The sequence below is a fragment of the Stegostoma tigrinum genome, chromosome 1 (genome assembly GCF_030684315.1).
Source record: "Stegostoma tigrinum isolate sSteTig4 chromosome 1, sSteTig4.hap1, whole genome shotgun sequence".
Classification (NCBI taxonomy): Eukaryota; Metazoa; Chordata; class Chondrichthyes; order Orectolobiformes; family Stegostomatidae; genus Stegostoma; species Stegostoma tigrinum.
The window spans coordinates 116,079,655-116,223,833 of NC_081354.1; positions in this window are offsets into that span (position 1 = coordinate 116,079,655).

Genomic DNA, 144,179 nt, shown 5'->3' on the forward strand with positions numbered 1-144,179 from the left:
GGAGGTCTTAGACGACGGCACGAGGGAGTGGCTGGACCGACCGATATCCCTGGACGAGATGACCAGAGCCCTCAAGTCCTTTGAGAGGAATAAAACTCTCGGGACCGACGGCTTACCAGTCGAGCAGTATTCTGCTCTGTGGGACATGGTTGACCATGGCCTGCTGGAGGTGTACGATAGTGCGCTTCAGGCAGGGGAAATGTGCAAGTCCATGAGGAAGGGCATCATCACCCTTATTTACAAGAGGAAGGGGGAGAGGGAAGAAATTCAGAATTGGCGTCCCGTTTCATTATTGAACGTGGACAACAAAATCCTGGCCAAGGTCATAGCCAGCCGGGTCAGGTCTGTCCTGGAGTCGGTGATTCACCCTGACCAAACCTGTGCTGTGCCGGGCAGGAAGATCGCTGAGATCCTCGCGCTCGTCAGGGATACGATCGCCTACGCACAGGACAGGCGAGTGGACACCTTCCTCGTCAGCCTGGACCAGGAGAAGGCCTTCGACAGGGTCTCTCATGCTTACATGAGGGACGTCCTCTCCAAATTGGGGTTCGGGGAGGGGATCCGCAATTGGATCTGGCTGCTCTACACCAACATCGTTAGCGCAGTCTCGATCAACCGGTGGGAATCGGACAGCTTTCCCGTCAACTCTGGAGTCAGGCAGGGCTGTTGGCCTCTCCTGCCTTGTTCGTGTGCTGTATGGAGCCCTTCGCCGCATCCATCAGGAAAGACGTGAGCCTGAAGGGCGTGACTATCCCAAGCAGCAGAGGCCTTCAGGTCAAGACCTCCCTGTACATGGACGACGTCGCCATCTTCTGCACCGATCGTCGGCCGGTGAGTAGGCTGTTGGACATCTGCGGCCAGTTTGAACTGGCCTCGGGTGCCAAAGTCAATAGGGATAAGAGCGAGGTCATGTTCTTCGGGAAATGGGACGACCGCTCCTTCATCCCCTTCACCGTCAGGACAGTCTACCTGATGGTGCTGAGAGTTTGGTTCGGTGGAGCTGGGGCATGCACTAAGACTTGGGTGGAGCGTATCACTAAACTGAAGCAGAAGCTGGGCAGGTGGACGCTCCGGTCCTGCTCCATCGCGGGTAAGAACCTGGTTGTCACGTGTGAGAGGCTTTCGGTACTGTTGTATGTGGCGCAGGGCTGGCCTATTCCCTGGACTTGCCCTGCTGTGGTCACCCGGGCCATCTTCCACTTCATTTGGGGGTCAAGGATGGACCGGGTCCGCAGGGACACCATGTACAAAGACCTGGGAAATGGGGGAAAGGGCGTACCGAACGCCACCCTCGCCCTGATGGCTACCTTTGTGTGCGGCTGCATCAAGCTGTGCGTAGATCCTCAGTACGCAAACACCAAGTGTCACTATTTACTGAGGTTCTACCTATCCCCGGTGTTGCGAAGGATGGGCCTGGCCTCGTTGCCGCGGAACGCTCCGAGTAGTTGGACCGTCGCGTACCACATGTCCGTCGTGGAGAAATTTTTGAAAGGAAACACCTTTGACCACAAGGCCATCAGGCAGTGGTCAGCACGTAGTATTCTGGAGACCTTTTGGGAAACGGAGAGGATGGATCCTGTTGTGTGGTTCCCCACACAGACTGCCAAAGTCGTTTGGCAGAATGCCTCATCGCCAGAACTTTCAAACAAGCACAAGGACGTTGCTTGGCTGGCGGTGAGAGGGGCTCTGCCAGTGAGATCCTTCATGCATGCCCGGAATCTCTGCGCCACCGCACGCTGCCCTCGAGGCAGCTGCGGGGGGGGGGGGGGGGAACGAGACTGTTGATCACCTCCTTCTGGAGTGTGCCTATGCACAGGAGGTCTGGAGGGGGATAGAACATAGAACATAGAACAGTACAGCACAGAACAGGCCCTTCAGCCCACAATGTTGTGCCGACCATTGATCCTCATGGATGCACCCTCAAATTTCTGTGACCATATGCATGTCCAGCAGTCTCTTAAATGACCCCAATGACCTTGCTTCCACAACTGCTGCTGGCAACGCATTCCATGCTCTCACAACTCTCTGCGTAAAGAACCTGCCTCTGACATCCCCTCTATACTTTCCACCAACCAGCTTAAAACTATGACCCCTCGTGCTAGCCATTTCTGCCCTGGGAAATAGTCTCTGGCTATCGACTCTATCTATGCCTCTCATTATCTTGTATACCTCAATTAGGTCCCCTCTCCTCCTCCTTTTCTCCAATGAAAAGAGACCGATCTCAGTCAACCTCTCTTCATAAGATAAGCCCTCCAGTCCAGGCAGCATCCTGGTAAACCTCCTCTGAACCCTCTCCAAAGCATCCACATCTTTCCTATAATAGGGCGCCCAGAACTGGACGCAGTATTCCAAGTGCGGTCTAACCAAAGTTTTATAGAGCTGCAACAAGATCTCACGACTCTTAAACTCAATCCCCCTGTTAATGAAAGCCAAAACACCATATGCTTTCTTAACAACCCTGTGGATGCAGTGGTTTTTGTCGAGGTTCGTCCCGAGCAGCTCCGTGACGCGGGACTCCGTGCTCTATGGGCTGTTTCCCAGGACTCACACCGAGACCAACATCATCTGTGCCTGGAGGACCATCAATGCGGTGAAAGATGCTCTTTGGTCTGCCCTCAACTTGCTGGTCTGCCAGCTGAAAGAACTGACCCCGACCGAGTGTTGCAGACTGGCGCACTCCATGGTCCAGGACTACGTGCTGAGGGACGTGCTAAAGCTTGGGGCAGCCGCCGCCAAGGCGCGGTGGGGAAAGCCCACTGTATGAAACCCCTCGTCCAAAATAGAAAAAAGGGCCCTATCTGGTAACTGGGCCCAGCTGGTGCCTTCCCCAACTGGGTAAGGGACCTAGGGGACTGTGCGGGCAGACGACTGCCGGGGTATTTTCTTTGCTTTGTTTTTTTTTACCTTGTTTGTTTTGTTTTTTTCCTTTAGTCGGTGTACGTACCCCCTGCGTAACCCGGAGCGGCTTGCATGACTGGGTAGGTGTATGAATGTTTTATTTTTTGTACATTCTATGAATAAAGTATATATTTTCAAATCTAAAAAACGTGACAAAATGTCTGAAAACTAACCTTCCCGCTCAAGCGAGCGAACTCACAACCAGGAGCAGGAAAGCTGAAGCTTCAGATCTGGACCCTTCTTCAGAAAATGTCATTTTCTGAAGAAGGGTCCAGGCCCAAAAGGTCAGCTTTCTTGCTCGTCTGACGTTGCTTGACCTGCTGTGTTCATCCAGCTCCACACCTTGTTATCTCAGATTCTCCACCATTGGCGGCTCCTACTATCTCTGGGATCCAGGGTAACTTGGCAAGTTGAATCCAAAATGGCTAAGTGGTGGAGACAGAGGGTGGTGGTAGAAGGCTATTTGTCTGTCTGAAGGCCAGTGTTCAGTGGTGTACCACAGGGATCAATGCTGGGTTCCTTACTGTTAATAACATATATAAATGCTTTAGTAGAAAATTTAGGATGACGATGGGTGATAAACTTGCTGACTGCATGATGATTGGTCAGATAATTATTAGTGAGGAAGAAAGTCTTAGATTTCAGGAAGTTACAGATGGCTCAATCATGTTGGAAGAACAAGCAATATTTTTAGATAACACGGTGTGAAGCTGGATGAACACAGCAGGCCAAGCAATATCAGAGGAGCAGGAAAGCTTGGTGTTTTGGGTCGAGACCCTTCTTCAGAAATGGGGTAGGGGAAGGGGATTCTGAAATAAATAGGGAGATGGGGGAGGTGAATAGAAGATGGATAAAGGAGAAGATAGGGTGAGAGGGGACAGACATGTCAAAGAGGTGGGGTTAGAGCCAGTGAAGGTGAATGTAGGTGGGGAGTTAGGGAGGAGATAGGTCAGTCCAGGGAGGACAGACAGGCCAAAGAGGTGGGATGAGGTTAGTGGGTAGGAGATGGGGGTGTGGCTTGAGATGGGAGGAATGAATTGGGAGATGGGGACTAGCTGGGCTATATTTGGAATGTGGTGCGGGGAGGGGAGATTTTGAAACTTGTGAAGTCCTCATTGATAGCCTTGGGCTGCAGGGTTCCCAAGCGAAATATGAGATGCTGTTCCTGCATCTTTCGGGTGGAATCGTTGTGGTAATGCAGGAGGCCCAGGATGGACATGTCCTCCAAGGAGTGGAGGGGAGTTGAAATGGTTCGTGAATGGGGGGTGTAGTTGTTTGTTGCGAAGCGAGCATAGGTGCTCTGCAAAGCGGTCCCCAAGCCTCTGTTTGGTTTTCCCGATGTAGAGGAGGCCACAATGGGAACGGCGGTTACAGTATATCACATTAACAGATGTGCAGGTGAACATCTGTTTGATGTAAAAAGTCTTCTTAGGGCCTGGGATGGGGGTGAGGGAGGAGGCGTGGGGGCAGGTGTAGCACTTACTTCGGTTGCAGAGAAAAGTGCCAGGTGTGGTGGGGTTAGAGGGGAGTGTGGAGCGGACAAGGGTGTCGCCGAGAGAGTGGTCCCTCCGGAAAGGGTGGCGAGAGAAAAATGTCTTTGGTAGTGAGGTCAGATTGCAGATGGTAGAAATGTCGGGGGATGATGTGTTGGCTCCGGAGGTTGGTGTGGTGGTACGTGAGGATGAGGGGGATTCTGTTTTGGTTGTTATTGAGGCGAGAGGTGTGAGGGATGAGTTGTGGGAAATGCGGGAGGCACGATCGAGGGCATTTTCGATCACTGTGGAGGGGAAGTTGTGGTTCTTGAAAAAAGAGGACATCTGGGATGTTCGGGAGTGCAATGCCTCACCTTGGGAGCAGATGTGGTGGAGGCAAAGGAATTGGGAAAGGGGATGGCCTTTTTACAGGAAGGTGGGTGAGAGGAGGAATATTCTAGGCAGTTGTGGGAGTCAGTAGGCTTAATATCGGTTTCGAGGTGGATGCCAGAGATGGAGACAGAGATACTCAGGAGGGAGAGTGAGGTGTCGGAGATGGTCCAGGTAAACTTAAGGTTTGGGTGGAAGGTATTGGTGAAGTGGATGAACTGTTTTAGCTCCTCCTGGGAACACGAGGTGGCGCCGATACAGTCATCAATGTAATGGAGGAAGAGATGAGGTTTAGGGCCGGTGTAACTTTGGAAGAGGGAATGTTCCAAGTATCCTAAAAAGAGGCAGGCATACCTTGGGACCATGCGGGTACCCATGGCCATCCCCGTTGTCTGTAGGAATTAAGAGGAATCGAAAGAGAGGTTGTTGAGGGTGAGGGTGAGTTTGGCTAAGCAGATGAGGGTGTCAGTGGAGGGGGACTGGTTGGGTCTGCGGGACAGGAAGAAGCGGAGGGGCTTTAGGCCATCTGTATGGGGAATGCAGGTGTATAGGGACTGGATGTCCATGGTAAAGATGAGGTGTTGGGTACCGTGGCATTGGAAGTTCTGGAGGAGGTGGAGGGCGTGGGTGGTGTCACAGACGTAGATAGGGAGTTCCTGGACCAAGGGGAAGAAAATGGAGTCCAGATAGGTGGAGATGAGTTGGGTGGGGCAGCAGCAGGTGGGGACAATGGGTCAGGAACAGGTGGGGACAATGGGTCATCCAAGGTAGTCAGGTTTGTGGGTTTTGGGAAGGAGATAGAAGCGGGAGGTGCGGGGTTGGGGAATGATGAGGTTGGAGGCTGTGGGTGGGAGGTCACCTGAGGTGATGAGGATGTGGATGGTTTGGGAGATGATGGTTTGGTGGTCGGGGGTGGGGTCATGACCCAGGAGGCAGTAGGAGGTGGTGTTGGAGAGTTGGCGCCTGGCCTCAGCAATGTAGAGGTCAGTGTGCCATATTTTTCGCTTGATTTTATTTGATTTATTATTATACATAGCTAAGCACAGTAAAATGTTTTGTTTTGTGTGCAGTACAGGCAGAACATAACATGCAAGGACATACATATATTCGGGTGCTTAGATACTGGGAGGAATACAAGGTTACAACTCTACAGGAAATTAGTGAGATCCAATAAGCAATGGGGGAAGAAACTTCTTTCAGTTCATGTATCTGCCTAAGCTTCTTTATCTTCTGCCTGATGGAAGAGGTTGGAAGAGGGTATTACTGGGCTGGGAAGGGTCTTTGGATGTTGGCAGCCTATCTGTGGCAATGAGAAGTGTAGAGGCTAGACTTTATGTGGGCCATGACTAACCTCTCGAAACACTTCATAATTATGGAGGTCAGAACCACTGGGCAGTAGTTGTTGAGGCACATTGCATGTGTTTTCTTTGGTACTGGGATGATGGTAGTCTTTCTGAAGCAGGTGAGGACTTCAGATTAAAGCAAGGAGAGGTTAAAGATATCAGTGCACATGCTGGTTCACACAGGATTCACGGCCGGGGTCTCAAACTGGGAGTGTTGGTTTCCTTGGGTTTACTCTCAGGAATGCCGATCTGACATCTACAGCTGTGGCTGAGGGAATAGGTGCATTCGTGGCTATCAGGGCAGGTAATGCAACACCGCTGGCATTCTGCTCAAACGGAGATGAAAAGCATTAAACAATGGGATGGGATGTGTTTTTATTTGCTGTTTTGTTCTGCTTCATTTTGTATCTCATTATGTTGTGTCAGCCTTGCACAGGTAGTGGGTGCCTATGTGGTTAGTTTAGGTCCCTCACTTAGTCTGGAGTCCTGTAAAGGTGTGGATTGTCCGACATGAATGCCACATGCCTGATCTACAGTAGGCGGTGGATTTCCCAGTTCACCCAAGGTTTTGGGTTGGGGAACATATGGATTCACTTCTTTGGCATGCAGTGCTATCCACATTTGCTAATGACGTCGGTGAGGGTGGTAGCGTATTTATCCGGGTTGACCTCTGAATTCTTGAATATGTTCCAGTCCACTTATTCCAAGCAATAGCAGAATACTAGGACACTAAGAGGAACTGAGCGAGCTTGCCCAGAGATCCCTGAAGGTGCCAGGGCAGGTCAATAGTTAAGAAGGTATACAGGACGCTTACCTTTATCAGTCGTGATAAAAATTACAAGAGCAAGAAGGTCATGTTGGAGCTGTACAGTACTTTGATTGGACTACTGCTGAAGTCCTGTTTGCAGGTCTGGTCACTGCACTATAAGAACAATGTAGTTGCACTGGACAGGGTGCAGAGCAAATTCACAATGCTATTATAAGATAATAAAGTGTGAAGCTGGATGAACACAGCAGGCCAAGCAGCATCTGTGCTCCTGAGATGCTGCTTGGCCTGCTGTGTTCATCCAGCTTCGCACTTTATTATCTTGGATTCTCCAGCATCTGCAGTTCCCATTATCACTTCACAATGCTATTGCTTGGGTTGGAGCGTTTTAGTTATGAAGACAAGCTGGATAGATTCAGATTGTTTTCTTTTGAACAGAGAAGACTGAGGTGTGGATCTGATTGAGGTAAAATTATAGAAACCCTACTGTGTGGAAACAGGCCATTCAGCCCATTGAGTCCACACCAACCCTCTGAAGAGCACTCTACCCAGATCCACCTCACTTACCGTCCCTCTGTAATCCTGTACTTCTCATGGCTAATCCACCTGGCCTGCACATTCCTGGACACTATGGGCAATTTAACATGGCCAATCCACCCACCCTGCACATCTTTGGACTGTGAATGAAACAGGAGTTCCAAAGACTTACAACACTCTGAGAGAAGTTGGCAGACAGTAGAATGAGTAGGCTCTTGACTGCCAAGGGGATCGAAGGTTACGGGGAGAAAATGGGATAATGGGGATGAGAAATTTAGCAACCATGATTGAATGGTGGAGTAGACTCGATGGTCTGAATGACTTAATTTCTGCTCCAATGTCTTATAGTCTCATCATCTAATGGAGCAGAGTGAGGTTAATGGATAACCATGGATACGGAAGAGTTGGCTCTCAACAACATGAGGCTGACTTTCACAGAACCCATTACGCCTGACCTTACTGATAACACTGAGGATGAATTTTTTTACTGCCTTCTTCCTCAATTCAGCCCTTGGGCCTAGTGAGAATATTTTAGGAGACCTGAGTCTTCGTTCCTTTATACATCTTCAATCGGTTGATTTTTCCCATCAGTAGTCTACCCTGATCGCCTGTATTTGAGAGAACTGGTATAGTCTGAAAAACAAAGACTGCATGCATAGGTTTCCATGATTGGACACCGGTTATAATGTGGTTGGACAACTTCTACAGAACATCACAAGGGCTTTGATTGGTTCCTCATTCATGGCATGGCCCAATCACTGTTTGAGAGCATGTGAATCTGGCCAGTAGACATGACAACATTCAGTCCCATTAGTAGAGCAGTAGAGTTACTTTGTGTCTTTGTATATTATTCACAGTAAATAAAGCTAAAATGTCTGCAGTTCAGATCATAATCCACAGGTGTGCTTGCTATTCGGGAGGAATCACCAGCTTCTCCTTATCTTTTTTTCAAGAAAGATCACAGTCCAAACTGTTTTAACTTGCCTTTCCTCCCTGTGGATGGCTGTTACACGTCATAGGGCCATACAAGCACAGAAAGAGGCCCTTTGGTCCAACTCATACGCACTGACCAGACAACCCAATCTGACCCCTTCCATTTGCCAGCATTTGGCTCATATCCCTCTAAACCCTTTCTATTCATGTACCCATCCAGATGCCTTTTCAATGTAGTCATTGTACCCACGTCAACTACTTCCTCTGGCAGCTTGTTCCATGCACGCATCACCCCCCGCATGGAGAAATGGCCCCTCAGGTCCTTTTCAAATTTTTACTTTCTCACCTTAAGTCTTTGCCCTCTAGTTTTAAACTCCCTTGGCTATTCACCTTGTTGTTTGAAGTTTCCTCTGCATTCATTAGTGTAATGTTTGCAGATCTTACGCTATAGTTTGTCAATTATATTACATTTGTAGTCATTTTTGGCTGTATACTCTTCTTTTAAGAAGCACATTTTGAAATTACATGCTAAGAATGTGTACCGTAATCCAGGATTTCATCTTGTGGTCATGACACATTTGAATCAATGTCGACAATCCATGTGCCACATGGTTTTGAAAGGGGTGGGTGGAAAAATGCTGAAAGAAAAAATCTTTCCATTTACTGGTCTGCAATAAGGCCATAATAATCATGACTCTGGTGTGATTTATTTTAGTTTCTTCAGCACAAGTTAATTGAACAACTGAAGGCTGAGTTGATCTGACTTAATGATAGATGTAGATGCACTGTTGAGCTTTTTACCTTCAATATGGTATTTGTAGCTGATGAGGCAATACTCACATTCGCTCTCTGAACATAAACACAAGATGTAGATAATATAATACTGAAAGATTCATAGGCATTTATTCCAGCTCCAAGTACCTGTCCATGTTCCAATCACAGGCACTGCCATATCGGTACAAGTATTCAGTAATTTGGTTGCAAACTGCTGCACACTTCGTCAGTCTGTCCTGCTGCAAATTGCCCCATTAAGGTAGAGACTGAGACCTTTGTACACTCAGAATGCACGCTATAATTGTGATGACATTTGGAGTATGTCTTTTAAAGGTATATTGGCATACTAGGTGTGAGACAAAAAGCGGCAAAAATGTTATCACAATGCTCCTTATACGTTATATGTTGTAGCATTTTTATGTGTGGCTACATACTTCCGTGAAGAATGAATAAGTCAATTTCTCATGTCCAGTCGAGTTGACACCACCGACTATTTGTGCAAGGCCAGAAAGGATTCAAGAAAGAGTGAGGGTTACTTTGTCACTGAGTGATTTATAATGATGAAGTCACTTATGTAATATTTGTTCATTTCTCTCATGTGTCATCTGCCTTACTGATAATGGTTCATTTGTGCACTTTCACTGTCATGTAAGGGCTTGTTATCAGCAAACTGATCATGGTACAGGGGGTGTTACAACGATATGTATCTTAGAATGTCAGAAGGGCACCTCAGAGCCAAGGGAGAATCTTGGTTTACAGCATTCTGACTATATGTGAATCCAGACACCTAATGTGACAGGGTGGTGTGTCGACCGACTGCAAATCTACTCCCCGAATATTAATCCAACCCTTGGAGAGTCTTAATTTAGTTGTTTATATTTCTGAATTCTGGGTAAGGGATATGTGTATAATTTATTTTTACAAAGAAGGCCCATTGTTTATAGCACAGTGATCTACATAAATAAATCAGCACATAACTTCCCATCGTTAGCATCTGGCAAAAGGCATTGACCTCATAACATAGCACATACATTTATGCCTGATGACTTATCACCGTGCAAAAATGTTCTGTTTAAAACTCTTCGGTTTTTACAAAATGCCACTTCTATGACAGCTGCTTGCTCCATCAAACTGACAGAAGTTCAGGAAGTTGTTATTAATGACTAACTGCATGCCATCAGACCCCAAGTGTTAAACAAGAGAACACATTATATTCTTAATCTGCTCACACACGACGTGCTGAAATATTATCTCTTTGGCTGGCATCTCTCAGTCTCCTTTACTCTGCCTGAATGTGAGGAGACTTGACTTCAGGACTCCTGAGATCAGACAGGAATGCAGATCCTAATCAGTCTTTGCTACAGACCAGAATATTTGTTCAGTTACAGCTTTGCTGACCTTTGCATCTTACATGGCATAGCTTGTTCCTATTCCTCAGAATTACTATTCATTAAGCAGGTGTGCAATATGTTATTTTTAATTTAATTCTAACTTTGAATTAATACTGCAACTTAGCTTACTTATTTAAAACAACCCTCTGGTAGGAACATGTCTGAACGATAAAGGTTGAAAGTTGAAATGGAAGAAACTACTCCTTATATGTATTTTTGCATGATATCATTTTGTACGGCAAATTGGAAGAGGTATTTTGGTGGTGATCTGACTAAACCTGGTGTTTGCAAATATCTTATTAACCCTCAGAATGTTTAATATGGGGTTTAAAATATACATAGAGCACACTAAGCACCAGCAGAATTCCAACACTGCCATGAAATTTGGATTTGAATACCAGCTTACTGTTTAATTTAGGTTGCCTCAAATTACACTGCAGAAAGAGTACAGTGTTTTTTAATATCTCCCCTGTAACATTGAAGATTGCCTAACAGATTGCATTTCTGAGATCATTCCTTAATTTCCTTGGGAATTCCACTCAGTTCATGGTAGATTGTCGAGCATGCCTACAAATACCGACAGGAGGCATGAAATCTTAAGAAAACCTCAAGAAGGAAAAACATGATTGTAATTTTCATAGAATCCCTACCGTGTGGAAATAGGCCCTTCAGCCCAACAAATCCTCGTTGACTCTCAGAGCATCCCCTTACAATCCACCTAATCTACACAACTGTGAACACTATGGGCAATTTTAGCATGGTCAATCCATCAAGCCTGCACATCTTTGGACTGTGGGAGGAAACTGGAGAACCCAAAGGAATCCCACATAGACACAGGGAGAACGTGAAAACTCCACACAGACAGCCGCCCGAAGGTGGAATCAAACCCAGGCTCCTGGCGCTGTGAGGCAGCAGTGCTAACCACTGAGCCCATTGTTTGAAAGATTTTTACAAGATTGCCAGTTCACTCCATAAAGATAATTTTCCTCAGCCCAAATGAAACCTTGGCAAGTCTCATACTCCACTGTATGTATTGGTGTCCCCTCTAAAAAATTAAATGATGCCATCTCTGGAATTTGGTAGATGGGATCATTGCAGGCTAAAGCACGTCAGTCATCTGTGATGGTCGTATTGTCTAAATGTCAAATGCTTGATTCATTGTTCACTGAAAAATACAAGTTTATTGAAAAAGTTTACTACTTAAAAGTAACTTTAAAAATTGATCAATATCATACCCAAATAAATTCAAAATGAAATCTGAGACATTTCTGTGCAGTTATGACTGGGATCCTCTTGGCAAGCTTGGACTGGACCGTATGTGGCACATCATCATTATAACCTGCTATGATTCCTGTCTGCTGAATGCCACTTTATTTTCTGTTGGAACATATCCAAAGCAATATGAAGTTAATGAAGATATGCTTTAACGTTATATGCATCGATGAGTGTGTTATTATATTACAAAAAATGATGTGGAGAAATGCTAATCGAAATGATTATTTGAATAATGAATTTTGCAAGTGCCCTGGAGGTATTTCAAATTAAGGAATGTTAAATAAAACAAAACAAAACTGCAGGAAATTGATGCATTAAGACCAAAATACATTTTAAACTTCTAATGAACAGACATGACCAGAGGTAATTCTGGTTGCAGCTTTATCATTATTCCTGTGTTCATATGTTACATTGTTGCTCAAAGAAAGGGAAAGATACTAGATTTATTCTTGTTGAAAATAGTATGTTGTGATTGACGATAATAGAACAGATGCTATAAAGAGGAAGCTATACTTTCAGGAGAGAGGGGTAGAAGGTTATGTTTGGGTGAGATCAAGTTAGGGTGGAATGAAGCTTGCATGAAACATAAAAATTGGCAAAGACTACCAAGCCAAATGGCCTGTTTCATGCTGTATATTTCTACATAATTTGATTTAATAACATTGTACGCAGCAGCTAACTGATGTCTTAAAGATGCCTTAACTTTGCAGACTGGCTCCTTCGCATCTAATCTATCTGATTGCTTAATTACAGCAGGGCGGCAGGTTTAAGTGTTAAGGGAATATCTATGGTTTCTCACACTCCTGATTTATCAGTAGAATGTGGGCCTGACTAGGTAAGATAGGAATAATACCTGTGTATATTTAGACAATTCTTAACAAATTCTCCTGCATTAACATAGTCCCATATTTGGTTTCCTTAAAAAAGCACAGCAGAAGTATCAAAGCTTTTCTATGCAGATTTAATCAAAAACACAAACATTTATCACGTTTCAACTCTTTCTGGCTACACTTAAAAGTAGTTTGGGACTTTTTTTGTGCTGTTAGTTATCAGTCACTTTAAGTACAGTGGGTTAGGTCATGTAGCACTGTGCAAATGTGCAGATCAACCAAAAAACATGATTAGACCATTCATACCACAAAGTACATTAAAGGATCTTGATTTTAATTAGGAGTGAGTTCTGTCATACACCAAGGCAATGCGTCAGCACGAGTAGGGAGATCATTGATCTGATACCAGCTCCAGGTAGCTAAAATCTCTTTCAGACCAGAATGAAGTTGACACCAGGAAGAGAGTAAACATATTGCCGCAGTTTAATATAGTGCCTTTTCTATAAAGAGGTAAATGAATCAATAGCCTCAGAAAATTATGACAGCACCAGCCTTCACAGCATACCTGCCCAGTGCCGTTATGTACACTTTGGTTGCTGTCAAACAAATTACTGGGATACTGCTCTGGAAATCACGCCCCACCATTTCCAGCATTGTCACAAAAATCGCAATGAGGATTTTCACTGTATTTTATGTTGTTGTTCATTACAGAGTACAAGTGACAATAAATCATTATTCATTCATTCAAAAGTTAATATATTTTTCAAAATATGCAAATTCCCCAATTTACCTGTCCATAGACTCAGGCTAACAAAAAACTACTTAACACGAACTATGACTAATCACGAATGAATAGGTTCTAATCACTGATAAATTACTAGGAATCATCAACATATAACTCTACCAGTTAAACTTGAAACCCCTTCGACATTCCCCCCACCCTGATGTACATATATACAGACAGTGTTATGGCTGGAGGGAAAAAAGATTGGGGAAACAGTTCAATGGCCTCAGTCCTCATGGTTAATCTGAAATGATCCTTTTGCATGCCAGGATTTTTGGTTCGTCAGTCTCTTTTCTTCACAGGAAGAATAGGCAATTGGTACTGTAATTGAGAGAGATAATGGGAACTGCAGATGCTGGAGAATCAGAGATAACGAAGTGTGGAGCTGGATGAACACTGCAGGCCAAGCAGCATCTCAGGAGCACAAAAGCTGACGTTTCGGGCCTAGACCCTTCATCAGATTTCCTGATGAAGAGTCTAGGCCCGAAACATCAGGTTCTGCGGTGTGGTTTTGCGCTCCTAAGATGCTGCTTGGCCTGCTGTGTTCATCCAGCTTCACACTTTGTTATCCCTGCTACTGTAATTGCAAAGTCTCTTAGTTACTGGTTAAAGGCCACAACTTATACAGCAAGTGGTGAGAGAAAATAAAATGACTATCTTCATGTTTTAGCTATTTTATAGGAGAAAAAGATGTAGCATCTGCTCTTTGCACAACTTACAATGAGTTCCAGCAACTTTTTTGTAAAAGTAATATTCCTTCCTCCATCCATGGTTTTAAACCTGTCCTTATCCTAATTCAGTCCACAATCAAAACTACAGAAAAATAAAAAAATGCAGCCTTTACATGGTAGTACAGACAAATGTGTGAAACATTTACAACTCGAAGCAGCCTTACTGCCTGCTCACTCAGTGACCGAAAGGTGAGTCTTTAGATGTTCAGCTGGTGGCCACAATCAACTTTCTGAAGTGAAAAAAAACATACACAGCCATGAGATTCAAGAGTGGTTCTCTGGGTCCCTCAAACATCATCCTGTTCACAGGCAAACTGAACCTCCTTTGCCCCATTACCAAAACAGCTCTTAGTTGCTAACTAATTGCATAGAGTATCTGGCCCAGGTGCCTCCCAGTGAAGCCAGCAGCAGTGAGGAACTCATTTTGGTGTATGTAACTTACTGAAAAATAATGATAATGAGGACCCCTCCTGCAATTAGTGCGAACCATTTGACTGGCAATTTGAGCAGGCGATGTGGGTAAACCAAATATTTTGCGCCCAAGTCAAGAGTTCCCTTCGCCTGTACTCTCTGGAAGAAGATTTATATGTTCAGATATACCTTCTATTTTAATATATTTGGATGGTGGTATCAGGAAGGTTTTTAACTAAGTATCTAATGTGGAAAAAAAAGCCTTCCTGATGTATTTCCTTGGAAATGCCTCTCTCCATAAATCCTGAAATTTCACATTGACACCAACATGGATATCCATTAAGGCAGCAGGTTATGAATGTTATAAGGTAAAAGACTGTAGATAATTGTGTCTTTTGTATCAGAAGTATGACTCCCTGCTTCTATCATATGTGCACATTAGGTGGTACTGCACCTGCATTTGGGTCACACGCCATCGCCATTCTCCTGGGATTTTGGACAAGTTTATCCAATATCTCTGAAAAGGCTTGTCTTCTGAACACAGTTTTTGAAAATGGTGGTTTGCCTATGTTTAGAGGCTCCAGTTTAGAAGTAGACTACAAAGTTATACTCTACTGTTACACTAGAAGTCATTGTAGTCTGGGTGGTGCAGCGGTTTGCACCAGATTAATTCCAGTGGTTTATGATTTAGGTCCACAGAGAATTTCCTACTAAGTGGATATGTGTGTATCGAATCTTGATTCCTGAAATTTATCCAGCATTGTGGGCACCTTATGATTATTTGGTGTATCTCTTAAACCCTTTTTGAATAATGTATAATATTTGTAGACCTCCAGTCCTTAGGTTCCTCACCAAATCTGGTGAGGATTGGAAAATGAGCACAATTCCAGAATAACAGATAACAAAGTGTGAGGCTGGATGAACACAGCAGGCCAAGCAGCATCTCTGATCACAATTCCAGAATACACCCCTTGGTTTCCTTAAACATCCCCAATATAGAAACCTTTGCGTATATCTACTTTGATTCAAATCAGTCCATCCTCACTCTCGAATTATAGAAATTTATAGTACAGAAGGAGGCCATATGATCTAGCATATCTGTACCAGCTCCTTAAAGATCCCGCATCTCCGCAGCCCTCTAACTGCATCGCTTTCAAATATATATCCAGCTCTTTTTTGAAACTGCCCATGGAATCCACCTCCACTACTCTCCCAGGCAGTGCATTCCAAGCCCTAACAACTAAGAAGTTTCTCCTCATCTCATTCCTAGTTCTTTTGCTGACAATCTTGAAATTGTGACCCTTAGTTACTGACATACCAACTAGTGAAAACAGATAGTCCTTTCCTCTCACCCAATAATCCTATTGTTTTTCTGAGTTAACATTCAACCCAAAGGGCTGGACTTTTTTGTGGGATGGGGAAATATAAATTCTGCACTTCTGCACCACTAAAAAACCTTGCCTGATCCTTGTGTTTGCTTTTTTCACACAGTTTTCCAGCTTACAATATACATTGTATCCCATGATGGAGTTATTTTTCCAGTGGTCACATGCTTTAAGGCATTTTTGTTTTGGGGTTCCCAAAATGAGCACTTGAAAATAACAGGATGAAATGTAATTTCTCTCTGGCCCTCCCAAAGAGGAATCTCAAATGGCTTGCACCCAAGGCTCTTCCAACCTATAAAAAGGCTGTTCAAAAACACAATGGGATCGAGAAGGCAGGGAAAAATTGTTTTCTCCGCAACAAAAGTTTGGTTCAATATTTTGCAACCCAACTTGCACTTTCATCAGGAGATGAAAGTCAGCCTCTGATGCTCCTATATACCATTTTCATAGCAATCTACTCCGTATAGGTAGAGTAGATTTGTATTAATTAGCAAAGCTAGTTAGACTGGTTCCCTCCCTTTCCAGTACTCTTGAAATTATCTTAGAAGGCTTTGCATTGCATCTGGAAATTCTTGACAATCCCCTTTTAAGTTTGCTTTCATTATCCAGGTCAAGTTGCTACTTATTTGAGCACTATCTGTCACTATAACCTGATAGAGTTTCCCTACTTGTGTCAGCTGTCAACTTAGATGTGGTTGTGATTATGTTTGCAAGTGGCTGTGCATTCTTGGTGATGGATATGAAAACTGCCTAGAGTTTTAACTTATATTTAAAGTAAGTGGATGACTCTTGTTATGATTTACTGTTGCATGCAATATGCATCATATTGGTTTATACATGTTTTTGAGACAGGTTGTCATGTGACTGCAATTAAAGTGGGCACATTTTTCTATCTGTGCTTGTGTAGAATGACATTGCCCGTGGCATTAACAAAGTTTGTTGCCTAGAGTTTAGATTCTTCTCTTCTTATCCTTGACGGAATGCAATTGCTTTGGAGAAACATCACTTCAAAGAAGCTGGAAGTCAGCCATATTCTCAGGTAAATTCTTTCATGAAGTTGTTTCGTATGCATCAGCACTTGGCTGGAAGGTTATATTTCCCTCGTGCATGAGAATATCTGAAATTGATATGGAAGATGCACAACACTGTACAGTAGCTGCATTATCAATTTCTGCTGGGTCATGTAACTCACAGCTTCTGTGATATTAATGTGTTGGTAGCTTCCGAGTGGGATGGGCTGGAATTGCATGGGTAAAACCGGGATGACAAGTCAGTGCGTCACGTTCTCCAATTTCATCTTGGTTTGTGACAGACAAGTTACTTGGGAAGTTTTTAAAATAACTAGACATTTCAGCAGAGAGCAACAAGTTTTACAGAGAGAGTAAGAGTAGCGCTTAGATTTAATGAGGCATCTACAGAATTACTGCTGAGTGTAATGGGGTATAGGAGTGGCACACTAGTTTCTAAAGCAATAGAAAGAAGAAATGTGCATGTCCACCTAGAATGTGTGGTTGGAAATGAGTGACGAGGTGAGCAATAGGACCACAGCACCCTGATCTTAGATCCTGTGCTGGACAAAATAATGAATGAGCCACATCTGCAAAAGTGAGTACATTTGCTGATTCTGTGGCCTAAGCTCTTATTCCATCTCATTCACTTCACCCAATTACGTCTCTTATTTCAGAAGCACTCAGGCTTCACTTTATACGCATTTCCCTGCAGGAGTTTCTCAGGGGAGTGCTCAAGGCCGAATCATCGTCAACTGCTTCATCAATGATCTTTCTTCTATAGTAAGGTCAAAAGTCTTGATAACAAAGTGTGGAGCTGGATGAACACAGCAGACCAAGCAGCATCTCAGCAGCACAAAAGCTGACGTTTCGAGCCTAGACGCTTCATCTGATGAAGGGTCTAGGCCCGAAACGTCAGCTTTTGTGCTCCTGAAATGCTGCTTGGCCTGCTGTGTTCATCCAGCTTCACACTTTGTTATCTTGGATTCTCCAGCATCTGCAGTTCCCATTATCTCAAAAGTCTTGATGTTTGTTGATGGTTGCACAATTCTGAGCAATATTAGTGACTGTGATGTAGTTATTTTCCAAATTTTGCAAGACCTGGACGATATCTAGGTTTGTGTTGATGAGTGGCAAGTATCATTTGTGCTATAAAAGTGTCAGGCAGTGATCATTTCCACCAAGACAGAACATGACCATTTTCTCTTGTCATTCAAATGGTATTGCCATCACTGGATTCCCAGTGTCAATATACCATTGACCAGGAACAGAACTTGACCGACTATATAAATACTGTGGCTACAATAGCTGGTCGGAAGCTGGTAATTCTGTGGGGAGTAAACCAAAGCCTGCCAATAAAGTTTGGTGGTCAGGGTGTCATGAAAAGCTCTCCACTTTTCTGGCCCGGTGAAATTCCAATAACAATCATGAAACTTGATGTCAAAATTAGTCACTTGTTTGACACCCCATCCATCACCTTATACGTCCCCTCTGATGAAGGGTCTAGGCCCAAAACGTCAGCTTTTGTGCTCCTGAGATGCTGCTTGGCCTGCTGTGTTCATCCAGCTTCCCACTTTGTTACCTTATGCATTCACTCTGTCTCAAAAGAGTGACTCTGTCTCCAATATTCCAACAACTGGAAGATCAGCCAGCTGGCCTGGTGGCTTGCATGGTGAAAATGCAAAGCTGGAAACATAGCCAGCATCTTGGGGAGATCTTCCAAAGGCTTCTTGAATCATTATGGCAATCTGCAGACAATGTGGTCAGTAGAGCAAGGAAAGAAAGGAATCCACTAGGAGCAAACTTAGTGGTTTAAGACAATGTAGAGCTGAAGGAACACGGCAGGACAGGCAACATCAGAGGAACAGGAAGGTTGACATTTCAGGTCAGGACCCTTCTTCCAACCCTTTTCCGAAAAAAGTTCCCAACCCAAAACATCAACTTTCCTGCTCCTCTGATGCTGCCTGGCCTGCTGTGTTCCTCCAGCTATACACTCATCTCTGACTCCAGCATCAGCAGTTCTTACTATCTCAGGTTTAGCGGGCTACCTGAAGGATTGTGACTGAGATCATCCCAAAACAGCATTACAAGTATAATGGTGAGAAACATTTTTTTTTCTATAGAACAATGGGAATGAAGATTTTGTGAATATTTCCCAACAAGAGCTTTTGGAAACCTTACAGCATGAACACAGCACTGTGTACTCTCCACAAGTTGTGATGCAACAACACACTAGGGATCCTTCAACAGCACATTCTGAAACAATAACCTTTTGCACATAGAAGGACCTGGGCAGTGATTGCATGGAAACATCACCAGGTACAAGTTCCTCTCCACACCCTCATCCTGACTTAGAACATTATCGCTATTCTTTCCCTGTCTCTGGGTCAAAGTCCTGGAACTCCTTACTTAACAGAATTGTGAGGGTCTCTACGCCACAAGGACTGCCATCGTTCAAGATGTCAGCTCACCACCAGCTTCTCAACAACAATTAGTAATGACAAGAAATGCGGGCCAAGCCTATGATGTCTACATCTCTTGAATGAAGAAATAACAATAATTGATAGTATATTTGTACTTTATGTACTGGATGGGTGAATTTGAATATATTCTGATGTTAGCTATCTTCCTGACAGACAATGTTTATAAAAGTTCTACCCTGCCAACCTCTATACCTGCCCTTTTCACATTTTTGTGCAGCCAACTATGATTTTTGGATATATTTTCCTGGGTATCTTGAAGGACCCAAGCAAAACAAGCTGCCTGTATTTCTTCCATTCATGACCTCTGGTAACACGTCTGCCAGGACTGTTAAGTAGCACTGTGGTTGCAGGAAAACTGAAACAGAAACTGAAAATGCTGGAAATATTCAACAGGTCATTGAGCATCTTCGAAGCAAGGAAAGAATATAATAGTTCAGATCAGTGAAGTTTCTGATGAACAGTTTCAACCTTTTTTGCTGTTCTTTCAACACATGCTTGTGACTGTTTTCTCCCCCAGCTTGTTTAGCTGCTTTGCTTCCTTATGAAATGATTCATTTTGTTTCCTTGATAGTTCACCATGGCTTCAACTCCATGCTTTTCTGGCTTAGATGTGAGCTGATTGATTGATTGATTGATTTATTGTCACGTGTACCAAAATACAGTGAAAGGTTTTGTTTATAAGCAGTACAGCAAATTGTAGACAAACAAAGGATATACAGATCAAAAAGACTCAGCCAGAGGTGTACAGGCTACGTTACACAGGACGTGCAGTGGATAAGATCAACGTTAACAAGATCAGCGTTATTTGAGGCTAGGCGGCCCATTCATCAGCCTGTTAATGGTAGGGAAGAAGCTGTTTCTGCTCAAGCATGTTTCATGTTTCTGTATCTTCTGCCTGATGGAAGAGGTTGTAGGAGATCATTACTGGGATGCAATGAGTCTTTGATGATGTTGCAGCCTTTCTGTAGTAGTGAGCTGTGTAAATGAAGCCCATGAATGGACGGTTAGCTTTCATGAAGTTCTGGGCTGTGCACACCACATTCTATAGTTTCTTAAGGCCCTGGGCAGAGCAGTTGCTGTGCCAGGATACACTTGGACAGTTTTCAATGATGCATGTGTAGAAGTTGGTGAGGGACCTTATGGATATGCCAAATTTCCTGAGCTGCCTGAGGAAGAAGAGGTGTTGTGTCTTCTTGACTGTTGCATCTACGTGGGAAGCTAGGACAGGCTGTTGGTCACTCTGATGAATTCGATGCTCCTCAACCTCTCAATCTCAGTTCTTCTGATGTAGATGGGTGCATGTTCTCCTCCTTACTTTCTCAAATCAATGATCAGTTCTTTAGTTTTGCTGCCATTGAGAGACAGATTGTTTTCACTGCACCACCTCACCAAGCCCTCCATCTCCAGGCAGAGGTGAGCTCCCAACTGTTTAGGTTTGCATTTATGTAATGTCCTCTATAAAATCTGCCAGACAACATTCTCTATGAGGAGCTCACAGTAACAGAGACCACAATTGATAGGAAGCTGAAACATGTTGGAAAGGGTGGCTGTGGATACCATCTGGTTTACTCCCAGATCAATAGACAAACAACAAAGTAGGTTTCGTGATTTGATGAGGGCATACACTGGAAGGGAACTATGACTTTCTGCTTTTCACCTTGGCACAATGGAATGCCTTCTATTGGACATACTCACTAAATGGAGTGATAAGTCATCATTGCAGAGCACTGTGGTAAAATGCCTCGAACTCTTTCCATTGGAATCTCTGACACAAGGGCACAAATAATGCTGTTTAAGGTAATGGTGCTGGAAGAGTTAATAGTAAAGCTGCATTAAGCTCCACCCAGTCTGAAAACATCATACAAAATTTGAATGGAGATGAAGGAGTCTAATACAATGTCTCAGTGGAGATAGATGAGTCATGTCTGCCTCTTAGTTGTCTTTGAAATCATGTCTAACCAGTCAATGTATCTATTGTCACGATGCAATAAACTAGATCTTGATGTTAAACCAAGCGCCTCTTTTTGTCAAAACATAATGGTAGCTTATCCACTCCCATTGCTAATGGGTAGATCCTTAGGCTCAGCCAAGAGAACAGGATTCATTCGTATGCTGTGTCTGTGGGGAGTTGGAGCAGAAGAATTTTCCCAACTTTGAGTCACCAGTGGTTGGTGCAGAACTGTTTGTTCCTGGCGTTTGGACACAGAAGAAAGTGAGCAGGAGAGGGACTTCAGTTTCCAAGCAAAAGATTGTAATTGCTGGATCCACCCTGACTGACTAAGCACCTCAGCAGTGTTTATTTGTGAGCTGGTTAGAAGATGGGTAAAAGAAGAGCCTAGTCACAAGGCTATACAGTGTACTTCTGTTTTAGAGAGAATGAGAGAGACAGAGACAGAGAGACAGAGAAATGTGCTGATGCCCCCCAGCAGTCTCGCTTCATCCTACTGGGGATGGAGGGGTGGTTTGGGAGCACTGCGGGGGAAGCTATCTCCAACTTCTAAACAAATGCCACTCAGTGTCCCCCTCCTCAGCACCAGTGAGTTCCCCTTCAAGTCACTCACCACCCTGACTTGGAAATATATTGCCATTCCTTCACAGTCACGAGGTCAAAATCCTGAAATTCCCTTTCTAAGAGCATTCATTGTAGCTCAACGTACAGCACATGGACTGCAGCAGTTCAAGCAGGCAACTCATTGCCACCTTCTCAAGAGCAACGAGGGATGAACAATAAACGCTAGTGATGCCCATGTCCAATGAATCAGTAAAAAATGTATTCCTCAACCTGGACTCAATTACAAATTTTAAAAAAGTGTTTTTGTTTTTTTTCATGTATGTTTTTACAAGAAAGATTAACAATACTAGTCCCAGAACAAAGCATTTTTTTAAAAAATTATTATCTTTTACAATCTAGATGTCATCAACTTTCGCTACTACTTTCTGTGTTTGACTTTTAGCCAATTTATTATCCATGCTGGTACTTGTCTTCTGATTTTATATGTTCTGACCTTAGTCACAAGTTTTATCAAATGATTTTTGAAAATGCAGATGCGTTATTTCTGCTATTACATTTATCTACACTTGCTGTTTATTTTTCAAAGATTTCATTAAGGCTGGACAAGGGTCCCCTTCAGATTTGTTTCTGCACTGACAATTCTAAGATATTTTCAGTGTTGAGATGGTTTGGAGATATTTTTGAGTAAGGATCCCCGATTTTTTTTCTTTCTTACTAATATGAACCTAATTGACCTGTAGATCCTACACCTCTAGTAATCACAATTGCTATCCTCTGGCACAATTGATTTTCCTAATAATTTTTCAATTCTGTCTAAGATAATTGAAGCTATTGTCTTCGAAATTCTATTTTAAATATTTTTGTTGGCTTAAAATTTTGCCTTCAAATGTCCTGTCCACCATTTTACTTACCAGTGAGGCAAAGTAATATTTTGGCCATTTCACTGCCATTACCTGTGTATTTAGAGTCCGGACCTGAAACAGCAGCTTCCCCGCTCCTATGATGCCACTTGGCCTGCTGTGTTCATCCAGCTCTACACCTTGTTATCTCAGATTCTCCAGCATCTGCAGTTCCTACTATCTCTTTAGTGACAATGATAGTTTCTAGGTCCTTACTTGCCATAGTTTCCTTGTCATTGATTTGGACACTATTCCATTTGTGAGTGCTTGATCAGAGGTAAATGTTTGGTTTTAAGATTCAATGTCTTTGGTGAGTTGATAACCTCCAGAGTATTTTGAGCTCCTGTTGTGAGATGTGTTATGTGAATGAGAACTGCTTCTTCTTCTAATGACAGATCAGACTAGATAATTCAAGAATCCAGAAAGTTATTGCACTGCTCTCACATCTGTCTATGCCTGTGATCCTGCAGCAGCTCTTATCCTAACAGGATTCAGGTGAAGTCCTTCCACTGTCACTGTATAACCGAATGTACTTGACTTCAGACATCTTCAAACCTTTTTGCTTTCACATTTTTCATCTGCTGTTCTCAGATGGCAGCCCTTCTGCTTTCACTTGTTTATAATTAACTCTCAGCTCCTCAAAAAAAAAAGATTTCTGGGTTTTCTTACCTTCTTTTCCTGTTTTTTTTTTCAGAATGTCCTGGGCTACTGAGGCTGATGGGCCCACTACCTTTTCAGTCATTGTACTTCAGAGCAGCTGGAACTCTGCAGTCCATGTGCTGTACGTTGAGCCACAATGAAAGCTCTTAGAGAGGGACTTTCAGGATTTTGACCTAGTGACTGCAAAGGAATGGCAATATATTTCCAAGTCAGCGTGGTGAGTGGCTTGAAGGGCAACTCTCCACAACAGACACTGATTTAGTGCTACACTTACTTTGAGACAATATACAACATTCAAGATCTCAAAGCATCTTTGTAATCTTCAAGATAGTGATTAGCAATAAATGGCTCAGTGGCCTTTACTTATTTCTAACTAAATGAATTTCTTTTGTGAATTTCTTTCTCCACAGATGCTGCCTGATCTGATGAGATTATCCAAACCTTGTTATTACTTCAGATTTTAAAGTATGTACATTATTTTGCTTTTATTTTAACTATAGACCTGATTGAGCATGGCATTATTTTCCATCTCATGATCTTGCCTAGATCTCATGATTGCTTGGTTTGGAGACTTAATCTTGATGATGAGTTTGTGAACTTGTTGGATAGCTGATTTACAGAAACCTTACACTTAATTCAAACTGCTTGGAAGCAGATACGATCTTTCTACTTTTCAATTCATCTCAACATTGGCATTCGATCTATACTGCCGACAAGAGGAAATTCCTCTTAAATTGCCAAGTGGAATCTATGCATGACATTAAATATCAGGGTAAATTCGCTAATTTTGTACTTGCAGCAGAGAACCACACAGACTGCAAAGCTAGTATTAGTGTGCAGTGACACTAACTGAGACCTGTGCTTCCTTAAAATGGTTCACTGCCAGGAGTATAAAATCAGTCAATTTATTGTGAAATAAAACCCAGAGTTTTACATACATATATAGCATCTGATATAAACAAGAACTATCTTAATTATGCTTATATTCTAGTGACTTTTCCATATCCATTATTCTAAACTTGGTTTTGTCCATACTTTCTGTAGCATTGTGGTACTAACAGTACTAAAAACAGGACAGCCAGATCAGCACTGAAGACAAACTTTTGACCAGGAGTTGACAATTAACAGGAACACTTCTTTCCTTTAGATCTTAATAAACAGATGGCATTCTATTATTTTCTCTCCTGTGATGTGGACCTCACTCCAATGCAGAATTACTAAAGAAATATTTGCACCCAACCATTTCACCTACCAGAACAGTGATTAGTCAATATTTGATTAAAGGGGAAAATCTTTTCTATAACTTCAGAGGTTAGAGGGCCTCTGCAAAATTCGTAACAGATTTTAAACCAGCTCTTTTAGAAAAACAATGGCTAACATATATTTTTCATTAATTTGAAAGAAAATATGGCAGATGCTGGAAGTTTGAAATTAGTGCAGAAAATGCTGGAAATATTCAATGGGGCTGAAAGTGTGTCGAGAGAGAGAGAGAGAGAAACAGAGAGATAGTGAGTGACAGGGACAAAAGAAACATGGAAGTTTATCAGCCTGAAACATGGGATACAATTATATGAAGCCCATGAGGATCTTGGGAGTTGGCTGGAGAGAGAGCAAAGTCAGAAGTCGCACAACACCAGGTTAAAATCCGATGGGTTAATTTGAGATCACAAGCGTTCGGAGCCTTGCTTCTTCATCAAATGAATACACCTCCGAAAGCTTGTGATTTCAAATAAACCTGTTGAACTTTAACCTGGTGTCACATGGCTTCTGACTTTGTCCACCATGGTCCAACACCAGCACCTCCACATCAAGGAGAGAGGGCAATAGTCTTGTGTCACCACTCTGCAGGAAGGCCCATCACATCTTCAACAAAAACAGAAGTTACTGGAAAAGCTCAGCAGGTCTGGCAGCAGGAAGTTAAAAGTCAAAGCTAACGTTTTGGGCCCAGAGACCCTTCCTCAGAACTGATGGCAGCTGGGAAAATGCTGGTTTATCTGCAGAAGATAGGGTGGGGGCGGGAGATATTAAGAAGTAAACAATTGGTGGGGATAGAGTCCAAAGAGAGAGAAGAACATTTGGTCAAAGGAGTAGATTGGAATGGAAATCCTGTCAGGTGGAGAAGTAGAACTTTTTCAAGGTGGACATGCCTAGAAGAAATGTGGCAGTGGATTAAATACCGAATGAAAACCAAAAGAATTGTGGATGCTGTAAATCTGAAACAAAAATGGAATTTGCTGGAAAAGCTCAGCAGGTGTGCATCCGTGAAGAGAAATCAGAGTTAGTGTTTCAGGGCCAGTGAACCTTCCAGAAGGTGGTAGATATATGGAATGTGCTGCATAAGAGGGTGGAGAAGCAGGTACTCTTGTAACATTTAATAAGCATCTGGATGAACGCTTAAAATGCCAGGGTACAGTAGGCTATGGACCAAGTGCAAGTAACAGGGATCAGAATAATTTGGTGCTTGTTGTGCAACATAGACGTGGTGTGCCAAAGAGCCTGATTCTATGCTCACTCAGGCTTTTATGTGGCAGGATCAAGGATTCTGAGGGCAGTAACCAAGCTAGCCTAGACTACTGGCCAACCAGAGACTGACAGCTCTACTGAGTAGCAGAGCCCCCGGTGGCTGTCGCTGGTGCCACACCCACCCAGGATCAAGGGTTGTCATTGGATCTAAGACCGGAGTTGAATAATGGCAGTACAGCAGATTTCAAAGGTGGGGAGAGGATTCAGCCATGAGGACAGGGAGTGGCTCTTAGCACACCACATCCACTATCAACTGTTCCAGATGCCAGCTCCCTCAAATAGGAATTGAATGCCTTTGAATGAGACAACCCCTCAATTCTTGGAAATCTCATATAACCTGAAGGTTTCCTTGCCATACGTCCCTCAGCGGAACTCCCACTGGAAAAAGGGTTAATACCAACCATGGCAGGATGAAGTCTATAAGTTGGGAACCATCCATCACTGAAGGATGTTAGTTGAAGCACCTTGCCAGCTCCCACCTGGCCAAATGGTTCACACCATCAAACTTGCGAAGGGGAGGGGCATAAGATTCCCCTCTATAATTTATCTGTTCCATTCTCTACATATGATCCAAGATCTGGTAAACATTTCCAAACAACTTTGTTTTTATTGTATGCAGTCTACTTTCTTCCTGGCTTTGTAAAGCTTCTTTATGCATATTTTAAACTTACTCTGAATGATTCTACATGAAGAACAATACCCCGAGCCCCCGCCACCCCCACCCCGCAACCCACCAGTCGTCCATAGATTGAATGTTTTGTGTGTATTTCTGTGACTATGTTTGTTGGATCCAGAAGAATTTCTAGCAATGAAGGACTTTTTGACTGATTTATGTCATCTTCTTTCCATCGTTTCCAAAAACAATAAACCAGGTGTGCTTATTCTGCTCCTGTTCTAATGGTGCCAAGAGCTCATTTTTAAATTTGTAAATACCAGGAATCTTTTCATAAGTTTCGTTTGATAATGAAGCACAGGTGCCATTGTAAACAGTTTGTACTCTGGCAGTGGGACAACACACAGAGGCAGAATACGGGTCAATACTGATGATTCCCTGTACCCTATGTTAGCCAGGATGTCTTGGGAAGGTTCAGAATTGGAGCTGAAAAACTTACCCAGAAGGTGAAAAAGAGACAAGTCATCTAATGTGCCAGAAATTAGTCAAAGAGCAATATTAAGTTATTGGGAAGCATGTTGCCCATCTACTGTGCTGTTTTAACACATTTTAAATTGTACATGCCTTTCAGCGTCATCATGAAGATGACCTCACTTGCACTGTAAATAAACTTGTTTCCAATTGTACAAATTAAATGTTGACCCAGTACAACCCATTCCAAAGCTCTTGATTGCAAGTTAACAATGAGGCAAATGGGCCTGCTGGTACTGACACTTCAATTCTGGTCATGCCTTGTACAAAAAATGTTTTCAATTGAGCCCTAAGCGGGAAATAAACCGTACTGTGGTTTACAGTAGACTCTTTGTTAAGGGTACGGCTCAGTTTAGTGGAATGTTCATCTTGTAAAGTGAGGGAATGTGCAGCATGTGCAGGGCTTACAGTACCTCAGACTGTTTCTTACCCTAATTCAATGTGCTTTGCAAACATTAATTGTCCAGATTGAACAGTACTGCTTAACTAAAGGTCTCAGCCATATAATCTAAGTTATAATGAATAATAAATGATCAATTATGAGCAAGCAGATTGACCACAAGCAGCTTATTGACATTTTCTTGTTGCTTTAACAATACCCTAACTAATTCTGTATAACTTAGTGATTTTCATTAGATGATTAAAATATTTTTAAAAATATGAAGTTTGTATGAAAATTATATAAAGAGTTTTATTTGAAGCCTGTTGCTATTTTCATAGAGACTGCTGTCAACAAGTATGTTCAATAATTTCACTTTAATGTCCGGAGTTCAGATTTAAATTTTTGACTAAATAATTGAAGAACTCCTCGGTCTCTCTTATGGTTGTCAAAAAGCTAATGTGAAACAGAACAACCTGAAACCAATTCAATGTGCATGAATTGACTGTACAAAACTGGGATGTGTAGTATGAACTGGCATTTTTTTGGTAGACCAATTAGGAGAAAGAATTTGAGGATTGATGAAGCAGGCAATTTCAACCATCACATTTTGAGGCAACAGTGACCAGGTTTGTTTTCACATAAAGTCTAGATAAATAACAAGGAGCCTCAAGGGTCATATATAATGATACATTTAAACTAATTCACACTGTTAAAATGGAGCTTTGTCCACTGGGAATAATTCTTGGAGATGTGGCTACGGGGTCAGTGGGTCCTGCAGAATTGCTGATCCATAAGAAGGAATGCAAAAAAATCTCAAAGGATTTGCAGACATTTATAGTCAAATATCCAAAGTGCATTACAAATGACTGAACCTCTATGCTGAAAACAAGTTCAGAAAATTGTCAAATTAAGTTTAAATCTATATTCTCAGAAATGTGCGTGTAGTTGAAACTACCAGTAATGTATAATAATATCTGGGATGCTCCAAGATTTACCACTTCTCCCTACATCTATGAAATCATTACAACAGGTTGTTCATAGAGCTCATAGAGCTCAGAAACAGGCCCTTTGGCCCACCATACCTGTGCTGACCAACAAACACCGAACTACACTAATCCCAGTTACCTGCACTTGGTTTATAGCTGACTATGCTCTGGTATTTTTAAGTGCTCATCCAGAAGCTTCTTAAATGTTGCAAGAGTACCTTCCTCCTCCATCCTCTCAGGCAGCATATTAAATATAGCTACCACACTCTGAGCGGAAAGATTTTTCCTCATACCTCCTGTAAATCCTTTGCTTCTCACCTTAAGTTAACACCTCCTGGTCTAAGCTACATCTGCCAGCCACATCATTCCTTCAAATGTCTCAGTGATTGCAATAATATCATGTTACCATGAGTCGATTAATGCTCAATGTTCGTCTACTTTACCTGTCATACTCTTTGCATTGAAGTCAATATAATTCAGTTTTCTAGAGCTGCCCACATTTTCACTGCATGCTCAACTGTTCTTGCATTCCTTTAGCTGATTGGACCTTGCTCCTGAGTTTACATCTATACTGTGCCCCATCCCCTACCAAATCAGCTTAAAGCCTCCCCAACAGCATGAACAAACCTTCCAGCAAGGATATTGGACCTATCCTCCCTGTCCAGCTTGTACAGGTTTCATTTACCACAGAAACTGACACAATTATCCAAAAATCTAAAGCCCTCCCTTGTACACCATCTCTTTAGCCACATATTCATCTGACCTATCTTCCTATTCTTATACTGAGTCACTCGTGGCACTGGAAGTAATCCAGAGATTAGAGCCTTACTATTCTTCCTCTTTAATCTACCACCAAACTCTCTCAATTCCTGCTACAGGACCCCATTTCTTTTCTCATGGGTGTCATTGATACTGACACGTACCATGACAGGTGTCTCTTCATCCTCCCCCTTCAGAATGCCCTGCAAACTAAGCTGGACATCCCTCTCCCTGGCAACAGGTGTGTGTGTGTGTGTGTGTGTGTGTGTGTGTGTGTGTGTGTGTGTGTGTGTGTGTGTGTGTGTGTGTGTGTGTGTGTGTGTGTGTGTGTGTGTGTGTGTGTAAGTAACATGCCATTTGATATTCTCATTTGCTGTCCAGAACCAACTGTCAGTTCTGCTACTATCGAGGTCCCTATCACTAAAACTCTGCCAGCATTTTTGTGCCCTGCTGTGTGTAGCAGAGCGAACTGCAATGTCACAAACTTGGCTCTTGCTGCTTTCCACTGAGAGGCCATTCCCCCAGCAGTATCCAACACGGTATATCAGTTTGAGAGGGAAATGGCCACAGGGGACCTCTGCACTGCCTGAGCATGGCTACTTATCTTCCCGGTGGTCACCGAACTCTTTTCTACCCTGTCTAGCCTTTACTTGTGGTGAGCTCATTACTGTGCTATCCACAACATCCTCATCCTCATGCATGCTCCATAGTGAGTCCCTTACATTTCTTGCATACATGGTCACCATGGAGACTAAAAGTGTTCCTGATGTCCCACATGTTTCAGGAGGAACACCTCATGGGATTATGCTCTCCTGCCACTGTGAGCCCTATCAGCTACATAAACTAATCTAGTGACCAATTACTCAACCTCACCCACTACCTACCAAATCAGTTTTATCTCTCTCACTCTCCATTCATAACTAATTAAAAACAATAAAAATCAGGTCTTTATACATGATTTCCCTCTCAGCATTCCTTGCTCAGTTTCTAAAGCTGTTTCCTAAGCAGCCAATCCCCTTACCATGTATCAGTCTTTGAACTCTAATGTCATTTCAGGAGCTCTGTCTCTAGATGCAAGGTTGGACTCGATCTACTCCTCTCCCACTCTCATTCAGTTCAATCTGTACTTCTCCCGCTCCGACTGAGCCTCGATTCCCTCCTCTCCTTCTGCTGCTCCAACTGATCTTGAAAATCAATATTCTCTTTTGAAATTTTTTTATTCAATGATGGAATTCAGGAGAAGTTAGCCGGTCCAGCATTTTATAGCTGTTTCCAGTTGCCTTTGAGAAGGTAATACTGAACTGTCTTCTTGAACCACTGCAGTCCATATTCTGTAGGTTGACTCACAATGATGCTAGGGAGAGGGTTCCAGTGTTTTGACCAGCTGAAACTGTAGGAAAGGTGATATATTTGCAAAAAAGGATGGGGAGTGTTTGGAACTCACAGGTTGTTTTGGTCTCGTCTGTCTGCTGTCCCTGTCCTTTTAGATAGAAGTGATAGTGGGTTTGGAACGCGCTGTCTAAGAAACCTTGGTCAATTTCTGCATTGTTTTTTGTAGATAGTACACACCACTGCTATTAACAGTCGATAGTGGAGGGAGTGAATGTTTGTGGATATAATGCCAATCAAGCGGGCTGCCGTGTCCTGGATGGTGTCAAGCTTCTTGAGTGTTGGTGGAACTGCGGGCAAATGGGAGTATTCCATCACACTTCTAACTTGTGCCTTGTAGATGGTGGACAGGCTTTTGGGGAGACAGGAGGTGTCCTTTTATTCACGGTATTTAAATGACATGTTGAGTTCATTTTCTGGTCAATGGTAACACTTAGTGTGTTGAAAACGGAGGATTCTCTGACGGTAACTTCAGTAAGAGTAAAGGATGGTTGTTATCCTGTCATTGTCCAGATCTTGTTGCATTTGAACACGGAGTGCATCAGTATCAGAGGAGTTTCATCTGGTGCTGAACATTGTGCAATCATTGGCGAATATCCACACTTCTGACCTTATGCTGGAGAGAATATCATTGACTAAACAGCTCAAGATAGTTGGCCCCATGACACTAACCTGAGGAGATCCTGCAGTGATGTCCTGGAGCTAAGATAGCTGAGCTCCAACAACCATGGCCATCTTCCTATGTGCTAGGTATAACTCCAACCAGCAGAAAGTTTGCTCGCTGATACCCATTGATTCCAAAAAATGCTGGAGACCGCAGCTGGGCAGGCAGCATCCATGGAGAGAAAGCAGGCTTACTTTTTGAGTCTAGATGACTCTTTATCAGCTATGGATGCTGAACGATGAACTGTAATCTTCATTTTTTAAAATTTTCTGTCCATATTCCAGCATCTGCAGGAATATGCTCCTATACCCATTGAATCCAGTTTTGCGAGGGTTCTTTGATGCCACACTTGGTCAAAAGCAGTCTTGACGTGAAGGGCTGTCACTCTCACCTCACCTCTGCAACTCAGGTCTTTTGTTCATGTTTGAACCAAGGCTGCAATGAGGTCAGGAGCTGAGTGGTCCTGATGGAACCCAAACTGGGCATCACTGAGCAGGTTATTGCTGAGCAGGTGCTGCTTGATAGCACTGATGATGATACCTTCCATCACTTTACTGATGATCGAGGGGAGACTGATGGGGCGGTAATTACTTTTTGTGTACAGAATATAGCTGGGTAATATTCCACATTGTCTGGTAGATGCCAGTGTTGTAATTGTACTGAAACAGCTTGGCAAGGGGAGCGGCAAGTTCTGGAGCAGAATTCTTCAGTACTATTGCCAGAATGTTGTCAGAACCAGTAGCCTTTGCAATACCCAGTGTCTCCAACCATTTCTTGTCATCACGTGGAGTGAATTGAATTGGCTGAAGACTGGTATCTTTAATGTTGGGGACCACTGGAGGAGGCCGAGGTGGATCATCCACTCGGCACTTCTGCCTGAGGATTGCTGTGAATGCTTCAGCCTTATCTTTTGCACTGCTGTGCTTGACACTTCCATCATAGAGGATCGGGATATTTGTGGAGCCTCCTCCTTCAGTGAGTTAATTAATTGTCTACCAGCAATCACAACTGGATGTGGCAGGACTGCAGAGCCTAGATCTAGCCCATTTATGTGAGAATGTTTTGGCTGTCTACCACTTGTTACTTAGGCTTTTGTCAAACAAGAAGTCCTGTTTTGGAGTTTAACCAGGTTGACACCTCAATTTCAGGTATCTCTGGTGCTGGCCCTGGCCTGCTGTCCCACACTCTCCATTGAATCCAGGTTGAATACCTTCCTTGGAGTAATGGTAGAGTTGAGTGTATGCTGGGCCATGAAGTTGCAAATTTTATTGAAGTTTGATTCTGCTGCTGCAGACAGGTTCCCAATCTTGAGTTGACAGATCCATTCAAAATCTGTTCCATTCAGAATGGTGGTAATGACACACAAGATGATGTAAGGTTTTATCAATGTCAATGTTGGGCTTTGTCTTCTGAAGGACTGTGGATGGTTGCTGTTACTGAAACTGTCATGGACATATGCATCTGCAGCTGGCAGATTAGTAAGAATGAGGTCAAGTGTGTTCTTCCCTCTTGTTTGTTCCTTCACCACCTGCTGCAGACCCAGTCTAGCAGTTATGTCCTTTAGGACCTGCCCAGCTCGATCTGTAGTACTGCTGCTGAGCCACTGTTGGTGGTGGACATTGTATTGCCTCACCCAAAGTACATTTTGTGCCCTTGCCACCCTCAGTGCTTCCCACAAGCAATGTTCGACATTGAGGAGTACTGATTCATCAGCTGAGGGAGGATGGTATGTGTAATCAGCATGAGGTTTCATTATCCATATTTAACCTAAAGCATAACACTTCATGGGGTCCAACATCAATGTTAAGGACTCCTAGAGCAACACTCTCCCGAATGTATACTACTGTGCTGCCCTCTCTGCTATGTCTGTCCTGCCAGTGGGACAGGACATATCTGGAGATGGTGAAGGTGGCGCCTGGGACATTGTCTTTGAGATATTATTCTGTGAGTATGACTATGTCAGGCTGTGTTTTGACCAGTCTGTAAAACTGGTCTCCCAATTTTGATACTAGCCCCAAGATATTAGGAAGGAGGACTTTTCAGGATTGACAGGGCCATTTCTGCTGTTGTCATTTCTGGTGCCGAGATCAATTCTGGCTGATCCATCCAGTTTCATTTCTTTCTTGAGTCTTTGTCACAACTTCGATACAACTGAGTGCTAACTAGGCCATTTCAGAGAGCAACTGGGAGTCAATCACATTGCAGTGGGTCTGGAGTCACTTGCCAATCATACTGGCAAGGACACCAGTATCCTTCCCTGAAGGACATTCATGAACTAAATAGTTTTTTTAGACAATCTACAGCCAATTTATGGTCATCACTTGACTCTAAATTCCAGACATTTATTGAGTTTAAATTCCATTGTCTGCTATGGTGGATTTCAAACCAAGGGCTCCAGTATGATGTCTGAGTTTTTGGATCAACAGTATAGCGATAATACCACAAAGTGATCATCTCCTCCACCACTCATGGAATGTGGACCTCACCGGTTGTCCTTGAGAAAGTTATGGTGAACTGCCTTTGGAACAACCTACTGAGTTGAGAATAGCAGCCTATGAGATCGTTTCTGAAGAAGGGTCCCAACCCGAAACATCAGCTTTCCAACTACTCTGATGCTGCCTGAACTGCTGTGTTCCTCCAGCTTCACACTCTATTATCCATGAGGTCAAGTCCATATTTTACTGAGTGTGGCATGTAGGAGACCTGACGAAATTGCAGTCAATGAGAATAAGAGGGAAAACTCTCCACTTGTTGGAGTCATACCTGGCATATAGGAAAATGATTGTGGTTGTTGGAGGTCAGTCATCTCAGCTCCAGGATATCTCTGCGTGAGTTTCTAAGGGTAGTTTCCAAAGCCCAACTATCTTCAGCTGCTTCACTGATGACCTTTCCTCCACCATAACATTTGAAGTGGGGATGATGGCCAATGATTGTACAATATTCAGCATCGTTTGCTTCTCCTCCGATACTGAAACAGCCCATGTTTCAAATACTGCTAGAGCTGGACAATATACTGGATTGGGATGAAAAGTAACAATTGTGATACACAAATGCCAGGCTATGAGCATTTCCAATAAGAGGCAATCTAACCAGTGCCCTTTGACATTCAATGGTGGTATCATTACTGAATCCTCCACTATCAACAACAATGGGGAAACCATTTATCAGAAATTGAACTGGACTCTCAATAAAGTTACAAGAGCAAGTGAAAGACTAGGTGAGTGGTGAGTAACTCACCTCTTGACTCCCCAAAATCTGTCCACTATCTACCAGGCACAAGTCAAGAATGTGATGGAATACTCCCCACTTGCCTGGATGAGTGCAACTCCAATGCACAAGAAACTTGACACTACCCAGGACAAAGCAAACAGTTGGCTAACATCCATTTCCTCCACCATTATTCAGTAGCAGTGGTGTGTATCATCAAAAGGATGCATTGGAGAAATTCACCGAGGCTCCTGAGACAGCACCTTCCAAACACATGACCACTTCCATCTTGAAAGGCAAGGACAGCAGATAAATGGGAACACTACCACGTACAAGTTCCCTTTTAAATCATTCACTGTCCTAACTTGGAAATATATCGCTGTTCCTTTACAGACACTGAGTCAAGATACTAGAAATCCATCCCTAAGGGCACTGTGGGTCAACCTACAGCACATGAATCATAGCAGTTTAAGAAGGCAGCTCACCATTACCTTTTCAAAGGCAATTAGGGATGGGCAATTAATGTTAAACCGGTCAGCGGCACTCAGGATCAAGTGAATAAAAAAAGTATATTTTATGGCTTTGCAAAGCCACTTTCGAGGGTAGTTATTTGCATTGCCTCATGCCTGGTGTCATAGTGAGGACAGACCAGGTCAGAATGGCAGACTTTGTTCCTTCAAGGGCACTAATGAACCAACTGCCCATGTCAACCTTCTTGTCCATCCACCAACGGAGGCCCTATTATGGCCAATTAATGACAACTGAAGGACCGGATGCCACCACCGCTGGTTTGCAAGTGTGGATTGTTATTTCCCACGAATGGTGAGGTCGGTGATGATAGGAGGGGATATCACACCTTCAAAGTCACAATGCCTCATTGAGGTCCCAGACGTCAGGAAGGGAGGACAGTTGGCTTTGAGTCATACCCAGCTCTTGCTGCCAATGGCCCCTGAATCCCTCCATACTGCATCCCTGCCATAGCACCCATCCTGGAAATTCCCTCCAATCATAGCTTGCCCAGGGTCTGGGTTGCTCTGTGTTCCTGAGCTTTCGTGGGTGTCTTTCCTGGAGCAGTCACATCCCCCGCCCTTTCTCTGACACTGTCAGGCAAAAAAGCTGCACATCCCAGATTGACTGGAGTCACTTTGCAGCCCCAGGATCCTGATCCCAGAGAAAGATGTTCTGTTCCATGAATGGACATAACTGTTAGACTATTATACCATTCCTATTTCAATATTCCAGGTGCATTCCTGCCCTGAGTCTGGCTTGATGGATGGTTAGGTATTTATTCTTGAGCAGGATTGTGGTGTATGGAGATCTCACCACAATCCTGACTATGCCACAATCCTGACTCCACCCTAAATAAGTCTACGCCACGTAGCCCCATGGGTGACCTTCCAAAAATCAATTGAGACTGTTATGTGGTTAACTCATTCCCACCTACAGCCTCTTTTCATCTTTACTGACTTTAAGATCCAGAGGCCAGAGCAGGACTTGCTAAGTAGGGAAAGTGACAAGAAAACATGTTGTTTGTAAGCTCTGAGGTGGGGGCTGGGTGTACATTTTGGTGCATACCCTTCTGAAGGTATTCAGCACTTTTTTTCAAAAGACTCTGCACCAGCAAAAGAGAACATTGAGAGGCAGAGAGTCGGTTTGAAGCTGATCCTCCCTCCTTGCTCCCTTTTGAGCATTGTCCTCACACCTCTGTTTCTGAATCCCACCTTCCCACCATCACTCAAATCTCACCTGTCCTCACATTCAAAAATGCATTTTTTTATTGTGACGGTACCATTCAAATGCACAATGTTGCTGTTGTTAGGAGCAGAGGCTGTGCTGAATGGCAAAAGGCAAATGTCTTTCTGGTTGCTTTACCACCACGGGAGCCAAGTATTGAAATAAAGATGGAAAAGCAAAATGCTACAGATGCTGAACCATGAACATATAAGCAGAAAATGTTAGAAATACACAGCAGGTCTGGCAGTCGATATTGATGGCCAAATCCTGGAACTAAAAGGTTAATTCTGTTTTTCTCTCCACAACAGCAAAGGAGTTGTTAATTAATAGCAACCAATCTCTATCAATTGGAATAAATCAGACTCAGAAATATAACCATGAAAATCCCAACGGTGTACAAACGATGGGTCTATTTGGTTCTCTCAGGCATGCTGCATTGCTCCTATATCATGCTCCAAATGAATCATACGCCATAACTCAAAATGTTATTTTCTGTGTTGTACGTAGAAAGTAAAGTGTGCAAGTATTGCCAGCTCATTCATTAGAAAACTGACTGTAACTGCTGTGCTTACAGGGATCCAGCAGAGCAGAAACAGGCAGACCGTGAAGAAAAATGTTGTACTGATTGTAACGAGGTCAGTCAAGAGATCCTCATAGAATATGAATTCCCTGATTGAGGCTGTTTATCTGGTCCAATCAGGGAGACCTGGCTGAAAGTATGGTGCACATGCAAATAAAGGGTAAGTTAGTGATGGGATACTGGCCTGTGTGGTGTTGTTTCAGAGGTCTTAGTGTGTAAGCTTTTGTTCGTGTTCACAAAGTGACTAGGCATCAAAAGTAAGGTACAATGTTCCACAACATTTTGCCATGTTGATCATAATTAATGACAGGAATTGGTTTTAAAGTGGCTCAAACATTTTTTTTCCAATTTTAAATAGTATAAGATGGAAGGCATTTGAGGAGGATCAGAAGTGACATTAACCCAGACTGCCTACAGGTATTGTTATACCTCAACCATATGTTATGTCTATGACATGCTGGTTAGCCAATAATCACTAGACCAGAAACATTAACTCTGATTTCTCTCAACAGATGCTGTCAGACCTGCTGAGCTTTTCCAGCAACTTCGGCTTTTGTTTCAAAGGAAACTGGCTCTGTGGTAATGGTGTCAATGAGGAACAAATTCCAGACCTGGGCTTCAGTGACCTACAAGCAAGCTGTTCCACAGCCACACGAGCTGCAAAGGCAAGTGATATTTCTTGGGCTCAATTTTCTAAATCCTTCTGGATTGACACAGTGAATGATCATCAGTAACATGTTCAGAATAATGGCTTAAAAAAACAACCACTTGTCAGGCATTGATTTCACTCTGTGGGTTTGTTCATTTGAACAATAAAACACATTAAAAGTTATGGAGTAGATATTACAGTGACTAACTGCTTTCTATGAATGTGTAGCTTGCAGACCCAGAACAGACTAACTGGCTGGCAGGGTCACTTATACAGAGCAAGGAGAATCCTTAATATCCTTAACATTGTGACACAACATTCCTGTATCGTTTCACAGCTCTGATTATCAATGTAAAGGAATCACTTCCAAAGCTCTCCTGAGATACTACAACTCATTTCCACCTTATTTGCACACTTGCCTTATTTGGTGCTATTCCATCAAATTCAACCACTGCAGCTTCAACAATATGTGATTCAAGGTGGCATCACTCACTGATTGTCCATCAAGGTTAACAATAACAGAAAAGTGCTAAATATTAGAGTTCTGGCTCCAAGCACACTTTTAAGCAAAGCCTGTATTGAACAACACTTTGGGTGAAACTTCAGATCTAACAGGAGTTTAAAATGGCCAATCCAGCTTGGGTGCGTGTCCCTGGATGCAATGGGTAATTTAGCATGGCCAATCCACCTAACCTGCACACCTTTGGGACATGGGAGGAAACCTGAGCACCTGGGGGAAACTCAGTCAGACACGAGGAGAACGTGCCGACTCCACGCAGTCAGCCAAGCTGGAATCAACTTTGAGTCCCTGGAACTGACCACTGAGCCACCGCACTGCCCCATTCTCACAGTATGTTGAATAAACAGTAAGTTACTAGCTGTAATTCTGAATGGTTGAACAATGGGAAATTTTGTGAATTAATCTGTCACAAGGATGCAATCTTCCCTCTGCACAGTGAATGGGACAGTTGCAATTTTTACCCAAGGAATAGATAGATCATTATGTATATGTTGAGGCTCCTTCCACTGCTTCAGTTGGTACATTTGGTTGCCTCACATTTATAAGTTCTTCAATATTCTGATTCACCCCTGCCCAATGCATAGATTGACATGCCTGTGCATTCAAACCATAGATTCCTGGTATAATACAGACATGATATTTTGGCATAATGAATTTTGGTATTAGTACTCCTTGCCCATTAACTTGACATGCTGTCATATATAATATTTCTTTTTGTAAAGACCAGCATTAGTTAAGGTTCTCATGTAATTCTTCAATGCTGTCAGGTCATCCCTGGGAATGGTCTATTGTAATGCTTGCTGTTGCTCATCTTGTAACAATTCACACTGGCTCTGGCCAAAGTCCAACATGTCTACCTGAAGAATGACTTCAACTTCACCAGTTTAATTACATTATGTGTGGTCCATCTTGCTACAGTAGGTACGGTGTGAATCTTATAGATTTTGACCATACCGAGAGCTGTCAAGCTGATAGTCCTGTCTCTGTTGCACATGTGATGTTAATGGTTTTGAAAGCTCTGATCATCTTAGACTGTTAATATGGCATGTGAAGTTAATAATAGGTAAAGCTTAGTCATCCTTCAAAATTCACCATTCGTTGGTTGACTCTAAACCCCGTCGATTTTTTTTCACTTGCCTTGTTACCGATACTGTGGTGTTGTACCATTTTGTTCATCACTTGTGGACCATTTCCAACACATCCCTCCCCTTCCTGGACCCCTCTGACTCCATCTCAGGCAACCACCTAGCAACCGATATCCATTTCAAGCCCACCAGCTCCCACAGCTACCTGGAATACACCACCTCCCACCCAGCTTCCTGCAAAAATTTCATCCCCTATTCCCAATTCCTTTGCCTCCGCCACATCTGCTCCATTCCCGTACATCCCAAATGTCATCGTTCTTCAAGGACTGCAACATTCCCCCCGCAGTTGTTGAGAGCGCCCTCGACCGTGTCTCCCGCACTTCCCGCACCTCATCCCTCACACCCTGTCCTTGCAATAACCACCAAAACAGAATCCCCCTCATCCTCACATACCACCCCACCAACCTCTGGATACAATGCATCATCTTCCAACACTTCCGCCATCTATAATTCGACCCCACCACCAAAGACATTTTTCATCTCCACCCTTGCCTGCCTTCCGGAGAGACCACTCTCTCCGGGACTCCCTTGTCCGCTCCACACTCCCATCCAACCCCACTACACCCAGCACTTTCCCCTGCAACCGCAGGAAGTGCTACACCTGCCCCCACATCGCCTCCCTCACCCCCATCCCAGGCCCCAAGATGACTTTCCACATCAAGCAGATGTTCAGCTGTACATCCGACAATGTGGCATACTGTATCCGCTGTAGCAGGTGTGGGCTTCCTCAATATTGGGGGAACCACGCAGAGGCTTGGGGACCGCTTTGCAGAACACCTCCGCTCGGTTTGCAACAAACAACTGCACCTCCCAGTCGTGAACCATTTCAACTCCCTCTCCCATTCCTTAGACGACATGTCCATCCTGGGCCTCCTGCAGTGCCACAATGATGCCACCCGAAGGTTGCAGGAACAGCAATTCGTATTCCGCTTTGGAACCCTCCAGCTCAATGGTATCAATGTGGATTTCTCAAGCTTCAAAATCTCCCCTCCCCTCACTGCATCCTAAAACCAGCCCAGCTCGTCCCCGCCTCCCTAACCTGTTCTTCCTCTCACCTATCCCCTCCTACCACCTCAAGCCATGCCTCCATTCCTTACCTACTAACCTCATCCCGCCTCCTTGACCTGTCCATCCTCCCCGGACTGCCCTTTCCCCTCCCTACCTCCACACCTATACTCACTGCTACAGGCTCCATCCCCGGCCCTTTAACTTGTCTGTCTCCTCTCCTATCTTCTCCTCTATCCACCTTCGATTTACCTCCCCCTCTCTCCCTATTTTTTTCAGAACCCTCGCCCCGTCCCCGTTTTCTCATGAAGGGTCTCAGCTCAAAAGGTCAGCTTTTGTGCTCCTGAGATGCTGCTTGGCCTGATGTGTTCATCCAGCTCCACTCTTTGTTATCTTGGATTCTCCAGCATCTGCAGTTGCCATTATCGCTGTCATGGACAGATGTAACTTTGACAATTAGATTGGTGAGGATGAGATCAGGTAGATGTTTTCCTCTTGATTGTTCCTCTTTACTTGCTGTGAAACCGACCTAGCAGCTATATCTATTACTGCTCTGCTAGCTTGGCCAGTAGTTGTGTTACTGATTCAAATTTGGTGATGAACATTGAAGCCCGTACCCTGAGGACATTCAGTGCCCCTGCCACCTTCACTGCTTCATTCAATCAGTATTCAAATTTGATTCAAATTCATCAGCAAAGGGCAGGGACAGAGGGTGGATGGGGGCATTGGATGGTGGGCGGGTGGGGGCAGAGTTGCATGACAATCAACAGGATGTTGTCCTGCCAACGTTTGATCTGGGACCATGAGATTTTATCAGGATGAGTAAATGTTGAGTATTTCCACGGCAACTTCTTGCCAGCTTTGTATCAATGTGTTGCCACTCACAGGGGCAGTGTATCCCTTGGGCTGTTGATCCCGAAATCTGAATGATTTATTCATTGATGGGACGTGGCCATTGGCTCGTTGGCATCGAAGAGACTTTTGTTCCGGTGGCAGTGGTTTGGCGTTGGGGCACAAAGCCCAAGGCAAAGCACTTAACAAGAAGGGCTGTAAAGTTGAAGACTCTTTCTTTACTTTCCTGCCTTTATATTCTACATTTTGATTTAGTTTAAGATGGTGCTGAGGGTAGCGAAAACTCACAGCACTTTTCACTGTATTTTGTAACAAAATATATTTGACAATAAATAAATCAAACACTTAATTTCCATCCCTAATGACCCTGAAAGGGAGTAACTTGCTAGGCTGTTTCGAAGGGAAGAGCCAATCACATTGTTTTGGGTCTGGGCCCACATGTAGACCAGTCTCGGCAAAGATGAACTAGATAGAATTTTCCAGCAATCAACATTTGTGTTATGGTTGCCATTAGGCTAGATTTTAGTTTCCAATTCTTGAAAAAAACAAACAAGTTCATATTTTACAATCTGCCAAGGATGGGTTTCAAGCCCACATCCCCTAATTGTTAGCAGGGTCACTAGACCACAAATTCAGTGACATTTCCATTATGCTAATGTCTCCCCCGGGGATAACATGTGAGTCCACGAATATGTTTCTTTCAGCTACTACTTGTTCTGTCATTGGACCAGCTCCCTCAAGGTTGACATGAGTCTCCAAATGTTAAAAAGGAGAACTTTTCAAGAACTACAGGGCTAGGATTGCTGATTTTGCTTTTGGGGCTGAGCTTGATGATGGGGACCATTTTGATTTGTTCCTTACTTTTGACTTTATTGCAGTTTCTTTTTAAATCAGTGTGGTTTGTTGGCTATTTGCGAGGCCATTTAAAAAGAATCTACGTTGCTGTGGTTCTGGAATTACACATAGGAAAGCACAGCAAATTTCCTTCCTGAAATGAAAAATGAATATAAGTTTTTATGACAATAGTTCAATGCTTACCGTTAGGCTAAGTTTCATTTTAATTGCAGATTTTTAAACTTAAATTTCAAAATCCAAATCCATGTACCCAGAGCTTTCTGAAGAAGAGCCTTTACACTTGAACTGGTAACTCTATTCTCTCCACAGATGCTGCCGGACCTGTTGAGTTTCTCCAGCAATTTCTGTTTCTGTTTCCTGAATATTAGTCTGGGTCTCACGATTAATAGTTTAGCAAAATTACCGTAACTCCACAGCACAAACTCTTTCAGCAGAAACCTACAAGGGACTGAATAATGTGAACAATGTGGCAGACTCAAGCAAAAAGCCCAGTGAGGCCTCATTTGACACCAGGAGCAACTCGCTTCACCTTTTCTACGTTTACCCGTTTCTTGTCAGGGAACAGCAAGTTGCCAACTAAAGTCAATTGCAGCCTGTTAAACTTCTTATTACACCTCATTAATATTCTGCATCCAATCTTACATGACTTGCTGAACAAGCAAAAAATGGCAATCTCGACATGGGAGTCAGAGAAGGTATCTAGCGATTTCATCTTAATGCTGGTTGAGAGGAGTTTCCATGTTACTCAGGGCATAATCCATGGCTTGAGCCACATACATTACTCATTCATGGACATTGGCATTCAACACTTAGTTACCTTTCATGCTCATGATGGAACCCCTTTGATCCACTTGCAGACCGTTTAGAGAGCGCAGAGTTGCATTGTAATGTGCGCCAATGCCAAACACTGAAAAGCTGCAGCAGGGACACTTTGTATACAAGGACAAGCATCTAGCTCACAGTTTGCACCAAGCTATGTCTCAGGCTGCTTTCTTGCTCTCTTAGCACTTGTTAATCACATGCTCTTCAGAATCCACTGCCTTTCCATGTCAATTTGTGCAGTCATACACTGCTTTGTTGCTCAGCAGTTCGCTGTGTAAGGAGCGTGGTGTACATCTTGCTGTACAGCAGTGTGCTACATCAATCCCATGCCTGCACTCTGTGCCAGAAATTTATGCATTAAACAGACTGCATGTACAGCAAGCAAGTAGTCATGTATCAAAGCCTTTGAAGAGTAGTCCTCACTGAAATCCATGGAGGAACCCATCAGTCACAGGGTTCCGGCCCAGTGAGTCAAAGGCAGCCTCCCGTAACAGTCCAGGAGATTGCCTACAGTAAGGAGTTGTGGCAAAGTGTTCTCAGGCAAGGGTCTGCCATCCAGGGAGTGGTCATGGCCAGTCTTGTGACTCCATATTGGCCAGTTAGGGGGGATCTGTGAGTAACACCTTACGCTATCCTTTAAAATAAGAAAACATTAGTCTTACCTGTCTTCTTAATATATTTTGAGGGGTTTGGTCTGCTCCATAACAATGTGCTGACAGTATTCCAAGTGGGGTCTAACCAGGACATTGTGTAATTATTTTTTTCCTTTACGCATTACTGGGATGAGGACATTGCTGGCATTTATTGCCCATCACTAATTGCCCAGAGGGCAGTTCAGAGTCAACCACATTTCTGTGGGTCTGGAGTCACATGTTGGCCAGACTGGGTAGGGATGGCAGTTCCTTCTCTAAAGGACATTAGTGAACCAAACGGGTTTTTCTAACAATCGAAAATGGATTCATGGTTATCATTAGACTTTTAATTCCAGGTATTTTATTGAATTCAAATTGTTGTGGCAGTGTTTGAATCCAGGTCCCCAGAATGTTATCCGGGTCTCTGGATTAACAGTCCAGTGATAATACCATTTGCCATTGCTTCCCCGATGCAACATAATCCATTGTTCTTATATTGATAGTTTAGGATGAGGAAAAAAATGTACCAACATAATCCATTGCCCTGTATATACCTCATTCATCTTAGTTCCACATTCTGCAGCAGGCTCCCAGCATAGACATCCTGTATAAGCATGAAGTTAGGACTGATGCTGGTGTAATTACATGCAGGGTGACACAGACAATATAAAATCAATCAAATTTACTTAAACTTGTGAATTCCTACAAATTACACCATTACACTGTCATGTCGTCAATAGGTAACAGAGTGTGGAGCTGGATGAACACAGCAGGCCAAGCAGCATCTCAGGAGCACAAAAGCTGACGTTTCGGGCCTAGACCCTTCATCAGAGAGGGGGATGGGGTGAGGGTTCTGGAATAAATAGGGAGAGAGGGGGAGGCGGACCGAAGATGGAGAGAAAAGAAGATAGGTGGGGAGGTTGGGAGGGGATAGGTCAGTCCGGGGAGGGCGGAGAGGTCAAGGAGGCGGGATGAGGTTGTTAGGTGGGAAATGGAGGGGCGGCTTAAGGTGGGAGGAGGGGATAGGTGAGAGGAAGAACAGGTTAGGGAGGCGGCGACAAGCTGGGCTGGTTTTGGAATGCAGTGGGGAAAGCGGAAATTTTGAAACTTGTAAAGTCCACATTGATACCATTGGGCTGCAGGATTCCCAAGTGGAATATGAGTTTCTGTTCATGCGACCTTTGGGTGGCGTCATTGTGGCACTGCACGAGGCACATGATGGACATGTCGTCTAAGGAATGGGAAGGGGGAGTTAAAATGGTTCGCGACTGGGATCTGACCCCACCACCCAAGACATTTTTCCATCCCCACCCTTGTCTGCCTTCTAGAGAGACCACTTTCTCTGTGACTCCCTTGTCCGCTCCACCCTCTCCTCCAATCCCACCACTCCCGGCACTTTCCCCTGCAACTGCAGGAAGTGCTACACCTGCCCCCACACCTCCTCCCTCACCCTGATCCCAGGCCCCAACATGATTTTCCATATTAAGCAGATGTTCACCTGCACATCTGCCAATGTGGTATACTGTATCCATTGTACCTGGTGTGGCTTCCTCTACATTGGGGAAACCAAACGGAGGCTTGGGGACCACTTTGCAGAACACCTCCACTCAGTTCGCAATAAACAACTGCACCTCCCAGTCGCGAACCATTTTAACTCCCTCCCAGCTCGTCCCCTGCCTGCACAGCAGCACAAAACCAGCACAGCATGTCCCCGCCTCCCTAACCTGTTCTTCTTTTCACCTATCCCCTCCTCCCACCTTAAGCCGCACCTAAGCCCGAAACGTCAGCTTTTGTGCTCCTGAGCTGCTGCTTGGCCTGCTGTGTTCATCCAGCTCCACACTTTGTTATCTTGGATTCTCCAGCATCTGCAGTCCCCATTATCTCTGTCCTCAATAGGTTTTCTTTTTCCTTTCTATTCCACCCACTATGTTTAAGAGTTGACCCAAGTTCTGGAGTTGTGCTGGAGGAAGAAAGCGAAACAATGTAGTACAAAGGGGTACCTGTGTGTGGTTACTCCTCTGTTTGGGTGCCTCTTGACACTGCCCTGTCTCCATGTGAGCAAAGGAAAACTGTAGTGCTCACTAAGTTCCCTGTTCTCCCTATCGTCATGACTTTGATCCTGAGGACCATTGGCTGAGGTGTTGGTGCTGTTGTGTGTACCTCTCCAGCAGCCCCCGAGGGTGCTGGACCTGACTCTCCATGGAAGCCATCAACCTGTCTATGGAAACAGTCAAGTGTCTGCAAGCTTGGGATGGCCTCTGGGCTATAAGACCCATTGCTTCCACATTGTCTGCTGCTCCAGTTCCTCCCTGTGGATGTGGATGAAGCCTCTGGCCTTACCTGAAGCTGAGCGAGTGCCTGTCTTTGGCAGTTGTCTGAGACCCAATGGCTTGGGCTGTTTCATGTTCAGCCAGTTCAGGAGTTGTAACATTAAATTTTTCACCAGATGAGTAGCTGGCTTTTTTGGTGAATATCTGCTGAGTGGAGTGTTGTTCTGGGAAAGGTGTGCAGTAAGATGGGGTAGAATGGAATGCAGTACATGACACAAGGGCAGGATAGATGGCCAATGAAGTGTATTCAGTAGAATATGGTGATAAATATCGTTCCACCAAGTGGCAAAAAGGCCTCCAAAAAAATCAAAGTAACTTGTACTCCAACAAAAAAAACTAACGATTCTGCTGTTTATTTGTTTTTCTGTTAAAACTTCCAATTTTATTTTGCAACAACATTAACACATAGCTCAGTTACGCACAAAAAGCAGCCTTTTACAGGCAAGAAAATTGATTTATCTCACAGTTAAGTCTAACCTATGATAGTCTTCAAATAATGTTTGTTAAAGGGAAAGCCAGATCCAGAGAATCTCTGGCTGGAAAATCGGCCTACCCTCAAACATTTGGCAAGATTAACACCTTCTCCCTTCACAGCGTGCGTTCATAATGTATTGGCTGCCTGATGGAAGACTTGGACTACATTAAAAGTGACCTTGACCTTATACAGGTCTTTGATTGTGGGACAACAATAAGCAGCATGCAAGAGGCTTAAAGGGGCAATAAATACCTTTCTTCAAACAGAAAATGTGTTTTTGCTTTATTTAATGTTGAGTATATGCAATATACACAAAATTAATAAGATATTGCGGGTACATTGAAAATTTGTTTTTGTCTAATATATGCAATTTAAAAAATAAAAATTTTAAGCCTCAAACAGTTTTCTTACTTGTTGTACAATATTCTAGCTTATAGAGAACAAAAGTTCTGGAATGTTTGCTGGTAACAGTAAAAGATGTTGAATAAGAATAATTGTTCTTTTTGGAATCCTGCATTATATCAGGATCAACATGTCACAACAGAACACGAATTTGCAGCTAATTCAAGGTCAGGCTTGTGAAATCTGCTTCTTCCACTTTCAGCAGCAGTGATGTTGCAGAAACGTACACTTTGTCAGGGAATTTTTTTCTAACAATTTTGACAATATTGAAGTGCAAATCATTGTGACATAAGTTGTACTTATTTCTTTAACATAAAACGGAGATAAATGTCCTTAACAGAAAATATAACCTTTGTTCGAACAAGTAGCTGTCAGCTTGTGGCTTCTTAGATCATTCTGTTAAGCTGCAGTATGTGCCTTGGGGTTCAAGGCATTTTGAAGACAATACATTCAGTGTCATTCATTCACTTTCATCTCTCATTTATTGATTTGGATTGAGAAGAAGAAAACTACCTTTAAAAATAAAAATGTGCAATTTTCTTACTTTGTTTAACTTCCCTGAAAAACATCGATTTCAGTGTTTAGAATTCAAAATTAATTATTGTATGACATGACAGAATTGCCTTCTAAGAAAGGAAAAGCTTGTAGTGTAGGTTCTTAATAAGACTTGTATGAGAATGTTTGAAGATTAACCAACTTCTGAACAAGCAGAAGGAACATTTGGTCAGGTTAGAATGAATTACAACTGTTCAAAATCCACTCATTTCAAAATCTTAATGCTTCCTTTTCCGGTATATTAAATAGATGTAGATTTACTTAGGGATTAGATAGTAAACAATCTTAAGAAACATATTTATATATTTTTGCAACACCATGAATTTAATATGTTGTTGCAAAAATCATATCTGAGGAATCATTTAAACATGCAAAGCAACAGCATGAGTTCAACTCCTTCACCAGCTGAGGTTACCATGAAGGATTCTCCTTCTCAAAACCTCCCCTTGCCTGAGGTAAGGTGACCCTCAGGTTAAACCACCACAAGTCATTTATCTTTAATGACAGAGGAGCCCTATGGTCCTCTGGGGCTAAGATGTCTTTACATTAGCCATTAAATCAGAAACATGAGGATCATTTTAATGAGAATCATAGACCCATAGGCTCCCTACAGTGTGTGGGAACAGGCCATTTGGCCCAACAAATGCACACTGACCCTCCAAAAAGCATCCTACCCTGATCGATCCCCCTACCTTATTCCTGCAACCCTACATTTCCCATGACTAACACACCTAATCTACACATCCCTGAATACTATGGGCAATTTAGCATGGCCAATCCTTCGAACCGGCACATCTTTGAGGTGATGTTAAATGAGAGTGATAGCCCTTGATATCAGATTGCATTTGACTGAGTGTGGCATCACGATGCTCTAACAAAGTTGGGGATCAGGGGAAAATTCTGTGCTCGTTAGGGTCATGACTGGTACAAATTAGGATGGTCAGGGTTATTGGAGGTCAGTTGTCTCAGTTCAAGTTTCTCAGATAATGCCCTACCATCGTCAGCTGGTTTATCAATGATCCTCCCTCTACCATAAGGTCAGAAGTGGGGATGTTCACCGATGATTACACAATGTTCAGCACAAGATGGTACTCCTCAGAAACTGAAACTGTCCATGTTCAAACACAACAAGATCTGGACAATATCCCAGCATGGGCTGACAAAAGGGCAGGTGCAAATTCCGTAAGTGCCAGGCAATGACCATCTCAATTAAGAGATAATCCAGCCACTGCCCTTGACATTCAATAGTATTACCATCACAGAATTCCCCACTATCAACAACTTGGAGCATGTCATTGGCTAAAACCTTAACTGGGCTCACTACCTAAAACACAGTGGCTACAAGAGTAGGTCAGATACTAGGAATACTGCAACAAGTAACTCAGCTCCTAACTCCTCAAAGCCTGTCCGTCATCTACAAGGTACAAGTCAGGAATGTGATGGAATACTCCCTACTTACCTGGATGAGTGCAGCTCCAACAACACTCATCAAGCTTGACACCATCCAGGACAAAGCAGCACAATTGATTGGTATCACATCCACAAGCATCCATTTCCTCCACCACCAATGCTCAGTAGCAGCAGCATGCACTATCTAGAAGATACACTGCAGAAAGCCACCCAAGACTCTTAGGCAGCACCTTTCAAGCCCACAATCATTTCCAGCCAAAAGGACAAAGGCAGCAGATACATGGGAACACCACAGCTTGCAAGTGTCCTTCCAAAGCACTCGCCATCCTGATTTGGAAATATATGGCAAGAAGGCAGCTCACCATTACCTTCTTAAGAGCAGCTAGGGACTGGCAATAAATGTTGGCCTGGCCAGTGATGTCAAAATCCCACTAGAGAATAAGGAAAATGTGCTGGTAGTCAGTTTTGAAATGTGATGGTGTTCTCATGCACTTGCTGCTGTTGTCCTTCTAGATTGCAGAGAAAGTAGGTTTGAAAGTTGCTATCTATGGATCCTCAGTGAGTATGACCATGCATCTTGTTGATGGCACATACCATTGCCACTTGTGCTTTGGTGGGGGAGAGATTGAATGTTGATGATGATAAATAGGGTTACAGTCAAGTGGGCTGGTTTATATTTGTTGTGTCCAGAACCTGCAATGTTGTTGGGGACGTATTCATCCAGGCAAATGGAGAGTATACATCACTTGTACCTTGTAAATGGTAAAAAAAAGGCCTTGTGGAGTCAGGAGGTAAGTTAAATGCTGGAGAATTTCCAGTAGACCGAGGGTATTGTCAGGAATAGCATTGGCATAGAGTTCAATAAAAGCCTTCTTCCCTCTCATTTCAGTCCAGTAGCCATACTTTTTTAGACCTTGGTTATTACGACAGCCTAAAAATTAAATCTGTCTTCAACTCTTCATGTCCTTTCAGTGTCATTGAAAACTGTTTTCTTTAAGTTCTCAGTCCAGCAGCATCTGCTAAATTTCCCTTTGGCTTTTTAATTGATAGATCTCACTAGGAAATCATGGCATCTAAAATGACTGCGGGCCCAGGAAAATGGGCCAGAATGAGTAACAAGGGTGACAGGCTGTGTAAAGTTCTAGCACATCATTTTAAAAGCTATTCATTTATGTGATGTGACATCACTGGCAATACTTACATTGGTTGCTCATCCTTCATTCTTTTCAAACTGAGTAGCTTGCGAGGCCATTCAGAAGGCATTTAAGAATGAACCACTTTGCTATGTATCTGGAGTCACACAGAGGCCAAACTAGGTAAGGATGGCCGATTTTCGGGCACTAGTGAATCAGAAGGGATTTTCTTACAACAGTTGATGGTAGTTTTGCGGTCACCATTCCTGATATCAAATTTCTATTCCAGTTGTATTAATTAGTTTATTAATTCCACCATCCGCCATGCTGAGATTTGAACTCATATCCCCAAAGCATTAGTCTGGGCCTCTGGGTTGACAGTCCATTGAAATTGTCACATATTGGGCAGTTTTCCCCATACTGTCAGAAACTTCCAATCCTGGCCCACCAGTATCAGACAAATCCAATGCCACACTTTATTGAGATAATAGCATTTCACCATTGATTATGGAAATAGATATCATCAATTGATAAACATTTTTGTGAGATGATGTGAAAAGAAGATTGATTGGCTGGAAAAGAAGGAACCAGAACCAGGGGTTACAGTCTAATGATACAGGATGAATCATTTTGGCTTGACATAAGGAGAGATATCTTCACCGAGATAGTAGTGAACCCAGGGAATTCTCTAACACCGAAACCAATTGAGGGCAAAGCATTATATTATTTCAAGAAGGAGTTGTGTACCGCTTGGGGCTGGAGGGATCAATGGAAATGGAGGAGAAAGCAGGAATAGGCTAATGAGTTGGATAATCAGCCATGATCATAAGGAATTGTGCAGCAGGCTCAAAGGGCTGAGTAGCAGAGCCCTTCTCCTATATTTTATGTAAAAATTGGTTGGAAATATTGCTGATGAATTTTATATGCATTATCATACAGTCACAGAATTATTTTAGTGCAGAAGCAGACCATTCAGCCTGTCATACCTGTACCGATTTACCATCTAGTCAGGCTCTCTTAGCTAGTGTTAATCTCCTACCTTTTTCCCATATCCCTACACACTCCCATTGTCCAAAATGAAAACTCAATGCCCCAGTGGAACCTGTCTCCACCAATTTTCCAGAGATTTTGGAACTGGAAGTTTTTTTTGTTTCAGCAACAGCGTCAAACTCTACCAAAGAAATATGCATTAGGTACAACATATAACTCTCTCTATGTGGCCCTAGTAATCTGTATTCATCCTAACCCTTTCAGAGGGCTTTCGACTGCTGGATCAGAGCATAATCTTATTTTTCACACTAGCCGTCTTGTAATTTCAGTGACAATCTGATTAATGCTGAATAATGTGATATTTGTCCTGTAGACAAGTTATGAAAAACAGTTCATACTGTGTTCCTCTTAAAGTCAAGCAGTAATTTTTATCCTGCCAGTCTGGCCTAGATTCAACACCAGGTCTCAAGGGAAAAAAAAATTGACAATGGACTGACATGTAACATCCAGTTATTTTAATCCTTTCTGGACTAAGAAAAAAATGATGCGCAACTGGATCTTGCAACCACATGTGGTTTTCCTGTGGCTGTTGTACTGATCTTTAAATGCTTTGTTTAACTGCCCTTCCAATGCACTCTATGCATGATAGAGGAATTGCATCAAGTATTACAGCACAGCCTTTCTTCGTTAGTAAACTGAACTTGGCTTTCATCTCTCCAAAAAAGAACACAATTGTTCTTATGTATTAGTTAAGAGATTCATTGTGGATTTTTTTTAGAACTACAATCCTCAAAGCTTTAATAGGTTGTAATATGTTAATTCTTTCATCTTCATGATTGGTGGTCATCTTCCTGAGTTCAGGAGTGCTACATGAATATCTGTTGTTATAAGGTGGTCAAGCATTAGCAAAATGTAATTTTGTTAAATTGACTGTTTTGTGCAAAAGGCAGGGAAGGGTAATGCATACAACTTTAGAAAAACAATCAGCAGTAGACAGTTATTAACAGTTGATGGTCAGCACTGAATTTGCTATTATTTCAGCTTGGATATGATCCAGAACAGCTAACAGCCATTAGCAGTTGTGTTTCTCCTCCAAACATTTTCACAGCATTTTGACTCTTCAGTTGTTTTCTCCCATTCTTGAACTGTAAGGTGCTTTGAAAGTATATTTCATTGTGTAGTAAAACGGTGTTTCATTCCCAAGTCTTAGCTGACCTGTGGAAGATTTTAAATAACAGTACTGCCTAGTTCACTCACCACATGGGACAAATAGGTCACGGATATGATGCTGCTCAATTTTAGATCCACACAATACAAAATTGTGTTAAAACTACACTGGTGTAAATGAGAATAGGCTTACTAGTCTGCTATTATCAGTGGGCTCGAATCGAGCAAGGAATTTTTAACTGCAACAAAAACTGAAGTTGCTCGAAAAGCTCAGCAAGTCTGGCAGGAAGTCTGAAGAGAAATCAGAGTTAACATTTCAGGTCTTCTGACCCTTCCTCAGGACTGATGAAGCGAGGAAAATGTTGGTTTGAGTGCAGATAATAGGTTAAAGGGAGGGAGTCAGGGGTAAATGATAGATAATGATAGGGCCCAAAGTGAGAGACGAATAGTTGGGCAGACGAAGGAATGGATAACAATGTGGCTGGGAGCGGGGTGGGGGGTTTGGGGGGGTGGAGGGGTGGTGGTGAATAGCTGTTAATGGGGACTGTTAGTGATTATCAATAGGTAGTGTGTAATGTCAGGCTATGTCATAACAAGGCTTGGTATATGTGGTGTGGGTCTGGGACATGGGAGAGTTCAGGTCCTAAAATTATTGAACTCAATATTGTGTCCAGAGGGTTGCAGGGTCCCCAAGCAGAAAATGAGGTGCTGTTCTTCCAGCTTGCGCTGAGCTTCACTGGAACACTGCGGCAAGCCAGATACAGAGATATTGGTCAGGAAACAACATGGTGTGTTAAAGTGGGAGGCAACTGGAAGCTCAGAGCAGAACGTAGACGTTCTGCAAAGTGATCAACCAGTCTATGCTTCGTTTCCTCAATGTAAAGGAGACCACATTGTGAGCAGCAAATGCAGTAGACTAGATTGTGAGAAGTGCAGGTAAAGTGCTGCTTCACCTGGAAGGTATATTTGAGCCCTTGAATACTGAGGATGGAGAAGAAAGAAGATGTATATTTCGTAGACTCCCTTGTGAAGTTGGCCTCATCATAACATATGTGATGGAGATGGAGAAACCGGGTCTGACCCATCCACTGCACATCCACCCTCACCGTCTCTCTTCTCTCTTATGACAGCAATAGGGTTCCCCTTGTCCTTACCTACCATCCCCTCAGCATCCACATCCAAAAGTCATCAGACACCATGTCTGCCACCTCCAGTGAGATGCCACCACCAAACAAATATTCCACTCCCCTCCCTTGGCCCCCTTCTGCAGGGACTGTTCTCTCCGGGAAAGCCTAGCCCACACTTCCTTCACTCCCAACACCCCCCACAGCCCCACGGTACCTTCCCCTGCAACCACTGAAGATGTAAAACCTGCCCACTTACCTCCTCCGTCATCAGAATCCAAGGGCCCAAACATACCTTTCAGGTGAAGCAGCACTTTACCTACACTTCTCACAATCTAGTCTACTGCATTCACTGCTCACAATGAGGTCTCCTCTACATTGGGGAACTGAAGGATAGACTGGGTGACCACTTTGCAGAACATCTCCATTCTGCTCTGAGTTTCCTGTTGCCTGCCACTTTAACACACCACCCCGTCCCCTGGTCAACATCCCTGTGTCTGGCTTGCTGCAGTGTTCCAGCGAAGCTCAGCGCAAACTGTAAGAACAACACCTCATTTTCCGCTTGGGAACCCTGCCTCTCTCCAGACTGAATATCAAATTCAATAATTTTAGGGCCTGAACTCTCCCAGGTCCCAGCCCCCCATCCCACACATCAGGTCTTGTTATCAGATAATAAAATGTGAGGCTGGATGAACACAGCAGGCCAAGCAGCATCTCAGGAGCACAAAAGCTGATGTTTTGGGCCTAGACCCTTCATCAGAGAGGGGGATGGGGTAAGGATTCTGGAATAAATAGGGAGAGAGGGGGAGGCGGACCGAAGATGGAGAGAAAAGAAGACAGGTGGAGAGAGTATAGGTGGGGAGGTAGGGAGGGGATAGGTCAGTCCAGGGAAGACGGACAGGTCAAGGAGGCGGGATGAGGTTAGTAGGTAGATGGGGGTGCGGCTTGGGGTGGGAGGAAGGGATGGGTGAGAGGAACAACCGGTTAGGGAGGCAGAGACAGGTTGGACTGGTTTTGGGATGCAGTGGGTGGAGGGGAAGAGCTGGGCTGGTTGTGTGGTGCAGTGGGGGGAGGGGACGAACTGGGCTGGTTTAGGGATGCAGTAGGGGAAGGGGAGATTTTGAAACTGGTGAAGTCCAGAACACCTCCGCTCAGTTCGCAACAAACAACTGCACCTCCCAGTCGCAAACCATTTCCACTCCCCCTCCCATTCTCTAGATGACATGTCCATCATGGGCCTCCTGCAGTGCCACAATGATGCCACCCGAAGGTTGCAGGAACAGCAACTCATATTCCGCCTGGGAACCCTGCAGCCTAATGGTATCAATATGGACTTCACCAGTTTCAAAATCTCCCCTTCCCCTACTGCATCCCTAAACCAGCCCAGTTCGTCCCCTCCCCCCACTGCACCACACAACCAGCCCAGCTCTTCCCCCCAACCCACTGCATCCCAAAACCAGTCCAAAATGTCTCTGCCTCCCTAACCTGTTCTTCCTCTCACCCATCCCTTCCTCCCACCCCAAGCCGCACCCGCATCTACCTACTAACTGCATCCCACCTCCTTGACCTGTCCGTCTTCCCTGGGCTGACCTATCCCCTCCCTACCTCCCCACCTATACTCTCTCCACCTATCTTCTTTACTCTCCATCTTCGGTCCGCCTCCCCCTCTCTCCCTATTTATTCCAGAACCCTCACCCCATCCCCCTCTCTGATGAAGGGTCTAGGCCCGAAATGTCAGCTTTTGTGCTCCTGAGATGCTGCTTGGCCTGCTGTGTTCATCCAGCCTCACATTTTATTATCTTGGAATTCTCCAGCATCTGCAGTTCCCCTTATCTCAGGTCTTGTTATCATATCGTCTGCCATTACACACTACCTAATGTTAGTCACAAACAGTCTCCTTTAATAGCTACTTGCCCTCCTTGCCAGATTGTTATGCACTCCTCTGTCTGCCCAACTATTCCTCTCCCTCTTTGGGCTCTATCTTTACATATCATTATCCCTCCTTACCCCGAGCCCCACTCTATCTTCTGCATATAGACATTTTCAAAGCTACCATCAGTTCTGAGGAAGGGTAACCAGACCTGAAACATTAACTCTGATTTCCCTTCAGAGTTGCTGCCAGGCCTGCTGAACTTTTCCAACAATTTCTGTTTTTGTTTCTGATTTACAGCATCCACAGTTCTTGCAGTTTTTATCAAGTTTCAACTGCATTTTCATCATACAGGAGCCACATATGCTTGGACCACGAAACTCTTAATAGGATTTTGTTCAGTTCTTGGATTTCTGGCGATGTAGAAGCCAAAGGATCATTGCTCAATGAAATCAGAAAAATGAGTCTGTGATTTGTTACCCTCTCTATTCTTGTTTCTTAAGGTAAATGATGCATTTGGAACTGTTTGACACTGTGAACTGCAGTGAATGCGTTCAGGTTTGGAAGGTTTCTAGTCCATTTGCTGTCATTGCTTTCCTGGGGTATCTAGTAATACAAGAGGATGCTAATTGAAGAAATTGGCTTTGTTTAGCTGGAAGTCGGCAGTTTGTGCAGAACAGTTGAGCTGTGTGAATAACAGATAACACTGGATTGTTGCCAAGGAGAGTTGAAATCTACACATTTGGCAAGCTTGGATGGTGCAGCATCATCCAAATGTGTTCATCTCTCATCTTAGTAGATCTGTTGAAATGATTCATCGAAAGGAATGGGATGTTTTTGGCATTATAGAGGAGATTACAGGAGGTTGGCCTTGAGTCAAAGATCTATTAAATATCGAAACACTGTGTTTGGAAAAAACAGCCATAAGCGAGTGAAATGTCCAAAAGCAGAAGCCAATATGTAGGGATCTGTTGGAGAAACTCAGCAGGTCTGAAGGCATCTGTCGAAAGACAAAGCAAGTTAACAGTTCATGTTCAATATGAGATCACAAGAACCGCAGATACTGGAGTCAGAAACAACACAGTGTGGAGCTGGAGGATTACAGCATGTCAGGCATCATCAAAGGTGCAGGAAATTTAATGTTTTGAGTTGAGACCTTTCTTCAGGAATGGGGAAGGGGAAAGGACTTCTGAAATAAATAGAGAGGGGAGGGTTGGGAAAGGTAGGTGGTATGGTTACAGATGAGATGGGAGTGGTAGGATTGGCTAGGGGGTTGGGAGGGATGCAGATAGGTAGGAGAGAAGGGTGTGTCAGGTCAAGGAGGCAGGAATGAGACAAAGGCTTGGACATGGGATGAAGCTGGGGTGTGGAGACTTTAAAACTAGTGAATTCTATGTTTAGGCCATCAGGCTGAAGGCTTCCGAAGCAGAACATGAGGTGTTGCTCCTCCAGCTTGTGTGTGGTGTCATTGTGACACTGGAGGAGGCCCAGGATGAACATGTTACCCAGGGAGTGAGAAGGGGGTTTAAAATGGTTGGCGACCAGAATGTGTTGTTGATTATAGTGTACAGAGCACAGATGTTCCACAAAACAGTTTCTGAGACTACGCTTGGTCTCATCGATGTAGAGGAGGCCACATCAGAGCAACAGATACAGTAGTACTGTTGACAGATGTGCACAAAATAAACCTTCCATATCAGACAGGGTTCACCTGCACATCTGTCAATATGGTCTACTGTATCTGCTGCACTCGACATGGCCTCCTCTACATCAGTGAGACCAAACATAGATTTGGAAGCCATTTTGTAGAGCACCTGCGCTCTGATCATGACAAGCGACAACGCTTTCTGGTCGCAAACAATTTTAACACCCCTTTCCACTCCCTGGGTGACATGTCCATTTGGGTCTTCTCCAGTTTCACAATGACACCACTGCAAACTGGAGGAGCAACACCTCATATTCCATCTCGGGAGCCTTCAGCCAATGGCTGGAACATGGAATTCACCAGTTTTAAAATCCCCCCACCCCCCAGCCTCACCCCATGTCCAAGCCCACATCCTTGACCTGACATAACCTGTCCATCTTCTCTCCCAACTATCCATCCCACCCATCCCACTGGCCAATCCTCACCACTCCCTACTGCACTCACCTATCACCATCCCACCTACCTTCCCCAGCCCCACCCCTCCTGTTCCTATTTATTTCCCAGCTCCGTTCCCCCTCCTATTTCTGAAGAAAAGCCCTGGCCCACAACATCACCATTCCTGCTCCTCTGATGTTGTCTGGCCTGCTCCAGCTCCATATTGTGTTGTCTCAGATTCAATATGACTCTTCTTAGAATTTCCAAAGAAGAGACATATTGTATTTGAAATTTTCACTCTAGTTCTCTCTTTGCAGATGCTGCCATACCTGCTGAGTTTTTCCAGCACTCTCTTTTTATTTTAAACTTCCAGCAGCTGCAATATTTTACTTTTATTTATGCAGACATTGGTAGGTTGCTTACCCTCTACAACTCTGCCAATCTATCAATTTTGATAAATTATAGACTGGTTGCACTTAAAGAAATTTATAGTTGTAGGAATCAAACCGGAGCACGTCAGTTAACACTTCAGTTCAGAGATTGTCACCATCCTTTGAGAGTGTATACAGCAAGCTGCTTTGCAAAACTGTTGAATTGAAGTTAACAAGGTGTGGAGCTGGATGAACACAGCAGGCCAAGCAACATCTTAGGAGCTGGAAAGCTGATGTTTCGGGCCTAGACCTTTCATCAGATCATCATTTCTGATGAAGGGTCTAGGCCCAAAATGTCAGTTTTCCTACTCCTAAGATGCTGCTTGGCCTGCTGTGTTCATCCAGCTCCACACATTGTTATCTCGGATTCTCCAGCATCTGCAGTTCCTATTATCTCTGTTGAATTTCAGAATCATTTTGAAGCAGTTGTCCAAAACCAGGCAGTGATTGTCTCCATCCTGAATGCTGTCAGTTTAAAATCTCAAACTTATTTTCAATTGAAGATGTATTTGTTCAGTGAATATGACATACATTTGGTCTCATGGGGTTTACCTGACCATCACAGATATGGTGAGCTTCAGAATCCTATCATATGCCCGTGGAATACACTAACAAGCTTTTGTGATAGAAAGTATGGCCCAGATTTTCCCTTTTTACCCTGCAATGACAACGTAATGTCAATAGATGTGTCTTCAGTCCTGTCTACAATCTCAACACCATTATATTATTATTGGTGTTATTATTTGCTTAATATTTGCAGAGCCATAGCAGTGTTTTCTCTCATGTTACCACCACCCCCACCCCCCGGCTACCTAGGGCAGGTAGGAGGAGGCCAGTTAGGGGACCCTCACCCTTTAAAGCTGTACATACTGTAGTCCCATCAGAAGCAAGCAGAAAGATAATTTTTTTTGATAAACTTGGCATGTATGCGATAACTTTAAATCTTCTGGTCAAGATGACAGTAGAGTAGGCTAATAATGATGTTATCACTGCCTCATCTGTGCCTTTTTAAACCTGCATAAAGACACTTTGTGTTAAAACATACATTTAAACATGATAAACCTTTCCCATGAGAAAAAAAAAATCAAAATACCTGAAAACTGCCAGCATGACAGAACAAATAGGAGAGATGGGCTGTCCGAGAATGCTGAAAACAGGACAAGGGTTAATAAGACAGACAAAGGAATGATCTGAAAATATGAAAGTTGGAATATAGTGCCACAGATACTGTCAAATCTGCTGAGTTCCTTCAGCACTTCCTGTTTTGCAAAAGGCTACTCATATAGTTACAGTCTGAATATCAGTTTAAGTATACTTAGCACTATCTTGTAAAATTGAGGCTCCCTGCAGTATGCAATTTCTTTTACCAGGTCTTAATTTTTGAATGGTTTAACCCTAAGCATGTCACAACAACTCCAGCTACACTTCAGTAATATCCCACTTTATCACTGTATTGTAGTTAGTTTATAAAACACCCGTAATATCATTCATCAGCAGCTGACACGGTACCATTGACAGTTGAACGACTGTGCATGAAGCTTTTTGCATGGTAAATGAAATGCTTCAAGATTAAATTAGATAAACATTTGGTTTAAATTGCCTTCCAGATATTAAATCTTCTCAGTGCACTATCTGCTCATGCAAGATTACTCATCTAGGGACAAGACTATCCATTCCTCGAAAACAAAAGAGGATACATATGCCTCCAGGATCTGTAAATTGGTTTTGCACCCAGAGCTAACTTTTCTTCATTCTTCGATTCTTACCACTGTGTACTATGAATCCCTAGCCAAGTGAATTAGCAACACGCCTTGTTAGGCACTCTATTATTGCAGAAACTGCCTTATTTGCTCTGTTAATATTGAATGTGTGAACTTTGATCAGCAGGGTGCACCCAACCCAAGTTACAGATATGAATCTGTAAGCTGGGTGCACACACTGACACTGGAAAGTTGGGGAAGTATACCACCAATCCCTCAGGCAGACCCTTAGAATGACAAGAGGGAAGAAGTAAGCAGTCAGTATACGGATAGAATTCCTAATTCACTGCACTGTTGATGCCATTGCAGCAGGGGTACTGGGGACATGGAGCATTAGGGAAATCGATATGAATGGGACACTGAGGGCTAAAAAATTCATTAGCTTAGATTTACACAAACCTAGGCTGTCTCAAATATTATGACGGGCAGCCAAGTACAAAAGAGGACCATCTTCAATGCTAAGGCCTGACCATGATGACTGGGTTAGAGTTCTGGAAAAGATAATGTGTGCTTCATGGCAGGGCATGAGGCTTTATCAGAGAGAATGCATTAAAAGTGTTGGGCGTCTTCCTTTTTTGTTACTGCTCGATACAAGATGCAGCCATAACGACTGGCTAAGGTAATTTCTAGGGTGATTGGATTTGCCCTAAATCTGACTGAATTTCAATGATATTCCTTCATTCCATGCAACAAATAGCAGCACTGTCTAACTTATCATGTAAGGCTATAGGAAGGACATTATTAAACCAAAGAGTGTTCAGAAAAACATTACTAAGATGTTGCCAAGACTGGATGGTGTGAGTTTTAAGGAGAGGTTAGATAGGCTGGGACTTTTTCACTGGAATTTAAGAGGTTGAGGGGTGACCTTATAGATCTTATTTATAAGATCATGAGGGGTATAGATAATAGCAAAGGTCTTTTCAAAAAGATAAGGGAGTTCAAAGCTAAAGGGCATATTTTTAAGGTGTGAGGCAAAAGATTTGAAGGGGATCTAAAGGGGATCTGAGGCACAACTTTTTCATACAGAGTCATTCATCTATGGAATGAACTGCCTGAGGAAGTGATAGATGCAGGTACAGTTACAACATGTAAAAGACGTTTAGATGCTAACATGAAAAGGGAAGGTTTGGGTGGATATGGGCCAAATGCAAGCAAATAGGACTAGTTTAGTTTGGGAAGCATTTTTGGCAAGGATGAATTGGACTAAAGTGCCCATTTCTGTGCTCTGTGACTCAATGTACTAGCTAATTAAAGTATTCTGAAATGTACTTTAAGAAGTCTGAGTTCTGCATGACTTTTACATTGAACTTATCCAACCCAGTGTTAGAAAAGTTGAATCCATTTAATCTTAATTTTTGGAAATCACAGTGGGTCCGGCTGCATCCATGGAGAGAGAGCAAGCTAATGTTTTGAGTCTAGATAACTCCTCATCTGTTGAAGGGTCACGAAATGTTAGCTTGCTTTCTTTCCTTGGATGGTGCGAGACACTGTGATTTCCAGTATTTTTTATTTTCAATGCAGATTCCAGCATCTGCAGTAATTTGCTCCCACATCCTAATTGTTTCTGCGCTCTCAGTGATTTACCTACAAAGTTGCCTCTTGTTTTTCCAAGTTCCTCTGACAGCTTGGAGTATCCCATAGGTATTTGGCCTGACTTAATGCTCCTTCCAGCATATCATTCCTCCCCACGACTCTAAGATTGGGTCGGGTTTGCATGTCCTACACTCAGGAACATTTCGCACTTAATGGATTGTTCATTCCAAAATACACTAATGGGACACCTGCCTAGGATAATGGCAGGAATTCTGTCACAGGGTAAGTAGCCTCCTTGTTCCCAGCCTAATAGGTAAACAAATAGTCTGTTTTGTTCCTTTCCTAGGCTAGTCTCACGAAAGATTTCAAGAAATCAGGAATTTTTTGATTTCCTTGGGAAAGCCAGATGTAAGAAAGATGTTGATATTCTTCACGTCCAGCATCTCATAAGAACCTAGAAACCAGAGAAAGCCATTCAGCCCCCAAACCAGAATAGCCATTCTATTATTTCATTGCTAACCTGCATTTTAATTGAATTTTTAAACATTCAGTCCGTATATCTTACTTAAGAAAAGCCCTTGCAAATTTCAATTAACCCAAAAGTGAACAAACTTATGGGTCAGAGTTCCAATTTCCACTTTGTGGCATAGTACTAAATTTAAGGTTGCTTTTCTTGTTCTGAATTCTCCCACAGGCAACTTTCCCAGTGTAGTCATTGAAAATTACCTCTGTACAATACTTTGCTCATTGCTAAAATTGAAGGGACTTTATAAACCAAATGTATGTATGCTAGTTTTCTTCAATACAAAAGATTTTTCTGGATCCTATTAGCTCCACAAATGTAACAAAACTTTAAAATATTTAATCCCTCGATTAAAGAAATGGTTTTTGAGATCATTTTGCAAGAGTTGTTTCCTGGATCACTTCTCAGTGACATTATATTGTGTTGATAGACAAGTCAGTATCTGTTTGATATTACTTTGTTACTTTTCGATGATATGGGGAGAAACTATCAATCGTCAAACTTCAAAGACATTCATAGGGGGTGAGGTGAGATCGTTAAAATCCTTGAAGGCATCCTGGAATTGATTTAGATTACCAAAGGTCAGATCAGATCACTCAAAATAAAGATACCTAAATGGATTTACTTGTCTCCAGTTCATTGTGAAACCTTTTATGTCATTTTCACAAGATTATTTTAAAAAAAACTAATAGAGTTTTGTGCACAAATTAACCAGAGCACAATAAAAAAGAGGCCTATTTTTAACAGCAACTGTTGAATGTAACATTTTCAATGGGACCTAATGAGATTGAAAAGGCTATTGCAGCGCCTCAATAAAACGCTCCCCACTCTTCAATGAATGCACAACACGACAACATTCATGTTGTGGTGGGTGAAGCCTGAGAACCTTCCATCTCATGGGACATGGAAAGTCTGTAGTCATTTATAGGAGAACGTGGGACAAAATTCCTGGAAGAATTCCAGCTTGTGTGCGTACAGAGAAGAGAAAGAGCACAGCTTCGAAACTCTATTTGTGGGTGGGTAATGTTGTTCACCCACAGCTGCTCTCCAGTCTGTGTGCCTGGAGTTCTTTGAGCTTGTAGTATTTACTGAGAACCCTTTTAGTAATTTTCTTCAATCTGGATTTTCCCTCTGGGAGTGGGAACACAGAAGTGAGGACTGTTACTGCATTCTGAACCTGGCCTTGGGTGTGAAACAATTCTCGACCTTGGATTTAGGAGAAACCCCTTAATTTCCACAGGAACAGGTTCAGTAAAGATAGTAGGCAAATTAAAGGCCTTCCATCATGAAAGTAACAGCAGGATCTAATGGAAAGTAACTTGGAGTCGCTCTCTTTCTAACATCAGTCAAAAATAGGTACAGCAAACAGGCTACCACTGTAGTGGACAGATGGGGATGGTTTCTCTGCAAGCTGACCTTTAGCTGCTCTCACACCCAGGCAAACAGTATGAGCCTCCAGGTGTGCCTGAAGGGTTCAGTAGCTATATCCTTAAAGGAAGTCTGGAGAAAGATGCACATTTTGGTGAATACCCCATTTCTGAAGAAGGGTCCTGGCCTGGAATGTCAACTTTCCTGCTCCTCTAATCCTGCCTGGCCTGCTGTGCTCCTCCAGCTCCACACTGCATTAGATCTAAGAAATGCTTTGGATCTGTTTGTTCTCCCTATGTAAAGACTATATACAGAATCGAACTGCTCGAGTGATGATGTTTGTATATAAAGTTTTTTTATGAATAAGGTATATATTTGAAATAAAAAGAAGCGTCCTTTCAGACTCAGTCAGTCTGTAAATAGTGGTGCAACTAAGCCACTCTTGGTAATGGACACTAATGGACCCCGCCCAGAGTAAATTTTGTGCCTTTGCCATTCTCAGTGATGTCTGGTGTTCAATATGGAAGATTACTGATAATCAGCTAAAGATTGTGACATGATAACAATAGGTAGAGTTGACATCAACTTGGTAAGCATAAGTATTAAGGAATCTTGTGAGCTGCACTGAATACATCTACTCCCTTAGGGTACTCATTAGAACATCACTATCTCCCACCAAACACTGTGTCGCATTATCAGACTCTGTGGAGCTTGATGTAACATAGAACATAGAACACATAACATTACAGCACAGTACAGGCCCTTCGGCCCTCGATGTTGTGCTGACCTGTCATACCAATCTCAAGTCCATCTAACCTACACTACTCCATGTATGTCCATATGCTTGTCCAATGATGACTTAAACATACTTAAAGTTGGCGAATCTACTACCATTACAGGCAAAGCGTTCCATTCCCTTACTACTCTCTGAGTAAAGAAACTACCTCTGACATCTGTCCTATATCTTTCACCCCTCAATTTAAAGCTATGCCCTCTCATGCTCACCCTCAACATCCTAAGAAAAAGGCTCTCCCTATCCACCCTATCTAATCCTCTGATTATCTTATATGTCTCAATTAAGTCACCTCTCAACCTTCTTCTCTCTAATGAAAACTGCCTCAAGTCCCTCAGCCTTTCTTCGTAAGACCTTCCCTCCAGACCAGGCAACATCCTAGTAAATCTCCTTTGCACCCTTTCCAAAGCTTCCACATCCTTCTTATAATGCTGTGACCAGAACTGTACGCAATACTCCAAGTGTGGCCGCACCAGAGTTTTGTACAGCTTCACCATAACCTCTTGGTTCCAGAACTCGATCCCTCTATTAATAAAAGCTAAAACACTGTATGCCTTCTTAACTGCCCTGTCAACCCGGGTGGCAACTTTCAAGGATCTGTGTACATGGACACCGAGATCTCTCTGCTCATCTATACTGCTAAGAATCTTACCATTAGCCCTGTGCTTTGCTTTCCAGTTACTCCTACCAAAGTGCATCGCCTCACACTTGTCCGCATTAAACTCCATTTGCCACCTCTCAGCCCAGCTCCGCAGCTTATCTATGTCTCTCTGTAACCTACAGCATCCTTCATCACTATCCACAACTCCACCGACCTTAGTGTCATCTGCAAATTTACTAACCCATCCATCTACGCCCTCATCCAGGTCATTTATAAAATTGACAAACAGCAGTGGACCCAACACCGACCCTTGCGGTACACCACTAGTAACTGGTCTCCAGGATGAACATTTCCCATCAACTACCACCCTCTGTCTTCTTTCAGCAAGCCAATTTCTGATCCAAACTGCTATAGCTCCCACAATCCCATGCCTCCACATTTTGTACAATAGCCTATTGTGGGGAACCTTAGCGAATGCCTTATAACGTGACAATTAACTCCTTCAGAGTCAATATCTTAAACAACAATTTATTCCATTGGCAAGCACTGTTTCAGTGCAAAAGAAGATATCTGATTGCAGTGATTGGAAGATGTAATTCGAGAAAAGATGGGAATGGATTTAGAAGGCTCAACTTGTTCAAGGAGAGGAAAGGGCGGAAGTTGAAGATGCAGTCCTGTAACAAAGTTATCAAGGTCAAGGATTGTAGTTTTGAAAAGGTTGCTAGGAAAGAAGGACAGCACCTAAAGGGAGAAAACCATTTACAGTATTGGCTAACTTGAGGGACAGGGACAGAAATTGAGCGATCCACTTAGTGGAAATAGGATCAAAGTGAGGTATTGAAATGTGGGCAAAGTGCCAAAGGAGAAAATGTTCAGGTCACGGTCTGATCCATTGATATGCACCATATCCTCATCACAGTTGTCTGGTAGGACAAGTGATGGAAGATTTGGCAAAATGAGGAGATCTTATTCAGATAGCCTGGAAAATGTCTGATCTTGAAAACTAAGCAGGCTCAGGTTTGGTTAATGTGGGGCTGGATGAACACAGCAGGCCAAGCAGCATCCTAGGTGCACAAAAGTTGACGTTTAGGCCAGCCCCACACTTTGATATCTTGGATTCTCCAGCATCTGCAGTTCCCATTATCTCAGGTTTGGTTGGTATTTGGATGGGAGACTTCCTGGAAATACCATGTGCAGTAGGTCTTTTCCATAAGCAGTGGCTGCTCACTTCACCCATCTGCACTTGTGTTTGGGGGTGGCACGGTGTCTCAGTGGTTGGCACTGATGCCTCACAGCGCCAGGAACCCAGGTTTGATTCCACCCTCGGGCAACTGTTTGTGTGGAGTTTGCATATTCTCCCCGTGTCTGTATGAGTTTCCGCCAGGTGCTCTGGTTTTCTCCCACAGTCCAAAGATGTGCAGTTTTGGTGGATTGGCCACGGTAAATTACCCGTAGTGTTCAGGAATGTATAGATTAGGCAGGTTATCAGGGAGATGGATCTGGGCGATATGTCTGATGGTCAGTGTGGATTTGTTTCCACACTGTAGGGATTCTATGAAAATAGAATTATTTATTTGGAAAACTGGCATTGCACTTCAGCCAGGATTCTATTAAGGTAAAGATGGTCATGGAATAATTCACAATAAGTTCATGAACAGCAGGGAACTTGTCCACACAGGAATGAATATTCTGGAAGGAAATCCATACAGAGGTGGTGAGAGCTTAATTCAATCATAGAGTCGAGAGGATCAGCAATGAGGTTCAGTTGGGCAGGAAGGAGATTGGAGAAATAGGTGTTCACTGGGTATACTGGACAGGAAATTTGATGGGAGAATGGACTGCAGCAACTAGTATAAGCTGCACAAAATGAGTCCACACCAAGTACCTTGAGGGACGTTTGAACGATAACAAGAACAAAATTAAATAGCTTAAATAATGGTGTCAAGTTTTAAGATAAGAGTAAGGATGCCAAGCAGTAATGAAAGGTTGGATTGAAATGCTGTCACAGAAAATAATTGATGTGTCAGCAACTTTCACTCAGTGAGTGGCTAGGATCTGGAGAACATTTGAGAGTGTGGTGAAAGCAGTTGAATTGTGGCTTTTTTGAAAAAGGAATTAGATGAACACCTGAAAAAAAAATCAAGATTCCATGGAAAGGGTTTGCAGCAAAATGAACAAATTTGCTATGATAGACAACCAGCACAGAATAGTCAGGTTGAGTGGCCTCTTACTGACTGATAATTATTCTATGATTCTGTGATTTGAAGGAAATATCCAAGATAGAAATAGCCAGCTGTATGGGTTATTTGCCAATTACATGGCATAAACAGAATAAAGTGATGCCATTTGACCTATATGCCTATTTATCACTATGTAATGCAATGTAAACTTCTTTTATTGCTGTCTAATACACATCCAGACTCCGGTAAGTACAGTTTCAAGCTGTAACTATAATTGGCACGGTCCCATCTGTAAAATGTTTCACACATGAAAACATTCTAACAGTCCAGTCACATGATGGATGATCATTTTCAGGTACACAAAATGTATGATTGTCATTATCTAATTATACATGTGCTTTTTCAATTTTTTAACATCTGAAACTGAAATTCATGCAAGTATAATAAAATGGCACAGAACCGCAGCAAAGCAGAATTATTGGTTAAAGCCATTGGCAAAGCTTAAACAGACTGCAACTATTTCCTCTGCAAAGAAGAAGACAAAAGAATGGTCTGATAAAAAAATCGTTAAGATGTTTGATATGGGGAGACAAGAAACAAGAGCCTTAAATACAAGGTGGTCACTAATAAATTAATAGGGAAGATGTGTACCTATTGGGGGTTGATCTATACAATCTCCTTCCTGTCCAATTCACTGTCCCAATGCCACTCCTTGTGGATTCTGCAATGGATTGGATTAGAAGGTGAAGCTTGCTATCTCATAGGAGTGTTTGAGATGAGTTGTAGAGCTTCATTTATTTATTAGGTTTTACTCATTCAAAGAATGCGAGCATTATTGGGATAGAGCAGTAATTTCCCAACCTGAGGTTGTGAGTTGCCTTTCTTAACCATCCTAGATACATCCACAGTGCTGTTGGAAATGCAGTTTCAGGAATTTGACCCAATTGCAAGAAAGGAACAACACTATCCTTCCATGCGAGGATGGTGTGTGGTTTGGAGAGGAACTTTCAGATGATTCTCAGTCTCTTGCTGATGTAGTCCTTCTCAATATTAAAAGTAGTGAGTTTCAAAGAAGTGCCAATCAAATGGGCTGCTTTGTCCTGGGTGGTGTTGTATTTCTCAAGTATTGTTGGAGCTGCATCCATCAGAAAGTGGGAGTATTCCATCCCCTGGAATGTACCTTGTAATGTGATTGACAAAAGAAACATTGATGTCACAAAGCAAAAACTATTTTTATATAACAGGTGGTTAGAGATTGGAATGCATTGTTTGAGAGAGGAGTGAAGAGAATTTCAATCCTGACTTTCAAAAGAGAATTGGATCTTTATCTGAACAGGAAACATTTGTCTGGTTTCAAGGAAAAGATGACAGAGTAGTTGTAGTTAGTTGCTCATGCAGAGGCCGGCAGATATGAAGCATATCTGATTGGCCTCTTCCTATGCTATAATCATCCAATGACTGTTTGATTGGATAGAAGATGGACAAGGCTTTGAAGAATCAGGAGATGAGGTACTCACCTAAGAATAATTAACTTCTGACCTGAACATGCAGCCATAACTGCCATGTGGCTAGTCCAGTTAAGTCTCTGGTCAAAGGCACGTTAATGGTCAGGGGTTCGATAATGTTGAAGTTGTTTAGATTCTTTCTCAGAGTAGGATCATAGATAGTTTATAGCACAGAAAGAGGCCACTTGGCCCATTGTGCATGTGTTAGTTAACACCCAGCCTAATCCCACATACCTGCAATTGGTCAATAGCCCTTCAGATTACCACAGTTTAGATACATATCCAGATACCCTTTATCTGAGTTGAGGGTTTATCCTTTGACTTCCCTTTCAGGCAGTCATGACACCCATCTCTGGCTTAAAAAATTCTACTTCTCCTTCTAATCTTTCTAATCATCATTTAAAATCAATGCCCCAAATAGTTGGTCTCTCTGCTCAGATCAAACGATCCTGTTTACTCCTTTCAGGTCCCTCACAATTCTGTGCATCTCAATCAAATATATTTCCTGCAACCCACTAACCCCCCTGCCCCCCCAGCTTTGTCTGTTCCAAGAAGAAGAAGCCCAACCTATCCAATCTTTCCTGCATTGAACCAGTCCTGACAACATCCTCATTTTTATTTATGACAATTGTACAATTATGCCCACTTTATAATGAAATGACCAGAACTTCAAACTTGCTCTTTTATTGGAAATAGTTGAAGTTGGCACTGTGTGTTATGAATACCACTTGTCACTTACCAGCTGAAGCCTGAGAAGTGTCAGATTTTGCCGAATGCAGATATGGACGCCTTCGGTAGCTGAGGAATTGCAAAAAGTGCTGAGTGTTGTTTAATCATCAGTGAACACCTCCACTTCTGACTTTATTTTGAAGCGATGTTCATTGATGAAGCCACTGAAGATAGTTGAGTCTATGATAGTATGCTGAAGAATTAGGCCCCTGTGGTGCAATGGTAATGTTCCTACCCTTGGACTGGGAGGCTCAGGTTCAAGTCTCACCTGCTCTAAAGGTGTGTAATAAAATCTCTATACAGGTTGATTGGCAAAAATAGAAATTAGGGTTACCTCTGAGCCAGGAGGCCTTGGTTAAAATGCCACTCTCTTTAGAAATATATCTTAATATCTCTGAAGAGATTGATTAGAAAAGTGCCCGAAGGAATTAAGGCTTTTGTGGTAAAATGAATGTGTCCCTGTCTCTGGACTAGGATGCTGGGGTTCAAGCCCTACTTGCTCGAGAAGCGTGTAATAATATCTCTGTATAGGTTGATTTAAAACAAATATCCAGTGGAATTATACCTCTGGGGTATAATGGCAGTGTACCTACTTTGCTTTAGGAGCCCTGGGTTCAAATCCTATCTGTTACAGAAGTATGTAATAACATCTCTGAACATGTTAATTAAAAAATATGATGGCCTTAAGGAATTGGTACTCTTGTGGTGCAGTGGTAGTTTTCCTACCTCAGTGCAAGGAGACTCAAGTTCAAGTCTAACCTACACCAGATGTACACCATAACATCACTGGGTGGTAAAAAAAACCTGTCGTGATATTCTGAAGCTGAAATAATTCATCCCCAAGAATTATACTAATCTTCCTTTGTAGTAGGTTGTTATGACTCAGACATATGGAGCCAGCTTTACCCTGACATCGATTGCTGTAAGTTTTGTTCAGAGTCCTTGTTGGTGCATCAATTGCTAACTTGATGTCGAGAACAGTCACTGTTACCTCAGCTTGTTTTCGGAGTATTTGAATCAAGGCTGAGAGGGAGTGAATATTTAGGAAGGGAGAAAGAGTCTCAATCAGACTGGCTGCTTTTTCCTGGACTGTGTCAAACATCTGGAGTCTCTTCATGCATATTCTAGGATATTTCTGTTCATCTAGTCTCTTGTAAATAATTAATGGACGACTCAGGGAATTTTTAAACACTGTTCAGCGCACATTTTTTCTTTTCACAAGGTCTCTTTCTGCCTGCTATAAGTGGTATGGCCCACCGTGTTCAGAATTATGAGTAATTGTGCATGTCCACATATAGAAGACCATTTAAGTGTTAAGATTAAGCCCTTATACAAAACGTGCAAAAGCTATTTATGCAGCATTTAAACCTGAAAGGAAAGTTGAGGGCAGGGGAATTCTAATGGGGATTGTGTGCGGAATTCCTTATTGCCTGGCTAACAGCCCAACTTTGCTGCTACAACTGACACAAATTGGATGGAAATATCAATTTTTAGCATGCTGTGTGTGGTCAGTGGTGGAGATCAAAGAAAACTTTGGTCTGGTATTAATTTTAATAAGGTTAGGTCAGTTATCATTTATCAAAATGACAACAATGAGTCATGGCTAGACCTACTTGGCTAGTTTCTTCTTATAAGACTATTGTATAATGCTTTTGTTTGAACAAATTGAACTCAGTCTGCTAAGTATATTAAGGACTGTATTCTTCATGTATAACCCACGACAAAGTGAAAAAAAAATGTGCTGGCGATGAATGTTGCTCCTCTTAGGTAATTCCTTCTTGATTGTAAATGCAGATATATAAGTCATGAAAATGTAACCAAATAATTCTTTTGCGGCCCTAAGGTTTTTTGGGGTTGCAAAGTCGAGAGAGGTTAAAGTCTACTTCAGGGAAAACGACCACATTCTGTTGAGATTCTTCCCCAGTAAAATGGATGATTAGAAATTCTGATGGGCGTGCCCATGGGGACACTTTCTAGTCATGCACTTTCCCAATCCCCTCCCACCATCTCTCGTTCATGAAAGAATAAGCTGGAGAGATTGCAAACCGGAGCATGAGTTTCCTTTAGAAATGTTACAAATCTTACCGAATTGACATAAGAACAGAAAATTATGGAGAAAGTCAGCAGATCTGACAGATTTGCTGGAGAGAAAAATAAATTAACATTTTGAATCCAATTCAACTCTACTTCAGAACTGAAAGTGGCTGGAAAAGTGATGGGTTTTTTGCTGTCGAGAAAGGAATGAGGAGAAGGTGCAAGTGGCCTAGATGCTAAAAATGCCCCAAGCAAAAGGCAAAGGGAGTGCCAATGGTAGGAAAGAAATAATAGAGTTATAGAGTGAGTGTTAATGATAGCCAGCAGAAATCAGTTCAGCAAAGAGCAAATCCAAGCAAACAAGTTACAGGAGGGTATGGTGAGAGAGGGGAGTAATGATGTAGAGTAGAGTTTATTGTCAGAAGATTTTGAACTCAGTGTTGAGCATTAAGGATTGTCAAGTGTCCAGGCGGAAAATGAGATGCTGTTTTATTTTTCGCAGCAAGCCACTGGGCGGTTTATGTTATCTTGCCAGCCATGATCCTCATTTTCCACTTCTGTGTTTTACTTATATTTGAATCTTCAGGACTCAACATTGAGTTCAAAAAATTCAAACCATGACTGTTTTCTAATTTGATTACCTCCTCATCTCCACATGCCTGTGCCTTACAAGAAGAGCTGAGAACCACTGATAGAATCTTGCAGGAATTGTCCAGTCATGTAAAAACCCTGTCCCTGGAATTTGAAATAAGATCTATGTGACTGGTGTTCTATGCTGCCTTTTTTCCCCTGGCTTAAACATTTGTAACAATCTCTAGCACCCTCATAGGCCACATGCTCAAATGGTGCACAAAAGGATGAACAAATGGTGTTTGAACTTTATTTCCTGTTTGAAATTGAACTACTTTTCGATCCTCAGTCTACTCTATACCTATCAATTCCACCATGTGGTGATTGGAACCAAGTGGACATCATTGACCATGAGGTTTTAACATGCTAGGCTTTGTTATGGATCAGTTTCACCTGTTGTCAGCCTGAATGTTATGAAGTTATAATCAAAGCTATGGAATCCAAAGCAGAATCTGTAAATAACAAGGGCTTCATTTTTTGGGGTGGGGGGGGGGGCCTTCCAAATTCCCTGTTCCTTTCAAATCTTCGCTTGAACACGTTGATGTTAAGAAGGAGGATGTGCTAGAAATTTTGAAAACCTTGAGGATAGATAACTCCCCTGGGCCAGACAGGATATACCCAAGGTTTCTACAGGAAGTGAGGGAAGAGATAGCGGTGGCTTTAGCGATCGCCTTTGCATCCTCACTCTCCACTGGAGTATTGCCAGATGATTGGAGGGTGGCAACTGTTATTCCCATGTTCAACAAACAGAATAGGGATAATCCTGGGAATTACAGACTGGCCAGTCTTACCTTTTGTTGTGGGCAAATTACTGGAGAGGATTCTGAGAGATATTATTTATGATTATTTGGAAAAGCACAGTTTGAGTAGAAATAGTCAGCATGGCTTTGTGAGGGATAGGTCAGGCCTCACAAGCCTTATTGAATTCTTTGAGGATGTGACAAAACACATTGATGAAGGTAGAGCAGTGGATGTGGTGGATATGGATTTTAGCAAGGCATTTGATAAAGTTCCAAATGGTAGGCTTATGCAGAAAATAAGGAGGCATGGGATTCAGGGAAATTTGGCTGTCTGGATACAAAACTGGCTGTCCAATACAAGACAGAGAGTGGTAGTAGATGGAAAGTATTCAGCCTGGAGCTGGTGACCAGTGGTGTTCCACAGGTATCTGTTCTAGGACCTCAGCTCTTTGTGATCTTTATAAATGACTTAGATGAGGAAGTGGAAGGGTGGGTTAGTAAGTTTGCAGATGATACAAAGGTTGGTGGAGTTGTGGACAGCATGGAGGGCTGTTGTAGGTTGCAATGGGACATTGACAGGATGCAGAGCTGGGCAAAGAAGTGGCAGATGGAATTCAACCCATGAAAGTGTGAGGTGATTCATTTTGGAAGGTCAAATTTGAATGGAGAATACAGGGCTAATGGCAGGGTTCTCAGCAGTGTGGAGGAACAGACGGATCTAGTTGTCCAATTCCAAAGACCCCACATCATTGCTACCCAAGGTGATAGGGTTGTAAAGAAGATGTATGGTGTGTTGGCTTTCATTGGCAGGGGAATTGAGTTTAAGAACCAAGAGGTTATGCTGCAGCTCTATAAAACTCTGGTTAGACCACACTTGGCACACTATATTCCGTTCTGGTTGCCTCATTATAGGGAAGATGAGGAAGCTTAGGACAGGGGGCAGAGGATATTTACCAGGATGCTGCCTGGAATGGAGGGCAGGTGTTATGAGAAAACATTGAGAGACCTAGGGCTTTTTTCACTGGAACGAAGAAGGATGGGAAGTGACTTGATGAAGGTGTACAAGGTGATGAGAGGCAAAGATAGAATGGATAGCCAGACACTTTTTCCCAGGGCAGAAATATCTATTACAAGGAAGCATAATTTTGAGGTGACTGGAAGAAAGATTGGGGGAGATGTTAAGAGGTAGGTTCTTGAGATGGGTGTGTGGAATATGCTGCCAGCAGTTGTAGTGGAGTCAGATATATTAGGGACATTAAAGCAGCTCTTGGATAGGCACATGGGTGATCGTAAAGTATAGGGTAGGCAGAGTAGATTGATGATAGTAAGATAATAGGTCAGCACAACATGTGGGCCAAAGGACCTGGACTGTGCTGTACTGTTCTGTGTTCTATTTTCTATGTTCCCATGTGAGTAACGTTGGCTCAAGACTTCAGGGTATCTTTTTTCTAATATGCGTTGATTTGTCCCCAAGAGAAGAAAAAGAATTTTTAAAGAATAAAATGGGGGTTGAAAGGGGTGGAGGGGAAGTTGTGGGGCTGGGTGAAAATGCCAGAAAGTTAATCCAGGTTTATATGTCATAAATTAATACATACAACTCATAAGTTTGTATTGTTTGGGCATGCTGCTTGGGATTATCTCTTATCTCAAAATTACTTAAATGACTATTTCATAAGGAGTAAATTACATGATTACTGGCACATTCATTATTTACTATCAGTTTTGCATGAGTCTAGTTTGGTGAACCAAGGGTGGGATAGTCTTCAAAGTTGCTAACATTTTAAAATTAAGATATAGGAGCATAGTAGGCCATTCAGCCTATTAAGTCTGCTCTGCCATTCACTCAGACCATGACTGATCTGATAATCCTCAACTGTCCTTTATTGCTTTCTCCCCCTAACACTTGACTGTCCTACTGATTAAAAATCTGTCTATCAAACTTGAATATATTTAATGACCCAGCCTCAACAGCTCTCCACAGGAAAGAATTCCACTGTTTGGCAACCCTCTGAGAGAAAAAAAACCTTAAATATGCAATTTGTTTTTGTGAAATTCTGCCTCTAGCCCTAGGCTCTCTTACAAGAGGAAACAACTTTTCAGAATCCACCTTGTAAGAATCCTTTATATTTTAATAAGATTGCATCTCATTCTTCTACATTACAATGATTACAAGCTCAACTTATTCAACCTCTCATTTCTTGATATCATTCTAGTGAGCTTTCTCTGGACTTCCTCCAAAGCCAGGATATATTTTCCTGGATTGTTGGCTCGGAACTATTTATGGTATTCCAGCTATGGCCTGAATAGTGCCTCATATAGTTTTAGCAAACTCACTCTACTTTTATAATCTATTAACTTTGAAAGAAAGGCCAATATTCAATTTACCTACCTAATATCCATGGATGCTAGCTTTTTGTGATTCATGGACGAGGACTCTGTTCAAATCCCTCGGTCTCTATCACTACCCCTAGTTCTGCAGTCTTTCTCCATTTAAATAACATTCAACTCCTCTATTCTTCCTACCAAAGTGCGTAGCTTCACATTTCCACACTATTGTCTATCTGCCAAGGTTTTACCCACATATTTAACCTGTCAATATGCTTCTGCAAACTCTTTGTATCATCCTAACCATTTGACTTCTCACCTATTTTTGTGTCATCCATAAACTTGGCTATAATACACTCCCTTTCCTCTTCTAAGCCATAAATAGGCATTATAAATACTTGTGACCCCAGCATTGATCCCTGTGGAACTCCACTGGTTACAGGTTGCAATCCTGAAAATGCTTCTTTTAACGTAACTCACTGTCCTCTATTAATTAGTTCATCCTCTCTCTGTGTGAACATACCGTCTCCAAAACCACAGGCTCTTATCTTAATAAGTAGCCAAATGTGTATTACCTTATTAAATGCCTTCTGAAAAAATTGAATTTTATTACATCGACTGCTTTCCCTTTATCTATCCTGCTGTTATCTCAAAAAGAAAAGTTGTTAAACCTTCCCCTATAGCTAAAACATCCTTCCTCAGTTAAGGACAGAACTTCAATTGCTGTCTTACAGTGGCCCTGTACAATCATAAGAAGACATTGCTGCTCTTGAATCTCTCCCTATGAAGGCCAACATACCATTTACATTCTTCATTGCCTGCTGCAGCAGCACGTTAACTTTCAGTGACTGGTTCATATGGTTAACTGGGTCTTGTCACACTTCCCACTTTCCGAATTTATGGCCATTCAGATCATAATCTACTTTGCCATCTTTCTTATCAAAGTAGATAACCTCTTGAAGACAGAATGGCGGCTCTGAGCTTATTCATTGTGGCCTGCTTCAAATTCAACCAAGCCATCCTCAAGTCGGTGATGGCAAATACCACCAACTCATCCCCTGTCCCTCCAGAGGATCAAACGATGTGGACCAGTGTTACACAACCACTGAAGACACCTACCGCCCAATACCCCACGCACACTTGGGAAAATCCGACAGTAGTGCTGTGTTCCTCCTCCCAGCTTACAAGCTGAAGCTTAAATGGGAGAATCCTTCACAAAACAGAATAAAATACTGGTCTGAGGCAGTGGAGGACCATCCCCGGGACTGCTTGGGCTCGGTGGTTTAGAGTATGTTCGAGTGTTCAACAGAAAACCTAGACAGTTATGCCACTGCTGTCACCGACTTCATAGTGTAGAGGACTGGGTACCAAAGAAGTCAACCTAAGTGTTTCCCAACTGTAAACCTTGGATGAACCGGGAAACCCACTCCCTACTGAAGACCAGACATGCAGCATTCAAGTTGGGTGACCCGAATCAAGTCAGAAAATCCAGAAAAGCCAGCAGGGAGGCCAAGAGGCAGTACTGGGCCAAGTTAGAGGCCCAGACCTACCAAACAGACTCCCGCTGTCTATGGCAAGGACTAAACAACATCATGGGATAAAAATGAAACTGTGTAAGATAGCGGACAATGACATATCCCTCCCTGACACGCTCAATGCTTTTTATGGTCGGTTTGAGCAGAATATCACCAGCGTGGTAAAGCCTTCCCTGAAAACCCCAGACACAGCTGTTCCCTCTGTCACCACTTCCGAAGTCAGATCAATCTTCCTGGGAATTAACCCCAAGGAAAGCAATGGGTCTGGATGGTGTCCCCGGCTGACCACTCAGATCCTGGGCGGACCAGCTGGTGGAGATATTCACCAACGTCTTCATCCTCTCCCTCCTACAAGCTGAAGCCCCCGCATGCTTCAAGAAGGCCACCATCAACCCCTTACCCAAGAAAACACACGCAGTTTGCCTTAATGACTCCACCGCACAGCTCTGTCCTCAATAATCATGAAGTGCTTCAAGAGGCTGGTCATGGCCCATATTAGATCCAGTCTCCCAACCTGCCTTTATCCCCTACAGTTTCCCTTCTGACATAACAGGTCCATAGAGGATGCCATATCCCCAGCCCTGCACTCATCCCTGGAACAAATGGACCACAAAGACACCTCCATCAGACTCCTGCTCGCTAACTACAGCTCCACCTTCAACACCATTATCCCCTCCGGACTGATCTCAAAACTCCATGACCCTGGCCTTGGCCCCACCCTCCACAACTGGATCCTCAGCTTTCTGACCCATAGGCCGCAGTCAGCGAGGACAGGGAACTGTCCAACCTCCACAGTAATACTCAGCACTGGAGACCCCAAATCCCCCACCACCCCTGCCAAGGATGGGCCCTCAGCCCCCACTGTACTCCCTGTACACCCACAACTGTGTCGCCAAATTCTGAACGAACGCCATCTACAAGTTCACTGATGACACCACCGTAACAGGACGGATATCTAGCAGCAACATGTCAAACTATCGAAGGGAGACAGAGAGCTTGGTGATGTAGTGCAAAGAAAAAAATCCGTCTCTCAACATCGGCCAAACTAAAGAACTGATCATTAACTTCAGACAGAAGGGAGAAGAACATGCCCTCTTCTACATCAATGGAACTGAGGTTGAGATAGTGAAGAACATCAACTTCCTCAGAGTGATTATAACCGATGACCTGTCCTTCACTTCCCATGTAGATGCGACAGTCAAGGAGGCACAACAAAGGGTCAGGAAATTTGTCACGTCCATGAGGTCCCTCACCAACTTCTACAGAAGTGCCATTGAAAGCATACTGTTTGGGTATATAATGGCCTGGTATGGCAACTGCTCTGCTCAGGAGCGTAAGAAACTACAGAAGGTGGTATGCACAACCCAGACCTTCACGGAAACCAATCTTCTATCATTGGACTCTACTTACACAGCTTGTTGCCACAGAAAGGCAGTCAACATCATCAAAGACCCATCGCACCTTGGTAATGACCTCCTACAGCCTCTTCTATCAGGCAGAAGATACAGAAGCCTGAGCACACACACAAGCAGGTTCAGGACTGTACCTTTCCTGCTGTGATCAGACTGTTGAATGGACTCTAGACTCAAATAACGTTACCTGCAATCTTACCTGTATGCTTTTAAGTCTTTTTGATCTGTACATCCTTTGCTTCCTATGATCAGCCTGTGCCGCTTGTAAACAAATCTTTTCACTGTATCCCGTGCATGTGACAATAAAATCAATCATTGCTGCTTCACAGCGCCTGGGACCTGGGTTCGATTCCATCTTCAGGCGGTGTGGGTTTTGCACATCATCCCCGTGTCTGCATGGGTTTCTTCTGGGTGCTCCGGTTTCCTCCCACAGTTCAAAGGTCTGCATGGTAGGTGGATTGGCCATGCTAAATTGCAGACACCGGGACATTATTCAAACTCCACATTGACGTTCGCCAGAGGCTGAAGTCGATCCGGTGTCCCTGGTGCCGTGAGGTAGCAGTGATAACCACTGAGCCATTGTGCCTTTCCCCTGAAAGAAAATATGGCAAACATTTGGAAAAATTTGCAACTACATTAATGCATGTGAAAAGGAAACGGGAAGCTGCAGAAAAACACAGAGGAATTGCTTATTTGCAATTTCTGCAGAAACCCTGGGCCTCAGCGAGGGCAAGCAAGAAATTCACTGACGGACAAGAGGAGAATTAGCACAGAGTCTATTCTTCTGAATTCGAACTGGCCCATGATGATTTGAATGTCAGCTCAGCTCAGAATGAGCACAAAATGTACATACTTAACTTGTTTTGTGCTTAGACTGATTATCTGCTCATAGTATTTTGAGATCCAAATAGTTTCATATTGCATGGAAACAGCAGCCACAAACAGACAATAATGGCAGGTAAAAATCCCACATTCCATCTGGTGCAAGATTTAATAATCTCATCACACGCTCACTGGGAAGCAGATTAGTTCATTAACTGTCAGTGAACTTGTGAGCTTGAACCAATATTGAAAATTCAATCTGGACACCACTAGTTACCTTCTGTTAATTTCTTTCACCCAGAGCTGTCCCACATTTTGTGCATCGTTTAAATTTTTGAATGTCGACTGAATGATATTGCATGGGGAATTATAAAGGTGTGATTCAATATTCTTGAAATAGCATACCAATTTTGCAAGTGCACTGATGAGAAGATGGCGAGCATCCAGAAACATAAAGATTCAGTTCCCTGCCAGTTTCTAAAAGGCCTCGCTGAGGAAGAAGGATGTGAGGGTGTTGAGAGATTGTTCAACTCCCTTTGGCTGCCTGGACTCATCAATGGGTCTGTTTTGTTTTACTCCTGTGAACACAATTTGCTGTATACTGTTCACAATTTAACTACAACGCTGATAGATACTTTCAGTGCTGAGTGCTACTCACCATTAAGTGTTCCATCTGCATAGGTCACCTGCTTGTAAAGGTTGATTTTTTTTTCTACACTGTGTGCATAAAAGTATACTAGTTGCAATTTGTGCATTTAGTTGCCACAGTTATAAAGCAATTATTGCATCAACTTTCAATTTCAAAAATAGAGATCACATTTGCTTCAATATCAAACCGATTACAATTACTCATCAGGTTGTTTATACTCGAAAAATGTCAAAAAAATTCCAGCCACTTTCCACAAGCCTGCCATGCCCTTTCTTCCAATTAAAAATTAATTGAACACAGTTTATAACAACAGGGGCTCGATCTCTCTCATTTTATAAACCAACTCAATGGAGCAGAAATTTGACTCTTTTTAACCATTTTATGGGCGTAAAATTCAGTGCCATATTGGTCATTTCCATCAACTAGCTTTCAGCATCAATAGTCTCTGGGATAAAAACCTGAGCTGAAATTAGGTTGGATGATCTTTCTGTTGTCCAACTGACAGTTACATAGAACAGATAGTTGGACATACGTAAATGAAGGGCTGAAGACTTGTTTCAGGAAACCTTTGGACATTAGACACAGTAGAAGTTATTGTGCTTCAGAGGCTACCTGTGGCATAGGAAACAAGTGATCGGTAAGAGGCTCTGTGAGACATGTGCCAGCCACCCAGGTTGGGCATTGGTATCAGTATCAAAAATTGTAGAATTCAGAACTGGTGTTTGAGAACGTCAGGCTAGGCACATGCTAAGTGAAGTTTGGGACAGTGTGATCACGGGAGGTGATAGGGTATAAAACGCTTTCAATTCCTTCCTCGACTGTGGAGCCAGGAGGAGCACCATCGACTTTCTTGGTCCGCTGGTGATTGCTGATTGTCTCAGAGTGAGTCAGCTTAAGATAAGTGCTCTCAAAGTGGCATTAGGTCCTTTTTATGAATCTGCAATAAAGACCTGCTTTTATTAAAGGCAAGATACATCTGCAGCTTGAGTTTGTACAACGTGGCGACTGAGGCCTTACTCACAGGAAATGTGCTCATACTTATTGCGGTTTGATTTTAAGGCTTCTTACCCCTTTGCCTTGAATTCTACACACTTGTACCAAGGGTTTTACCATGTGAAGTTCCCGTCTCTTACAATGTCTTTGAAGAAGGTGTTGCATATATATCTGAATCAAAGTTGCTGAGGCATTGGGTTATCAGGTAGGCCTTTATCCCTTCACTTAGCAGATTTACGTCTGACACTTTAGTTCAACTGCGTCCAGTTCTGGGCACCATTCCTGGAGAAGCTTGCAAAGATTTTGGGAAGAGTGCAATATAGATTTATTATGGTTTGCTCTAGAGCAGAATAAAGGCGAGAGTAGATGGAGCAGTGGATGGTGAAAGCATTTTCGGTCTGCCATGCTGAGGGTGCAGGATGAGATATGGGCCTCAGAAGAGAAAATGGACAAACTATCATATTTTCACACATCGCTGCTGTCAGCTTGTGATATTCTGATTTGGGTTGTTCACTGCAATCAATCTTCCTTTCTGTATATGGAGTCCAGTATCTATTTTGTCATCAATATTATAGGATGGACCACTAGTCAGTCTAAAGAGAAAAAGCACGTTTTACTTAGCAAGGAAGTTTATTGCATGACAGCAATGAACATAGTTTATGTTAACCGTGAGGCAAGATCACAAAGAGATTTTAGGAGCTATACACAATACATCTGTTTCCTGCAGGTATTCATGCAGAACTCCATTGTCTCTCAGCAAAGACCATGTGACATAATTAGATTGGATGGAGTTCAATGTAATGGGAGCAATAACTTTTTCTGAATCATTACCTTAGACAACGGAAACATGTGAAGTGGACCTGCAGAACATCTTCCCCAGTGCACTTGGCATAACCCATAACTGGTCTAGTCCAGAAAGGTTATCACATTAAGGAGTGAATATGTACTGATGGACTGAGCCTCCTCAACTCACAGCCTCTTGTTTGTAACTGTGGGGAAAGTAATTCAGGAGATTGGGAATGTGTCGGGGTCAGCCTTGTAGATTGTTTAAAATTATAACAATTCCCAGGAGAATGGAGAACGGCAGGAATGCAATGAGCCAGATGATTTAGCCATAGAAGAGATGGCTGGAATACAGGGGAGCATTCTAATCTAAGGCAGAAGAGCTAAAGTGAGGTGTGGTGCATTTATAGGAGGATGAACAGAAGCAGGCAGATGAGAACTGTGGTGTATCGTACTCTAACACCATATTGGAAAACATTGCTCTCAAACTTTGCTGGAGCAATTTATTTATAATGGAGAACATACTTTCTGATAACCAGCCTGCCAAATAGCCAACACAGTCAATGAATAGAACAGCCTGCATATCATGCATGCTGATTTCATGGGAATGAGTAAGCATGGTCAATATTATTTGGTCACTTATTTTTATATTCACTTGTGTGATGTGGGTATTGCTGGCTGGCCAACATTTATTACCTGTTCCTAGTTGCTGTTGGGAAGGTGATGGTGAGCTACCTTCCTGAACCACAGCAGTCTATGTGCTGTAGGTTGACTCACAATACCCTTAGGGAGGGAATTCCAGGACTTTAACCCAGTGACAGTGAAAGAATGGCAATATATTTCAAACCCAGGATGGTAAGTGGCTTGAAACAAACCTTGTAGGTGGTGATGAGCTCTCAAACAAGATCAAATGTCCCAATCACTCTCTGCTTGGTTTTGAGCACAGTCAAATATCTAAGCCAAACAATGTGCTGAATTAATAGACAAAATTCACAAAAATACCACAGGAAACCCATCTGCCACCTGCAGCTAAGTACACTTCATTTAAATCCTTCATAGTTTGAATGGTTTTTAGTACGTAGCTCTGTGGAAATATTAAGGCAGTGTCAACTCTGACTATCAGATAAAATTTGACTCGATACACAAATAATTTTTAAGACTTAGAACATAGAACATAGAACAGTACAGCACAGAACAGGCCCTTCAGCCCACGATGTTGTGCCGACCATTGATCCTCATGTATGCACCCTCAAATTTCTATGACCATATGCATGTCCAGCAGTCTCTTAAATGACCCCAATGACCTTGCTTCCACAACTGCTGCTGGCAACGCATTCCATGCTCTCACAACTCTCTGTGTAAAAAACCCGCCTCTGACATCCCCTCTATACTTTCCTCCAACCAGCTTAAAACTATGACCCCTCGTGTTAGCCATTTCTGCCCTGGGAAATAGTCTCTGGCTATCAACTCTATCTATGCCTCTCATTATCTTGTATACCTCAATTAGGTCCCCTCTACTCCTCCTTTTCTCCAATGAAAAAGTCCGAGCTCAGTCAACCTCTCTTCATAAGATAAGCCCTCCAGTCCAGGCAGCATCCTGGTAAACCTCCTCTGAACCCTCTCCAAAGCATCCACATCTTTCCTATAATAGGGCGACCAGAACTGGATGCAGTATTCCAAGTGCGGTCTAACCAAAGTTTTATAGAGCTGCAACAAGATCTCACGACTCTTAAACTCAATCCCCCTGTTAATGAAAGCCAAAACACCATATGCTTTCTTAACAACTCTGTCCACTTGGGTGGCCATTTTAAGGGACCTATGTATCTGCACACCAAGATCCCACTGTTCCTCCACACTGCCAAGAATCTTATCCTTAATCCTGTACTCAGCTTTCAAATTCGACCTTCCAAAATGCATCACCTCGCATTTATCCAGGTTGAACTCCATCTGCCACCTCTCAGCCCATCTCTGCATCCTGTCAATGTCCCGCTGCAGCCTATAACAGCCCTCTATACTGTCAACGACACCTCCAACCTTCGTGTCGTCTGCAAACTTGCTGACCTATCCTTCAATCCCCTCATCCAAGTCATTAATAAAAATTACAAACAGTAGAGGCCCAAGGACAGAGCCCTGTGGAACACCATTCACCACTGACTTCCAGGCAGAATATTTTCCATATAACGTTAAATATAATATTATAACGTTAACGTTATAACGTTAAATGTCCATTCACAACTTTGAAGTATATTTTGATTAAAGCTGCATATTCAGAGCAACAGAAGGCATTTAGAATGTTTAACAGGCTAATGTGTCGTTGTGCCCGGTTTTATTTTCAGGCCCATGTTCTTATTGTTGGGCTGTGCTAAACAGTGGAGGATGGCGCCCGAAAATCCTTTTGCTAGCAAGTATGTTGTTTTTGTGGAGGTAAGTTCAGGGCCCAGCTCAATGAAGCAGTTTGTCAATTATGCTCATAAAGAGTCTTTTTAAGGACAGTGACACACTGAGATTTCCCACTCAGCCTCCAGTCTGTTAATGTGAAGGGGTGGGGGGTGCAGTTCCATTTGAGGTGGGCACCCAGTGGCAGGCTGAAGTGCCAGTCCTTCAGGAGAAGTGATATGCTGTCCATGTTTGCCTAAGTGGGGTGTAATCAAAGTTTGCCCTGTAGAGAGATTCTCCACCATCCTTGTCACGCTGGTGTCCAGACTGCTTTTTCTCACTTTTATTTTTCCAAGCTAATGTGACAATCCATTTGTGCTGAAGTAGCCTCTCCAAACATCAGTTTGATCAGTTGATTGTTGCTCTCAAGTTGAAAATCCCTTTGGCTTCAAAAGTCTGCCTGCCACCCTTTAATATGGCAGAGACCCTGTTTCTGTTAGTTAAGGAAGATCATTTCAATTTTGAAACAAAAACAGAAATTGATGGAGAAGCTGGGAATAACATTCACAGTTCTCTTTTCCACTTTTTTTCCTGAATCAGTTACTGTTTTTCATGGTCCTGTCTCCCAGGGGAAGCTTGAAGCCCAGAAGTAGTCTCAGCTCTAGTTTACCTGTCCCGCATGACAGTCGAACGTCGGAGTAATATTTTCTAGTAGATTTCCAAGCTATTGTCAGCATAACTTAATTCAAGTAATTGAAATTCTGGTTTGTAGTACCTACAAGTTTTTTTAAACCTCAGTTTTGAATATTCTTTAGTTTGATTTCGCTGTAGCTAAACTTCTGTCGTAAATTTGTTGTGGAGCATTGGTCCAACTGGAATCAAAACAGAGAATGAGTTCATTCTGAGATAATGGGAACTGCAGATGCTGGAGAATCCAGCCTGCTGTGTTCACCCAGCTCCACACTTTGTTATCTTGAATACATTCCGACGCATCTTTACCAGGGTAGTACAGACATGCATTATGAGACAGCATCTTGAGACTGCCACCTTTGTGCAATCATTTCAATGAAAAGGGTAGTGTTGTATTATACCACAGATTACAGACCTCACAGGCATTGCATGTATAAAAGAGTTATATGGCATCATGTCATGTCACTTTCCAGTGCTGAGGTACCTGCCTCACTTCCAGTCATTCTGTCTGGATAATGGAGTCAGTCTGTAAGTAATGTACAGTAACAGCAATAAGCAGGCAACCCAGACTATATGTGAAGCTCTGTGACATTGTGACTTAGTAAATAGTTAGTGCTGTAAGGAAACTTCAGATACTTATACAAAAAGAACACAACTACCCGTGGTATATGTTATCCAGACTAATATATAGAACACGTGGTATGATCATGACAGTACATGAATAATGAAACACGGTACCAGCAAGCCCACACTAAATGTTGATTGGTGATAAGTGGACACTAAAAGATAGTTGTGACCACTAGTTAGTGACAGTAAGAGGCTGCCAAAGGCTGAGAAGTTGACAGCAGGTACCATGTTACAGTTATGAAAAGCCTCTTTCATAAAATTTCTTCCATACATTAATCTTAGCCAAATTCAGAACTTTAGGGCAAACAAGTCATAATTCAGTAAATGCTACATCAAGATATACTAGGCTGTATGCATAAAGGTCTCTTGGACTAATAAATACTAGAGATTGCCATGTGAATCCATATTTTGGCCCTTTTCTCCTGAATTGACGTATCCTTAGAAATTCAGAGCAAAGGAAATGCATTTCTAGGGAAGGGATCACCATCTAGCAGGGTTATGGACACTCAGTGAGTGCCCATGCCTGAATTAACATCGTACTCAACCCCTTGCTTTCTCTTATTGTAGGACAAACTGACCTATTAAAAAATGTGGGTCCCAAATCTATTCATGGGTATGGGTGTCGAGCAGTTATTGACCATCCCTAATTGCCCAGAGTGCTATTAAGAGTCTAATACATTGCTGCAGATCTGAGTCACACATAAATCAGATCAGGTAAAGGCAGCAGATTTGTTTCCATAAAGGACATCAGTGAATCAGATATGTTTTTACAACAGTGGTTTTGACATTGTTGACATTAAGTTAGCTTTGTACTCCAGATTTTTATTGAATTTACTCAGATTGTTCCTGCACTGGTGAAGAGATTGATATCACTAGAGGAGCCAATGAGGGACAATACTGCCTGTTCTTCTCAGATATGCAACCATTCTCACACATTCTTCTACAGGAAAGTTAAAATTTCTTCATTAATTCTCCCTCTTCACTGACACAGGTACAAGCAGTGAACCGGGAGCAAAACACCAAGATGCCACAGAGGGTCTCCAGCAGTGGACGGTGAGGATGAATCCTGTGAAACTTCCATTGATGCATCGGCAAGGCATTTTCCAACTGCCTCAGCCATCATAGAGATAATCAGCTGGTAGGGAACTTGACTAAAGTTGACTTGGGGATATAATCTGTTGAAATACTTCATTGTCTGCAGTCAGTGGAGGGAGGGATTAACACTCAAGGTCCCTGACACTCAGAGAACTGCCTGAGGCCAGGTTCCTCTATACTTGATTATGAGTGACATAGCTAATCTGCAGAAGCACGCAGGAGAATATTAGGCAGGGATACTGGGTGCCTTCGCTACACTGAATAAAAAGGTGGAGCAGTCTGCCTATTTTCTGTCTACTATTGTGGTTCTAGTTTACAAGTGCATGGCTGCCTTCATGGAAGGAGTGACAGCTGCCTTGGGGAGAAAAATTCAGCACAACCATCTGTGTCTATTGGATATGTGCACTTGGACATGCATACTGTCACGATAGGTATGGCTCTGCAAAGCAAAAAGTGTGGTGCAGTCCTGCTGCTGACATTATTGTAGCTTGGCTGTTTTGATGCTCCTTCAGTGTTTACCTCTTCTTGGGTTCATTGATCCAAACATAGAACATTCGACTTCTCTATGAGGTTTTCCATTCTATCCCTTGTGGTTTTCCAAGTTGAAATCAACTATTAGTGCTTTTTGCATTTTAAATGTTAGAGCTTTCATAGTAGCAATGGTAACCCCTACTGAGTTTCATTAGAAACATGGCAACAGGAGTAAGCCATTTGAAGCTATTGGGCTGACTGTGCCAGGTCAGAGACAAAAAAAAGGTGCAGATGCCGGAATCCAAGGCAGACAAACAGGGGGCTGGAGGAACACAGCAGACCAGGCAGCATCTGGAGGAAGGGAGCAGTCAACATTTTGGGTATTACCGTTCATTATTCCTAACGCAGTTATCACTCCACTTGCCATCAATGTTGTGTCATGCATATGTTACAGAGAAAATATCTGTTCAGTAAATTGCATGCATTGTACCTTCCTCTTGGAAATTAAACTCCTTGAATGGGAAGTGTTAACTGCTGGTCTCTCATCTCTGCTTATCCTTCAACGATAGGGCATTGTGCTTTTTCTGAGTTCCTGCATTTATGTCATTATATATTCGTCACAAACATATTGATATCAGGAGTTCTCAGGAGAGTATGTGACGTCGGTTGGCTCTCGGATGAATGCTTCTGATGTGTGTGCTTAAGGCTGTTGCTTTGTGAAGAGGTCAAATGGGGCGAATATGGTGTTGTCATTAAATGAAATGTTAAACATTGGTTCTCACTCTGTGTACAAGAACCTATTAACCTGACATTAGAAGTAAATTCTAAAATACATAATTTACATGATGCATGCCATAAAATTTTAGATTTTTAGAATTAGATTTGCCACATGTACAAAGTACAGGAATACATAAGTACAGTGAAAAGTGCACAAGGTTGCCATTTTCAAAGACTGACAACTGTTGGATAAAGGGTAATATAACACCCGAACTGAAAAAGAGGGGGGGGGAAGCAGAAAGTAGAAAACTACAAATCAGCTACTTCAACGTGTATCATTGGGAGATTGTTGGAATCCATAATTAAAGAAATAATAACAGGATACTTGGAAAATTAAAATACAATCCATCAGAGTCAGCATAAGTTTATGAAGGGTAAATCAATTTGATTAATTTGTTAGAATTCTTTGAAGATGTATCAAGCAATATGGACAAGTAATATGGGAATCCTGTAGATACGGTATAGCTGGATTTCCAGAAAGCTTATGATAAAAGGCAACACAAAAGGTAAATGCACAAGGTAGGAGATCATGCGGTTAAGGGTAATTTGGATTGAATAGAGGATAGCTTGGATAGAGGAATGGCTAACCAAAATAAAGCAGAGTCGTGATAAAATGAGAGACAATGGGAACTGCAGATGCTGGAGAATCCAAGATAATAAAGTTTGGAGCTGGATGAACACAGCAGGCCAAGCAGCATCTCAGGAGCACAAGAGCTGACGTTTCGGGCCTAGACCCTTCATCACAGAGGGGGATGGGGAGAGGGTTCTGAAATAAATAGGGAGAGAGGGGGAGGCAGACCGAAGATGAAGAGAAAAGAAGATAGGTGGAGAGGAGAGTATAGGTGGGGATGTAGGGAGGGGATAGGCCAGTCCGGGGTGGACGGACAGGTCAAGGAGGCAGGATGAGGTCGGTAGGTAGGAAATAGAGGTGCGGCTTGAGGTGGGAGGAGGGGATGGGTGAGAGGAAGAACAGTTAGGGAGGTGGGGACAAGCTGGGCTGGTTTTGGGATGCAGCGGGGGAAGGGGAAATTTTGAAGCTTGTGAAATCCACATCGATACCTTTGGGCTGCAGGGTTCCCAAGCGGAATATGAGTTGCTGTTCCTGCAACCTGCAGGTGGCATCATTGTGGCACTGCAGGAGGCCCAATCCACCAACACCCTCATCCGCCTAGCCGAACTTGTCCTCAACCTCATCAACTTCTCTTTTGCTTCCTCCCACTTCCTACAGACTAAGGGGGTGGCCATGGGCACCCGCATGGGCCCCAGCTATGCCTGCCTCTTTGTAGGTTATGTGGAACAGTCCCTCTTCCGCACCTACACAGGCTCCAAACCCCACCTCTTCCTCCCTTACATTGATGACTGTATTGGCGCCGCCTCTTGCTCCCCAGAGGAGCTCGAACAGTTCATCCACTTCACCAACACCTTCCACCCCAACCTCAAGTTCACCTGGGCCATCTCCAGCACATCCCTCACCTTCCTGGACCTCTCAGTCTCCATCTCAGGTAACCAGCTAGAAACTGTTGTCCATTTCAAGCCCACTGAGTCCTACAGCTACCTAGAATACACCTCCTCCCACCCACCCTCCTGCAAAAATTCCATCCCCTATTCCCAATTCCTTCACCTCCGCCGCATCTGCTCCCAGGATGAGGCATTCCACTCCCGCACATCCCAGATGTCCACGATCTTCAATGACCGCAACCTCCCCCCGGCAATGTTCGAGAATGCCCTTGACAGCGTCTCCCACAACACATCCCTCACACCACGACCCCGCAACTACTGCCCAAATAGGATTGTCTTCGTTCTCACACACCACCCCACCAACCTCCGGATACAACGCATCATCCTCCGACACTTCCGCCAACTACAATCCGACCCCACCACCCAAGACATTTTTCCATCCCTACCCTTGTCTGCCTTCCAGAGAGACCACTCTCTCCATGACTCTCTTGTCCGCTCCACACAGCCCTCCAACCCCACCACACCCGGCACCTTCCCCTGCAACCGCAGGAAGTGCTAGACTTACCCTCGCACCTCCTCCCTCACCCCCATCCCAGGCCCCAAGATGACTTTCCATATTAAGCAGAGGTTCACCTGCACATCTGCCAATGTGGTATACTGCATCCATTGTACCCGGTGTGGCTTCCTCTACATTGGGGAAACCAAGCGGAGGCTTGGGGACCGCTTTGCAGAACACCTCCGCTCAGTTCGCAATAAACAACTGCACCTCCCAGTCGCGAACCATTTTAACTCCACCTCCCATTCCTTCGACGACATGTCCATCATGGGCCTCCTGCAGTGCCACAATGATGCCACCTGTAGGTTGCAGGAACAGCAACTCATATTCTGCTTAGGAACCCTGCAGCCCAGTGGTATCAATGTGAATTTCACAAGCTTCAAAATCTCCTCTTCCCCCACTGCATCCCAAAACCAGCCCAGCTTGTCCCCACCTCCCTAACCTCTTCTTCCTCTCACCTATCCCCTCCTCCCACCTCAAGCCACACCTCCATTTCCTACCTACTAACCTCATCCCACCTCCTTGACCTGTCCATCCTCCCTGGGCTGACCTATTCCCTCCCTACCTCCCCACCTATACTCTCCTCTCCACCTATCTTCTTTTCTCTCCATCTTCGTTCTGCCTACCCCTCTCTCCCTATTTTATTTCAGCACCCTCTCCCCATCCCACTCTCTGATGAAAGGTCTAGGCCCGAAACATCAGCTTTTGTGCTCCTGAGATGCTGCTTGGCCTGCTGTGCTCATCCAGCTCCAAATTTGTTAACGTGATAAAATGATCATTATCTGGTTGAGTACATATAACCCGTGGGATGCCACAGGGTTTGGTACTCAGGCTCCCAAAATTTACAATTTACACTGATGACTAGGATACTTAGAAAGTACAATGGTTAGCTTTGCAGACAACACTAAAATAGATGGGAAAATAACTTGCAAAGAAAATAATAAGAAATTTTATAAATGAATATGGATAGGTTAGATGCATGGGCCAAAATTTGGCACATGATATTTAATCCGAATAAGCATGAGATTATCCATTTTTGTCAGAGGAATGGAAAGGCGACTTATCAAAATGAAGAGAAATTTCAGAGTGCTTCAGTACAGAAGCATATGCGTTTGCAGGTGCAATGGAATTTCAGCATCTATTTTGATTTTAGGTAAAGGTACAGTGTATAAAAGTATAGGAAATAACGCTGCAATTGTACTGGCAGCCTGGAGGATTTATTTTTCTCCCTGAATGCATTTTCTTTGGAAGACTGGTAGAATCTGGATTGAAAACTCTTGACTTTAAATCTGTTCCTGACAATATGAGGCCTGAAAGCTGTGTTCATTATAATGTTCCTCATTGGGTTTATTGCTGTCAAATAGTGAAAGGCATTTGATCCCAATCGCAGTTCTTTCATACAATTCCTTCTGTAGCATGGACAATATAAGATCACTGTTGATCCACAGCTGTTTGAATAGTCACACCTTTCCTGTTGATATTCCATATCAATATTTGTTGCTGTTTGCCAAAATGCAGCAACCATTTCACACATTGGTGCCTGTTATAGCATGTGGCCCATTTTTCACAGTAGGACTGCTCCTTCTCATAGGTCTCTTGACGGTCTTGTAAGTGCAGATGTGGAGTCAACAGCTTTGGTAGAATTGGGAGCTGCGTTTTGAGCTTCCTGCCTATCAGTTAGTCTGATGGTGATGAGTCACATTGGAGTAGAGTAGATTAGTAATTGATCAACAAAGGGTTGATGTTGCCATTTTTTCCCCCAAAGGAGCTTGACCACCTGGATCCCACACTTGGCTTCCTTATCCAATAAGGAGTATCTCAATGAGTTTTGAGATTCTGAACTGGCTGCTAGTTGCCTGAAGAAATTATAGACAAATTTTAGTCTGTTGTCCCAAAACACAATGCAATGAAAATATTATCAGAGATAATGGGAACTGCAGATGCTGGAGAATTCCAAGATAATAAAATGTGAGGCTGGATGAACACAGCAGGCCAAGCAGCATCTCAGGAGCACAAAAGCTGACATTCGGGTCTAGGCCCGAAACGTCAGCTTTTGTGCTCCTGAGATGCTGCTTGGCCTGCTGTGTTCATCCAGCCTCACATTTTATTATCTTGCAATGAAAATATTTCCTGCTAGATCATGATAATCGCAACTGCAGTGGAAATATGTAATTTCTGCATCTCTATCCATTTTGAACATCAGCAATGGCATAAGAGCACATCCAATACCCAGAAAAAAATGAATTTAATTATTTAGGGTATTCATGTTGTTTATCATATGGTATTTAATCGTTCTGAACTTTTGAAAAGGGTTAGATTAAAGACACATAATCCTGCAGAAAAGTGAGAATTCCTGATTGTGAATTACATATATGTTCTCTTCTGTTTGATGCCCTTTGTGTTAAGGAGTTGTTTGTAGCACGTATTTATTGTTAAATAACATACCTCCTGAACTAGGTGATTGTAATATTATCAGCTACTGACAGTATTTTTTTGGACAGGCCCAATACCTGATAGTGTAGCAATAATCATCCTTATACCAAGCTCAAGATCACAGAGGTGCTTATTGATGTTAGGATTTTCTTGTGCAAGGGCTAGGTCTGGATTTTTAAAATTATTATTAGACTGCTCTACCTTACTCACCTCATCATACAACAGTTATCAGACATCTTTTTCTGTCACTTTATGTACTTTGGAAATTGTTCTGAAAGTTACCAATTAGATTACAAAAAATGTATTAACTTTGAAAGCTGGTCACTGCCTGTGTCTGTGATTTTTCCTTGTTTCACAACACTGACAAGAACTTTTATGATCCTGTGTCCATGTTTATCACTGTAATGGTTTCTCATGTGTGCTTGTTGTAGTTTTATACTTTAGGAATGAAATGGATTCTTCTGATAGGGTTGGTTGATTGGTTTTAGGATTATTCTGCACTCCTTCTGGGTATTTCCTTCATTCATGTCTGTATGACTCTCTCTAAAGTCAAATCTTCTTTTGTCTACAATATATCTGAAAAAGACTCATCAGCAATTCCAACCAATACTCTGCCTGTTGGGAATTTAGATTTTAAACTACCTCAGCTTCATTTTGTGATTAAGATGCAGCAGCCATTAGGGAAATTGTTGATTGATTCTCCTGAATTTTATTACTTCAAAAATTAAAATAATTGTCAAGAACTTTCAGTACTTATTCAAAAGTTTCCATTGTTTCTTTTACACATTAGTAAATTATAATGTCATCAGCGATAACGTCAACTACTCATCGATATGTATTAATTTCTTCACCTTCTTGAATATTATTTAACTGGACCCCAGTCTAGATCTTAAACATTGCTTTCTTCATGATATCGAGTTCTGTGTTCTACATGGGCTCAGTGGTTAACACAGCTGCCTCACAGTGCCAGGGATGCAGCTTTGATTACGCTGCCAGGCAATTGTCCATGTGGAGTTTGCTTGTTCTCCTTGTGTCTGCGTGGGTTTCCTCCAGGTGCTCCGGTTTCCTCCCACAGGATCCCCCTCGTTCTCACACACCACCCCACCAACCTCCGGATACAACGCACCATCCTCCGACACCTCCGCCATCTACAATCCAACCCCACCACCCAAGACATTTTTCCATCCCCACCCTTGTCTGCTTTCCGGAGAGACCACTCTCTCCGTGACTCCCTTGTTCGCTCCACACTCCCCCCCAACCCCACCACACCCGGCACCTTCCCCTGCAACCGCAGGAAATGCTACACTTGCCCCCACACCTCCTCCCTCACCACTATCCCAGGCCCCAAGATGACTTTCCATATTAAGCAGAGGTTCACCTGCACACCTGCCAATGTGATATACTGCATCCATTGTACCCGGTGAGGGCTTCCTCTACATTGGGGAAACCAAGCGGAGGCTTGGGGACCGCTTTGCAGAACACCTCCGCTCAGTTCGCAATAAACAACTGCACCTCCCAGTTGCGAACCATTTCCACTCCCCCTCCCATTCCTCAGATGACATGTCCATCATGGGCCTCCTACAGTGCCACAATGATGCCACCCGAAGGTTGCAGGAACAGCAACTCATATTCCGCTTGGGAACCCTGCAGCCCAATAGTATCAATGTGGACTTCACCAGCTTCAAAATCTCCCCTTCCCCCACCGCACCCCAAAACCAGCCCAGTTCGTCCCCTCCCCCCACTGCACCACACAACCAGCCCAGCTCTTCCCCTCCACCCACTGCATCCCAAAACCAGCCCAGCCTGTCTCTGCCTCCCTAACCTGTTCTTCCTCTCACCCATCCCTTCCTCCCACCCCAAGCCGCACCTCCATCTCCTACCTACTAACCTCATCCCACCTCCTTGACCTGTCCGTCTTCCCTGGACTGACCTATCCCCTCTCCACCTCCCCACCTATACTCTCCTCTCCACCTATCTTGTTTTCTCTCCATCTTCGGCCCGCCTCCCCCTCTCTCCCTATTTATTCCAGAATCCTCACCCCATCCCCCTCTCTGATGAAGGGTCTAGGCCCGAAACTTCAGCTTTTGTGCTCCTGAGATGCTGCTGGGCCTGTTGTGTTCATCCAGCCTCACATTTTATTATCTTGGATTCTCCAGCATCTGCAGTTCACATTATCACAGTTCTTTTGCACTGTATTGCTACTAAATGCTTTTCCCATATTTTTACAGTCAAAACAATGATTTCCACCTCCTCACAGCTAAAACAATAGGTATTTGCCTGTCTTGCAGCTTTTCCAGTTAAATCCTACCATTTCCAGCCTAAACAAATGATCTCTCTTTCTGGAAAAGCTTTACTGAATCAATCCCACTGCCTGCCGCTTTAAGAATGATCCCTTTCTCTTTCACAAATTTTCCTGAATAATTCCTGCTGTCTGATTTCAGTAAATCCCATCGCCTTTACCATGGTTTAGTCATGCATGTCCTGCTTTCTCTGCAGCCTTAGTAAAGCCTTTGCAATTTGTCCCTCTAATAGACCCTGTTGGCTTAAGTTTCAAGTATGCTCCAAGTTGCATTGATTCTGGCTTTCTAGTGTTCCTTTGTCTTCGACATCAGCCAAAATTGCTTCCATGTCCCTTGATTTCCTTTCCTGTGGTCATGTGTCCACTATCTGTGGTAGTTTGTTCAATCGGAGCTGTAAATATTTTTCCTTATTCCTAGCATTCACAATTTGTAATTCTGCCCTGTCATTAAAAGGTTTTCTGTTGTCCACTAGTGATTTGATCTTTACTCTTAGAGCTTTGAATATTTGTTTCCTCTCTTGCTGAACCATGACTCAGGACCACTCAACAAATGGCACCTGATACAATCTGTAACTCACTTTGACTGACTCATACTTCAGCTGCATGCAGTTCCAACCTCTCTGAATGTAGTGCATTTCATGCCTGGTCTAAAATGCTTTTACTAATGAAGATACCTTCTATCCTGCTGTCTCTTGCCACGATGCTTTCTTCTGTGGGGTTCCTGAATGTTCAGGTCTTCCAGCTGTTGATTGTTTGCTTGAGCTGCCTTCTTTAAACTGTGTTTGAAGAAAAATTCAGATTTCCATTGCAGACAGCATGTGGTTTGAAGCAGCTACTTAGTAAACAAGAAAATAGTAGCAGGAGAAGGCCATTCAGCCCTTTGAGCCCGCTCTACCATTCAACAAGCTCATGGTTGGTCATCCAATTCAGCATCCTCTTTCTGCTTTGTCTCCAAACCGTGTGATTTCTTTAGCGACAAGAACTATATCTAGCTCCTTCTTGAAAATATTCAGTGTTTCGACCTCAACTACTTTCTGTGGCAGAAAATTTCACAGGCTCACCACTTTCTGCGTGAAAACGATTCTCCTCATTTCAGTCTTATTCTGTACAGTTAGATTGTGATCCCCTGGACCTGGACTCCCAGTTATTGGGAGCCTCATTTCTGCATTTACACTGTCTAGTCCTGTTAGTTTTCGGTAAGTTTCTATGAAATCTCCCTCGTTCTCCCTAGCTTCAGTGATTATGATCCTAACTAATCCAACTTCTTTTCAAATGTCAGTCTTGTTATTCCAGAAATCAGTCTGGTAAACCATGGTTTCTCTCCATCTATAGCCAGAAGATTGTTTCTCACATAAAAGAACAAAAAGCTACATATACTACAGATGTGGCCTCACCAAGGTCCTGCAGCAAGACATCCCTGCTCCCGCACTTGAATGCTTTCTTTACTGCCTGCTGCACCTGCATGCTTATTTTCAGTGCCTAGTACACAAAGACACCCAGGTCCTGTTTCATCTCCCACTTTCCTCATCCATCATCATTCAGATAATAATGTGCCATTCCATATTTTCTGTCAAAGCAACTTCATAAGAAACCACATTATACTTCATCTGCCATGCATCCATGCACAGTGAAGTCATCAATGCATCCTCCTCACAGCTCACTGACCTAACTAGCTGGTTTCCATTTGCAAATTTGTTCATATTACATTTAGTTCCCTGAAATAGATTATTAACATTTGTTGTGAATTGCTGGAAACCAAGCACTGATACCTCCAGTACCCCACTGTTCACTGGCTGTCACTGGGAAAAGCCTTCTTCATTCCTACTTTTTGTTTCCTGTTTGCCAACCAGTTCTCGAGACAATATCAATACAATGTCGCTGGTCATATATACTTTAAATTTACGTACTAATCTCCTTTGCAGGACCTTGTCAAATGCCTCCGAAAGTCTATGTACATTATATCCACTGACTCCCCACTGCCAATGCAATTAGTTACATGCTCGAAAAATTCCAGTGGGTTGCTCAGGGACAATTTTTGTTTTATAATTCCATTCTGACTCTGTCTGAGCCAAATGGAAACTACAGTCTGTCCTGTTGTATGAGCAATCCTCACTGAGGACCGCTGTGTTATATGATGCTGTCTGCAATTTTGGTCACTAGGGCTAGGCGTTGCTGGTACCGTCCTCTTTTTTAGGATCAGGATCTCTGGCCCCTGTTTGCTCTGGTGGAGCCAGGAAAGCAAATACACTTATCTAATATGAACAGGCTCTTGTATGTAACAAAGTGCAGTGTATTACATGCTAGTAACTAAGTGCAAGCTACATTGAAATGATAGATATTGTTTCAGAGACTATGAGAAGTACTGAGATGGTAGGTCTTACTCCTTCAAGATCCTAAGCTGTTCTAGCACTTCGCCCATACAATATCATCACAGCGGGTAGCACTCAACACCCTCCTCAGCATTAAGCCTTAACCATTTATTTCATGTAACAACTATTCTTTCTTTTTATTTCACAATTCACTGCATGGGTAGAGTGTAAAGCTTCCACTGTAAAGAGCTATTCAACTTCGTTCCTCTCCAAAGTGAGTTTTGTTTGAAAGCAAAACAATCAAACAAAAGTCATCTTAGCTGTAAAATTCCATTCTGTTTTGCACTCTCTACACCACAGTGCAACAGACAATGCAGTGGGTGGTAGACTCCTTCTTGTAGTTTATGCTTCCTTGCTAGACTCAAATGTTTATCTTTTTCTCTATGGAGGTCTGCTTGTATTCTTCAACTTCATATCCTACTGGATGCACAGCTGCTAACGGTGGGCCAAAGAGAAGGGGACTCAGACAAAACCAGCATGATCTCTGACATCGGTACTGTATTTGTCAAGATACTACAGGGGGAACTAGTTGGCGCAATTTTGCAACTTTGCAACAACTGACAATATTTTTTAAAAATAATAAATATCCGTTTTTTTGTAGAAGACAAACTTGACTACATTGATAACCTGGCCAGTGAAACAGATTAGCTTAATGTTTAATTCTGCACTTGCTAGAATTTTGCGCATTTTACAATTGGATTAACAAAATGTCATGTATTTTGGTACCTGCAAGATTTGCAAATGGAATATTATTACTATTGTATTATAAGCGCCCTGTTTATTACCTGTCACGACCCACTTGCAATTTCATGTTGTTCAATTTTGGCATATGCAGAGTCATGTGCATCTGCTAGCTTGTTTAAAAACCGTGGAAGAAGATAGGACCCTCAGTTATTTGTAGAGGAGTGCGGCTTGTAAGCCGCAATAATAGAAAGGAGTCTTGTAAAATATCGAATAATCAAATGCTAACATCTAGCAAGGAACAATATCATATTTCGCAGGAAAAGGATGTGGTTATAATTAGGATTTGTTAAAGAATGTAAATGAGTCATTTATGCTCTATTTGCTCAGTGTGTTTCTGATTGAGGCAGCACGTAATTTCCAGCTCAGCAAACAACAAAGGCCTAGGTATTTCACTAGACCAAATCTAAGATGAGCAATTTTGATCAGTTGACTATGTAAAATTGTTAGCTTTCTTTTGAGAATTCATATATTGCATGTTCTTTATTGTTATGATTTAAGTCAGTCTGTAACACCAAGCAGAGTGACATATGGTTTGAAGTGTGGATGAAATTTCAAGATGGAATATTGTCTATCTGAACTAAATCAATGTTGATTTCAAATTTCCTTGATCCAGAACATTGTGTTATGGTGTACATTTTTAAAACATTCATTATTGTAGTAGGACAAACTTTTTAGACCATTTCTTCTTCTTTTACCCCACTTACAGAACAAAACTTTTTCAGTCATACATTCCAGGTCATTCCTTTAATCTATGCTGTGAATTAATGTCAGGAAGAATACCAAGTAAACACCAATTATATTCTGAATGCAGTAAGAAATGCTGGATGCTGGAAATCAGAAACAAATAAATAGATTGATGGAAAAACTCAGCAGGTCTGGCAGCACCAGTGGAGAGGAAGCAGCATTAACGTCTTGGTTCCAGTGAACTTTCTTCAGATCAACTAGGAAGAAGTTGGTATGTACGCTGTAGATGGGGTGGGAGGGGGAAATGATGGGTGAAATGAAACACAGAGAAAGAGAAAAACAGTTGGGCAGATGAAGGAATGGGTAAAGGCCAGCCTGAGAGAATCAATAGCTGCTATTGGGGGGCATTAGTGGCTGACAATGTGGTGTTTGTGGTACAGCTCAGGGGATGACAAGACCTGATGTGTCAGGGTTGGGTTAAGGAAAAAGTGGTCAAGTTCAAAATTATTGAACTTGATATTGCAGAGTTCCCAAGCAGAAAATGTGGTGCTGATCTTCTAGCTTGGAGGATGCATACTTGAAGATCAGAGGCTGAATGCCCTTGACCGCTGAAGTAATTCCCTGACTGGGAGGGAACACTATTGTCTGGTCATTAATGTGCATTGTCCATTCATTCATTGTCACAGCATCTGCATGTTTTCGTCAATACACCAAGCATTGGGGAATCCTTGTCTGCAACGTATGAGATAGACACCATTGGCTGAGTCACATGAGGATCTGTCATGCACATTATAGAATCATAGAATTCCTACAGTGTGGAAACAGGCCTTTTGGCCCAACAAGTCCACACCAACCTTTGGAGCATCCCATCCAGACCCACCCCCTATAATCCACCTAAGCAACACATCCCTGAACACTACGGGCAATTTAGCATGGCCAATCCACCTAACCTGCACATCTTTGGACCCTGGGAGGAAACTGGAGTACCCAGAGGAAACCCATGCAGACATGGGGAGAATGTGCAAACTCCGCACAGTCGCCTGAGCGTGAAATCGAATCCCGGTTCCTGGCGCTGTGAGACAGCAGTGCTAACCACTGAGCCACTGTGCCGCCCTGACGGATGGACGACCATGTCTCTAGGAATTCCTGTGCATTTCTATGTTAGACAAGAATGACATGTGGTTTAAAGTGTGGATGATATTTCAAGATGGAATGTATGGAATGTTATCTATCTGAACTAAATCAGTGCTGATTTCAAATTTCCCTGATCTGGAACATTGTGTTACGGTGCACATTTTTAACACATTCATTACTGTAGACAGGGGAACGTTTTAGACCGTTTATGACTATGTAGAACATTTTAGGCCATTTAGACCTACGTCAGACGCGCATGGGAATTCCTACAGGCATGACTCTCCACCCATAATTGAGTCAACAAACATATAGAATTGGACCCCATATACAAGCCCATACAGATCAAAACCAGAAATGACAGTACTCAGGACCGGACAGTATAAATTCCAAGCGGAATAGAATGACATCACTTCATCAGAGGCTCCACTGATGATGTCACCTAACATGGTGATGAAACATCAGAAGAAAAACAAGCCAGGTCAGCAAGCAAGTCAACAACCTCATGGGATAATAATGCCCATGTTGATGAACTGACATGTTTTACAGAGGTTGCCATGGCAGGGTTGTGTGATGCTGTGTTTGATGTTGTCCTGAAGGTTGGTTTGTTTGCTGCGTACAGTGGTCTGTTTAATGTTTGGCAGTTGTTTGAAGGCGAGAAGTGGAGACGTAGGGAAGATTGATGATTTGTTGAGGGCTGCTTCCATGAACCTCAAGATGTCAGCAAGAAGCCCAATGAGACAGCCAACAGACAGGAAGTTGACAGAGAAATCTGTGTGCAGCAAGCAAAGAAGATGGAGTTGAATCAGACCCCTCCAGGAGGCAGCTGCCCTAGACTTGACCTGTATGCCCAAGCCGCCAGGAGAGACATTAATGCCAAATTTGTCAGCTGTGCTCACAAGATAGCACAAAACATCACCTAGGCACAATGCAATGCCATCCATGTTCTCAAGTTCAACCACAACATTGTCATCTAACCAGCAGACAAAGGAGGAGCCATCGTCACACAGAATAAAATGGACTTCTATAAGGAAGGATACAGACAACTGAACAACCAGGAAAACTACAGGCAACTACCTGTCAATCTGACCAAAGAATGCACCCATCAACTCAACAGACTGATCAATGCTTTTGAACCGGACCTTCAGAATATCCGATGCCCTGTCAACCTGCATACTTCTCACATAGGAGGCTTCTATGGCCTTCTGAAGATACACAAATTCAACACACCTGGACACCCCATTGTATCAGGTAATGGGACCCTATGTGAAAACCTCTATGGCTATGTCGAGGCCATCTTCAAATCTATTGTACAAGGAACACACAGCTTCTGTCGCGATGCTACAGATTTCTTACAGAAACTCAGCACACACGGACCAGTTGAACCAGGAACGTTCTATATCACAATGGATGATTCAGCCCTCTATGTCATCATCCCTCACAATAATAGGATCAGTACAACATCCTCAGTACTCAATACCAACAACGATCAATTTCCAGATACCATCCTAAACTAATCCAATTCATCCTTGAGCACAACTTCTTCATCTTCGACAACGAGTTCTTCACCTAGACACACGGAACAGCCATGAGGACCAAATCTGCACCCTAACGTGTGCAGGACCTCTCACCAATCCAATATGCCAGATACATTGATGACATTTTCTTCCTTTGGACTCATGGGGAGGAACTGCTGAAGCAACAACATAGCAATACCAACAAATTTCATCCCACCATCAGACTTACCATGGACTACTCTTCAGAACCAGTCTCATTCTTGGGCACATGCATCTCCATCAAGGAGAGACACCTTGATACATCACTCTATTGCAAGCTCGCAGATAACCTCATGACGCTGCACTTGTCTACCTTGCACACTTAAGATAGTATAGAAGCCAGACCCTAAGAACAAGCCCAGCACATACACAGGATCTGCCCAGATGAGGAGGAACGTAACAGACACCTGAAGGTTTTGAATGATGTCCTCATAAGAACGAGATACAATGCTCAACTCAACAATTGCCAGCTCTGACATGCCGCAGTGAAAAACAACAACAATGCCCTCAGAAGACGGACACAGGATACGACTGATAGAGTACCCTTGATCATCCAGTACTTCCCCAAAGTGGAGAAACTACACCATGCTGTTTGCAGCCTTCAACATGTCATCGATGAGCATCTTACTAAGATCTTCCCTACACCTCCACTTCTCACCTTCAAACAATGTTAAACCTTAAACAGATAATTGTTCACAGTAAACTACCCAGCCTCAGAACAACATCAACCACAACACTGTGCAACCTTGCCAAGGCAACCTCTACAAGACATGTCAGATCATCGACATGGACACTACCATCAGACATGGGAACACCACCCAGCACATACATGGCAGATAAACATGTGTCTTGGCCAATGTCATCTATCTCAGACTTTGCAGGCAAGGATGCCCTGAGGCTTGATATATTGGCAAAACCATGCAGACGCTATGACAATGGATGAATTGACACTGCTTGACACTCGCCAGACAGGAATGCTCCCTCCCAGTTGGGGAACACTTCAGCCGTCAAGAACATTCAGTCTCTGATCTTCAGGTAAGTGTCCTCCAGACAAAAAAAATGTGTTCATGCTTATCTTTCAACCCATATCACAGCAGATGTCCAGCAAGGCAGAGAGCAGGAACCACTGGCAAGAGAGATTAGATATTGTGGGGTCATGTTGCACTAAGAGTGCCCCCACTGTATTATTCTGTATCTGTATAATCTTCCTTACTGTCATGTTTTGACAACATCACCTCGATAACTTTTATGATCTCTCTACTTTAATTATTTTGTAAAGTTTTGAATTCTGCATGTGATTCCACTCATTTAGTTTGTTTCCAGAGCATTATTTTATTTATTTGGTAATTATGTCCCTGCCTCACTTAATCGGTTGATCTGTCATCCCTTTGCTGGTTATTCAGCTGTTGACACTTGACTCACTGGCAAACACTTGGTCACCTGCAGAGACTTGTCATCTGACACTCCACTTATACTAGTTGTATGATTTTTTGATCTCTCTGCCCTTGATCTTTCTGCCTATAAACTCTGGGTCTGTGTGCTCTGCTCTCACTGTACCTGACGAAGGGGCTGTGCTCCAAAAGCTTGTGTGATTTCAAAGAAGCCTTTTGGACTATAACCTGGTGTCAAGTGACATCTGGCTTTGTCCATGCGAGTTCAACAGTGGCACATCCACATCATCAAACAAGCAGAACGCTTTCAGTTTTATGTCAATAAAAACATAACTTTAACATTTGCAGTTATAATTGACTTTAATAAATTAATAACTTCCATGGAAACATCACACTCTTGAAGAAGCAGCGAGACTCCGAAAGCTTGAGTTTTCAAATAAAACTATTGGAGCATAACTTGGTGTCATGTGATTTTTGACAACGAAACATATGCAGGTTTTGAAGGATCTGTGGGATCAGATCCTGGAAAACTCACACAATAGCTTTTATTAACCCATTATATTTACCATCCCTGCTCTTTCTTCTGCAACAACATGCATTGGGCCTGCTTATCTTCTTTAAGGACATGTGTTTTCATTCAGATGACTGCTCTGTACAACTTCCTTGCTGAAATGGAGCTTTCCCAAGTTGAGATCACTTTGCAGTCATGGCATATGCTGTGAGATCTGCATGATTATAGTCACACTCCTCCTGAAACTGCATTTATCTCTGGCTATTCTCTATCTTTTACCATCATCTTGTCGCCACAACTGGAACTGGCTGTTGCATATGGAAGACATCTAATCTCTCTTGCCACTGTTTCCTGCTCTCTGCCTTGCTAGACATCTGCTGTGATATGGGCTGAAAGATAAGCATGAACACGTTTATGTTGGCTGATATTACCTAAAAATCCAATTCTTTCTTCCATTCCTGAGAACACGAGTGGCATAATTCTTTTCCCTGGGGTTTTGGGCAGGGATCAACACAGGCAAAGTGAAATCATTCAACCGAGCAGTTGTATATGTTGTACCTGAGTATTTCCCCTTAATGGATGCTCTGTGCAAAATTTCAGTGTACACCAGGGAAGAATTTGGGAGCATAGATTAACATAGTCCAAAGCGCTGTCGAAGTCATTTTACTCGCAGCAGACTTTAACCAAATTATCAATGGAAAGATAGCTACATTCTCTAGCTCCACTCGTGAGAGGGCTGGTGTTGGCTGACGGCAATAGACCTTTGCACTTTTCGTTCTCAGATTCCTTCCAATGTGAAATGCTGGACTATAATTGCATCTTTAAAATAGAAGATTCTGAGATAGCACACTAGCTTTTATCACTTGCCCTACCCTCATTTATCCATTTCTAAGTAACTTGCGATGACACACCTTATCACAAATAGACAAAATGCTTTCCTGCACAGGAAAATTACTATCAGGAGCAATCAGATGACTCATTCGTCAGATGGGAAATTCAAATTAAGATTTTTATCAAACTTCAGTGGGTAGTGAAAGTATGTAATCATTGGCTTGTTAGAAAAACCCCATAACCTGAAAAACAAAACTGAAACAATATTGTGGATAATAAAATGTGAGGCTGGATGAACACAGCAGGCCAAGCAGCATCTCAGGAGCACAAAAGCTGACGTTTCGGGCCTAGACCCTTCATCATGAAGGGACCCTTGAAGGGTCTAGGCCCGAAACGTCAGCTTTTGTGCTCCTCAGATGCTGCTTGATCTGCTGTGTTCATCCAGCCTCACATTTTATTATCTTGGATTCTCCAGCATCTGCAGTTCCCATTATCTCTGAAACAATATTGTGTGCAGTTTTGGTCACCCTGTTATAGGAAAGACATAGTTAAACTGGAAAGTGTGCAAAGAAAATTTACAAGGCTATTGCCAGGACTAGTAGGCCCAAGTATAAGGGCAGGTTGGCCAGGATAGGACTTTATTCCTTGGAATGTAGGAGAAATGGGGGGGTGACCTTATTGAAATGTATAAAATCATAACAGTCATAGATAGGATGAATGCATATAGTCTTTCTCCCAGGGATGGGGATTTGAAAACTAGAGGGCATTGGTTTAGGGTGAGAGGAGAAAGATTTAACAATGACCTGAGGGCAACTTCTTCACACAGAGTGTGGTTCGTATATACAAGGGCTAAGTGGTTGAGGCAGGTACAATAGCAACATTTTAAAAACATGTGGGTAGATACGTGGATGGAAAGGGTTTAGAGAGATATGGAACAATTGCGGGCAATTGGAACTAGCTGAGTGAGCACCATAGTCGGCATGGACAAGTTTGGGCCAAACAGCCTGTTTCCATGCTGCGTTACTCCATAACCCTATGACTCTTTTAACAATAATTTCTAATACCCTAATGATACATGGCTTCATTTTGTGAGCATTGTTAAATTAAAGGTGTAAAGTGCATGCCATTTTATTGTACCATATTATCTCATCACTACTCATTTCCTGAGGAACAAAGTCTGCAATACAATTCTTCCTCAGGATCTCAAAAATACACGTCTTTTTGTTTTTTCTCTGATCTAGTCCAGCCATGATTGCACTAATTTAATTTATTTAGTCACCTCTCTTAACTTTTTCAAAATCAATGGTGCCCAAGCCTGTGGAATCTTGGGGTTCTTTGTTACTGTTCTTTGATCTCTTTCAGTGTTCACACAACGGTGAAATCTTTATGTAACTATTAGTGAAGGAGTACAATGAGCATCTCCTAGAAGTGTTCATTTCTTGTGGACCACGATGTCAATCAACAGCTGTATCAATTCTACAAACTTTTGTCACTTTCTATAGTTGTTTCAGGTTTCAATGGTTTACGGGTGGCTTTGTAAATCTGGCTGAACTCAAAGCTTCTGCACAAATAAATTGTTTCCAGGCACGTATTCACCTCAGATTCAGGCCTGAGTGGGAACATGAATGGAGGCCACTCAGATCAGAACAAGAGCAGAGAGGAGGGAGAAGGGATTTCAGCAGGAATTCAAATCTATTTAAGGTGTAACAATTGTCCTACCAGAATATCAGCGAGGACCAGTGTGATATATCTACACTTCACTAAGGATATATGCTACAACTGTAATCTTAGGTCAGGGTAAATATGGCATTGCTAGTGGCTATGAAAGTTTCCATGACAACGAACCCTTAACATCGGGACCTCCTGACTAGAGTTTCTTGTAATTGATATTTACCATTTTATAAGGAAGGTCAACGAAGCTTTCATTCAATAACTTAAATCAGACAAAAGTCAGGCAATATGCACACAAACAATTTCCTACATTCCTGTGTTGGAAGATGCCACTGAATGTAATCATATGTCACTGGCGTAACAGGAGAGAGAAACATATCATCAGTCCCATTAGACAATCGATTTCAAGCCGATTACCTTTCAAAAAGACTGTCCATATGAGTGGCCTCAGCAAGTGGGAAGTTAAACTTCTGCCCTTCCTTGGAAGAGCACCCTGCTCAACAAAGCTATTTGTCAACCTGATTGCCAGAATCCAGTGGCAAGAGCTGGTGAGATTACAAGCAGCAGGCCCCAAAAGATAGGAAGGTCAGAGCCGTTCTGAAGAAAAGTCATATCTGATTTGAAATGTTAACACTTTTTTTCTCTCCACAGATTGGCTGATCTGATGAGTTTCTACATCATTCTCTGTGCATGTACTACATTTCGAACATTCACAACATTTTAACTTTATTGCATGAAAGTTGGGTACTTTTATGCAGGCAGAGCTTGGGCACATCAAAGAAGTGGGTGAAGGGAAATGGGGAGAGTGGGTTGTGAAGGTCAAATTGGGAGCCAAAATGTGGGATACAATCTTAAGAGGTGATAACCCCACATTGTACAAGTCATTCCATTTCTTTACCAGTCTTTCACCAACTTAAAAGGGGAAAAAATTATCTGCCAACCCTTACACATATTCCACTGCCCACTGCATGAGGACACAAGACAATGATGGATTTAAGGCTCTTAAATGCCTAAATAGTAAAGAACTCAAGAGGCCTTAGGATGGACAGGGCTAGTGAGCACCTTACCCATTTTATATATTACAAGCAACGAAAACAGAAATTGCTGGAAAAGCTCAGCACATCTGGCAGCATCTGTGAAGAGAAATCAGAGTTAACGTTTCAGGTCCGGTGACCTTCCTCAGCGCCAGATCATTGGATCTGAAACGTTAACTCTGATCTGTCATCACAGATCTGCTGAGCTTTTTCAGCAATTTCTGTTTTTGTTTCTGATTTAGACATTCTGAAGTTCTTTTGGCTTTTACTATGTATTATGAGGTCTAGGTTAGAGATTGGCTGGAAGGTGACCATTAACTCACCAATCAATGCACCCCACTTGCCCTTTGCTGAAAACACAACTGGATGGCATTAACCCTAACGCCACAATTTTGTGGAGATTGCAGTTCAATTCTGTCTGTTATTCTGTGAAAGGCCAGTGGGTTTGTGCTCCATGAGGCTACAGCAGGAGACCTTGTCGCACACTGGGCAATGATGTTATCTCTGAGCCAAATGTTTTAGATTAAAGAAACTGAAAGAACTGCAGATGCTAGAAATGCGAAACAAAGGTGGAAATTGCTGGATATACTCAGCAGGTCAGGCAGCATCTGTGGGGAGAAAACAGTTGAAATTTTGGGTCCAGTGACTCTTCTTCACAAGCCAAGTTTTGAGTTCAGGTCCCACTCAAGGATTTCATCGCCTTCGAAACCGTGTTTCAAACGTAAGCATTGACATCATGCATCAATTTGTCATGCCCCCCACCATATACTAACGAGAGGCAGTGCGAGTGTAAGAGATTCCTAGTTGGTCACGCGTTAAAAAGCAAATTAAAGCCTTTACTATTTCAGCTCATAACTCTGGACAGCAACGTGGAAGTAAAAATGCATTTTGCAGCATGAGAAGCCAGGTGGCCGGATGGCCAGTTTTTGGATAACATTGCTGTCAACATAGTTCAGGAGAGATTGCAATGTAGTGGTAAGATGACTAGACTAGAAGCCCAGGCTATCGATCTAAGGACATGGATTCAAATCCCACCACTGTATGGAATTCAAATTTAACTGATACTTTTGGAATATAAGGCCTGTTTGGTGGCAACTATCATGAGCCCATTCTTTCGAGAAGAATCTTCCAACCTTTGGTGTGATTGTCACAGCAATATTGTTGACTCGTAAGTGCCTTCTGAATTGTTTCGACAACAGATTTGGATCTTGTAAGCGATGTACATATTTCAAAAAAAAATTAAAGGAAGAACATTCCCTGTCCTGGCTGGGGTGGCTTTACGCACTACCAGCCTTCCCTAACTCTAGTGGAAATTGCAGTACTGTGCTGTAGATATGATCTACCTTCAGGCAGCAAAATAAAGAAATGGTCACAGCCATTGTATCACCCACTCCATGTCTTGAGCAATCACCATAGCAATTGTAGTAAGCTGCTAGAGGAACCCTGTTATCCACAGCAATGATAGAAGACAATCAAGCTTACATCATAGCAAATTAATCCCAAGTGTACAATTGGAGTAGGCCACTTTTCAATGTGGTGTGGAACCAACAGCAACCTGCTTGTGATAATGGGAACTGCAGATGCTGCAGAATCCAAGATAATAAAATGTGAGGCTGGATGAACACAGCAGGCCCAGCAGCATCTCAGGAGCACAAAAGTGAATCAGAGCAAAGTCCTGTGCAAAGTTAATGCTAGATTTCCACAATAAACCCAACAGTTGTGGGTTAATTGTGTATTATTCTGCTCCTGCCTTTTATCTCCATTGGCCATTTACCGGTTGTTTGAAGAAGTAATAGTGTTCTGTTTGTATGTTGATACATTTTTGACATTTCCCATGTTAATGTCATAAAAACTAAAATGAATTGAAATTATCAAAGAAATAGAGCTTTGAATTTGTTAAATTAAATTGTTAAATTTGGCTTTGTTAAATTAACAGCAGTCTGTTTTTTATTTTAAAATTTAGAACATTATTTAATCGACTTGAAACTGCACTTTGCCTCACTGCCAATATTTACCAATGAAACATTACAGCAACCATGTATACAAGGACCATTATGACTCAGATTTATCTTTACTGGAATGTATTTCCATGGCAGCAGTTTCTAAATATTTGCACTAAAGAAGCAAAAGTCACATCCTTTAAATACTCTTCAAATGTTGGCTGAAACGCTAATGTTCAGTCACCCTTCGGAAATTAAAAATCCAGGAGTAATCCAGAAAGAACTTCAACAAATATTTATTTAAAATATGTATAGATTTTTTTTAGAAAGATTTAAGTAATTTTCCCAAAGCTATTTGATTCTAATTCCCAAAATAACTGTTTTCCTTCCTGCTTAAGTTATCTGTATCCGTGTGAAGCCTCTTTGCTAGCTTTATTTTCAGAGCAGTAGAAGATTATGCTAAAACTTGTGTCAATAAGTGTCATGTTTGCAAACGCCTGATTGAATATTTGCATAAAATAAAGTCATAGAAGGTAGAATTCTCTCTTCCCTGATGTGCTGTGTGCAATCATGAGGAAGGTGGGAAAATACAGAATGATAAAACTTGAACTTCCAAGTTGAGAAAAGTTTCTGAGCTTTTCCCTTCAAGCCTTAAATGGCGATTTCAGAATCTTGCCAATAAGCAGTGATTCCATGCATGTGCATTCCCTGAAAGCCCCAATTCACTTTTTTATATGTCTTTTCCAATTTTCCTCTCTTTCCCTGAGAAACTGGACAGCACAAATTCGTGAGACATAAATTAGAGCTGGTACCTTATCGCACCAGTTTGCCAAATGCTTGACCGTCTCTAAACCAAATACTTCTTCAAAATAGTATCAGAGATAATGGGAACTGCAGATGCTGGAGAATTCCAAGATAATAAAATGTGAGGCTGGATGAACACAGCAGGCCAAGCAGCATCTCAGGAGCACAAAAGCTGACGTTTCAGGCCTGGACCCTTCTTCAAAATATTGTGCCTGCATGCTTTCTATTCGCAATCCTCCTCCACCCTGTGCCCACTCAATTTGGCACTGTTAACACATCATCAGGCTTGCTCTTGGACTATTTCACACACCTCTTCAGACCCTCAACACTTACTTTTGCAGCTCAGCTGCAACAATGACTTGTATGCTTCTGCCAGACTTTTTCCATAGCATAACTTGCCATGCACCAAGGCCTTCAGTGGTCAGTTGAGGCTGCCGAACCTTTGCGTCTTGCATTACTTTTTAACACAGATGGAAAGAGCAGACAGCTTATGATGGTGCAGACCACTGAATAGCTGAGGAGATGGAGATGTTGCAATGTCAACTTCATACCGAGAGCGTGCAATGTTTATTGAGCAACACTCACAACTGCTTCAAAAGATTGTGTGTACAAATGAAAGGGGAGCACTCCTTGTTGGAGTGGAAGGGGTCTACAGTCAGCCAGGGAGTAGTGCTAGATTCATTCAAGAGTTTTATTCAATTCCAGCCCAATAGGTTAGCCAAACCCAGTTACATGCTTGGTCCTATCATAGTCTAGAGATCAATGTCTTTATGGTCCAGGCTCTAGGCAATGATTAACCCTGCAGATTAGGTCTAAGCAATCCAGGTAATACAGGTAGTTGTGTTGTAATGCTGCTGGATGGCTGGTTTGTAATACAGAGTGTCGTCAATAGAGTGAGTTCAAATTCCATACCAGTTGAGATTGCCATGGAGGGCTCTACTTCCCCACCTCTCCCTTCACCTAAGGCATAGTGACCTTCAGGTTAAATCACTGCCAGTCATCTGTTTCTCTGATGAGAAAGTTACCCTTTGGTCCTCCGAGACTACTGTATGGCGATGTTATCTGGAGACACAAGTCTGACAGTTGGGCAACTTCTTTCCTGCAATGGGAAAAATAGAGGGATGGAAGCGGATGAAAGGGCAGTTTGAGATCATGCATGAGCTGGAGAGAGTGGTGAGGTGTTCCCATTGAGTGAGCAGGAACACAGATGGCAGGAAGGGGGTCATAGTTTGGGAGGATAAGGTGAATGCAAGAGATAAAATAAGCATGGAGGGTGCAATAGGGAGAGCTGTAGATGACGAGGCTTGGTGAGAGGTGTTTGCAGATTAGAGTGACTTGTGTCTCTGTGAGTGCAAGATAGCAGAAAGAAAATGTTCGTACTTATACGTCTTCCTGTGATGCTGGGTGACCCTTTGTAACCTAGGGCTTATCACTAATGTCGGCTGCACTTTCAATCCACGTGATCTTGGTCTGGTAGCATTAGGTGTGACCAACTAGCTGAAAACTCACTCATAAGCTACTTATTCTGTATCATGGTCAATCATTCACTTCATGCATTCACTTCTTATTTCATTTTGAATTTATGCTCTCATTTCTGGGACTCAGTCTGTAATCCATTTCCACGTTATCAGATCAGTCACATTGGAATGTCCACTAGCATGGTGTATCGTACAGTACACGTGATACCACTGGATCCATATTTTACATACCATCATATCCCAGTATATTACAAACTTGTAAAAAAATACTTTTAATACTGGGCACAAACTAGTGGCTATCAAAATCATGTGACTTTCAGCCTTGGAGTTATAGACAGTGCCAAGTCACACATGAATAATTAAATACAGACATTCACAGCCATCCAGCAACTTCGCACATCCCTTTTTAAGAATAGGTCAACAAAAGAGGCCTGAGAAATCATCAGACTGCTTGACTCTATGCAAAACTGAACAAATCAGGTTTTTGGAGCTGAATTAATGGCACTTGGAATTAAATGGTGTTTCCAGCATCCTATTGTATTAAGCTGTCTACACAAGCTCTCAGAATATTAAACCATAACAAAGGTTGTTATTATCAATGCAAATAACATCATCTTACATAGAAAATGACTTCAACTTATAGGAAGTCACTTGATGAAGAAATCAAAGTTGTGCCCTTTTTTAAAATCAGCTAGAAGCTATTTTCAGACAGGTCACTGCAGTGCCATGAAACTAATGGTTAGGAATTCAGAACACAAATTAACTGCAAGTCACCAGATAGCTAAGATCACCAAAAGAATTTCCTGGAAAGTGGGATATCATGATAAAGAGAAGAATACCCCAACTTATTCTAACTTCATGTTGACCAAGAACTGATGTCCTCAAAACTTACCTACAAGAAACCTCACAGTCTGATGAAAATCCATTCATAGAATCATAGAGTGTAGAAACAGGCCCTTCGGTCGAACATGCCCACACCGACCTTCAGAGCACCCCACTTAGACACATTCTCCCATCACCAACTGAATCTACACACAACTGAACATCTTGGGCAATTTAGCATGGCCAAACCACCTAGCCTGCACATCTTTGGACTGTGGGAGGAAACCTCAGCACCCGAAGGAAACCCACGCAGACACGGGGAGAATATGCAAACTCCACACAGTCACCTGAGGGTGGATTTGAACCCGGGTCGCTGGCACTGAGACAGCAGTGCTAACCCCTGCGGCACCATGCAACCACAAAGTTGTTTTCAGAAGTGGGATTTGAACCTACGCCTCCAGTTGGAGACCAGAACACCCACCCCGCAATGGGAAGGATTCAATCCTTGAGTCTGGCATCTTAGACCACCACTTGGCCATCCTGACATCTTGTTTGACAAACAAGAATTATATTTAAAGTATCAAAATCATTCAAGAAATGATAGGCTTATCATATGAAATCATAGATGTCAACAACACAGAAAAATGCCATTGATTCTGCAACAGAACAGAGGAATTTAGGAGTCCTGATCCATGAGTCACAAAAATCTATCATCCAAGTTCAACAGGTAATTGGGAAGGCAAATGTAATAATTATTTCAAGCAAATATGGTACAGAAGTGGGGATATTTTGTTAATACGGTACAGGGCATAAGTCGGACAATGGATGGAATATTATGAACGGCCTTGGGCCCTTAACAGTTTTGAGCCATTTAGAAGACCATAAGAACATATGAAATAGGAACAGTGTTAAGCTGTTCAGCCCCTCAAGTTTGCTCTGCCTTTCAGTAGGATCATCATTGATCTGATATTTCTCACATCCACTTTTTCTGCCCTTTCCCCATAACCTTGATTTCCCCACTGGTCATGAATCTATCAATCTCAACACAATTTCCTGTGATATTATTCTTAGACCTTTCATTTCTCTTCACAGATCATTTTATCTGGCGTCAACTCTGCTCTCCCACTCTCCCTCTCTTTTGCACTGTCAGGTGCTGGAGAGTTTCTTCACATCTTCCTCTTTCACGTTCATCTCGATGCTGCTGAATTTCTCTGAATCCTCCTCTCTGCCATTGTTTTTCAAGGCATTTTGAACACCAGAGAGGAAAAGGTACTGTATTGAGGAGGAACTCTGAGGTGGTACGTAGGCTTGTGAAGTGGAGGCGAAGTAGAGATGCAGTGAGCGGGAGAGCCAGAGGGAACAGCCAGTGAGATAATCAGCTCCCTGCTAAAATGACGAAAATTAAAATGCAATACACAGTCGGTTTAGAACTTCATACATGCGCTACACTATCCAGTATTATACAGAATGTACAGCGTAGATATAGGTCTGTCAGCCCAACCAGTTCATGCAAACTTTAGTCTTCAGTTAAACCATCCCACGAACAGTGCCACCATCTTATTTGTCTAACTATTGTCTAACAGCAGAAACTTCAATTCCCTTTTTACTCATATTCTCAAGTAGTTACCCAATAAATTCAGCTTTCACTGTTCACATCAAACAACTCTCTATAATAACAAAGTGCCTAGTATCTCGCCCCTCTGTGTAAAGGGATTTTCTTCTGAATTCTCAACTTGATTATTCGCTGACTGCCTTGTAATTATATCATCTTGATCCAATCTTCCCTAAGTTTAAACAAAATGATTTTTGTTTGTTCCACCAAAACTTGTCATTATTTTAAAGACCTCTATAGTCTTCGCTTTCCAAGAGAAAAATGCCTCATTATTTTGTGATTTCAGAATTCTCGTATCATGCTTGGGAAACCTTAACCTCTCAAGGGCACTATGGTGAAACAAAAGCAAAATCTTTCCACAATATGGTGACCAGAGATGTACACATAAATTCTTTACTTTCCAATGCTATGCCTTTAGGAATAACGCTTTATGCTTGCCTGGTTTTCATTCTGGCCTGTTGGCCGGCATTGCAACTTTAAGCTATTTGTATATTTGCACTCCTCGATCCTTTGCTTCTCTGTCCCATTTCAATTCTTAGTTTCAAAATAACATCTATTTTCTTTATTTTTCTTACTGAAGTTTACTGCCTCACATTTAACTAAATTAAAATTTACTTACCAATTATTTATCCAATCTTCAAATTTATTAATATCTTCTCGTAGGTTGTGGCAGTCCTCCCATTCAATGCTCAGTTTTGACCAATTTTAACATGATGCCAATGATTGTAAAATCTTAGGGCTAGATTCCTGTGTCTCACTCCTAATAGTAAAGCTTAAGAGTAGTGGGTGCGTGGAATATGCTGCTGGCGGTTATAGTGGAGTCAGATAAATTAGGAACGTTTAAGTGACTCTTAGATAGGCATATGGAGAATAGTAAAATGTAGGGTATGCAGGATAATTTGATCATAGAGTAGGATAATGGGTTGGCACAACATCTTGGGCCAGAGGGCCTGTACTGTTCTATGTTCTAAGCCAGCGATGAGATGCACAATCAATCGTATCATTTAGCCTTGACGGTGCAGAATTGGTGTCAGTACCTAAAAATCTCAAAAACATGCTCGCGGTGTTCAGATTTCCAACACAAAAATTAAACATTAAGTACTCCTACCCAAATCTTGACCTTGACAAATCTATGTTCTCTTAGTTTATGCTTTCAATTAATCTTTCCTAAGATTATTGAATCAAAAACTCGCTCATCACCATTAAAATGCACTTCTTGTAATTGTCAAAATCTTCCTTTTTTTAATCTGTTAAAGCCTCTAGTTTTGATAATGAATTCAGTAAAGCTAATCATTTCTGGAGCACCACCAAGAAAAAATAATGATCATCAGCTGGATTGTCAAACCTGTTACTTTACCTGAATCACATCTAAACATGACTCTCGTCCCACGATGTGGGTTTACTTCACTCTTCTTCTATCCTTGCGGTTCAGTTAAAAATAATCAATAAAAATAATGTAAAGGTCACAGGTTTGGAAGGTGCTTTCTAATGAGCCTCACTGAATTGTTTCAGTGCGTTTATTGCTGGTACACACTGTTACCTCTTTGTCACACTGGTGCAGGACATAAATATTAATGGTGGTGGATAGAATGCCAATCAAGTGGGCTACTTTGTCTTGGATGGCATCGAGATTTTAAGTGCTTTAAGATTGCACCCATCCAGGCTAGTGGAGATTATTTTGTCACACTTTCGAAGAGTGCCTTGTAGATTGAGATGAATTTTCCGCCACAAAAATCCTAGCTTCTTTCCTAATCACGTAGCCATTGTATTTGCAATGCTCGTCCAGTACAGTTTATAGTCAATCGTACCCTACAAGATCTTAATAGTGAAACCTTTAGTGAGATTAATGCCATTAAATGTCAGTAATTGAACTTTCTCTTTTTTGGAGATGGTCATTGCCTGGGACTTATGTTGTGAAAGTGTTACTTGCCACTTGTCACAAGCCTGAATGTTGTAGAGATCTTGCTGGATTTGGACAGATATCTCAAGAATAACAAATAATGCTAAAAATTGCACATTATCAGTGAACATCCTTTTTTAAATTTTACAATGGAAGGAAGATCACTGGTGAGAAACTGAAGGTGTTTATGTTTAGGACACTGGCCTGATGAATTCCTGCTGAGATGCACTGGAGTGGAGATAATTGAATTTAAACAACAACAACCATCTTCCTTTCCGCCAGGTCTGACTTGCGATGAGCGGAGAGATATTCCCTGATTCCCATTGACTTCAGTTTTGCTGGGTCTCCTTGATGCTAGATTTGGTTGAATATAGCCTTGATGTCAAGGGAAGTCATCCTCATGTAGCTTCCAGATTTTAGCTCTTTTGTCCATGTTTAAACACAGGCTGTATTGAAATCAGGAGCTGAGTGGGACTGGTGCTAATTAAACTGGGTGTCAGTGAGCATGTTATTGTTGAATACCTACCACATAATGGTACTGTCAATCTTTTGTTGATGACTGAGGGAAGACTGATGGGAATGTAATTGTCCATGGTAACTCTGTTTGGTGTTTTGACAGGCATACCTAAACAATGTTCCATAGACACTTGGTAAATGTTGTGTTGACTGCAACAACTTGGCCAGGGTGGTCTGGAGCATAAGTCTTCAGTCCTATGGCTGGGATGTTGTCAGCATGGTCACCATAAGCCAGTTTGGTTTCATATTCCAGATATTTTAAGGGAAGTAAATTTAGATTCCATCACTTGCCATGCTTGGATTGATTGATCCGCAGATCATTATCCTGGGCCTCTGGATTACTATTGCAATGGGATCACCACTACACCATGATTTTCCTCATAATTGGACAGGGAATCTGTCTCCATGGCAGATAAGAATTCATACCAATGAAATTCTTAATTCTAATTAGTTCCCTATAGCCATGGTTTCAAAAACACCAGTGCTTGTTTCCAAGATAATAAAATGTGAGGCTGGATGAACACAGCAGGCCAAGCAGCATCTCAGGAGCACAAAAGCTGACGTTTCGGGCCTAGACCCTTCATCAGAGAGGGGGTTGGGGAGAGGGAGCTGGAATAAATAGGGAGAAAGGGGGAGGCGGACCGAAGATGGAGAGTAAAGAAGATAGGTGGAGAGGGTGTAGGTGGGGAGGTAGGGAGGGGATAGGTCAGTCCAGGGAAGACGGACAGGTCAAGGAGGTGGGATGAGCTTGTTTCCACTTCTTTTGGGAAAACTTTCACGTAAACTTTTAATGTAAATTGTGTGCAATAGTGGTCTTAATGTTGATCATTGTAGGGACTCATTTCCCATGTCCGATAATTTGAGTAGCCACTGTTGTGATGACATTACACTCAGAAACATTATGGTAAGAAAAACATTAAATTTCTTTAAAATGTCTGTGGAATCTGTAATTATTTTGAGATTGATTGAAAAAAATTTTCAAGGGCTTGCACCATCTTTCTAAAAAAAATTAAACCTTTCTTAGATGATACAGTAATACTGGCCCATGTGATCCAGCAACCCTGAACTTGGAAAGGGTACAGGCCAAAAAAAAATCAAGATAGATGCAGTGTACCTGTCTGACAAAAATAATAGGTTCAGATGACTACCGTTGGAGGAGCTGGATGGTGAAGGCAATAATCATATGGATGCTGAAACAAAGAGAAAACAGGCAAAAATGGAAAGAGGAGCACATTAAAATTCCTGCGAAGAAACTAATTTTATCAGAAAATGGTCTGTTTGTCTTTTTGCAGCAAAGAGCTCTTGGAGACAACCGCACGTTGGCTGAAAAAATCTAAAGTTGGAAGGCTGTGTGAATAGCTCAGAAATGCTAAAGGAAGTGTTTTTTAACCAGAATTAGCCAAACAGTAAACTGGGCGGATTTTTTTGATTCTTTCATGGGATGGGGGCATTGCTGGCTGGCCAGCATTTATAGTCCAATTCTTGTTGCCCTTGGGAAGATAGTGATGAGCTGCCTTCTTACACTACTGCAGTGTACATTATGTGAGATTGACTCACAATACTGTTAGGGAGGGAATTCCAGGATTTTGAGTCATCGACTTTAAAGGAATGGCAATACATTTACAAGACAGGATGGTGAGTGGCTTAAAGGAGAACGCGATTTTAATGGTGTTCCAACGTGTCTGCTGCCCTTGTCTTTCTAGATGGAAGCATTAGTGGGTTTGGAAGGTGCTGTCTGAAGATCTTTAGCGGATTTGTGTGTTGCATCTTGTAGATATAACACACTTCTGCTACTGAACATTAGTGGTGAAGGGAATGGGTGCTTGTGAATCAATGCTTGGTGCCAATAAAGTGGGCTGTTTTGTTCTAGATTATAATGAGTGTTATTGGAACTGCACACATCCAGAGGATTGGGGAGCATTCTATCACACTCCTGATTTACACCTTGTAGATGGTGGACAGGCCTTGGGGAGTCAGGATGTGACTTTCTTATTCAATATTCCTAGCCTATGACCTGCTTTTGTAATCCTTGTGTTCTTCTGGAGAGTTCAATGGAATTTCTGGTCAATGGTAACCCCCAGGAAGTTGATAATGGGGATCCAGTGATGGTAAGGCAATTGAATGGCAAGAGGAAGTGTTCAGATGTGTCTCTTATTGGTGATGGTCATTGCCAGACGTTTCTGTGGCACAAATATTACTTGCCACTTGTCAGCAGGTATTTTTGCATTTGGAGATGGACTGCTTCAGTATCAGAGAAGTTGTGAATGGTGTTGAACATTATGCAATCATCAGCAACCATCCCCAGTTCTGACCTTATGCTTAAGCAGTTGAAGATTGTTCTGCCTGAGATACTACCCTGAGCTTCTCCTGCAGAGCTATCCTGGAGTTGAGGTGATTGCCCTCCAACAATTACAAACATCCTTAATGAGTGGAGAGCTTGCCCCTGATACTCAATGATTCTAGTTGTACTGGGGGTCCTAGATGGGACACTCAATTGAATGCAGCCTTGATGTCAAGGGCAGTCACTCTCATCACATCTCTGTAAATTAGCCCTTTTGTCCATGTTTGAACCAAGACTGCAAGGAGGTCAGGAGCTGAGTGGACCTGGTGGAATTCAAACGGGACATCACAGGTTATTGATGAACTTAATAGCACTGTTGATGACACCTTCCATCACTTTAATGATGATTGAGGTGGAATAATGAGGCAGTAATTGGTCAGTTGGATTTGATCTGTTTTCTCTGTACAGGGTGTACCTGGGTAGTTTTCCACATTGTTGGGTGGGTGTCAGTGTTACAACTATATGGGAATAGCTGGTCTAGGGGAACAGCAAGTTCTGGAGCAGAACCCTTCGGTACTATTGCCAGAATGTTGTCAGGGCCTGCAGCCTTTTCAGTAATCATTGTATCCATCTATTTCTGGATATCACATGGAGTGAAACAAATTGGCTGATGACTGGTATCTGTAATGTTAGGGACCACTGGAAGAAGCTGAAATAAATCATCCATTTGGTACTCCTGGCTGAAGATTGTTGCAAATCCTTCAGCTTTATCTGTATACTGATGTGCTGGACTCTCCCACCAGTGAGAATGGGGATAATTGTGGTGTGTCCTTGTTGAGTAATTGCCCATCACCATTTACAACTGGATATGACAGGACTGCAAAGCTTAGATCTGAGTTACAAAAACAAAAAATTGCTGGAAAAATTCAGCAGATCTGGCAGCATCTGTGGAGAGAAGTCAGAGTTAATGTTTTGGTTAATGAACTAAGATCTGAGTTGTTGGTTCAGGAAATACTCAGCTCTGTCTATCACTTGCCACTTATGCTAATTGATTTGCAAATAGTCCTATTGGTAACTTCACTAGGTTTTAGTGTGACTGATTGGTAAATTGAACAGGAATTCCTTCTGGGTGTTAAGACTTGAGAAAGAGGGTTCCTGGAAATGCACCTTTCTGATAATTATTGTACCTGTGAAAGTTGGAAGTAAAAGCTATGGAAAAGACTTCTGACCTACTGTATTTGAATTAAAAAATGGCATTTTGCCATACACGGTGCCACTTGTCCTTGGAGAGTGACGCAAATTAGTGTTATTGCCGAAGATACACCTTAGTATTTTCATCTACTTAAACTGAAATTTACCCTTCTGTCCAAAGTATCACTGGCCTGTTCATTCATGTTTAATTTAAGCTGATTCTGATTTGAGTTAAGTATAACTTTGTTGTGCTCCACTTGCTCAATGTGGGAGCTCAGGGACAGGACTGATGTCCCTGACTCCTTCACGTGCAGGAAGTGTGTCCAAATGCAGCTCTTGTTAGACCGCATGACGGCTCTGGAGCTGTGGATGGACTCACTTTGGAGCATACACGATACTGAGGGGCCTTGGATAGCACGTTTAGCAATTTGGTCACACCGCAGATTAGGATCATTGAGGGAGATAGCGAATGGGTGACCAAAAGGCAGAGGAAGAGCAGGAAGGCAGTGCAGGTGTTCCCTGCAGTCATCTCCCTCCAAAACAGGTATTCCGTTTTGAATACTGTTGGGGGAGATGGCTCACCAGGGGAAGGCAGCAGTAGCCAGGTTCACGGCACCATAGCTGGCTCTGCTGTACAGAAGGGTGGGAAAAAGAGTGGAAGGGTGATAGTCATTGGGGATTCAATTGTAAGGGGAGTAGAGAAGCGGTTCTGCGGTTGAAAACGGGACTCCTGAATGGTATCAGAGATAATGGGAACTGCAGATGCTGGAGAATCCAAGATAATAAAGTGTGAATCTGGATGAGCACAGCAGGCCAAGCAGCATCTCAGGAACACAAAAGCTGATGTTTCGGGCCTAGACCCTTCATCAGAGAGGGGGATGGGGTGAGGGTTCTGGAATAAATAGGGAGAGAGGGGGAGGCGGACCGAAGATGGAGAGAAAAGAAGATAGGTGGAGAGGAGAGTATAGGTGGGGAGGTAGGGAGGGGATAGGTCAGTCCAGGGAAGACGGACAGGTCAAGGAGGTAGGATGAGGTTGGTAGGTAGGAGATGGAGGTGCGGCTTGGGGTGGGAGGAAGGGATGGGTGAGAGGAAGAACAGTTTAGGGAGGCAGACGCAGGCTGGGCTGGTTTTGGGATGCAGTGGGGGGAGGGGAAGAGCTGAGCTGGTTGTGTGGTGCAGTGGGGGGAGAGGACGAGCTGGGCTGGTTTAGGGATGCAGTGGGGGAAGGGGAGATTTTGAAGCTGGTGAAGTCCACATTGACACCATTGGGCTGCAGGGTTCCCAAGCAGAATATGAGTTGCTGTTCCTGCAACCTTCGGGTGGCATCATTGTGGCACTGCAGGAGGCCCATGATGGACATGTCTTCTCAAGAATGGGAGAGGGAGTGGAAATGGTTTGCGACTGGGAGGTGCAGTTGTTTATTGCAAACCAAGCGGAGGTGTTCTGCAAAGCGGTCCCCAAGCCTCCTCCCCAATGTAGAGGAAGCCACACCGGGTACAATGGATGCAGTATAACACATTTGCAGATGTGCAGGTGAACCTCTGCTTAATGTGGAATGTCATCTTGGGGCCTGGGATAGGGGTGAGGGAGGAGGTGTGGGGGCAAGTGTAGCATTTCCTGCGGTTGCAGGGGAAGGTGCCGGGTGTGGTGGGGTTGGAGGGGAGTGCGGAGCGAACAAGGGAGTCACGGAGAGAGTGGTGTCTCCGGAAAGCAGACAAGGGTGGGGATGGAAAAATGTCTTGGGAGGTGGGGTCGGATTGTAAATGGCGGAAGTGTCGGAGGATGATGCGTTGTATCCGGAGGTTGGTGGGGTGGTGTGTGAGAACGAGGGGGATCCTCTTTGGGTGGTTGTGGCGGGGGCGGGGTGTGAGGGATGTGTTGCGGGAAATGCAGGAGACGCGGTCAAGGGCGTTCTCGACTACTGTGGGGGCAAATTGTGGTCCTTGAAGAACTTGAACATCTGGGATGTGCGGGAGTGGAATGCTTCATTGTGGGAGCAGATGCGGCGGAGGCGGAGGAATTGGGAATAGGGGATGGAATTTTTGCAGGAGAGTGGGTGGGAGGAGGTGTATTCTAGGGAGCTGTGGGAGTTGGTGGGCTTGAAATGGACATCAGTTGCGAGCTGGTTGCCTGAGATGGAGACTGAGAGGTCCAGGAAGGTGAGGGATGTGCTGGAGATGGCCCAGGTGAACTTGAGGTTGGGGTGGAATCTGTTTGTGAAGTGGATGAACTGTTCGAGCTCCTCTGGGTAGCAAGAGGCGGTGCCGATACAGTCATCAATGTAACGGAGGAAGAGGTGGAGTTTGGGGCCTGTGCAGGTGCGGAAGAGGGACTGTTCCACGTAACCTACAAAGAGGCAGGCATAGCTGGGGCCCATGCGGTTGCCTGTTGCCTCCCAGGTGCACAGGTCAGGGATGCCTCCAATCGGCTGCAGAACATTCTGAAGGAGGAGGGCGAATAGCCAGTTGTCGTGGTGCATATAGGTACCAATGATATAGGCAGAAAATGGGATGAGGTCCTACGAGCAGAATTTAGGGAGTTCGGAGCCAAGTTAAAAAGTAGGACCTCAAAGGTAGTAATCTCAGGAGTAATCACCAGTGCCACATGCTAGTCAGTGCAGAAATGAAAGAATAGCCAGGATGAATGCGTGGCTTGAGAGATGGTGCAGGAGGGAGGGGATTCAGGTTTTTGGGACATTGGAACCGGTTCTGGGGAAGGTGGGACTATTACAAATTGGACGGTCTGCACCTGAACAGGACTGGAACCAATGTCCTTGGGGGTGCTTTTGCTAATGCTGTGGGGGAGGGTTTAAACTAATGTGGCAGGGGGATGGGAACCAATTATTGGACAGAAAAGAGGTAGAAACGAAAGCCTGTAGGGAACTAGATAATGGAGTCAGTGCGACTAGGGGAATAGTAGGCAGGGGGCAGATGATGAACACAAAGGGACAGGTGGTCTGAGGTGCATTTGTTTTAATGCGAGAAGTGTAGTAGACAAGGCAGATGAGCTTAGGGCTTGGATCGGTACCTGGAGGTATGATGTTATTGCTATTACTGAGACTTGGTTGAGGGAAGGGTATGATTGGCAACTAGTTGTCCCAGGATATCAATGCTTCAGGCAGGACAGAGAGGGAGGCAAAAAGGGGTGGAGGAGTTGCAGTAATGGTCAAAGACGATATTACAGCTGTACTGAAGGAGGGTCCCAAGGAGGACTCAAGCAGTGAGGCAATAGGGGTAGAACTCAGAAATGGGAAGGATGCAGTAACAATGCTGGGGCTGTACTACAGGCCTCCCAACAGCGAGCGTGAGATAGAGGTACAGATATGTAAACAGATAATGGAAAGGTGTTGGAGAAACAGGGTGGTGGTGATGGGAGATTTTAATTTTCCCAACATTGACTGGGATTCACTCAGTGTTAGGGGTCAAGACAGAGCAGAATTTGTAAGGTGTGTCCAGGAGGGTTTTCTAGAGCAGTATGTATGTAGCCCAACTCGGGAAAGGGCCATACTGGACCTGGTGCTGGGGAATGAACCCGGCCAGGTGGTTGGTATTACAGTAGGGGACTACTTTGGAAATAGCGACCACAATTCAGTAAGTTTTACAATACTCATGGACAACGATAGGAGTGGTCCTAAAGGAAGAGTACTAAACTGGGGGAAGGCCAACTATACCAAGATTGGGCAGGATCTGAGGAATGTAGGTTGGGAGAAACTGTTTGAAGGTAAATCCAGAGATAATGGGAACTGCAGATGCTGGAGATTCCAAGTCTCCCGCATTTCCCGCGACACATCCCTCACACCCCGCCCCCGCCACAACCGCCCCAAGAGGATCCCCCTCGTTCTCACACACCACCCTACCAACCTCCGGATACAACGCATTATCCTCCGACACTTCCGCCATTTACAATCCGACCCCACCACCCAAGACATTTTTCCATCCCCTCCCCTGTCTGCTTTCCGGAGAGACCACTCTCTCCGTGACTCCCTTGTTCGCTCCACACTGCCCTCCAACCCCACCACACCCGGCACCTTCCCCTGCAACCGCAGGAAATGCTACACTTGTCCCCACACCTCCTCCCTCACCCCCATCCCAGGCCCCAAGATGACATTCCACATTAAGCAGAGGTTCACCTGCACATCTGCCAATGTGATATACTGCATCCACTGTACCCGGTGCGGCTTCCTCTACATTGGGGAAACCAAGCAGAGGCTTGGGGACCGCTTTGCAGAACACCTCCGCTCAGTTCGCAACAAACAACTGCACCTCCCAGTCGCAAACCATTTCCACTCCCCCTCCCATTCTCTTGATGACATGTCCATCATGGGCCTCCTGCACTGCCACAATGATGCCACCCGAAGGTTGCAGGAACAGCAACTCATATTCCGCCTGGGAACCCTGCAGCCATATGGTATCAATGTGGACTTCACCAGTTTCAAAATCTCCCCTTCCCCTACTACATCCCTAAACCAGCCCAGTGCATCCCCTCCCCCCACTGCACCACACAACCAGCCCAGCTCTTCCCTCCCACCCACTGCATCCCAAAACCAGTCCAACCTGTCTCTGCCTCCCTAACCGGTTCTTCCTCTCACCCATCCCTTCCTCCCACCCCAAGCCGCACCCCCAGCTGCCTACTAACCTCATCCCACCTCCTTGACCTGTCCGTCTTCCCTGGACTGACCTATCCCCTCCCTACCTCCCCACCTACACCCTCTCCACCTATCTTCTTTACTCTCCATCTTCGGTCCGCCTCCCCCTCTCTCTCCCTATTTATTCCAGTTCCCTCCCCCCATCCCCCTCTCTGATGAAGGGTCTAGGCCCGAAACGTCAGCTTTTGTGCTCCTGAGATGCTGCTTGGCCTGCTGTGTTCATCCAGCCTCACATTTTATGATCATATAATAAAATGTGAGGCTGGATGAACACAGCAGGCCAAGCAGCATCTCAGGAGCACAAAAGCTGACGTTTCAGGCCTAGACCCTTCATCAGAGAGGGGGATGGGGGGAGGGAACTGGAATAAATAGGGAGAGAGGGGGAGGCGGACCGAAGATGGAGAGTAAAGAAGATAGGTGGAGAGGGTGTAGGTGGGGAGGTAGGGAGGGGATAGGTCAGTCCAGGGACGACGGACAGGTCAAGGAGGTGGGATGAGGTTAGTAGGTAGCTGGGGGTGCGGCTTGGGGTGGGAGGAAGGGATGGGTGAGAGGAAGAACCGGTTAGGGAGGCAGAGACAGGTTGGACTGGTTTTGGGATGCAGTGGGTGGGGGGGAAGAGCTGGGCTGGTTGTGTGGTGCAGTGGGGGGAGGGGATGCACTGGGCTGGTTTAGGGATGCAGTAGGGGAAGGGGAGATTTTGAAACTGGTGAAGTCCACATTGATACCATATGGTTGCAGGGTTCCCAGGCGGAATATGAGTTGCTGTTCCTGCAACCTTCGGGTGGCATCATTGTGGCAGTGCAGGAGGCCCATGATGGACATGTCATCAAGAGAATGGGAGGGGGAGTGGAAATGGTATTCACCATGGACGTCCAGTCCCTGTACACCTGCATTCCGCATGGAGATGGCCTCAAGGCCCTCCGCTTCTTCCTGTCCCGCAGGCCCGACCAGGCCCCCTCCACCGACACTCTCATCCGCCTAGCTGAACTCGTCCTCACACTCAACAACTTCTCTTTTGACTCCTCCCACTTCCTACAGACTAAGGGGGTGGCCATGGGCACCCGCATGGGCCCCAGCTATGCCTGCCTCTTTGTAGGTCACGTGGAACAGTCCCTCCTCCGCACCTACACAGGCCCCAAACCCCACCTCTTCCTCCGGTACATTGATGACTGTATCGGCGCTGCCTCTTGCTCCCCAGAGGAGCTCGAACAGTTCATCCACTTCACCAACACCTTCCACCCCAACCTTCAGTTCACCTGGGCCATCTCCAGCACATCCCTCACCTTCCTGGACCTCTCAGTCTCCATCTCAGGCAACCAGCTTGTAACTGATGTCCATTTCAAGCCCACCGACTCCCACAGCTACCTAGAATACACCTCCTCCCACCCACCCTCCTGCAAAAATTCCATCCCCTATTCCCAATTCCTCCGCCTCCGCCGCATCTGCTCCCACGATAAGACATTCCACTCCCGCACATCCCAGATGTCCAAGTTCTTTAAGGACCGCAACTTTCCCCCCACGGTGATTGAGAACGCCCTTGACCGCGTCTCCCGCATTTCCCGCGACACATCCCTCACACCCCGCCCCCGCCACAACCGCCCCAAGAGGATCCCCCTCGTTCTCACACACCACCCTACCAACCTCCGGATACAACGCATTATCCTCCGACACTTCCGCCATTTACAATCCGACCCCACCACCCAAGACATTTTTCCATCCCCTCCCCTGTCTGCTTTCCGGAGAGACCACTCTCTCCGTGACTCCCTTGTTCGCTCCACACTGCCCTCCAACCCCACCACACCCGGCACCTTCCCCTGCAACCGCAGGAAATGCTACACTTGTCCCCACACCTCCTCCCTCACCCCCATCCCAGGCCCCAAGATGACATTCCACATTAAGCAGAGGTTCACCTGCACATCTGCCAATGTGATATACTGCATCCACTGTACCCGGTGCGGCTTCCTCTACATTGGGGAAACCAAGCGGAGGCTTGGGGACCGCTTTGCAGAACACCTCCGCTCAGTTCGCAACAAACAACTGCACCTCCCAGTCGCCAACCATTTCCACTCCCCCTCCCATTCTCTTGATGACATGTCCATCATGGGCCTCCTGCACTGCCACAATGATGCCACCCGAAGGTTGCAGGAACAGCAACTCATATTCCGCCTGGGAACCCTGCAGCCATATGGTATCAATGTGGACTTCACCAGTTTCAAAATCTCCCCTTCCCCTACTGCATCCCTAAACCAGCCCAGTGCATCCCCTCCCCCCACTGCACCACACAACCAGCCCAGCTCTTCCCCCCCACCCACTGCATCCCAAAACCAGTCCAACCTGTCTCTGCCTCCCTAACCGGTTCTTCCTCTCACCCATCCCTTCCTCCCACCCCAAGCCGCACCCCCAGCTACCTACTAACCTCATCCCACCTCCTTGACCTGTCCGTCTTCCCTGGACTGACCTATCCCCTCCCTACCTCCCCACCTATACTCTCTCCACCTATCTTCTTTACTCTCCATCTTCGGTCCGCCTCCCCCTCTCTCCCTATTTATTCCAGTTCCCTCCCCCCATCCCCCTCTCTGATGAAGGGTCTAGGCCCGAAACGTCAGCTTTTGTTCTCCTGAGATGCTGCTTGGCCTGCTGTGTTCATCCAGCCTCACATTTTATTATTTTGAAGGTAAATCCACATTTGATATGTGGGAGGCTTTTAAGGAGAGGTTGATTAGTGTGCAGGAGAGACATGTTCCTGTAAAATGAGGAATAGAAAAGGCAAGATTATGGAGCCATGGATGACAGGTGAAATTGTGAGACTAGCCAAGAGAAAAAAGGAAGTATACATGAGGTCTAGGCGACTGAAGACAGACGAAGCTTTGCAAGAATATCTGGAATGTAGAGCGAATCTGAAAAAAGGGATTAAGACGGCGAAGAGAGGACATGAGATATTGCTGGCAAACATGGTTAAGGAAAATCCCAAAGCCTTTTATTCATATATAAAGAGCAAGAAGGTAACTAGAGGAAGGATTGGCCCACTTAAGGACAAAGAAGGAAAGTTATGCTCTGAGTCAGAGAAAATGGGTGACATTCTTAATGAGTACTTTGCATCGGTATTCACCAAGGAGAGGGACATGACACATGTTGAGGTTAGAATAGATGTTTGCTTCGTCTAGGTCAAGTTGACATAAGGAAGGAGGAAGTGTTAGGTATCCTAAAAGACATTAAGGTGGACAAGTCCCCAGATCCAGATGGGATCTATCCCAGGTTGCTGAGGGAAGCGAGAGAGGAAATAGCCAGGGCCCTAACAGATATCTTTGCAGTGTCCTTAGACATGGGTGAGGTCCCAGAGGACTGGAGACTTGCTAATGTTGTCCCCTTGTTTAAAAAGGGCAGCAAGGGTAATCCAGGTAATTATCTACCGGTGAGCCTGACGTCAGTGGTAGGGAAGCTACTAGAGAAGATACTGAGGAATAGGATCTATTCCCATTTGGAAGAAAATGGGCTTATCAGTGATAGACAACATGGTTTTGTACAGGGAAGGTTATGTCTTACCAGCTTAATAGAATTCTTTGAGGACGTGACAAAGTTGATTGATGAGGGAAAGGCTGTAGATGTCATATGCATGGGCTTCAGTAAGGCGTTTGATAAGGTTCCCCATGGCAGGCTGATGGAGAAAGTGAAGTTACATGGGGTCCAGGGTGTGCTAGCTAGATGGATAAAAAACTGGCTGGGCAACAGGAGACAGAGGGGCGTAGTAGAAGGGAGTTTCTCAAATTGGAGACCTGAAAATAATTCAGAAGGTCAGGAGGAATGGGATACAGGGGAACGTAGCTGCCTGGATACAGAATTGGCTGGCCAACAGAAGACAGCGAGTGGTAGTAGAAGGAAAATATTCTGCCTGGAAGTCAGTGGTGAGTGGGGTTCCACAGGGCTCTGTCCTTGGGCCTCTACTGTTTGTAATTTTTATGAATGACTTGGATGAGGGAATTGAAGGATGGGTCAGCAAGTTTGCAGACGACACAAAGGTCGGAGGTGTCGTTGGCAGTATAGAGGGCTGTTGTAGGCTGCAGCGGGACATTGACAGGATGCAGAGATGGGCTGAGAGGTGGCAGATGGAGTTCAACCTGGATAAATGCGATGTGATGCATTTTGGAAGGTCGAATTTGAAAGCTGAGTACAGGATTAAGGATAGGATTCTTGGCAGTGTGGAGGAACAGAGGGATCTTGGTGTGCAGATACATAGATCCCTTAAAATGGCCACCCAAGTGGACAGGGTTGTTAAGAAAGCATATGGTGTTTTGGCTTTCATTAACAGGGGGATTGAGTTTAAGAGTCGTGAGATTTTGTTGCAGCTCTATAAAACTTTGGTTAGACCGCACTAGGAATACTGCGTCCAGTTCTGGTCGCCCTATTATAGGAAAGATGTGGATGCTTTGGAGAGGGTTCAGAGGAGGTTTACCAGGATGCTGCCTGGACTGGAGGGCTTATCTTATGAAGAGAGGTTGACTGAGCTCGGTCTCTTTTCATTGGAGAAAAGGAGGAGGAGAGGGGACCTAATTGAGGTATACAAGATAATGAGAGGCATAGATAGAGTCGATAGCCAGAGACTATTTCCCAGGGCAGAAATGGCTAGCACGAGGGGTCATAGTTTTAAGCTGGTTGGTGGAAAGTATAGAGGGGATGTCAGAGGCAGGTTCTTTACGCAGAGAGTTGTGAGAGCATGGAATGCGTTGCCAGCAGCAGTTGTGGAAGCAAGGTCATTGGGGTCATTTAAGAGACTGCTGGACATGCATATGGTCACAGAAATCTGAGGGTGCATCCATGAGGATCAATGGTCGACACAACATTGTGGGCTGATGGACCTGTTCTGTGCTGTACTGTTCTATGTTCTATGAAACCAGTGGTGTTCTACAGGGATCTGTGGTGCGACCACTGTTGGTTGTGATATATGTAAATGATCTGGAGGAAGGTGTAGGTGGTCTGATCTGCAAGTTTGCTGATGACACTAAGCTTGGTGGAGTAGCTAATAGTGAAGGGGACTGTCAGAAATTGCAGCAGAATATAGATAGACTGGAGAGTTGTGCAGAGAAATGGCAGATGGAGTTCAATCCGGGCAAATGCGAGGTGATGCATTTTGGAAGATCAAATTCAAGGGCGAACTATACAGTAAATGGAAAAGTCCTCGGGAAAATTGATGAACAGAGAGGTCTAGGTGTTCAGGTCCATTGTTCCCTGAAGGTGACAATGCAGGTCAATAGGATGGTCAAGAAGGCATATGGCATGCTTTCCTTCATTGGGCAGGGTATTGAGTACAAGAGTTGGCAGGTCATGTTGCAGTTGTATAGGACTTTGGTTCAGCCACATTTGGAGTACTGTGTACTGTTCTGGTCGCCACATTACCAAAAGGATGTGGATGCTTTGGAGAGGGTGCAGAGGAGGTTCACCAGGATGTTGCCTGGTATGGAGGGTGCTAGCTATGAAGAGAGGTTGAATAGATTAGGATTATTTTCATTAGAAAGACAGAGATTGAGGGGCGACCTGATTGAGGTCTACAAAATCATGAGGGGTATAGACAGGGTGGATAGCAAAAAGCTTTTTCCCAGAGTGGGGGACTCAGTTAGTAGGGGTCATGAGTTCAAAGTGAGCTGAGGAAAGTTTATGGGAGAGAGGCAGGGAAAGTTCTTTACACAGAGGCTGGTGGGTGTCTGGAATGCATTGCCAGTGGAGGTGGTAGACGCAGACACGTTAGCGTCTTTTAAGATATATTTGGATAGGTACATGGATGGGCAGGGAACAAATGGACACAGACCGTTAGAAAATAGATGACAGGTTAGACAGAGGATCTTGATTGGCACAGGCTTGGAGGGCCGAAGGGCCTGTTCCTGTGCTGTAGGTTTCTTGGTTTCTTTGTTTCTTTGATGGGTGGAATATTGTTAGTCATTTTTTCAGTTCTGCATCATTCAGTAAATTTGGTGATTCCAGTTAAGGTTCACACAGTGAGATTGTAACAACCTTTCCACCTAATCTCCTCCTGCTGAGTTTCATTTAGTTGGCTAGTTATCTACTCACTCTGGTAGTTGTCTCCTGAATCTGCATTCTCCTACTTTATTAATTATTGTATGATGTGCTATCTTTATGAAAGGCATATGGAAATTTAGACATATTACATTTACCACACTATCACACACAACTCTCTGTGTTCCCTTTGTGAAGAATTCTGAGGTAGGTTAGGTAACACTTTGCTGTTTGAAAATGATATTGACTACTCATTATGATATTTTTGGTTTCCAGTCATTTTTTCAATTTTCTTCTTGAATTAATGTTCCTTTTTTTTTCTGAATACCAATGTTAAGCTGATTGTGCGGTTGTTCCCTGGAGCTTTTCTATCTGCCTTATTAAAAACATATGTAGCATTAATTAACCACCAGTTCTGTGGCTCAACACCTTATCCATTGAGTTATTAATTATGTGTAATAATTCCTCAGCTGTGGCTTTTTTTTCAGAACACATAGATGTAATCTGTTTTTATCTTGCGGATTTTATGGATTTAATCCTGCTTGAGTTTGTGAATTGTATTTAATACTTCTTCTGTTTTAATTTCACTTTAGTCATATTACTTTTAATCTCCTTTCTGATGCTATGTCCATTTCATCTACCTCAGTGATAAATATTGAAATAAAGCATTTACTTTTTAATATTTTAGCAATTGCTGGGATATTATTCTGACCATCCTTAATGGCTTTATTCCCATGTCAACTTTGCTTTTTTATTCATGTGCTTTATGAATATCCTACTGTTTTGTTTAATGTTCCTTAATAATTTAATTTCATGTTTCCTCTATGCCACCCTAAATCATTTGCATCAAATTGAGGACAGAACTTTTTTTGCAATTATGCAATGTGCATGGAAGGAAATGGTTCACAGAACTGTAGAATCCCTGCAGTGTGGAAGCAGGCCATTCAGCTCCTCAAACCCATACCAACACTTTCAAGGGCATCCCACCCAGACACAGTCTACAACCCTGCATTTACAATGGCTAACCCACCTATCTGTAGACCCTATGAAGCAATTTAGCATGGCCAATACACTTAACCTGCAGACCTTTGAACTGTGGGAGGAAACCGGAGCACCCAGAGGAAACCCACGTAGACACAGGGGGGACATGCAAAGTCCACACAGACAGTCATCCAAAGGTGAAATTGAATCCAGATCCCTGGTGCCGCAAGGCAGCTGTGTGAATCACTGAGCCACCATGCTTCATATTCTGTGTTTCTGATTTCCAGTCTTTTATAGGATCACAGTGCACGCAAAAACCATCATACATCTCCAACTTTCCAACAATTGTACTACCCAGCTCTTTCCCCATACCCCTGAAGACATTTATTTTTCAAGTGTACATGCAATTCCCTCTTGAAGGTTGCTGTTGAATCTGTGCCCCCATCCCCAAAGGGAGTGCATTCCAGATCATCACAATCCATTACATTACAAAAAAAATCTCATCTGCCTTCTGGAGCCTTTGCCAGATTCAAGAGCCTTTTCTGTTTATTTCCTTTTGACGTTGAACATTTTTGGACTAAATAAAGCAAAAGAGCTTGAATAGTTTTTCTTAATTATATCCATAATCATTTCCATTTTTCCACAGGAAAATACTGTTTTTTTCTTAATATTCCCTCTAAACTCCTAGAGGCAGCCAATGGTTATATTGCCAATGTCAAAGAGCAAATGTTTTGTGGCTTTGTTTTATACCTGCACTAATTCAAACAATGCTGCAACAGTAATTACCAATAAATGAGTTTCTCACACCACAATACAGGATCAAAATAAAGCAAAGCGGGTTTGAACTTTGTACTAATAGTAGGCTGGGCATGATCAGTTCCTCTGGCTGCAATATGCAGCAACACCCCAGATGTTTGTCTGCAGTTTTCGTTCTTTGATTTTTCTCCTAAAATTGTAAACACATTCAAAACTCAATGTGGTTGATTTCAGGTGTGAAAATCCTGAACTGATGCTGGCCAGAGAAATTCAGACGTACGCCTTTTTCCTCAATTCAGTCGTCTCCACTTATGCCAGTTATATAAGTGCTTAAGGCAATGCCCTTGCATTGATGAAGTACAATCATCATGTTTCCATTTTCCTTTGTGAGTATTCACTAACCCAACATCAGGGTTGGCAACCAGGCCAAGCACCATATCATCAGCTATCCAAATCAGTACCTACTGTTGGTTAAATATGATAGCACTTCCAGATCAGGCAGTTCAGATTTCAGCTGTAATTTCTGGAATAAATTATTACTTAAAATGTTATTAAGAAGAATCTACTTCCATTAATTCAAGGTATTATGTGGCATAAATTACTTTAAGCACCTTTTTAGATCTAAAAATGGAAGATATGCATGTTATGATCACCCCTACTGAAAGTCCCAATGCCTTGGTCTTGATTAACATTGTTTAGAGAAGCTGCTCCCCTTTTGTTAAAATTTTGCGGAAAATCTTCTTCCAACCCGTGTCTGAAATCGGACATTAGGCTGATAATCGGGAGTCTGTGGCCAAGGAAAGGGAAATGCTTACTATAAGGGAGAAATGTGGCAGCAAGTTAACCTCTGACTGGGTACCATGCAAGGGGAGTTAACATCAATATGAGAAACTCTTTTATTAAGCTCTTCATGTGAAAAATCGGGATGAAGCAGTTAGAATTGAGAGATAGACAAAAACAGACACATCTCTCCCAAAGCAGACGCATCTCTCCCTCACAGCTAGCATTTTCCTTTGCTACAGACACCGCACACTAACCTAATCTCAAATTTCTGGTTGGGTTGGAAGAAGTCCTTCCATATTCCAAGCCTTTCAAAATGGGGGTGCACCTTCCCTAAACAATATCAATCAGGACCAAGGCCTTAGGACTTATACTAGGGGTGATCATTCCATATATTGGCTTCCATTTGAAGGACCATGAATATACTTAAGATAATTTGTGTCACATAATACCTTGAATTAATGCAAGTAATATCATATATGTCACATTTTGAGTGATGATTTATTCCAGAAATTTCAGTTGAACTCTTAACTGCTTTATATGCAAATTTGAAAGTAAAACAGAAATTGTTGAAGAAACTCAGCAAGTCTGGCAGCATCTGTCAGCTAGAATTGAGAAAGACTGGGACATGAAATTGGACCTGAATGGCTGATACATCACAAGTTGCCTGTTGTCCTTTAAAAGTTGTCTGTTAAGTATGAAAAACTGATGTTTACGACAGGGTTAATGAAGATAACACATAGTACTTGGATGATACCTGTTGGGTTACACTACAGCAGTTCTTGAATTATTTATTCAGTTTAGTGCCTATGGTCTTTAGATTGTAGAGGGCTGTATTGAATTCAGTGGGCCATGGTATAAATCCAATCTGTAGTCAGGAGAATAGTGACAAGACAAATTCGCACTACATCACTCATGAGGAACTCCTGTACACGCTGTCTACACAGTGAAGGCTAAAGTCAGTGCTTATCATTGGCCTAGTTAAATGACGTCTATCCCCTTTAGTGGTAAGCAGGATCTGTTTAGTGTGAAGGTGGTTCCAAGATGGCGTGGTTGGTAACTAACAGAAGTTTAAAACTCACTGGCAAACTTTGTGTTCTGATATATTAGGCACACAGAAGTGAGATACCTGAGATAACTGTTAATTATTGATGAGTGAGGCTGGGACACAAATCAAACTTAAAAAAGCCGTATCTTGTTCACACTTTGAAGCTAGAATTGGTTTCAAGCAATATGATGAGCATGTTAAGTTTAATCAGAGTTCAAGAGGGGATATAACATGCTCGTTATACAAAGCAAGTGACTGTAATGAATAGCCACAATGGAACAGGATCAAATAAGACAACAGAAAGCAGGCACAGGCAGCTTCTTCATTTCAATTCTGTCTTTTTCTCCTCTTAGTGTTTTGCTTCTTCTTGAAATCACCTGAATTAATCAAGATTGTTAGGTATGAAGTTAGCACAGATCTATTCTTGTGACTTCTCTGCCTATTGCAATTAAATCCTTCCAAACCTTATCCATTCAACAGATTGTGAGGGCTTGTCTCATGTCCATTAGTTTTGAGATCTCATTTTTCTAAAGAGTCTCCTGTTTGAAACAGAGGACCAAACTGTATGTGAGGTTCTTTGATAAAACCATGGTGAGAAATCGACCCTTATCATTTTAAGGATTCTTTCTTCATTAACAATCGTGTGTTGTTTCTCTGATAAGTTTAACAGTTCCACAGAGACACACTGGCCTTGAAACATATTCAGTCAACATTCTTATTGTTTCTTTCTGTCTGATATCAGTTGTTATGCTTGGTAGCTGTTCACAAACCAGTCATCCAGTCTGACTGACTTCTCCATTTTACCATCAAATGATTCAACATGATTTAGAATGACCTCATATACTATTTTCAAGTAATAGTTAACACATTTAGACAAAAACATGAAATGACAATCCGAATATAATTTTTAAATATGTTTATTGATTCAAACTTCCACCATTCTTCCACTGTTGCGGAGTGTCATAGAACATAGAACATAGAACATTACAGAGCAGTACAGGCCCTTCGGCCCTCGATGTTGCACCAACCTGTGAAGCCAATCTGAAGCCCATCTAACCTACATTATTCCATTATCATCCATATGTTTATCCAATGACCATTTAAATGCCCTTAAAGTTGGCTACTTTTGCAGGCAGGGCATTCCATGCTCTTACTACTCTCTGAGTAAAGAATCTACCTCTGCCCTATATCCATCACCCCTCAATTTAAAGCTGTGTCACCTCATACTAGCCATTACCATCCTAGGAAAAAGGCTTTCCCTATCCACCCTATCTAACCGTCTGATTATTTTATATGTCTCAATTAAGTCACCTCTCAACCTTCTCCTCTCTAATGAAAACAGCCTCAAGTCCCTCAGCCTTTCCTCGTAAGACGTTCCCTCCAGACCAGGCAACATCCTGGTAAATCTCCTCTGCACCCTTTCCAATGCTTCCACATCCTTCCTAGGATGCAGCGATCAGAAATGCACACAATATTCCAAGTGCGGCCGCACCAGAGTTTAGTACAGCTGCAACATGACCTCATGGCTCTGAAGCTCAGTCCCTCTACCAATAAAACCTAACACACCGTATGCCTTCTTAACAACCTTATCAACCCGGGTGGCAACTTTCAGAGATCTATGCACATGGACACCGAGATCTCTCTGCTCGTCCACACTACCAAGAAACTTACCATTAGCCCAGTACTCTGTATTCTTGTTACTCCTTTCAAAGTGCATCACCTCACACTTTTCTGCATTAAACTCCATTTGCACCTCTCAGCCCAGCTCTGCAGCTTATCCATGACCCTCTGTAACCTGCAATATCCTTCGTCACTATCCACAACTCCACTGACTTTAGTGTCATCTGCAAATTTACTGACCCATCCTTCTACGCCCGCATCCAGGTCATTTATAAAAGTGACAAACAGCAGTGGCCCCAAAACAGATCCTTGCAGTACACCACTATTAACTGAACTCCTATCAACCACCAGCCTCTTACCATCTTACAGCTAGCCAATTTCTGATCCAAACCACTAAATCACCTTCAATCCCATGCCTCCGTATTTTCTGCAATAGCCTACCATGGGGAACCTTAAAGGCTTTACTGAAATCCACATACACCACATCTATCGCTTTACCCTCATCTACCTGTTTGGTCATCTTCTCAAAAGAAATCAATAACGTTAGTGAGGCATGACCTGACCTTCACAAAACCGTGTTGACTATCCCTAATCAAATTATTCCTTTCTAGATGATTATAAATCCTATCTCTTATAATCATTTCCAAAGCTTTACCCACAACCAAGGTAAGGCTCACTCGTCTGTAATTACCAGAGCTGTCTATACTCCCCTTCTTGAACAAAGGGACAACATTTGCTATCCTCCAGTCTTCTGGAACTATTCCTGTAGACATTGCTGACATAAAGATCAAAGCCTAAGTCTCTGCAATCTCCTCCCTAGCTTCCCAGAAAATCTTAGGATAAATCCCATCTGACCCAGGGGACTTATCTATTTTCACATTTTCCAAAATCGCTAAAACTTCCTCCTTATGACCCTCAATTCCGTCCAGTCTAATAGCCTCTATATCAGTATTCTTCTCGACAACATTGTCTTTTTCCTGTGTGAATACTGACGAAAAATATTCATTTAGCGCCTCCTATTTCTTCAGACTCCATGCATAACTTCCCACTACTGTCCTTGACTGGCCCCAAATCTTACTCTAGTCAATTTTTTTATTCCTGACATACCTATAGGAAGCTTTAGGGTTTTCCTTGATCCTACCTACCAAAGACTTCCCATGTCCCCTCCTGGCTCTTCTTGGCTCTCTCTTTAGGTCTTTCCTAGCTAACTTGTAACTCTCAAATGCCCTAACTGAGCCTTCACACCTCATCTTTACATAAGATCCCCTCTTCTTCTTGACAAGAGATTCAACTTCTTTTGTAAACCACGGTTCCCTCACGCAACCACTTCCTCCCTGCCTGACTGGTACATATTTATCAAGGACACGGAGTAGCTGTTCCTTGAACAAGCTCCACACTTCAATTATGCCCAACCCCTGCAGTTTCCTTCCCCATCCTATGCATCCTAAATCTTGCCTAATCACCTCATAATTGCCTTTTCCCCAGCTATAACTCTTGCCCTGAAGTATACACCTATCCCTTTCCATCACTAAAGTAAACGTAACTGAACTGTGGTCACTATCACCAAAGTGCTCACTTACTTCCAAATCTAACACCTGGCCAGGCTCATTACCCAGTACCAAATCCAATGTGACCTCGCCTCGTGTTGGCCTAGCTACATGCTGTGTCAGGAAACCCTCCTGCACCAGTTGGACAAAAACTGACCCATCTAATGTACTCGAACTATAACATTTCCAGTCAATATTTGGAAAGTTAAAAACCCCATAACAACTACCCTGCGGAGGATAAAAAATAGGAGAGGTCCTTTGCAGGTCGCTGAGTAGAATTGTGTGTTTAGTCTGTGAATCCTGCGGAGGATAAAAAACAGGAGAGGTCCTTTGCAGGTCGATGAAGGGTATAGGCCCGAAACGTCAGCTTTTGTGCTCCTAAGATGCTGCTTGGCCTGCTGTGTTCATCCAGCTCCACATTTTGTTATCTTGGATTCTCCAGCATCTGCAGTTCCCATTATCTCTGATAACAACTACCCTGTTACTTTTGCTCCTATCTAGAACCATCTTTGCAATCCTTTCCTCTACATCTCTGGAACTTTTCAAACGCCTATAAGGGTGGCATCTCCTTTCCTGTTTCTAACCTCAGCCCATACTACGTCAGTAAATGAGTCCTCAAATGTCCTTTCTGCTGCTGTAATACTGTCCTTAACTAACAATGCTACACCTCCCCCTCTTTTACCAACTTTTCTGAACTTACTGAAACATCTAAACCCCGGAACCTGCAACATCCATTCCTATCCCTGCTCTACCCATGTCTCTGAAATGGCCACAACATCGAAGTCCCAGGTACCAACCCATGCAGAAAGTTCACCCACCTTATTCCGGATGTTTCTGGCATTGAAGTAGGCACACTTCAAACCACCTTTCTGCCTGCCAGTACATTCCTGCAACCTGGAAACCTTATTCATGACCTCACCACTCTCAACCTCCTGTACACTGGAGCTACAATTCAGGCTCCCATCACCCTGCTGAATTGGTTTAAACCCTCCCGAAGAGCATTAGCAAATTTCTCCTCCAGGATATTGGTACCCCTCTGGTTCAGGTGTAGACCATCCCATTTGGAGAGGTCCCACCTACCCCAGAATGAGCCCCAATTATCCAGGTATCTGAATCCCTCCCTCCTCACCATCCCTGCAGCCATGTGTTCAACTGCTCTCGCTCCCTATTCCTCATCTCCCTAGCACATGGCATGGGTAATAAACCAGACATAACAACTCTGATTGTTCTAGCTGTAGGCTTCCACCCTAGCTCCTTGAATTTCTGCCCTACATCCCCATCTTTTTCCTACCTATGTCATTGGTGTCTATGTGTACCATGACTTGGGACTGCTCCCCTTCCCTTCATGTTAGCAATAAAGATAAACTATTGACTTTCAACTTCCATCATCTGATTTTAATACTTGAGACAATGGACTTGAATAGATTTAAAAAGGAAAAGCACTGATTGAAAATGGCTGTGCCATAGGGTTGAGCACACAGATTAACCAAGCTTCATGAAACTCAGTTGATATAAACAAAATTGTCTGAACTGGAATTTATATTTTTTTTAATTAAACCGAAACTAGTCCACCAGGTCAGGTAGGAAGAACCTTTCATCTCTTAGTTTGATTTACATTTCAATGGTAAGTCAAAAATTGGAGATGAAAGATATTACCTGAAATTGGCATTGGAATCACCTATAATTGGAAACATGACACTAAAACTTTGGAATACACTTCCCACCTGAATTTCAAGCAGTTGCCTTGTCCAGAGCTGAGGAGATGGATTTTTGACTGAAATCAGAAAAAGGAAGTGTTTTCTCTGCTTCTCGAGAAAGAAACATGCCTGGCAACAATAACAAATTAGAGAGGAATATCTGGACACAAAGAACTTAAAACTTTTGGAACTATTTAATAGTAGAACACATGCAAAGCAATAACAGTATCAAATAGATTTAGCATGACATTTAAATATGACAGGGAAATCACGTTTGACAAGTCTAGTATGACCTCAGGTGAAAACCTTTATTTCTCAAGGACAGTGTAAGGGCTTCTTTGAGGTTTTTGTTTGGGACATTATCCCAGTGTAACATTATGTGTGTCCTTGAAATTCTGTTTTCAATATGTTTCTTGGGGTTCGCAGATAATACTATTGCTCTCTCTTTCACACAAGATAACCTTGTAATTGGCTCTCTAGTGAGAGGCATTTGTATAACCACATTTTTATTAGAAAGATGCATTGTCTCATGAAGAACAGAACTTAAAGTTTTTTTTATTAACAACAGAGGAGTTTAGAGAGAGGAAACCCAATTTACTCCTCACCTAGCCTTACACGAGGTATTATCTGGTCAGGCTGTCTCTTCTGGGATATTAGTTACTTGCACCTGTTGTGATTGTCAGATATCAAAACACACATTTCAATTGTTTCTAATAAACCAACTTTACAGCGCTAATCTGTAGATAAAGGAAAATACATGGCTATAGGGGAGGGCAGGTGTCCAAGGAGCTGAGTTGTTTTTGCTCAGAATTGACCAGGGCTCAATGGGATGTTGTAGTCGTTCCTGAATAGGCCTTGCTTCTTAACCGTCATCATCGGATCGAACTACAATCATCCTCTTCCAATTTAAACTTTGAATGAGTGTATCAATTCTTGACCAACAGTATGTAGTGTGAAAAAGTAGGACATCTCTCCACATGTTTTTATTACGCTGTGACACCTGCTACTCCTAGAGTAGCATCATAATGCTAGATTTTTTTTTAAAGATAAGTACAGTACCCAATTACCTGACTTTAAGACCAAGATTGATTGTAAGAGCGGACAGATTGCTGTATTAAAGAAGAGTTAATATTTATTGTAAGTAATTAGACAACAGTTACAGATAAACCGCTAACATATAACACTACTAATCAAAACTCTAATGCCTTATAAACACTGGTTTTCTTCAAAGTTAAATGAGTTTTCTTAATGCAAGTAAAAGGAAATTTCTGATGGAGAGACCAACTGCACAGAGTTCTATTATTCTGTGATCAATTTCCAGTTCCAAACAGCTCAGTTAGCTGAGAACCAATAAACTTACTTGTAAAGAACTCCTCCACTCCTGATCATTTGCACATTATAGAAACCCATAGCCACAAACCAGAGACTTCACAACAAGTATCCAATTCCTGTTGTGAATTGATGCAGCAATCCTGGTAAATCACAGTTCTTTTTTCCAAAAAAATTATTTCTGCTTGCAGTCCACAATTTTTAAAATCACTAAGTAAAATGGGTCTCCACGAAATTCCTTACAAAAAGTTTTATTCAAAAGAGCATTTAACTTTATACAGCTTCAAAGTTATGGTGCTTTGCATTATAAACTGGTTGTTCTATTATATTTTCTAAAAGTTATTGACATTCAATAAACTTATTCAGCCTAATCCATTAATTTCAGTACCACTTCAAAGAATTTCAAATGATTTAGAAAACAATGATATAATAGCTAAATTTTCCTATTCATATATCAGAGGAAAATTAGATATGAAGGACCAGATGCCTTTATGGAAAGCAACAATTTAACTTAATAGGGCAACATTTGGTTGAGTTACCTTTTGAATAATGATCATATCCACTCAACTTTTTAGTTATGTGCTCAAGTGTTCATAACGCCCAAATGCAAGATCAGGATAACACATGCCGATTCAAAGACAATGTTGTCAGATTGTTGGCACGCCTGCATTCTTTAAGTGGACAGTGGCCGTGTTGCATATAATTCATTTGTCTGCAGACAAGTTCTGGATAACAAAGTGTGAAGCTGGCTGAACACAGCAGGCCAAGCAGCATCTCAGGAGCACAGAAGCTGATGTTTCGGGCCTGGACCCTTCATCAGAGAGGACGATGGGGAGAGGGTTATTCCGAGATTATTCCGCTTGGGACCCCTGCAGCCCAATGGTATCAATGTGGACTTCACAAGCTTCAAACTCTCCCCTTCCCCAACTACATCCCAAAACCAGCCCAGCCGATCTGCGCCTCCCTAACCTGTTCTTCCTCTCACCATCCCTTCCTCCCACCTCAAGCCGCACCTCCATTTCCTACTTACTAACCTCATCCCACCTCCTTGACCTGTCCGTTTTCCCTGGACTGACCTGTTCCCTCCCTACCTCCCCACCTATACTCTCCTCTCCACCTATGTCCTTTTCTCTCCATCTTCAGTCCACCTCCCCCTCTCTCCCTATTTCTTCGTGAACCCTCTCCCCACCCCCCTCTCTGATGAAGGGTCTAGGCCCGAAACATCAGCTTCTGTGCTCCTGAGATGCTGCTTGGCCTGCTGTGTTCAGCCAGCTTCACACTTTGTTATCTTGGATTCTCCAGCATCTGCAGTTCCCATTATCTCTAAGTGATATGGAAATATGGAAAGTCATCTTGGGGCCTGGGATGGGGGTGAGGGAGGAGGTGTGGGGGCAAGTGTAGCATTTCCTGTGGTTGCAGGGGAAGCTGCCATATTCTCATATTAAGCAGAGGTTCACCTGCACATCTGCCAATGTGGTATACTGCATCCATTGTACCCGGTGTAGCTTCCTCTACATTGGGGAAACCAAGCAGAGGCTTGGGGACCGCTTTGCAGAACACCTCCGCTCGGTTCGCAATAAACAACTACACCTCCCAGTCGCAAACCATTTCCACTCCCCCTCTCATTCTTTAGATGACACGTCCATCATGGGTCTCCTGCAGTGCCACAATGATGCCACCCGAAGGTTGCAGGAACAGCAACTCATATTCCGCTTGGGAACCCTGCAGCCCAATGGTATCAATGTGGACTTCACCAGCTTCAAAATCTCCCCTTCCCCCACCGCATCCCAAAACCAGCCCAGTTCGTCCCCTCCCCACACTGCACCACACAACCAGCCCAGCTCTTCCCCTCCACCCACTGCATCCCAAAACCAGTCCAGCCTGTCTCTGCCTCCCTAACCTGTTCTTCCTCTCACCCATCCCTTCCTCCCACCCCAAGCGGCACCTCCATCTCCTACCCACTAACCTCATCCCACCTCCTTGACCTGTCCGTCTTCCCTGGACTGACCTATCCCCTCCCTACCTCCCCACCTATACTGTCCTCTCCACCTATCTTGTTTTCTCTCCATCTTCGGTCCGCCTCCCCCTCTCTCCCTATTTATTCCAGAACCCTCACCCCATCCCCCTCTCTGATGAAGGGTCTAGGCCCGAAACATCAGTTTTTGTGCTCCTGGGATGCTGCTGGGCCTGCTGTGTTCACCCAGCCTCACACTTTATTATCTCCCATTATCTCTAAAATCAGTTCTGGCATTGGTTTCAGCAGCATTTGCATGTGGGGGAAGGGGGGTTCATAGAATAATAGGGGCTTATGTATTCCTTGTGGGACCATGGAAAGCATTTGGTTTCACCTGATTCTGCAAATCTAAGTTAATGCCTATTTTGTACAACCTTTGTGTTAACACTGGCCTCTTTCACTGAGCAGGAGCAGCCACAGCAGGTGGTCTGCCAGCAAGCAGTTATCTTGCAAATGCCATCCTAATGGCACCATTGGACCTGTATTTGTATGTATTAGTGATTCATCTGCCTGGAATGGAAGATTATCTCAGAATATTGAATGAAAGACCTCAGGTAAATGAGACAGTAGATGGGAATAGGAAAATAAAGTTTTAGAAGTGATTTTAACTGTCCAACAATCCCACTGACGCCAGGCCAAGTGGGTAAAAAGTGCGAGGCTGGATGAACACAGCAGGCCAAGCAGCATCTCAGGAGCACAAAAGCTGACGTTTCGGGCCTAGACCCTTCATCAGAGAGGGGGATGGGGTGAGGGTTCTGGAATAAATAGGGAGAGAGGGGGAGGCGGACCGAAGATGGAGAGAAAAGAAGATAGGTGGAGAGAGGGCATCTTCGGTCTGCCTCCCCCTCTCTCCCTATTTATTCCAGAACCCTCACCCCAGCCCCCTCTCTGATGAAGGGTCTAGGCCCGAAACGTCAGCTTTTGTGCTCCTGAGATGCTGCTTGGCCTGCTGTGTTCATCCAGCCTCACATTTTATTATATGATAATAAAATGTGAGGCTGGATGAACACAGCAGGCCAAGCAGCATCTCAGGAGCACAAAAGCTGACATTTCGGGCCTAGACCCTTCATCAGAGAGGGGGATGGGGGGAGGGAACTGGAATAAATAGGGAGAGAGGGGGAGGCGGACCGAAGATGGAGAGCAAAGAAGATAGGTGGAGAGGGTGTAGGTGGGGAGGTAGGGAGGGGATAGGTCAGTCCAGGGAAGACGGACAGGTCAAGGAGGTGGGATGAGGTTAGTAGGTAGCTGGGGGTGCGGCTGGGGGTGGGAGGAAGGGATGGGTGAGAGGAAGAACCGGTTAGGGAGGCAGAGACAGGTTGGACTGGTTTTGGGATGCAGTGGGTGGGGGGGAAGAGCTGGGCTGGTTGTGTGGTGCAGTGGGGGGAGGGGATGAACTGGGCTGGTTTAGGGATGCAGTGGGGGAAGGGGAGATTTTGAAACTGGTGAAGTCCACATTGATACCATATGGCTGCAGGGTTCCCAGGCGGAATATGAGTTGCTGTTCCTGCAACCTTCGGGTGGCATCATTGTGGCAGTGCAGGAGGCCCATGATGGACATGTCATCAAGAGAATGGGAGGGGGAGTGGAAATGGTTTGCGACTGGGAGGTGCAGTTGTTTGTTGCGAACTGAGCGGAGGTGTTCTGCAAAGCGGTCCCCAAGCCTCCGCTTGGTTTCCCCAATGTAGAGAAAGCCGCACCGGGTACAGTGGATGCAGTATACCACATGGGCAGATGTGCAGGTGAACCTCTGCTTAATGTGGAATGTCATCTTGGGGCCTGGGATGGGGGTGAGGGAGGAGGTGTGGGGACAAGTGTAGCATTTCCTGCGGTTGCAGGGGAAGGTGCCGGGTGTGGTGGGGTTGGAGGGCAGTGTGGAGCGAACAAGGGAGTCACGGAGAGAGTGGTCTCTCCGGAAAGCAGACAGGGGTGGGGATGGAAAAATGTCTTGGGTGGTGGGGTCGGATTGTAAATGGCGGAAGTGTCGGAGGATAATGCGTTGTATCCGGAGGTTGGTAGGGTGGTGTGTGAGAACGAGGGGGATCCTCTTGGGGCGGTTGTGGCGGGGGCGGGGTGTGAGGGATGTGTCGCGGGAAATGCGGGAGACGCGGTCAAGGGCGTTCTCAATCACCGTGGGGGGGAAGTTGCGGTCCTTAAAGAAATGGCGGAAGTGTCGGAGGATAATGCGTTGTATCCGGAGGTTGGTAGGGTGGTGTGTGAGAACGAGGGGGATCCTCTTGGGGCGGTTGTGGCGGGGGCGGGGTGTGAGGGATGTGTCGCGGGAAATGCGGGAGACGCGGTCAAGGGCGTTCTCAATCACCGTGGGGGGGAAGTTGCGGTCCTTAAAGAAATGGCGGAAGTGTCGGAGGATAATGCCTTAAAGAAATGGCGGAAGTGTCGGAGGATAATCCCTAAACCAGCCCAGTTCATCCCCTCCCCCCACTGCACCACACAACCAGCCCAGCTCTTCCCCCCCACCCACTGCATCCCAAAACCAGTCCAACCTGTCTCTGCCTCCCTAACCGGTTCTTCCTCTCACCCATCCCTTCCTCCCACCCCCAGCCGCACCCCCAGCTACCTACTAACCTCATCCCACCTCCTTGACCTGTCCGTCTTCCCTGGACTGACCTATCCCCTCCCTACCTCCCCACCTACACCCTCTCCACCTATCTTCTTTGCTCTCCATCTTCGGTCCGCCTCCCCCTCTCTCCCTATTTATTCCAGTTCCCTCCCCCCATCCCCCTCTCTGATGAAGGGTCTAGGCCCGAAACGTCAGCTTTTGTGCTCCTGAGATGCTGCTTGGCCTGCTGTGTTCATCCAGCCTCACATTTTATTATCTTGGAATCTCCAGCATCTGCAGTTCCCATTATCTCTGATCACATTTTATTATCTTGGATTCTCCAGCATCTGCAGTTCCCATTATCTCTGGGTAAAAAGTACACCCACTTTCTCTTCAAATCTTCTCAATTTTATCATCAGCAAACACAACGCACCCTCTTATAATAAATGATAAAGAAAGATTCCTGAATGCAGTTACAGGCTGTACTTCCACGTTGTAAACTCCGCTAATTAATATTGTCATCTAATTGTTATTGCCAGAATTAGAGCATTTTCCAAAATAACTTGGTTTTCTTCCATACTGTTCACAGTCTTCCTCATGTTTTACCTTTCTAATGGATTTGTGAATTTTGAGCTTTTCTCTCTTAAGTTCACTGATGCATGCATAGATTTCACACTGTTGTACCAATTTATACTGATCAGGTCAATTGTTCATTAAATGCATTGTCTTACCCGTCTTCATTAAATGCTCCCAATTCATTCTTCTCAGAAACCGTTATGTCAATCACATTTTTTGAAATGAATGTGTATAACCTCATCACTTAGGTATTCAACTTTGATTACTTTCCTGAATCGGTGTTCAGTGAAATGCAGGATTGAAAGCTATTTGTTTCAATTTATATTCCATTCTTGACACTGGTTATCAGTCACTTCCAACTTCGTAATTTGTCAAGTATCTGCTTTCATGTTTGGTATATCTATCAGACTTTTAAGCTAACATTCAAGTTTTCACCCCAATGTTAGCTTGTTCTTTTGTAACTAAAATCAGAAACTGTATTCATCAATTAGATCAATTGGGGCTGAAACCTGTCAGAACCAACGAGATCCATTTGTAGATATAAATGAGCACTGTCAAAGCCAAACAGCGTGGTTGAGAATATATTGATACTTGATAGAACAAGCCAATTGGATATTAGATACATTCAAAGTTGATCGAACAAATAGTTTCTGAGATGCTGTTGTGGTCTTTGTCTCTCAAATTCATCATGTACCAAAGAACAAAGAACAAATAAAATTACAGAGATAACAAGGTGTAGAGCTGGATGAACACAGCTGACCAAGCAGCATCAGAGGAGCAGGAAAGCTGACAGAAAAAGAGTCTAGGCCTGAAACATCAGTTTTCCTGCTCCTCTGATGCTGCTTGGCCTGCTGTGATCATCTAGCTCGACACGTTGTTATCTCAGATTCTCCAGCATCTGCAGTTCCTACTATCTCTCAAAGAAAATTACCGTACATGAACAGGCCCATTGGCCCTCCAAGCCTCCACCAACATGTTGCCCATCACAACTAAAATCCCCTACCCTTCTGGGGACCATATCCCTCTATTCCAGTCTTATTCATATATTTGTCAAGATGCCCTTTAAAGCTCACTGTGGTGTTTGCTTCCAGTACCTCCCTTGGCAGCAGGTTCCAGGCACCCACAACCCACTGCATAAAACACTTCTCTTGTACATCACCTTC